This window comes from Cherax quadricarinatus, chromosome 43 (assembly GCF_038502225.1).
Source record: "Cherax quadricarinatus isolate ZL_2023a chromosome 43, ASM3850222v1, whole genome shotgun sequence".
Classification (NCBI taxonomy): domain Eukaryota; kingdom Metazoa; phylum Arthropoda; class Malacostraca; order Decapoda; family Parastacidae; genus Cherax; species Cherax quadricarinatus.
The window spans coordinates 7,579,014-7,719,460 of record NC_091334.1 but is presented as its reverse complement, the minus strand read 5'-3'; the positions used below and the strand labels follow the sequence as shown (position 1 = coordinate 7,719,460).

Here is a 140,447-nt window from a genome sequence, read left to right as displayed (position 1 = left end):
CTTTCGTAGGGAGTGATTTCTGTGTGCAGATTTGGGACCATTCCTTCCAGGATTTTCCAAGTGTAGATTATGATATCTCTCTCCCTCCTGCGTTCCAACGAGTACAAGTCAAGTGCTTCCAAGCGTTCCCAGTAGTTAAGGTGTTTGACAGATCTTATACGTGCAGTAAAGGATCTCTGTACACTCTCTAGATCTGCAATTTCACCTGCTTTGAATGGAGATGTTAATGTACAGCAGTATTCCAGCCTAGAGAGAACAAGTGATTTGAAAAGGATCATCATTGGCTTGGCATCTCTCGCTTTGAACGTTCTCATTATCCATCCTATCATTTTCTTTGCACGTGCGATCGTGACACTGTTAAGATAAGATAAGATAAGATTTCGTTCGGATTTTTAACCCCGGAGGGTTAGCCACCCAGGATAACCCAAGAAAGTCAGTGCGTCATCGAGGACTGTCTAACTTATTTCCATTGGGGTCCTTAATCTTGTCCCCCAGGATGCGACCCACACCAGTCGACTAACACCTAGGTACCTATTTGCTGCTAGGTGAACAGGACAACAGGTGTAAGGAAACGTGTCGAATGTTTCCACCCGCCGGGAATCGAACCCGGGCCCTCCGTGTGTGAAGCGGGAGCTTTAGCCACCAGGCCACCGGGCCACCCTGTTGTGATCCTTGAAAGTGAGATCCTCAGACAATACTACTCCCAGGTCCCTTACATTAGTTTTCCGCTCTATTGTATGGCCGGAGTCAGTAGTATACTCTGTTCTAGTTATTATCTCCTCCAGTTTTCCATAACGGAGTAGTTGGAATTTGTCCTCATTGAACATCATATTGTTTACCGTTGCCCACTGGAAAACTTTGTTTATATCTTCTTGGAGATTAACCGCGTCCTCAGCAGATGACAGCCTCATGCAAAGGATGATACGGTGCTGTGATGTATATCTCTGTCTATGTCTGATATGAGGATGAGGAATAAGATGGGGGCAAGTACTGTGCCTTGTGGAACAGAGCTCTTCACTATGGCAGCCTCCGATTTAACTCTGTTGACCACTACTCTTTGTGTTCGATTTGTTAGGAAGTTGAAGATCCATCTCCCCACTTTCCCAGTTATTCCTTTAGCACGTATTTTATGGGCTATTACGCCATGATCGCATTTGTCAAATGCTTTTGCAAAGTCTGTGTATATTACATCTGGTGGTGGTGGTAGTGGTGGTGGTGGTGGTAGTGGAAGTGGTGGTGTTAGTGGTGGTGGTAGTGGTGGTGGTAGTGGTGGTGGTAGTGGTGGTGGTAGTGGTGGTAGTAGTGGTGGTGGTGATGGTGGTAGTGGTGGTGGTGGTGGTCGTGGTAGTGGTAGTGATAGTGGTGGCAGTGATGGTGGTCGTGGTCGTGGTAGTGGTGGTGGTTGTGGTAGTGGTAGTGGTGGTGGTAGTGGTGGTGGTAGTGGTGGTGGTAGTGGTGGTGGTAGTGATGGTGGTAGTGGTGGTAGTGATGGTGGTGGTGGTGGTGGTGGTAGTGGTGGTGGTCGTGGTCGTGGCAGTGGTAGTGATAGTGGTGGCAGTGGTAGTGGTGGTGGTGGTAGTGGTAGTGGTGGAGGTAGTGGTAGTGGTGGTAGTGATGGTAGTGGTGGTGGTAGTGGTGGTGGTGGTAGTGGTGGTGGTGGTAGTGGTGGTGGTAGTGGTGGTGGTAGTGGTGGTGGTAGTGGTGGTAGTGGTGGTGGTAGCAATGGTGGTAGTGGTGGTAGTGGTGGTAGTGGTGGTAACGGTGGTATGGTAATGGTGGTGGTGGTAGTGGTGGTGGTAGTGGTGGCGGTTGTGGTGGAGGTGGTGGTAGTGGAGGTTGTGGTAGTGGAGGTTGTGGTAGTGGAGGTTGTGGTAGTGGAGGTTGTGGTAGTGGAGGTTGTGGTAGTGGAGGTTGTGGTAGTGGAGGTTGTGGTAGTGGAGGTTGTGGTAGTGGAGGTTGTGGTAGTGGAGGTTGTGGTAGTGGTGGTGGTTGTAATGGGGGTGTTGGTGGTAGTGGTGGTGGTAGTGGTGGTGGTAATGGTGTCTATAGTGGTGGCGGTGGTGGTAGTATTAGTGGTGGTGGTAGGATTAGTGGCGGTGGTGGTGGTAGTAGTAGTGGTGGTGGTGAGGGTAGTATTAGTGATGGTGGTGATAGTAATGGTTGTGTTGGTGGTGATGGTGGTAGTGGTGGTGGTGATGGTGATGGTAGTGGTGGTGATGGTAGTGGTGGTGTAGTAGTGGTGGTAGTGGTGGTGGTGGTGGTGGTGGTGGTGGTGGTGGTGGTGGTGGTGGTGGTGGTAGTGGTGGTGTAGTAGTGGTGGTAGTGGTGGTGGTGGTGGTAGTTGTGGTGGTGGTAGTTGTGGTGGTCGTGGTGGTGATGGTAGTGGTGGTGGTAGTGATCAATGGCACTGTCTCCAGCCAGTGGTCAGTGGCACTGTCCGGCCGGTGGTGAGTGGCACTATCTGGCTAGTGATGAGTGGCACTGTCCGGCCAGTGGTCAGTGGCACTGTCCGGCCAGTGGCACTGTCCGGTAAGTGGTCAGTGGCGCTGTCCGCCCAGTGGTCATTATCAAGGCTGAGTGACTGACCACCTCCTATCAAGACTGAGTGACTGACCACCTCTTATCAAGGCTGAGTGACCACCTCCTATCAAGGCTGAGTGACCACCTCCTATCAAGGCTGAGTGACTGACCACCTCCTATCAAGGCTGACCACCTCCTATCAAGGCTGAGTGACCACCTCCTATCAAGGCTGAGTGACTGACCACCTCCTATCAAGACTGAGTGACTGACCACCTCCTATCAAGACTGAGTGACCACCTCCTATCAAGGCTGAGTGACCACCTCCTATCAAGGCTGAGTGACTGACCACCTCCTATCAAGGCTGACTGACCACCTCCTATCAAGGCTGAGTGACCACCTCCTATCAAGACTGAGTGACTGACCACCTCCTATCAAGGCTGAGTGACCACCTCCTATCAAGGCTGAGTGACCACCTCCTATCAAGGCTGAGTGACCACCTCCTATCAAGGCTGAGTGACCACCTCCTATCAAGACTGAGTGACTGACCATCTCCTATCAAGGCTGAGTGACCACCTCCTATCAAGGCTGAGTGACCACCTCCTATCAAGGCTGAGTGACCACCTCCTATCAAGACTGAGTGACTGACCATCTCCTATCAAGGCTGACTGACCACCTCCTATCAAGGCTGAGTGACTGACCACCTCCTATCAAGACTGAGTGACCACCTCCTATCAAGGCTGAGTGACCACCTCCTATCAAGGCTGAGTGACCACCTCCTATCAAGACTGAGTGACTGACCATCTCCTATCAAGGCTGAGTGACCACCTCCTATCAAGACTGAGTGACTGACCATCTCCTATCAAGGCTGACTGACCACCTCCTATCAAGACTGAGTGACTGACCATCTCCTATCAAGGCTGACTGACCACCTCCTATCAAGGCTGAGTGACTGACCACCTCCTATCAAGACTGAGTGACCACCTCCTATCAAGACTGAGTGACCACCTCCTATCAAGGCTGAGTGACTGACCACCTCCTATCAAGACTGAGTGACTGACCACCTCCTATCAAGACTGAGTGACTGACCACCTCCTATCAAGACTGAGTGACTGACCACCTCCTATCAAGACTGAGTGACTGACCACCTCCTATCAAGACTGAGTGACCACCTCCTATCAAGACTGAGTGACCACCTCCTATCAAGGCTGAGTGACCACCTCCTATCAAGGCTGAGTGACTGACCACCTCCTATCAAGACTGAGTGACTGACCACCTCCTATCAAGGCTGACTGACCACCTCCTATCAAGGCTGAGTGACTGACCACCTCCTATCAAGGCTGAGTGACTGACCACCTCCTATCAAGGCTGAGTGACTGACCACCTCTTATCAAGGCTGAGTGACTACCTCCTATCAAGGCTGAGTGACTGACCACCTCTTATCAAGGCTGAGTGACTACCTCCTATCAAGACTGAGTGACTGACCACCTCCTATCAAGACTGAGTGACCACCTCCTATCAAGGCTGAGTGACCACCTCCTATCAAGGCTGAGTGACTGACCACCTCCTATCAAGACTGAGTGACTGACCATCTCCTATCAAGGCTGACTGACCACCTCCTATCAAGGCTGAGTGACTGACCACCTCCTATCAAGGCTGAGTGACTGACCACCTCCTATCAAGGCTGAGTGACTGACCACCTCCTATCAAGGCTGAGTGACTACCTCCTATCAAGGCTGAGTGACTGACCACCTCCTATCAAGGCTGAGTGACTACCTCCTATCAAGGCTGAGTGACTGACCACCTCCTATCAAGGCTGAGTGACTACCTCCTATCAAGGCTGAGTGACCACCTCCTATCAAGGCTGAGTGACTGACCACCTCCTATCAAGGCTGACTGACCACCTCCTATCAAGGCTGAGTGACCACCTCCTATCAAGGCTGAGTGACTGACCACCTCCTATCAAGGCTGAGTGACTGACCACCTCCTATCAAGGCTGAGTGACTGACCACCTCCTATCAAGGCTGAGTGACTGACCACGTCAGACTACGTCTTCATGTCTTCCACAGTCTCCCACAGTCTTCCACAGTCTTCCACAGTCTCCCAGTCTTCCACAATCTCCCACAGTCTCCCACAGTCTTCCACAGTCTTCCATAGTCTCCCAGTCTTCCACAATCTCCCACAGTCTTCCACAGTCTCTGTAAATATAAAAGAAACACTACCTGTTTATAAATTCAAGTCTCTTCTCAAAGATCACTTACTCACTCAAAACCAAATAAATACTGAATAACTGAACCTTATAAATTGTATATCCTATATGTTACTCACAATTATATCACACAAATGTTAAACCTAGGACCCAATCTAACTTTATTATTTTTTAAATACACTACCTAACAGAATACTCCATACGACTGAATGTACAACAATGCAAGCAACCATATGACGTGTCTTTGTAATACTCATTTGTGCTTTATAGTTATCTGTTTACAATAATGTTTTATCACTGATTTCATCATTGCTTAGTTCATCTTAAGTTAATTTTAAGCCAGCCCGTAATGCTATGCATATAAGTGGCTTTGGCATGCTGCTCTTACCTGTATTTTTTGTACCTCTGTTTGTATGCTTAAATTACTAAATAAATAAATGAATAAACAGTCTTCCACAGTCTTCCATCCATTATTAAGTAACAAGAACAGAAAACTTTCTCAAGATGTAACTAAAATAGAGAACTCTCTTAATGGGTAACCAAAACATAATGAAACTATCGTAATGAAAACTCACTTAACGGGTAACTAAAATAAGAGTGAGACTCACTTAACGGGTAACTAAAATAAGAGTGAAACTCACTTAACGGGTAACTAAAATAAGAGTGAAACTCACTTAACGGGTAACTAAAATAAGAGTGAAACTCACTTAACGGGTAACTAAAATAAGAGCAAAACTCACTTAAAGGGTAATACACAAATAAACCGCCTACACAGGACAATAAAAATGAGGTCAACTAGAAACTACAGTAAAGAAACACTTGTAAATAGGCTACACAATTGTGACTGGACAGAGATAACAAGTTGCACGGACGTAAACGATGCCTGGGAAAAATTTAAAACAATGTTCACTACCATCCTTGATAATATTGCACCAGTTAAACAGGTTAGGATTAAACGAAGAACTGAACCCTGGATGACTACTGAGATATTAGATAATATGAAATTCAGAGACCAGTCACTCTGTCTGACTTTTTTGGGTTATCCCAGGTTCTATACACATATGCTGCTATGTATGATAATTCTATGTAACTGTATTTGTGTATACCTGAATAAACTTACTTACTTACTTACCAGTTGCTAAAAAGATTTAAAGCAAACAGACAGGATATTACGAAAGCTAAGACACATGTGCAACATCTGGATATCTTTATTGTAGACGTTTCGCCATCCAGTGGCTTTATCAATACAGATTCTAGGACATAATAGGAAGACAGTAGAACTATATACAAAAGATGAGGTAATCAGTCCCTCGGCCTAGGAGTTAGTGTTCATAGCATCGATATCCAGATGTTGCACATGTGTCTTAGCTTTGTCGGTATTTTATACCTTTCTTGCACAAAGACAGGATATTGCAGCACTAAATGAATTCCAAAGGTGAGGAACAGAGTACAGAGACTTACAAAAGGAGCAAAGGCAAAGCACTATTGCTCAAAAATTGAAGAGTATAAGCATAACCCCAGAAAGCTCTGGCAACAACTAAAACAGTTGGGGTATAGCCATAAACCAGTAGATAGGTCTAACATAGTACTCACTATCGATAATGAGGTATGCCACGAAACATCTAAGGCAGCAAATTACTTTAATTCCTACTACACATCTGCTGCATCAACACTGGTAAGTAAACTGCCAGCTGCATCAAATACCTTTAACACAGACTCTGATAAGTTTCAAACATACTATACCAATAAAGGGGTAACCCCAAACAGTTGTCAACTAGTAAGTGTATCTCATGACTTTATTCAAAAAGAACTAAGCAGGTTAAACCCAACTAAGAGCACAGGCCCTGATAACATCCCGTCTAAGTTCCTAAAAGATGGTGCTTCTGAACTGTCAATCCCTATTGCTCACATAATAAATTTGTCCATCATCACTAATACCGTACCGGAGGGGTTCAAGGAGGCCAGAGTTACTCCTATCTTCAAGAAAAATAGTAGGTCTGATGTAAGCAACTATAGGCCTGTTAGTATACTCAGTATAGTATCCAAAATTCTAGAGAGGCGGTGTACTCTCAAGTAGTTAAGTACCTTAATGACAACAACATTCTCCATAGCTATCAATAAGGTTTTAGAAGTACTTACTCAACAGACACCTCCCTAATTAATCTGATGGATTACCTGAGAACTGAAATGTCAAAGGGGAACCTCATAGGTATGACAACCTTAGACCTCCAAAAGGCCTTCGATACTGTCAACCACAATATATTATGTAAGAAACTTCAAGCTATCGGTATAGGTTCTGTAGACTGGTTTAAGTCCTACCATAGCAACAGGAGACAAATTGTTAAAATCAGCAAAACGGAATCAGAACCCCTGCCGATAGCATGTGGAGTTCCCCAAGGTAGCATTCTGGTTCCCTTATTATGTTATGTCAATGATATGCCTATCAGTGTCAAGTGCAAACTCCTACTGTATGCAGATGACAGTGCTCTGTTAGTGTCAGGTAAAGACCCACAAGATATAGCTAATGTATTAACACGGGAACTGGCACGAAACATAAACTGAGAAGGGTAAATAAATTTAATGTCCAGTATAATGGGGAGCCCATCACTTCAGTTTCCTCAGTAAAATATCCGGGAATCCCCTTTGACCCATGCATGTCAGGAGAATTGATAGGGAACAGTGTAGTAAAGAAAGCGAATGTCAGACTGAAATTCCTCTACAGACGAGCACAGTGTCTACCTACTGAGGCTCGCAGGACCCTATGCCTAGCCCTTATGCAGTGTCATATGGACTACGTTTGCTCTTCATGGTACTCTGCCTTGACAAAAAACAAACAAACAAAAAAAAAAAAAAACTGAAAGACAGACTGGAAATCACCCAGAACAAAATCGTAAGATTCATCCTGGGGCTGGGACCAAGAGAACATGTAGGCCAGGATGAATTACAGCAGTTGGATATGCTGAATGTTGAAGACAGAGTAAAACAACTGAAGCTAAATCATGTTTATAAAATTGCTCACAAGCAATGTCCAGAATATCTTGCTGTCAATTTTGTCAAGGTTGGGAACCAAAGCAATCATAGTACTAGGGGGAGAGAGCACAACTTTGTAGTACCCACAGTCATTGGCCAGGCTTCAAACACCTTTTATTGTACAGCAATAAAGGAATGGAACAGACTACCCGCACATGTCAAAGCCAGTCATAGCATGAACCAGTTCAAGAAGAGTGCCAAAAGGTGTCTGATGAATGTAGCTACAGAAAGGGAGGGGAATTATTTTCTATTTTTTAGCTAATATACGTGTAAATTTTACCTTATTCCTAGTAATGACCCTCGTATTGTAGATAGTCTTAATGATCCTCGTGTAGTAGATAGTCTTTTTAGTATGATAATAAGATGTTATCTTCATTATAGAATAATAATAAGATATTATAATCTTTATATTATAATAATAAGGTAAAAGGACCCCAATGGAAATAAGTCACTCTGTCTGACTTTTTTGGGTTATCCCAGGTTCTCTACACATATGCTGCTATGTATGATAATCTATGTAACTGTATTTGTGTATACCTGAATAAACTTACTTACACAAGGGAGAGGAGCCTAGGACGACGTTTCGGTCCGACTTGGACCATTTACAAAGTCACACTAACAGAAAGGAGAGAAGGAGGCAGTATATATAGGCCAGAAGACAGGAACGGGACAAGAGTGGTAGTAGAGGAAGATGGTAAGTAGTGGTAGAGGTAGTAGTAGTAGAGTCAGTCAAATACTAAGAAAGAGGAGCATTGCAAGGGAGCTAGGGCCCCACAAGGGAGCTAGGGGCCCACAAGGGAGCTAGGGGTCCACAAGGGAGCTAGGGGCCCACAAGGGAGCTAGGGGCCCACAAGGGAGCTAGGGGCCCACAAGGGAGCTAGGGGCCCACAAGGGAGCTAGGGGCCCACAAGGGAGCTAGGGACACACAAAGGGTAGGACCAAGAACACAGAGGGGGAAAGATAACAAAAATGGACCAAATACCCAAGGCAAAAGAAAGAAAACCCGAAGGAGAAAGAGGAAACAGGAAAGGGGAAGAGGGAGAAGGGGAAAACAAGAATCAGGTTAAGTCACGGGTGTTCTGAAGTTTGGAGTATTTTACAATGTAGTGGGAAAGGAAGGCATCTACAGAGACAAAGCCACGACTAAGATTCATACAAGGAAAGATGTGTATAAGGGAGGATTCAACCAGACGGCGACTGTGAAAGTTAGATGTAGGGTAGACAGTTTTAGCAGAAGACCAGTCAATAGGATGACTGTGATCTCTGACATGACAGAAAAGAGTGTTGTTGGTGTCGGCAGCTCCCTGAGTCTGTCAGAAAGAGAACGGCCAGTTTTTCCAAAGTACAGAAGAGGACAAGATGAACAAGAAATAGTGCAGACACCAGGAGCATCTATAGAGGGAGGGGAGGTATGAACTATATTGGTGCGAAGAGTGTTAGTCTGGCGAAAAGTAAGTTTGATATCTAAGGAACGGAGAGAATTGTACAGATTAGAAAGACTAGAAATATAGGGAAGGCAGAGGACAGGAGAGTTCCCAGGAGTAGAGAGTTTGGGAGAGAAGAAAGTCTGTTTAGCACGTGAAAAGGCAGAGAATATGAAATGGGAAGGGTAGCCAAAACGGGAAAATGAATTACTTCTTCTTCTTGATTCGCCGGTATTCGCCCGGCCCGGGCCTTTACCAAGTGGTGGCCCGGCCTTGGCTCCCTGTCTAGGGAGAGTGTCTGAGACCTAAGTCTTCCATGGGAGGAGGTACAAGTACCCCTTCATCGTTGGGACCAACTGTCCCCAGGCCTAGCCACTTTCCCCATCCTCACGGGACTCGTAGGGAGAAGCTAGACCTCTCTGGCCTGCCATCCCCGCCCCAAAAGGGCTAATGGGAATAACAGTGTTGTGAGCTGCAAGCTCTGTCTCAGGCACCTACCCTGCTCTCAGGCACCTACCCTGCCCTAGAAGGGCTGGGCATATTGTCGATGAATGAATTACTACAAGCCACTGTACATAGGCTTGCGGTACACGGAAAAAACAAAACCTGTACCTGAGCGATGAACCTGGACATCAAGGACAGGCAGCAAGGAATTAGACTGCCATCCTATGTACCCTTTTGTTATTTAAGGGGTAACTAAAATAAGAGTGAAACTCATTAAGGGGTAACTAAAATAAGAGTGAAACTCATTAAGGGGTAACTAAAATAAGAATGAAACTCATTAAGGGGTAACTAAAATAAGAGTGAAACTCATTAAGGGGTAACTAAAATAAGAGTGAAACTCATTAAGGGGTAACTAAAATAAGAGTGAAACTCACTTAAAGGGTAACTAAAATGAGTGTAAAACTCACTGATGGGGTAACTAAAATAAGTGAAACTCACTTAAGAAGTAACTAAAGTAAGATGGAAACTTATTTAAGGGGTGACTAAAATAAGAGTAAAACTCACTTAAGGGGTAGCTAAAATAAGAGCAAAACTCACCTGAAGGGTAACTAAAATAAGAGTGAAACTCATTTAAGGGGTATCTAAAATAAGAGTAAAACTCACTTAAGGGGCAACTAAGAGTGAAATTCGCTTAAGGGGTAACTAAAATAAGAGTGAAACTCACTTAAGGGGCAACTTAAATAGAGCGGAACTCACTTAATTGGTAATGTATAGGACACAGTATTATTATTTTTTAATACTGGGGAAGTGCTACACCCGTAGGGGTCATACAGCCCCTGGAGAATGAGGGGTAAGCAGGTTTGATCCGAGGAAGAGCAGTACTCCCTTTTCCTGGATCAAGAGCCTCATTGTTTTATGCTCATGAAGCGGTAAAGGAGTACTGTATGATGTCATTGACGTGTGACGTCATACAGTGACGTCTGACATCACACAGTGAAGTCAGTGGCGGCATGTACAAGGATTTTGGTGCGGAAATTATGACGTGATGGCCTGACATCACTAAACTGTCATGACATCCCTAAACTGTCATGTCAACGACGTCATGACATCACTAAATTGTCATGTCAACAACGTCATATCATTAAACTCATGTCAACAACCTCATGGCATCACTAAACTGTCATGTCTACGACGTCATGGCATTACTAAATTGTCATGTCATCAACGTCATATCACTAAACTGTAATGTCAACAACGTCTTGACATCACTAAACTGTCATCTCAACGTCATGACATCACTTAACTGTCTGTCAACAACGTCATGACATCACTAAACTGTCATATCAACAACGTCATGACATCACTAAACTGTCATGTCAACTACGTCATGACATCACTAAACTGTCATGTCAACGTCATGACGTTTCGAGTAAAAGTGGGCACAATGCCCCCTCTTTGATACGAGGAAAGGTATGAGAGAGAGAGAGAGAGAGAGAGAGAGAGAGAGAGAGAGGATGTGTGGGAGTGGAGCGACAATCAACAGTAGAGTAAGCCTCTGTCCGGTTGTACCACCCAGGTACACTAGTGTACCACCATGGTACATCAGTGTACAACTATGGTACACCAGCGTACCACTATGGTATACCAGTGTACCACCATGGTACATCAGTGTACCACCATGGTACATCAATGTACAACCATGGTACACCAGTTTACCACCATGGTACATCAGTGTACCACCATGGTACACCAGTGTATCACCATGGTATACCAGTGTACCACCATAGTACATCAGTGTACCACCATGGTACACCAGTGTACCACAATAGTACACCAGTGTACCACCATGCTACACCAGTGTACCACCATGCTACACCAGTGTACCACCATGCTACACCAGTGTACCACCATGCTACACCAGTGTACCACCATGCTACACAAATGTACCACCATGCTACACCAGTGTACCACCAAGGTACACCAGTGTACCACCAAGGTACACCAGTGTACCACATTAGTACACCAGTGCACCACTATGGTACACCAGTGTACCATCAAGATACACCAGTGTACCACATTAGTACACCAGTGCACCATTATGGTACACCAGTGTACCATCAAGGTACACCAGTGTACCACCATGCTACACAAGTGTATCATTATGCTACACCAGTGTACCACTACGGTACACTAGTGTTCCACCAAGCTACACCAGTGTACCACCAAGCTACACCAGTGTACCACCAAGGTACACCAGTGTACCACCAAGCTACACCAGTGTACCACCAAGCTACACCAGTATGTATCTGGCAGTCGGAAATCAAATCTTTGCAAATTCTATGCCTTGGGTATCTGCAGGCATGTAATATCTGGAAAAACAAGTGGGACTTGCAATTTTGACCATCCCAGAAAATGCCGCACCCACATGACAACAGGAAAGTGCAACTCTTCTTTTTGTAATTCATTTCGCCCTGAAATGTGTCACTCTTCAGTCCATGGAAGACAATGCTACTACACACACTGTCAGACACATTATCTAAAGAGGATAAGAACATTCCGATGACTCAGAGTGTGGGAAACAAACCAGGTTAGCTACAACCACTCCAGAGACAGAGATTTTTTAGCGCCAGGAAGACAAAAAAGCCGGCAAGAAATGAGAGAAATATTACACCAACTTGGATCACTACTGGAGTGGAGGCACAGTCAGTAGCCTCCACTCTAGAACAACAGATATTAGCGCCAGTAAACAAAATAGTCCTACATATCATCAGTACGACAACATTTATCTTTGTAAATATACAGAGTCTACAGCCATCAACAACCAACCAAATATCTTTCATCACTTGACTGCTCACAGAGTTAAATGCGATGTTTGCAGCTTTCACAGAGACCCATATATAGGATCATTTTGACAACAAAATATGGATCCCAGGTTATATATTCAGATGTAACAGTAAACAAGGAACAAGGGAAGAGGAGGGTTGGCCTGTATGTCACAGAGTCGCTTATTCGATCGGAATTACTAAACATCTCAAATGACAGTTGAAGTTTTGGTAGTGAAAATTGAAAGCTAAAGCCCTGTTACTGTGGTTGCTTACAAGCCTCCTAATGCAACTTAATAATTCCAGGAACAGCTTTTGAAAATTGACCATTGTCTGGAAAATCTACCAACTCCTGCCCCAAACATTTTACTACAGGGTAAATTCAGTCTAAGACACCTAAAATGGAGGAATGTAGCAAAGATAGCCCCAGGATGCAGCTCAGATGAAAATTCACACACACACATAAGCTATTAAATCTCTGTAACAATTTCGCCTTAATGCAGCAAACAATGGAGCCAACAAGAGTGGAAAATACACTTTACCTCATTTTCACTAATAATCATGATCTGATACGAAATATAACAGTATCAAAGACAATACAATACGATCACAACATAACAGACGTACAGACATGCATGCACAGGGCTCCTGACCAGCAAAAGGTGATCAGTTATGAGGATGTTTTCACCAACTTCATCTTCAGTAACACAAGCATACAATGGGACTAAGTCAACCATGTCCTAAATGAAACAAGCTGGGAAGATATCCTAAATAACACGGATCCCAAACTTTGCCTAGAAAGAATTAAGTCTGCGGCACTTGAAATATGCTCAAGGCACATTCCGTTAAGAAAAAATAAGAGATGTAAACTAGAGAGAGATGCTCCTTATAAAGGCGAAGGCAAAGAATCACAGAGCTGCTGAGGGGGGCCAGTATATCTGAAATACGAAAGGAGGCACTGGTCAGAGAAACTGCAAATATCGAACTTAAGCTCAAGGAATCATGCAGGAGACAAGAAACACAGGAAGAACTGAAAGCCATCAACGAAATTGAAAGAAACCCAAAATACTTCTTTTCTTGTTCCAAATCTAGGGCGAACAAATATCCAGTATTAGACCCCTGCTTAGACGAGATGGGACTTACACAGATGACAGCAAAGAAATGAGTGAGATACTGAAGCCCCAGTATGACTCAGCATTTAGTGACCTGTTAATCAAACTAAGGGTCGACAATCTAAATTAATTTTTTTTTATGATTAAGATTCAAAATTTGGCTAATTAAAAAAAAATTCTGATATTATCTTAACGGCATAAGGTTTGGAAAAGGCAATAAATGACATGGCCATGCACTCTACCCCAGACCCAGACTCGTGGAACTCCGTGTTCATTAAGAACTGCAAGAAATCCCTTTCACGTGCCTTAAGCATTTCATGGAGAGGAAGCACGGACACAGGGGTCATCCCACACACACTAAAAACAACAGACATAGCCACACTCTACAAAGGTGGCAGTAAAGCAATTGCAAAGAATTACAGACCGATAGCTCAAACGTCCCCATATCATAAAAGACTTTGAAAGGGTTCTAAGAAGCAAGATCGCCAACCACTTTGATACACATCATTTGCACAACCCATTACAGGATGGGTTTAGAGCAGGTCGCTCTTGCCTGTCCCAACTACTGGACCACTATAACATGGTCTCGGATGCTCTGGAGGACAAACAAAATGTAGATGTATTATACACAGACTTTGCGAAAGCCTTCGACAAGTGCGATCATGATGTAATAGCGCACAAAATCCATGATAAAGGAATAACAGGAAAAGCTGATAGATGGATCTAAATAACTTCTTAACAAATAGAACACAATGAGTAATAGTAAAAGAGAGTAAAGTCTGAGGCGCCTACAGTGAAAAGTTCTGTTCCACAAGGCACAGTACTCGCTCCCATTCAGTTCCTCATCCTCATATCTGACATAGACAGAGATGTAAGCACCGTGTCTTCCTTTGTGGATGACATTCGGATTTGCATGGTAGTGTCATCCATCGAAGACGCTGCAAGTCTCCAGGCGGACATCAACCAAATCTTTAAATGGGCCGCAGAAAACAATATGAAGTTCAGTGAAGAGAAAGATCAATTGCTCCGTTATGAGAAAATCTCGATAAAATAAAAACTATATCGGAGTATAAAACAAATTCCAAGCACACAATAAATAAAAAAAACTAATGTGAAGGACCTGGGAGTAATAATGTCAGAGGATCTCACTTTCAAAGATCACAAAAATGTTCCTACCATATCTACTAGGAAAATGATTGGATGGACAATGAGAACCTTCAAAACTAGGGATGCCATGGTACCACCATGGTACACCAGTATGTACCACTCCGGTACACCAGCCTAAAACGCACAATGCGTTTCTTGGGATTGAACTCCAGCAGCCACTTGCAGGACAATGTCAAAATACCCCCGTCTCCCTGCAGTGACTCTCTCTCTCTCTCTCTCTCTCTCTCTCTCTCTCTCTCTCATCGGCTCTTATCTCTCTCGTCAGTTTATCGTCCTCATGAATTACACAATTATCGTCCTCACGGATTATATAAATAGCGTCTCACGGATTATACAATTATCGTCCTCACGGATTATACAATTATCGTCCTCACGGATTATACAATTATCGTCCTCACGGATTATACAATTATTGTCCTCACGGATAATACAATTATCGTCCTAACGGATTATACAATTATCGTCCTCACGGATTATACAATTATCGTCCTCACGGATTATACAATTATCGTCCTCACGGATTATACAATTATTGTCCTCACGGATTATACAATTATCGTCCTCACGGATTATACAATTATTGTCCTCACGGATTATACAATTATTGTCCTCACGGATTATACAATTATCGTCCTAACGGATTATACAATTATCGTCCTCACGGATTATACAATTATCGTCCTCACGGATTATACAATTATCGTCCTCACGGATTATACAATTATCGTCCTCACGGAATATACAATTATCGTCCTAACGGATTATACAATTATCGTCCTCACGGATTATACAATTATCGTCCTCACGGATTATACAATTATTGCCCTCACGGATTATACAATTATCGTCCTCACGGATTATACAATTATCGTCCTCACGGATTATACAATTATCGTCCTCACGGATTATACAATTATCGTCCTCACGGATTATACAATAATTGTCCTCACGGATTATACAATTATCGTCCTCACGGATTATACAATTATCGTCCTAACGGATTATACAATTATCGTCCTCACGGATTATACAATTATCGTCCTCACGGATTATACAATTATCGTCCTCACGGATTATACAATTATTGTCCTCACGGATTATACAATTATTGTCCTCACGGATTATACAATTATCGTCCTAACGGATTATACAATTATCGTCCTCACGGATTATACAATTATTGTCCTCACGGATTATACAATTATCGTCCTCACGGATTATACAATTATCGTCATGACGGATTATACAATTATTATCCTCACGGATTATACAATTATCGTCCTCACGGATTATACAATTATCGTCCTCACGGATTATACAATAATTGTCCTCACGGATTATACAATTATCGTCCTCACGGATTATACAATTATCGTCCTCACGGATTATACAATTATCGTCCTCACGGATTATACAATTATCATCCTCACGGATTATACAATTATCGTCCTCACGGATTATACAAATATTGTCCTCACGGATTATACAATTATCGTCCTAACGGATTATACAATTATCGTCCTCACGGATTATACAATTATCGTCCTCACGGATTATACAATTATCGTCCTCACGGATTATACAATTATTGTCCTCACGGATTATACAATTATTGTCCTCACGGATTATACAATTATCGTCCTCACGGATTATACAATTATTGTCCTCACGGATTATACAATTATTGTCCTCACGGATTATACAATTATCGTCCTAACGGATTATACAATTATCGTCCTCACGGATTATACAATTATTGTCCTCACGGATTATACAATTATTGTCCTCACGGATTATACAATTATCGTCCTAACGGATCATACAATTATCGTCCTCACGGATTATACAATTATCGTCCTCACGGATTATACAATTATCGTCCTCACGGATTATACAATTATCGTCCTCACGGATTATACAATCATCGTCCTAACGGATTATACAATTATCGTCCTCACGGATTATACAATTATCGTCCTCACGGATTATACAATTATTGTCCTCACGGATTATACAATTATCGTCCTTACGGATTATACAATTATTGTCCTCACGGATTATGCAATTATCGTCCTCACGGATTATACAATTATCGTCCTCACGGATAATACAATTATTGTCCTCACGGATTATACAATTATCGTCCTCACGGATTATACAATTATCGTCCTAACGGATTATACAATTATCGTCCTCACGGATTATACAATTATCGTCCTCACGGATTATACAATTATCGTCCTCACGGATTATACAATTATCGTCCTCACGGATTATACAATTATCGTCCTGACGGATTATACAATTATTATCCTCACGGATTATACAATTATCGTCCTCACGGATTATACAATTATCGTCCTCACAGATTATACAATTATTGTCCTCACGAATTGTACAATTATCGTCCTCACGGATTATACAATTATTGTCCTCACGGATTATACAATTATCGTCCTCACGGATTATACAATTATCGTCCTCACGGATTATACAATTATCGTCCTCACGGATTATACAATTATGGTCTTCAGGAATTATACAATTATCGTCTCTCACGGATTATACAATTATCGTCCTCACGGATTATACAATTATCGTCCTCACGGATTATACAATTATCGTCCTCACGGATTATACAATTATCGTCCTCACGGATTATACAATTATCGTCCTTACGGATTATACAATTATCGTCCTCACGGATTATACAATTATCGTCCTCACGGATTATACAATTATCGTCCTCACGGATTATACAATTATTGTCCTCACGGATTATGCAATTATCGTCCTCACGGATTATACAATTATCGTCCTCACGGATTATACAATTATTGTCCTCACGGATTATGCAATTATCGTCCTCACGGATTATACAATTACCGTCCTCACGGATTATACAATTATTGTCCTCACGGATTATACAATTATTGTCCTCACGGATTATGCAATTATCGTCCTCACGGATTATACAATTACCGTCCTCACGGATTATACAATTATTGTCCTCACGGATTATACAATTATCGTCCTCACGGATTATACAATTATCGTCCTCACGGATTATACAATTATCGTCCTCACGGATTATACAATTATCGTCCTCACGGATTATACAATTATCGTCCTCACGGATTATACAATTATCGTCCTGACGTTTTACATTCCGTTGTAAATGTGTACTTAATGATCTGTATTGACCGAGTTTGAGACTCAGCTCCTGGACCCAAAATTCAGCAGTGTTATACTGTGATGGTATATCCAGCAGTGTTATACTGTGATGGTATGACCAGCAGTGTTATACTGTGATGGTATCACCAGCAGTGTTATACTGTGATGGTATGTCCAGCAGTGTTATACTGTGATGGTATGTCCAGCAGTGTTATATTGTGATGGTATGACCAGCAGTGTTATACTGTGATGGTATGTCCAGCAGTGTTATACTGTGATGGTATGACCAGCAGTGTTATACTGTGATGGTATGTCCAGCAGTGTTATACTGTGATGGTATGTCCAGCAGTGTTAAACTGTGATGGTATATCCAGCAGTGTTATACTGTGATGGTATGTCCAGCAGTGTTATACTGTGATGGTATGACCAGCAGTGTTATATTGTGATGGTATGTCCAGCAGTGTTATACTGTGATGGTATATCCAGCAGTGTTATACTGTGATGGTATGACCAGCAGTGTTATACTGTGATGGTATGACCAGCAGTGTTATACTGTGATGGTATGTCCAGCAGTGTTATACTGTGATGGTATGTCCAGCAGTGTTAAACTGTGATGGTATATCCAGCAGTGTTATACTGTGATGGTATGTCCAGCAGTGTTATACTGTGATGGTATGTCCAGCAGTGTTATACTGTGATGGTATGACCAGCAGTGTTATACTGTGATGGTATATCCAGCAGTGTTATACTGTGATGGTATGTCCAGCAGTGTTATACTGTGATGGTATGACCAGCAGTGTTATACTATGATGGTATGTCCAGCAGTGTTATACTGTGATGGTATGTCCAGCAGTGTTATACTGTGATGGTATGTCCAGCAGTGTTATACTGTGATGGTATGACCAGCAGTGTTATACTGTGATGGTATATCCAGCAGTTTTATACTGTGATGGTATGACCAGCAGTGTTATACTGTGTTGGTATGACCAGCAGTGTTATACTGTGATGGTATGTCCAGCAGTGTTATACTGTGATGGTATGTCCAGCAGTGTTATACTGTGATGGTATGACCAGCAGTGTTATACTGTGATGGTATGTCCAGCAGTGTTATACTGTGATGGTATGTCCAGCAGTGTTATACTGTGATGGTATGACCAGCAGTGTTATACTGTGGTGGTATGAAAAGCAGTGTTATACTGTGATGGTATGTCCAGCAGTGTTATATTGTGATGGTATATCCAGCAGTGTTATACTGTGATGGTATGACCAGCAGTGTTATATTGTGATGGTATATCCGACAGTGTTATACTGTGATGGTATATCCGACAGTGTTATACTGTGATGGTATATCCGACAGTGTTATACTGTGATGGTATATCCGACAGTGTTATACTGTGATGGTATATCCGACTGTGTTATACTGTGATGATAAAACCGGCAGTGTTATACTGTGATGGTATATCCGGAAGTGTTATACTGTGATCGTATATCCGACAGTGTTACACTGTGATGGTATATCCGACAGTGTTACACTGTGATGATATATCCAGAAGTGTTATACTGTGACGGTATATCCGACAGTGTTACATTGTGATGGTATATCCGGCAGTGTTACACTGTGATGGTATGACCGGCAGTGTTATACTGTGATAGTATATCCGGCAGTGTTATACTGTGATAGTATGACCGGCAGTGTTACACTGTGATGGTATATCCGGCAGTGTTACACTGTGATGGTATGACCGGCAGTGTTATACTGTGATGGTATGACCAGCAGTGTTATACTGTGATAGTATGACCGGCAGTGTTATACTGTGATGGTATGACCAGCAGTGTCATACTGTGATAGTATGACTGGCAGTGTTGCACTGTGATAGTATATCCGGCAGTGTTACACTGTGATGGTATATCCGGCAGTGTTACACTGTGATGGTATATCCGGCAGTGTTACACTGTGATGGTATGACCGGCAGTGTTATACTGTGATGGTATATCCAGCAGTGTTACACTGTGAGTCACACTATTATGGGATGTCCAGGAATGGCGTCGATATTGATTTATACCCTGGTCAATGTCCTCTTGTTTCCCACCGAGAGAGAGAGAGAGAGAGAGAGAGAGAGAGAGAGAGAGAGAGAGAGAGAGAGAGAGAGAGAGAGAGAGAGAGAGAGAGAGAGAGAGAGAGAGAGAGAGAATAAATTTGGAGTGGGACCTGGGGTATCATGGTGGTAAGGGTGATGTTGGCTTAACGAAGCGTATAAAGACGTGTTTTCAGCGTGGTAGCCTGTCATCCTCACGAGGGAGCTGCGTGCCCTCTGACCAGCCCCTGGTCACTACCTCCATACCCCATCTCACCTGTGGGGAAAGGCAGCAGCCCCATACACCTGCCTTTAAGAGACCCCCATCTCACTCTCTAAGCTCACCCTCACGAGGCTCGTCACGAACGAAGCTTTATGGAACAAAGAAGCCGTGTGATTCACTGGAGCGAGAGGGACATGCCGTTTAATAACCTCCATCCGTTGACATGATGAACCGTTTAATAACCTCATCTACATCAGCTCCCACCTTACCTACAGCTCTACACAAGCTGGCGGCAGTCCCAGAGGCACCACCAAGTACCAGCAGCCTCGCAGCACACTCAGCAGCACACAAAACGAAGACGAAGGGAGTTATCGCATGGGGGAGACTTCCTCTATCGTCGGAGTGACCAGGTCTGTCGCACACCCCTCAGCCTGTGGCCTGGGCTGCCTCACACACACACCCTGTGCTGCTGCCCGTCCTGCTGCTGTCCGTGCTGCTGCCTGTCCTGCTGCTGCCCATGCTGCTGTCCGTGCTGCTGCTGCTGCCCGTGCTGCTTCAGGCTATAGCTGGACTCTTCTTCTATCAAGGTGCTCTTAAGAGTTTAAGTTGTGTTGTGCTAGCAGTAAGGTGACTCTCACAGTGGTAACAGGGGCCCCCAAGCTCATGCTGCTGATGCTGTCTTACTCAAAAGTGCTGTCAACTTGTTTTAAGTGTTTACAGTTGTATTGTATGTGTTAGCCGAGTCTCCCCGGCTGATCTTGTTGCACAGTTGCTCTCAACTCACTCAAATCTTTCACCTGCCTTATATTTATTAGTGTACGAAAAGAGATCTTTTTTCAGTGGTGATGATAATGTTTATGTGTTAAGGTAGTGATACCTGTAGATAAGACTACTGGAATTATAGACGATGTAATAGCTAGTTTTATGAGCGACTCCTTCATGTAGAAGATCTAGGCGGTGGTCTAGGCAGTGGTCTAGGCGGTGGTCTAGGCGGTGGTCTACATGGTCTAGGCGGTGGTCTAGGCAGTGGTCTAGGCGGTGGTCTAGGCGGTGGTCTACATGGTCTAGGCGGTGGTCTAGGCAGTGGTCTAGGCGGTGGTCTAGGCAGTGGTCTAGGCGGTGGTCTAGGCGGTGGTCTAGGCGGTGGTCTAGGCAGTGGTCTAGGCGGTGGTCTAGGCGGTGGTCTAGACAGTGGTCTAGGTGGTGGTCTAGGCAGTGGTCTAGGCGGTGGTCTAGGCAGTGGTCTAGGCGGTGGTCTAGGCGGTGGTCTAGGCGGTGGTCTAGGCAGTGGTCTAGGCGGTGGTCTAGGCGGTGGTCTAGGCGGTGGTCTAGGCGGTGGTCTAGGCAGTGGTCTAGGCGGTGGTCTAGGCGGTGGTCTAGACAGTGGTCTAGGTGGTGGTCTAGGCGGTGGTCTAGGCAGTGGTCTAGACAGTGGTCTAGGCGGTGGTCTAGGCGGTGGTCTAGGCAGTGGTCTAGGCGGTGGTCTAGGCGGTGGTCTAGGCAGTGGTCTAGGTGGTGGTCTAGGCGGTGGTCTAGGCGGTGGTCTAGGCGGTGGTCTAGGCAGTGGTCTAGGCAGTGGTCTAGGCGGTGGTCTAGGCAGTGGTCTAGGCGGTGGTCTAGGCGGTGGTCTAGGCGGTGGTCTAGGCGGTGGTCTAGGCAGTGGTCTAGGCGGTGGTCTAGGCGGTGGTCTAGGCGGTGGTCTAGGCGGTGGTCTAGGCAGTGGTCTAGGCGGTGATCTAGGCGGTGGTCTAGGCGGTGGTCTAGGCAGTGGTCTAGGCGGTGATCTAGGCGGTGGTCTAGGCGGTGGTCTAGGCGGTGGTCTAGACAGTGGCCTAGGCGGTGGTCTAGGCAGTGATCTAGGCGGTGGTCTAGGCGGTGGTCTAGACAGTGGCCTAGGCGGTGGTCTAGGCAGTGGTCTAGGCAGTGGTCTAGGCGGTGATCTAGGCGGTGGTCTAGGCGGTGGTCTAGGCGGTGGTCTAGACAGTGGCCTAGGCGGTGATCTAGGCGGTGATCTAGGCGGTGGTCTAGGCGGTGGTCTAGACAGTGGCCTAGGCGGTGGTCTAGGCGGTGGTCTAGGCAGTGGTCTAGGCGGTGATCTAGGCGGTGGTCTAGGCGGTGGTCTAGGCAGTGGTCTAGGCGGTGATCTAGGCGGTGGTCTAGACAGTGGCCTAGGCGGTGGTCTAGGCGGTGGTCTAGGCAGTGGTCTAGGTGGTGATCTAGGCGGTGGTCTAGGCGGTGGTCTAGACAGTGGCCTAGGCGGTGGTCTAGGCGGTGGTCTAGGCGATGGTCTAGGCGGTGGTCTAGGCGGTGGTCCAGGCGGTGGTCTAGGCGGTGGTCTAGGCGGTGGTCTAGGCGGTGGTGTAGGCAGTGGTCTAGGCGGTGGTCTAGGCAGTGGTCTAGGCGGTGGTCTAGACAGTGGTCTAGGCGGCCTAGATGGTGGTCTAGGCAGTAATCTAGGCGGTGGTCTAGGCAGTGGTCTAGGCGGTGGTCTAAGCAGTGGTCTAGGCGGTGGTTTAGGCGATGGTCCAGGCAGTGGTCTAGGCAGTGGTCTAGGCAGTGGTCTAGGCAGTAATCTAGGCGGTGGTCTAGGCAGTAATCTAGGCGGTGGTCTAGGCAGTGGTCTAGGCAGTGGTCTAGGCAGTGGTCTAGGCAGTAATCTAGGCGGTGGTCTAGGCAGTAATCTAGGCGGTGGTCTAGGCAGTGGTCTAGGCAGTGGTCTAGGCAGTAATCTAGGCGGTGGTCTAGGCAGTGGTCTAGGCGGTGGTCTAGGCAGTGGTCTAGGCGGTGGTCTAGGCAGTGGTCTAGGCAGTGGTCTAGGCGGTGGTCTAGGCAGTGGTCTAGGCGGTGGTCTAAGCGGTGGTCTAGGCGGTGGTCTAGGCGGTGGTCTAGGCAGTGGTCTAGGCGGTGGTCTAGGCAGTGGTCAGGTCGGTGGCCTAGGCGGTGGTCTAGGCGGTGGTCTAGGTGGTCTAGGCGGTGGTCTAGGCGGTCTAGGTGGTCTAGGCGGTGGTCTAGGCGGTGGTCTAGGTGGTGGTCTAGGCGGTCTAGGCGGTGGTCTAGGCGGTCTAGGTGGTGGTCTAGGCGGTGGTCTAGGCAGTGGTCTAGGCGGTGGTCTAGGTGGTGGTCTAGGCGGTGGTCTAGGCGGTGGTCTAGGTGGTCTAGGCGGTGGTCTAGGCGGTGGTCTAGGCGGTCTAGGCAGTGGTCTAGGCGGTGGTGTAGGTGGTCTAGGTGGTGGTCTAGGCGGTGGTCTAGGCGGTGGTCTAGGCGGTGGTCTAGGTGGTCTAGGCAGTGGTCTAGGTGGTGGTCTAGGCGGTGGTCTAGGCGGTGGTCTAGGCGGTGGTCTAGGCAGTGGTCAAGGTGGTGGTCTAGGCGGTGGTCTAGGCGGTGGTCTAGGCGGTGGTCTAGGTGGTGGTCTAGGCGGTGGTCTAGGTGGTGGTCTAGGTGGTGGTCTAGGCGGTGGTCTAGGTGGTGGTCTAGGCGGTGGTCTAGGTGGTGGTCTAGGCGGTGGTCTAGGTGGTGGTCTAGGCGGTGGTCTAGGTGGTGGTCTAGGCGGTGGTCTAGGTGGTGGTCTAGGCGGTGGTCTAGGTGGTGGTCTAGGTGGTGGTCTAGGTGGTGGTCTAGGTGGTGGTCTAGGTGGTCTAGGTGGTCTAGGCGGTGGTCTAGGTGGTGGTCTAGGTGGTCTAGGCGGTGGTCTAGGTGGTGGTCTAGGTGGTCTAGGTGGTGGTCTAGGTGGTGGTCTAGGTGGTCTAGGCGGTGGTCTAGGTGGTGGTCTAGGTGGTCTAGGCGGTGGTCTAGGCGGTGGTCTAGGTGGTGGTCTAGGTGGTGGTCTAGGTGGTCTAGGCGGTGGTCTAGGTGGTGGTCTAGGTGGTCTAGGCGGTGGTCTAGGCGGTGGTCTAGGCGGTGGTCTAGGTGGTGGTCTAGGTGGTCTAGGTGGTGGTCTAGGCGGTGGTCTAGGCGGTGGTCTAGGTCGTAGTCTAGGCGGTGGTCTAGGCGGTGGTCTAGGTGGTGGTCTAGGTGGTCTAGGTGGTCTAGGTGGTGGTCTAGGCGGTGGTCTAGGTGGTGGTCTAGGCGGTGGTCTAGGCGGTGGTCTAGGTGGTGGTCTAGGTGGTGGTCTAGGCGGTGGTCTAGGCGGTGGTCTAGGTGGTGGTCTAGGCGGTGGTCTAGGCGGTGGTCTAGGTGGTGGTCTAGGTGGTGGTCTAGGCGGTGGTCTAGGTGGTGGTCTAGGCGGTGGTCTAGGCGGTGGTCTAGGTGGTGGTCTAGGTGGTGGTCTAGGCGGTGGTCTAGGCGGTGGTCTAGGTGGTGGTCTAGGCGGTGGTCTAGGCGGTGGTCTAGGTGGTGGTCTAGGCGGTGGTCTAGGTGGTGGTCTAGGTGGTGGTCTAGGCGGTGGTCTAGGCGGTGGTCTAGGCGGTGGTCTAGGCGGTGGTCTATGTGGTGGTCTAGGTGGTGGTCTAGGTGGTGGTCTAGGCGGTGGTCTAGGTGGTGGTCTAGGCGGTGGTCTAGGCGGTGGTCTAGGTGGTGGTCTAGGCGGTGGTCTAGGCGGTGGTCTAGGAGGTGGTCTAGGCGGTGGTCTAGGCGGTGGTCTAGGCGGTGGTCTAGGCGGTGGTCTAGGTGGTGGTCTAGGCGGTGGTCTAGGTGGTGGTCTAGGTGGTGGTCTAGGCGGTGGTCTAGGTGGTGGTCTAGGTGGTGGTCTAGGCGGTGGTCTAGGCGGTGGTCTAGGCGGTGGTCTAGGCGGTGGTCTAGGCGGTGGTCTAGGTGGTGGTCTAGGTGGTGGTCTAGGTGGTGGTCTAGGCGGTGGTCTAGGCGGTGGTCTAGGTGGTGGTCTAGGCGGTGGTCTAGGCGGTGGTCTAGGTGGTGGTCTAGGTGGTGGTCTAGGCGGTGGTCTAGGTGGTGGTCTAGGTGGTGGTCTAGGCGGTGGTCTAGGTGGTGGTCTAGGTGGTGGTCTAGGCGGTGGTCTAGGCGGTGGTCTAGGCGGTGGTCTAGGTGGTGGTCTAGGCGGTGGTCTAGGTGGTGGTCTAGGTGGTGGTCTAGGCGGTGGTCTAGGTGGTGGTCTAGGTGGTGGTCTAGGTGGTGGTCTAGGCGGTGGTCTAGGTGGTGGTCTAGGTGGTGGTCTAGGTGGTGGTCTAGGCGGTGGTCTAGGCGGTGGTCTAGGCGGTGGTCTAGGCGGTGGTCTAGGCGGTGGTCTAGGCGGTGGTCTAGGTGGTGGTCTAGGCGGTGGTCTAGGTGGTGGTCTAGGCGGTGGTCTAGGTGGTGGTCTAGGTGGTGGTCTAGGCGGTGGTCTAGGTGGTGGTCTAGGTGGTGGTCTAGGCGGTGGTCTAGGCTTAGAACAAAATGGGGCACTTAATTCGCGGACAATATCGCTAAAGAGTATATAAATAAATTAAAAGAAATACAGTAATAAAGATGTATCTGAACTGCCCTGGGCGAGAAGTGCCCTTGGCCCGGGTGGCCCAGGTGGCCCAGGTGGCCCGGGTGGCCCAGGTGGCCCAGGTGGCCCGGGTGGCCCAGGTGGCCCGGGTGGCCCGGGTGGCCCAGGTCTACACCACCGGGTGATGGCAACTAATCTAGCGCCGCTTCTGCTTAGATTATGATCTGAGGGGAGGTGTTAAGAGTAGGTGTTTACCTGGAGTTTACCTGGAGAGAGTTTCGGGGGTCAACGCCCCCGCGGCCCGGTCTGTGACCAGGCCTCCTGGTGGATCAGCGCCTGATCAACCAGGCTGTTGCTGCTGGCTGCACGCAAACCAACGTACGAGCCACAGCCCGGCTGATCAGGAACTGTCTTTAGGTGCTTGTCCAGTGCCAGCTTGAAGACTGCCAGGGGTCTGTTGGTAATCCCCCTTATGTGTGCTGGGAGGCAGTTGAACAGTCTCGGGCCCCTGACACTTATTGTATGGTCTCTTAACGTGCTAGTGACACCCCTGCTTTTCATTGGGGGGATGGTGCATCGTCTGCCAAGTCTTTTGCTTTCGTAGTGAGTGATTTTCGTGTGCAAGTTTGGTACTAGTCCCTCTAGGATTTTCCAGGTGTATATAATCATGTATCTCTCCCTCCTGCGTTCCAGGGAATACAGGTTTAGAAACCTCAAGCGCTCCCAGTAATTGAGGTGTTTTATCTCCGTTATGCGCGCCGTGAAAGTTCTCTGTACATTTTCTAGGTCGGCAATTTCACCTGCCTTGAAAGGTGCTGTTAGAGTGCAGCAATATTCCAGCCTAGATAGAACAAGTGACCTGAAGAGTGTCATCATGGGCTTGGCCTCCCTAGTTTTGAAGGTTCTCATTATCCATCCTGTCATTTTTCTAGCAGATGCGATTGATACAATGTTATGGTCCTTGAAGGTGAGATCCTCCGACATAATCACTCCTAGGTCTTTGACGTTGGTGTTTCGCTCTATTTTGTGGCCAGAATTTGTTTTGTACTCTGATGAAGATTTAATTTCCTCATGTTTACCATATCTGAGTAATTGAAATTTCTCATCGTTGAACTTCATATTGTTTTCTGCAGCCCACTGAAAGATTTGGTTGATGTCCGCCTGGAGCCTTGCAGTGTCTGCAATGGAAGACACTGTCATGCAGATTCGGGTGTCATCTGCAAAGGAAGACACGGTGCTGTGGCTGACATCCTTGTCTATGTCGGATATGAGGATGAGGAACAAGATGGGAGCTAGTACTGTGCCTTGTGGGACAGAGCTTTTCACCGTAGCTGCCTCGGACTTTACTCTGTTGACGACTACTCTCTGTGTTCTGTTAGTGAGGAAATTATAGATCCATCGACCGACTTTTCCTGTTATTCCTTTAGCGCGCATTTTGTGCGCTATTACGCCATGGTCACACTTGTCGAAGGCTTTTGCAAAGTCTGTATATATTACATCTGCATTCTTTTTGTCTTCTAGTGCATTTAGGACCTTGTCGTAGTGATCCAGTAGTTGAGACAGACAGGAGCGACCTGTTCTAAACCCATGTTGCCCTGGGTTGTGTAACTGATGGGTTTCTAGATGGGTGGTGATCTTGCTTCTTAGGACCCTTTCAAAGATTTTTATGATATGGGATGTTAGTGCTATTGGTCTGTAGTTCTTTGCTGTTGCTTTACTGCCCCCTTTGTGGAGTGGGGCTATGTCTGTTGTTTTTAGTAACTGAGGGACGACCCCCGTGTCCATGCTCCCTCTCCATAGGATGGAAAAGGCTCGTGATAGGGGCTTCTTGCAGTTCTTGATGAACACAGAGTTCCATGAGTCTGGCCCTGGGGCAGAGTGCATGGGCATGTCATTTATCGCCTGTTCGAAGTCATTTGGCGTCAGGATAACATCGGATAGGCTTGTGTTAGTCAAATTTTGTGGCTCTCTCATAAAAAATTCATTTTGGTCTTCGACTCTCAGTCTGGTTAGCGGCTTGCTAAAAACTGAGTCATATTGGGACTTGAGTAGCTCACTCATTTCCTTGCTGTCATCTGTGTAGGACCCATCTTGTTTAAGTAGGGGCCCAATACTGGACGTTGTTCTCGATTTTGATTTGGCATAGGAGAAGAAATACTTTGGGTTTCTTTCGATTTCATTTATGGCTTTTAGTTCTTCCCGCGATTCCTGACTCCTAAAGGATTCTTTTAGCTTAAGTTCGATGCTTGCTATTTCTCTGACCAGTGTCTCCCTGCGCATTTCAGATATATTGACCTCTTTTAGCCGCTCTGTTATTCTTTTCCGTCGCCTGTAAAGGGAGCGCCTGTCTCTTTCTATTTTACATCTACTCCTCCTTTTTCTTAGAGGAATAAGCCTTGTGCATACATCGAGTGCCACCGAGTTAATCTGTTCTAGGCATAAGTTTGGGTCTGTGTTGCTTAGTATATCTTCCCAGCTTATATCGGTTAGGACTTGGTTTACTTGGTCCCACTTTATGTTTTTGTTATTGAAGTTGAATTTGGTGAATGCTCCCTCATGACTAGTCTCATTTTGTCGGTCTGGGGCTCCATGCATACATGTCTGAACCTCAATTATGTTGTGATCTGAGTATATTGTTTTTGATATGGTGACATTTCTTATCAGATCATCATTGTTAGTGAAGATGAGGTCTAGTGTATTCTCCAGTCTTGTAGGCTCTATTATTTGCTGGTTTAAATTGAATTTTGTGCAGAGATTTAAAAGCTCGTGTGAGTGTGAGTTTTCATCAGAGCTGCCTCCTGGTGTTATTTCTGCAACAATATTATTTGCTATATTCCTCCATTTTAGGTGCCTTAAGTTGAAATCCCCCAGGAGCAAGATGTTGGGTGCAGGAGCTGGAAGATTTTCCAGACAGTGGTCAATTTTTAACAGCTGTTCCTGGAATTGCTGGGATGTTGCATCCGGAGGCTTGTAGACTACCACAATGACTAGGTTTTGGTTCTCGACCTTTACTGCTAAAACTTCCACTACGTCATTTGAGGCATTAAGCAGTTCTGTGCAAACAAGTGACTCTGCAATGTACAGGCCAACCCCCCCCTTTTGCCTGTTCACTCTGTCACATCTGTATAGGTTGTAACCTGGGATCCATACTTCGTTGTCCAAGTGATCCTTTATGTGGGTCTCAGTGAAAGCCGCGAACATTGCCTTTGCCTCTGCAAGCAGTCCACGGATGAAAGGTATTTTGTTGTTTGTAGCTGGCTTTAGACCCTGTATATTTGCAAAGAAGAATGTTATCGGACTGGTGGTATTGTTGGTACTGGGGGGGGATTTTTTTTCCGGCATTAGTATCTGTATCTGTTGGTTTGGAGTGGAGGCCATCGACTGTGGTTCCACTCCAGGAATGACTGGATTTGGTGTACGATTTCTGCCATTTCCTGCCAGTTTTTTTTCGATCGCTGGCGCAATCAGATCACACACTGAGGTCCGGGGGTCGATTCCCGGTACGGCTGGAAAACATTAGGACGTGTTTCCTTAAGACACCTGCTGTCCATGTTCAACTATCAATGAAAGATATACCTGGGTGATAGTGGACTGGTGTGGGTCGCATCCTGGGACATAACTGACCTAATTTGCCCGAAATGCTCTCCATAACAAGCGGCTTTCTATACAGTAGTGTCAGCTATGGTCTATATATGTTGTACTTGTAGAAATAAATATTATTATTATTATTATTATTATTATTATTATCGACTATACTACGTTGCTCTCTTTCTGATTCACAATATTTCGTTACACGTAAACTACTACGCATGAAATGATACTGTCATCGACACCATGCCTAACCCATCTAGGGTAGGGTAGGTGCCTGAGCCCGAGCTTTTAGCTCATAAGACTGTCATTCCCATTTGCTCCCTTGGGGCGGGGATGGCAGACCAGAGAGGCCTAGCTTGTGGCTAGGCCTGGGGACAGTTGGTCCCAAAGATGAGGAGGTACTTGTGCCTCCTCCCATGGGAGACTTAGGTCTCAGACACTCCCTAAAGAGGGAGCCAAGGCCGGGCCACCACATGGAAAAGGCCCGGGCCGGGTAAATACCGGCTAATCGTTAATAATAATAATAAATGATACTGTGATTCATTTTGAAGATCTTAGCAGCAGGTAAGAATACTTCGACCTCCTGAAAGGAGGAAGAAAGTAAACTCTCAAGAGTATATACGAGTATACACTGAGAGATATATACCTCCCGGTGTATGTATACAGTGTTCACGTCTGCGATGGACTACTAGAAGTGGTCATGTTAAGGTTGTATAGACTGAGGTGATCATGTTAAGGTTGGGCTATTAAAAAGTCTTAACATGCCTGAGTTATTAAATGAATGGGTTGTTAACATACCTGGGTTATTAACATGCCTGGGTTATTAACATGCCTGGGTTATTAACATGGCTGGGTTATTAACATGCCTGGGTTATTAACATCCCGGGGTTATTAACATCCATGGGTTATTAATATCCCTGAGTCACTAACATACCTGGGTTATTAACATGCCAGAGGTTTTAACATCCGAGGGTTATTAACATGTATGGGTTATTAACATCCCTGGGTTGTTAACATGCCTGGGTTATTAACATTCCTGGGTTATTAACATCCCTTGGTTATTAACATCCTTGGGTTATTAACATCCCTGGGTTATTAACATCCCGGGGTTATTAACATCCGTGGGTTGTTAATATCCCTGAGTCAATAACATACCTGGGCTAATAACATGAGTGAGTTATTAAAATGCCTGGGTTATTAACATCCCTGGGCTATTAACATCCCTGGGCTATTAACATCCCTGGATTATTAACATCCCAGGATTAACATCCCTGGGTTATTACCATCCCTGGGATATAAACATCCCTGGGCTATTAACATGTATGGGTTATAAACATGCCTGGGTTATAAACATGCCTGGGTTATTAACATGTCTGGTTTATTAACATCCCTGGGTATTAACATGCCTGGGTTAACATGTCTGGGTTATTAATATCACTGGGTTATTAACATCTCTGGGTTATTAACATCCCTGGGTTATTAACATGTATGGGTTAACATGACTGGGTTATTAACATCCCTGGGTTATTAACATGTATGGGTTAACATGACTGGGTTATTAACATCCCTGGGTTATTAACATGTCTGGGTTATTAACATGTATGGGTTATTAACATGTATGGGTTATTAACATGCCTGGGTTATTAACATCCCTGGGTTATTAACATGTCTAGGTTATTAGCATCCCTGGGTTATTAACATGTATGGGTTATTAACATGCCTGGGTTATTAACATGTCCAGGTTATTAACATCCCTGGGTTATTAACATGTCTGGGTTATTAACATCCCTGGGTTATTAACATGCCTGGGTTAACATGTCTGGGTTATTAATATCACTGGGTTATTAACATCTCTGGGTTACTAACATCCCTGGGTTATTAACATGTATGGGTTAACATGACTGGGTTATTAACATCCCTGGGATATAAACATCCCTGGGCTATTAACATGTATGGGTTATAAACATGCCTGGGTTACAAACATGCCTGGGTTATTAACATGTCTGGGTTATTAACATCCCTGGGTTATTAACATGCCTGGGTTAACATGTCTGGGTTATTAATATCACTGGGTTATTAACATCTCTGGGTTATTAACATCCCTGGGTTATTAACATGTATGGGTTAACATGACTGGGTTATTAACATCCCTGGGTTATTAACATGTCTGGGTTATTAACATGTATGGGTTATTAACATGCCTGGGTTATTAACATCCCTGGGTTATTAACATGTCTAGGTTATTAGCATCCCTGGGTTATTAACATGTATGGGTTATTAACATGCCTGGGTTATTAACATGTCCAGGTTATTAACATCCCTGGGTTATTAACATGCCTGGGTTAACATGTCTAGGCTATTAATATCCCTGGGTTATTAACATCTCTGGGTTATTAACATGTATAGGTTATTAACATGTATGGGTTATTAACATGCCTGGGTTATTAACATCCCTGGGTTATTACCATGCCTGGGTTAACATCCCTGGGTTATTAACATGCCTGGGTTATTAACATGCCTGGGTTATTAACATGTCTGGGTTATTAACATCCCTGCGTTATGTCTGGGTTATTAACATGCCTGGTTTATTAACATGCCTGGGTTATTAACATGCCTGGGTTATTAACATGCCTGGGTTATTAACATGCCTGGGTTATTAACATGCCTGGATTATTAATATCCCTGGGTTATTAACATGCCTGGGTTATTAACATTCCTGGGTTACTAACATGCCTGGGTTATTAACATCCCTGGGTTATTAATATGCCTGGGTTATTAACATCCCTATGTTATTAACATCTCTGGGTTATTAACATCCCTGGGTTATAAAGATCCCTGGGTTATTAACATCTCTGGGTTATTAACATGCCAGGGTTATTAACATCCCTGGGTTATTAACATGCCAGGGTTATTAACATCCCTGGAATAACATGCCTGTGTTATTAACATCCCTGGGTTATTAACATCCCTGGGTTATTAACATGCCTGGGTTATTACCATCCCTGGGTTATTAACATCCCTGAGTTATTAACACGTTTGGGTTATTAACATCCCTGGGTTAGTAACATCCCTGGGTTATTAACATCCCTGGGTTATAAACATCCCTGGGTTATTAACATCCCTGGGTTATTAACATGCCAGGGTTATTAACATCCCTGGGTTATTAACATGCCAGGGTTATTCACATCCCTGAATTAACATGCCTGGGTTATTAACATATCTGGGTTATTAACATCCCTGGGTTATTAACATGCCTGGGTTATTAACATCCCTGGGTTATTAACATCCCTGGGTTATTAACATGCCTGGGTTATTAACATCCCTGGATTATTAATATGCCTGGGTTATTAACATCCCTGGGTTATTAACATCCCTGGGTTATTAGCATGCCTGTGTTATTAACATGCCAGGGTTATTAACATGCCTGGGTTATTAACATGCCTGGGTTATTAACATCCCTGGGTTATTAACATCCCTGGGTTATTAACATCCCTGGTTTAATAACATCCCTGGGTTATTAACATCCCTGGGTCATTAACATCCCTGGGTTATTAACATCCCTGGGTTAATAACATCCCTGGGTTATTAACATCCCTGGGTTATTAACATCCCTGGGTTATTAACATCCCTGGGTTATTAACATCCCTGGGTTAATAACGTCCCTGGGTTATTAACATCCCTGGGTTATTAACATCCCTGGGTTATTAACATCCCTGGGTTAATAACATCTCTGGGTTATTAACATCCCTGGGTTAATAACATCCCTGGGTTATTAACATCCCTGGGTTAATAACATCCCTGGGATATTAACATCCCTGGGTTATTAACATCCCTGGGTTATTAACATCCCTGGGTTATTAACATCCCTGGGTTAATAACATCTCTGGGTTATTAACATCCTGGGTTAATAACATCCCTGGGTTATTAACATCCCTGGGTTAATAACATCCCTGGGTTATTAACATCCCTGGGTTAATAACATCCCTGGGTTATTAACATCCCTGGGTTATTAACATCCCTGGGTTATTAACATCCCTGGGTTATTAACATCCCTGGGTTAATAACATCTCTGGGTTATTAACATCCCTGGGTTAATAACATCCCTGGGTTATTAACATCCCTGGGTTATTAATATCCCTGGGTTAATAACATCTCTGGGTTATTAACATCCCTGGGTTATTAACATCCCTGGGTTAATAACATCCCTGGGTTATTAACATCCCTGGGTTATTAACATCCCTGGGTTAATAACATCTCTGGGTTATTAACATCCCTGGGTTAATAACATCCCTGGGTTATTAACATCCCTGGGTTATTAACATCCCTGGGTTAATAACATCTCTGGGTTATTAACATCCCTGGGTTAATAACATCTCTGGGTTATTAACATCCCTGGGTTATTAACATCCCTGGGTTTTTAACATCCTTGGGTTATTAACATCCCTGGGTTATTAACATCCCTGGGTTAATAACATCTCTGGGTTATTAACATCCCTGGGTTAATAACATCTCTGGGTTATTAACATCCCTGGGTTATTAACATCCCTGGGTTAATAACATCCCTGGGTTATTAACATCCCTGGGTTAATAACATCTCTGGGTTATTAACATCCCTGGGTTATTAACATCCCTGGGTTATTAACATCCCTGGGTTATTAACATCCCTGGGTTAATAACATCCCTGGGTTATTAACATCCCTGGGTTATTAACATCCCTGGGTTATTAACATCCCTGTGTTATTAACATCCCTGGGTTATTAACATCCCTGGGTTATTAACATCCCTGGGTTATTAACATCCCTGGGTTAATAACATCCCTGGGTTATTAACATCCCTGGGTTATTAACATCCCTGGGTTATTAACATCCCTGGGTTATTAACATCCCTGGGTTATTAACATCCCTGGGTTATTAACATCCCTGGGTTATTAACATCCCTGGGTTAATAACATTCCTGGGTTATTAACATCCCTGGGTTAATAACATCCCTGGGTTATTAACATCCCTGGGTTAATAACATCCCTGGGTTCTTAACATCCCTGGGTTAATAACATCCCTGGGTTATTAACATCCCTGGGTTATTAACATCCCTGGGTTATTAACATCCCTGGGTTAATAACATCCCTGGGTTATTAACATCCCTGGGTTATTAACATCCCTGGGTTATTAACATCCATGGGTTATTAACATCCCTGGGTTAATAACATCCCTGGGTTATTAACATCCCTGGGTTATTAACATCCCTGGGTTATTAACATCCCTGGGTTATTAACATCCCTGGGTTATTAACATCCCTGGGTTATTAACATCCCTGGGTTATTAACATCCCTGGGTTATTAGCATCCCTGGGTTATTAACATCCCTGGGTTATTAACATCCCTGGGTTATTAACATCCCTGGGTTATTAACATCCCTGGGTTATTAACATCCCTGGGTTATTAACATCCCTGGGTTAATAACATCTCTGGGTTATTGACATCCCTGGGTTATTAACATCCCTGGGTTATTAACATCCCTGGGTTATTAACATCCCTGGGTTATTAACATCCCTGGGTTAATAACCCTAGAGATGTCACTACAGACGTCACTTAACGTTTATAGGTTATCAACAGTTGATGACGGTCTCACTTCACTAATACACTTAATACACTTACACTTAAGTGTATGTTATACACTTTCACTAAATTCAAGAACCAGAAAATAAAGTTCCTGAAGGTGGTGTTAAGATATCACAGGTGGTGTTAAGATAACACAGGTGTTGTTAAGATATCACAGGTGGTGTTAAGATAACACAGGTGTTAAGATATCACAGGTGGTGTTAAGATAACACAGGTGGTGTTAAGATAACACAGGTGGTGTTAAGATATCACAGGTGGTGTTAAGATAACACAGGTGGTGTTAAGATATCACAGGTGGTGTTAAGATAACACAGGTGGTGTTAAGATAACACAGGTGGTGTTAAGATATCACAGGTGGTGTTAAGATAACACAGGTGGTGTTAAGATAACACAGGTGGTGTTAAGATATCACAGGTGGTGTTAAGATAACACAGGTGGTGTTAAGATAACACAGGTGGTGTTAAGATATCACAGGTGGTGTTAAGATAACACAGGTGGTGTTAAGATAACACAGGTGGTGTTAAGATAACACAGGTGGTGTTATGATAACACAGGTGGTGTTAAGATAACACAGGTGGTGTTAAGATAACACAGGTGGTGTTAAGATATCACAGGTGGTGTTAAGATAACACAAGTGGTGTTAAGATAACACAGGTGGTGTTAAGATAACACAGGTGGTGTTAAGATAACACAGGTGGTGTTAAGATAACACAGGTGGTGTTAAGATAACACAGGTGGTGTTAAGATAACACAGGTAGTAAGATAACACAGGTGGTGTTAAGATAACACAGGTGGTGTTAAGATAACACAGGTGGTAAGATAACACAGGTGGTGTTAAGATAACACAGGTGTTAAGATAACACAGGTGTTAAGATAACACAGGTGGTGTTAAGATAACACAGGTGGTGTTAAGATAACACAGGTGTTAAGATAACACAGGTGGTGTTAAGATAACACAGGTGTTAAGATAACACAGGTGGTGTTAAGATAACACAGGTGGTGTTAAGATAACACAGGTGATAAGATAACACAGGTGTTAAGATAACACACGTGTTAAGATAACACAGGTGGTAAGATAACACAGGTGGTGTTAAGATAACACAGGTGGTGTTAAGATAACACAGGTGGTGTTAAGATAACACAGGTGGTGTTAAGATAACACAGGTGGTGTTAAGATAACACAGATGGTGTCAAGATAACACAGGTGTTAAGATAGCACAGGTGGTGTTAAGATAACACAGGTGGTGTTAAGATAACACAAGTGGTGTTAAGATAACACAGGTGGTGTTAAGATAACACAGGTGGTGTTAAGATAACACAAGTGGTGTTAAGATAATACAGGTGGTGTTAAGATAACACAGGTGGTGTTAAGATAACACAGGTGGTGTTAAGATAACACAGGTGGTAAGATAACACAGGTGGTGTTAAGATATCACAGGTGGTGTTAAGATATCACAGGTGGTAAGATAACACAGGTGGCGTTCAAGATAACACAGGTGGTGCTAAGATAACACAGGTGGTAAGATAACACAGGTGGTAAGATAACACAGGTGGTAAGATAACACAGGTGGTGTTAAGATAACACAGATGGTGTCAAGATAACACAGATGGTGTCAAGATAACACAGGTGGTGTTAAGATAACACAGGTGGTGTTAAGATAACACAGGTGGTGTTAAGATAACACAGGTGGTGTTAAGATAACACAGGTGGTAAGATAACACAGGTGGTGTTAAGATATCACAGGTGGTGTTAAGATATCACAGGTGGTAAGATAACACAGGTGGCGTTCAAGATAACACAGGTGGTGTTAAGATAACACAGGTGGTAAGATAACACAGGTGGTAAGATAACACAGGTGGTAAGATAACACAGGTGGTGTTAAGATAACACAGATGGTGTCAAGATAACACAGATGGTGTCAAGATAACACAGGTGGTGTTAAGATAACACAGGTGGTGTTAAGATAACACAGGTGGTGTTAAGATAACACAGGTGGTGTCAAGATAACACAGATGGTGTCAAGATAATACAGGTGGTGTTAAGATAACACAGGTGGTGTTAAGATAACACAGGTGGTAAGATAACACAGGTGGTGTTAAGATAACACAGGTGGTGTTAAGATAACACAGGTGGTGTCAAGATAACACAGATGGTGTCAAGATAACACAGATGGTGTCAAGATAACACAGGTGGTGTTAAGATAACACAGGTGGTGTTAAGATAACACAGGTGGTAAGATAACACAGGTGGTGTTAAGATAACACAGGTGGTGTTAAGATAACACATGTGGTGTCAAGATAACACAGATGGTGTCAAGATAATACAGGTGGTGTTAAGATAACACAGGTGGTGTTAAGATAACACAGGTGGTAATATAACACAGGTGGTGTTAAGATAACACAGGTGGTGTTAAGATAACACAGGTGGTGTCAAGATAACACAGATGGTGTCAAGATAATACAGGTGTTAAGATAACACAGGTGGTTTTAAGATAACACAGGTGGTGTTAAGATAACACAGGTGGTGTTAAGATAAGACATACTTCCTCACCTAGTTGTGCCTGCAGGGGTCGAGTCATAGCTCCTGGCCCCGCCTCTTCGCTGGTCACTACTAGGTCACTCTTCCCACTCCACGAGCTTTAACATACCTCTTCTTAAAGCTATGTATGGATCCTGCCTCCACTATATCACTTTCCAGACTATTCCACTGCCTGACAACTCTGTGACTGAAGACATACTTCCTAACATCCCTGTGATTCTTCTGAGTCTTCAACTTCCACTTGTGACCCCTTGTTGCTGTGTCCCATCTCTGGAACATCCTGTCTCTGCCCACCTTATCGATTCCTCTCTGTATTTTGTATGTCGTTATCATATCCCCGTATCTCTCCTGTCCTCCAGTGTCATCAGGTAATCATCCTTAACCTCTCCTCGTAGGACATACCCCTTAGCTCCGGGACCAGTCTAGTTGCAAACCTCTGCACTTTCTCTAGTTTCTTTACGTGCTTGGCTAGGTGTGGGTTCCAAACTGGTGCTGCATACTCCAGTATGGGCCGTAACGTACACGGTGTACAGGGTCCTGAACGATTGCTGTTTTTAGGTTTGCTAGGCGTCCGTATGGTTCAGCAGTTATCTGGTTGATGTGCGCCTCAGGAGATGTGCCTGGTGTTATACTCACCCCTAGATCCTTTTCCTTGAGTGAGGTTAGTAGTCTCTGGACCCCTAGGCTGTATTCTGTCTGCGGTCTTCGTTGCCCTTCCCCAATCATCATGACTTTGCACATGGTGGGGTTGAACTCCAGGAGCCAGTTGCTGGATCAGGCCTGCAGCCTGTCCAGATCCCTCTGTGAGTTCTGTCTGGTCCCCATCCGATTGAATTCTTCGCATCAACTTTACATCATCTGCAAACAGGGACACTCCAGAGTCAATTCATTCTGTCATGTCGTTCACAAATACCAGAAACAGCACTGGTCCTAGGACTGACCCTTGTGGAATCCCGCTTATCACAGTGCCCACACTGACCATAACGCGCTGTTGTCTCCCTGACAGTTATTCCTGATCCATTGCAGTGCCTTCCCTGTTATTCCTGCCTGGTCCTCCAGCTTTTGCACTAGTCTCTTGTGTGGAACTGTGTCAAACGCCTTCCTGCAGTCCAAGAAAATGCAATCTACCCACCCCTCTCTCTCCTGTGTTACTGCTGTCACCCTGTCATAGAACTCAAGCAGGTTTGTGACACAGGATTTCCCATCCCTGAAACCATGATGGCTGTCTCTGATAAGCTCATTCCTTTTAAGGTGTTCCATCATTTTTCTCCTGATTATCTTCATGACTTTGCATACTATACATGTCAGTGACACTGGTCTGTAGTTGAGTGCTTCGTGTCTGTCTCCTTTTTTTAAAAAGTGAGACTACATTTGCTCTCTTCCATACCTCAGATAGTCGCCCTGTTTCTATAGATGTGTTAAAGATTGTTGTTAGTGGTACACATATCACCTCTGCTCCCTCTCTCAGGACCCATGGAGAGATGTTATCTGGTCCCATTGCCTTTGAGGTATCTACCTCACTTAGCAGCCTCTTCACTTCTTCCTCGGTTGTATGTACTGTGTCAAACACTTGAAGGTGTACCCCACCTCTCCGTCTTTCTGGGGTCTCTTCTGCGAACACTTCTCTGAATCTCATGTTGAGCTCCTCACATAATTCATGGTCGTTTCTTGTTATCTCCCCTCCTTCCTTCCTCAGCCTGCTTACCTGGTCCTTGACTGTCGTTTTCCTGCTGATGTGGCTGCACAACAGCTTCGGGTCAGATTTAGCTTTTGCTGTTATGTCATTTTCGTATTGCCGATGGGCCTCCCTTCTTACCTGTGCATATTCGTTTCTGGCTCTACAACTACTTTCCTTATTCTCCTGCGTCCTTTGCCTTCTGTACTTCTTCCATTCTCTAGTGCACTTGGTTCTGGCCTCTCTACACCTTTGGGTGAACCAAGGGCTCAACCTGGCCTTCTCATTATTTCTGTTACCCTTGGGTACAAACCTCCCCTCAGCTTCCTTGCATATTGTTGTCACATATGCCATCATCTCGTTTACTGACTTCCCTTCCAGCTCTCTGTCCCATTCGACCCCGTGCAGGAAATTCCTCATGCCCGTGTAGTCCCCTCGCTTGTAGTTTGGCTTCATTCGTCCTGCCCTTCCTGCTTCCCTCTCCACTTGTAACTCTACTATCTGGAGTTTACCTGGAGAGAGTTCCGGGGGTCAACGCCCCCGCGGCCCGGTCTGTGACCAGGCCTCCTGGTGGATCAGAGCCTGATCAACCAGGCTGTTGCTGCTGGCTGCACGCAAACCAACGTACGAGCCACAGCCCGGCTGATCAGGAACTGACTTTAGGTGCTTGTCCAGTGCCAGCTTGAAGACTGCCAGGGGTCTGTTGGTTATCCCCCTTATGTGTGCTGGGAGGCAGTTGAACAGTCTCGGGCCCCTGACACTTATTGTATGGTCTCTTAACGTGCTAGTGACACCCCTGCTTTTCATTTGGGGGATGGTGCATCGTCTGCCAAGTCTTTTGCTTTCGTAGTGAGTGATTTTCGTGTGCAAGTTCGGTACTAGTCCCTCTAGGATTTTACAGGTGTATATAATCATGTATCTCTCCCTCCTGCGTTCCAGGGAATACAGGTTTAGGAACCTCAAGCGCTCCCAATAATTGAAGTGTTTTATCTCCGTTATGCGCGCCGTGAAAGTTCTCTGTACATTTTCTAGGTCGGCAATTTCACCTGCCTTGAAAGGTGCTGTTAGTGTGCAGCAATATTCCAGCCTAGATAGAACAAGTGACCTAAAGAGTGTCATCATGGGCTTGGCCTCCCTAGTTTTGAAGGTTCTCATTATCCATCCTGTCATTTTTCTAGCAGATGCGATTGATACAATGTTATGGTCCTTGAAGGTGAGATCCTCCGACATGATCACTCCCAGGTCTTTGACGTTGGTGTTTCGCTCTATTTTGTGGCCAGAATTTGTTTTGTACTAGTCGAAGCTGAGAACCACATGATCACTGGCCCCGAGGGGTCTTTCATATGTGATGTCCTCAATGTCTGCACTACCCAAGGTGAATATTAGGTCCAGTCTCGCACGTTCATCCTCTCCTCTTTCTCTGGTAATGTCTTTTACATGTTGGTGCATGAGGTTTTCCAGTACCACCTCCATCATCCCAGTCGATTTCCTTGTGGTTGAAATCACCCATAATCAGCAGCACAGACCTGCTTGCGTGGGCCCTTCTGGCCACTTCAGTCAGTGTGTCAACCATTGCCCTATTACTCTTGGCCTCCTGCTGTTCTGTGGTGGGTTATATATCACTGCAATTACCACCTTGGGACCCACAGACTGAAGTGTTCCTATTATGTAGTCTCCTGCTTCTCCTCTGTCTCTTCTCTCCAGTTCGTCAAAATCCCATCGATTTTTGATGAGCATTGCCACTCCACCACCCCCTCTGTTCCCTCTGTCTTTTCTCAGGATCTGATACCCCGTTAGAATGATGGTATCTGTTACCATGCCTGTGAGCTTGATTTCTGTGAGAGCTATGATGTCCAGTAATGCCTCTTTGACTCTTTCGTGCCACTCCTCCCACTTGTTCGTTATTCCATGAGCGTTGGTGTACCATACTTTAAGTTTCCTCTCCACCACCGTGTTCTGGATGGTCTGTGAGGGTGGGGGACCTGGCAGTGTACTATGGGATTCTACAGTGTAGTGTGGTGGGGGGGTCTGTAAGTGTGGATTGTGGTTTGTGTTGGGATAACATGTTTGGTTGTGGGGTTCCAGTGGTAGTTCTGTGTGTGCCTGCGTTTGTTGCTCTGCCCTGCTCTCTTTGTCCTATGCTGTTTCTGTCCTTATCTCCCCTCCTAGCCCTTTCGCTTCTGTGCCCTCTCCCTCAGATGTTGTCGTTCTGATCTGGTTCTGTCTAGGTCTAGGAACACCCTGCTGTATGATGGCAATTCCTTCAGCTGGATCCTGTTTCGCACCGTTTCTGTCCTGAAAATCAGCTTGACTGGCCGGTTTCTCTCCTTCGGATACCCCTCTATCTTCTGAAAATATACTATTTCACTCATATCCTCCTCGCCTATTTCTTTGATGTTTTCCATTTCCTCCTGCTGTCTTCCATTGCGTGTCCTCCCTTCGCTCTCCTGAAGTCCATGGATAAACATTGACTTTTCCCTTTCCTCCTCCCATTACCTCTCCTGCAGTGTCTCTGGGACTCGTTTGCACATGGCTATTGTCTCCCTTATTTTTACCTGTAGCTCTTGGTGACATGGTCGTGTTTGTGTGTGTGTGTGTGTGTGTGTGTGTGTGTGTGTGTGTGTGTGTGTGTGTGTGTGTGTGTGTGTGTGTGTGTGTGTGTGTGTGTGTACTCACCTAATTGCGGTTGCAGGGGTCGAGTCATTGCTCCTGGCCTAGCCTCTTCACTGGTCGCTACTAGGTCAATCTTCCTGCTCCATGAACGTTATCATACCTCTTCTTAATTCAAGCTATGTATGGATCCTGCCTCCACTACATCACTTCCCAGACTATTCCAATTCCTGACAACTCTGTGACTGAAGAAATACTTCCTAACATCCCTGTGATTCATCTGAGTCTTCAACTTCCAACTGTGACACCAAGTTGCTGTGTCCCATCTTTGGAACATCCTGTCTCTGTCCACCTTGTCGAGTCCTCTCAGTATTTTGTATGCCGTTATCATGTTTCCCCTATCTCTCCTGTCCTCCAGTGTCGTCAGGTCGATTTCCTTCAACCTCTCCTCGTAGGAGATGCCCCTTGGCTCCGGGACTAGTCTTGTTGCAAACCTTTGCACTTTCTCTAGTTTCCTTACGTGCTTGGCTAGGTGTGGGTTGCAAACTGGTGCTGCATACTCCAATATGGGCCTAACGTACACGGTGTACAGGGTCCTGAATGATTCCTTAAGATGTCGGAATGCTGTTCTCAGGTTTGCAAGGCGCCCATACACTGCAACAGTTATTTGGTTGATGTGTGCCCAAGATCTTTTTCCTTGAGTGATGTTTGTAGTCTTCTTTACCCTTCCCCAATCTTCATGACTTTGCACTTGGTGGGGTTGAACTCCAGGAGCAAGTTTCTGGACCAGGCCTGCAGCCTGTCCAGATCCCTCTGCAGTTCTGCCTCGTCCTCGTCTGATTGAATTCTTCTCATCAACTTCACATCATCTGCAAACAGCGAGACTTCAGACTATATTCCTTCCGTCATGTCGTTCACAAATACCAGGAACAGTACCGGTCCTAGGACTGACCCCTGTGGAACCCCGCCCGTCACAGGCGCCCACACTGACGTCTCGCGACGTACCGTGACTCGCTGTTGTCTTCCTGACAGGTATTCCCTGATCGATTGCAGTGCCTTCCCTGTTATTCCTGCCTGGTCCTCCAGCTTTTCCACTAGTTTCTTGTGTGGAACTGTGTGTGTGTGTGTGTGTGTGTGTGTGTGTGTGTGTGCAAGCCCTAGCCTCGTCAAGCGCATTTAAGAAATTATTATTATAATAAAAAATAAGCGCTAAACCCACTAGGGTCATACGGTGCTGCAGGGCAGGTGGTGTTGATGGAGCAGAAAAAAGCAATTAAGAACTAAGACCGCGAGGCTTCCTCAGGGTTAGTGGACTGATTCCACTACACGAACTGCTTCCTCGGGTACCGAACACGGATTTGCCTCAGTGATTCAGTAGTAATTTTGAAAGAAACTGATTACCAAATATAAAATGAATAATCTTTTAAATGACACAGATACTTATTCTAAACTTAGAATCCCTTAGATTCTGTTAACAGTAATTTTAATAAAACAATAAAACGGCTTTTGAAAGGCAAAGATGAATAAATTAAAAAAATCACGTCCACTAGTCCACCTTTACCCTGAAAGTTTGAATTAATAAAAACACACAAACCAGGTAATCCAGCCAGACCTATTATTATTATTATTATTATTATTATTATTATTATTATTATTATTATTATTATTAGCTCCATAGGTTGACCTTCCTGTAAATGATCATTTACAGGAAGTTCTTAATTTATCTATCCATTTAGGATAGATAAATTAAGAACTATGACTTAAATAATTTCAGCATGGTTAGTTTTGATGCTACTTCCTTGTTTACGAAAGTTCCAGTTGATAATTTATTTTATCTGAAGAACTTGTTGATTACGATTTATCACAGCCAGCACTTATCATTAAACTTATTAAACTTTGCATTGTTGATACAAAGATTGTGTTTAATGGCAAATTTTGCACTCAGAAGTTTGGTATGGCAATGGGAAATCCTCTCTCACCTGTCCTTAGTAATTTATACATGGAATAATTTGAAACAACATTGCTTAAGAAAATCCTTCCCAGTACAGCTAAGTGGTATGGATATGTTGATGATATTTTATGACTCGTGACTAAGAATATATATATATATATATATATATATATATATATATATATATATATATATATATATATATATATATATATATATATATATATATATATATATATATATATAAATCATTTCCTTGTTAAATTAGTCTAATTCATTCCATAAATTTTACTGTTGAGTTTGAAGAAAATAACTCTTTGCCTTTTCTGGATGTTTTACTTATTAAGGGGAACCATGATTTTAAAATTAAAATTTACAGAAAACCAACAAAAATCTGTTTTTATGTGCACTATTATTCTTCCCATCACCACCGAGGTCAACTTTATGTCTTCTCATCCATGTTTTTAAGAACTTTGCGTATTTACAGCCCAGAATTCATAGATAAACAAATCTTGAAGATTTGTGAAATATCTAATGAGTTAAAATACCCCAAAAATAATTGATAAATCTTTTAAAATTGCTAGAAATAATTTTTATAATTAAAAAAAAAAAGGATAACCAACCTAATTCAACTATAAATATGTTGGTTCTCCCTTACCATGAAAACTTACTTGATATGCCTTCTATACTGAACAATTTTAATATCAAAATTGCATTTAAAAATATTAACAGAGTAAAAAAAAACAACAATAGGAAAACACCATCCTGGAGTAGCTAGGAAGGCAGTGTTGCAGTAGCTAGGAAGGCAGTGTTGCAGTAGCTAGGAAGGCAGTGTTGCAGTAGCTAGGAAGGCAGTGTTGCAGTAGCTAGGAAGGCAGTGTTGCAGTAGCTAGGAAGGCAGTGTTGCAGTAGCTAGGAAGGCAGTGTTGCAGTAGCTAGGAAGGCAGTGTTGCAGAAGCTAGGAAGGCAGTGTTGCAGTAGCTAGGAAGGCAGTGTTGCAGTAGCTAGGAAGGCAGTGTTGCAGTAGCTAGGAAGGCAATGTTGCAGTAGCTAGGAAGGCAGTGTTGCAGTAGCTAGGAAGGCAGTGTTGCAGTAGCTAGGAAGGCAGTGTTGCAGTAGCTAGGAAGGCAGTGTTGCAGTAGCTAGGAAGGCAGTGTTGCAGTAGCTAGGAAGGCAGTGTTGCAGTAGCTAGGAAGGCAGTGTTGCAGTAGCTAGGAAGGCAGTGTTGCAGTAGCTAGGAAGGCAGTGTTGCAGTAGCTAGGAAGGCAGTGTTGCAGTAGCTAGGAAGGCAGTGTTGCAGTAGCTAGGAAGGCAGTGTTGCAGTAGCTAGGAAGGCAGTGTTGCAGTAGCTAGGAAGGCAGTGTTGCAGTAGCTAGGAAGGCAGTGTTGCAGTAGCTAGGAAGGCAGTGTTGCAGTAGCTAGGAAGGCAATGTTGCAGTAGCTAGGAAGGCAGTGTTGCAGTAGCTAGGAAGGCAGTGTTGCAGTAGCTAGGAAGGCAGTGTTGCAGTAGCTAGGAAGGCAGTGTTGCAGTAGCTAGGAAGGCAGTGTTGCAGTAGCTAGGAAGGCAGTGTTGCAGTAGCTAGGAAGGCAGTGTTGCAGTAGCTAGGAAGGCAGTGTTGCAGTAGCTAGGAAGGCAGTGTTGCAGTAGCTAGGAAGGCAGTGTTGCAGTAGCTAGGAAGGGGGTGATGTAATAGCTAGGAAGGCAATGTTGCAGTAGCTAGGAAGGCAGTGTTGCAGTAGCTAGGAAGGCAGTGTTGCAGTAGCTAGGAAGGCAGTGTTGCAGTAGCTAGGAAGGCAGTGTTGCAGTAGCTAGGAAGGCAGTGTTGCAGTAGCTAGGAAGGCAGTGTTGCAGTAGCTAGGAAGGCAGTGTTGCAGTAGCTAGGAAGGGGGTGATGTAGTAGCTAGGAAGGCAGTGTTGCAGTAGCTAGGAAGGCAGTGTTGCAGTAGCTAGGAAGGCAGTGTTGCAGTAGCTAGGAAGGCAGTGTTGCAGTAGCTAGGAAGGCAGTGTTGCAGTAGCTAGGAAGGGGGTGATGTAGTAGCTAGGAAGGCAATGTTGCAGTAGCTAGGAAGGCAGTGTTGCAGTAGCTAGGAAGGGGGTGATGTAGTAGCTAGGAAGGGGTGATGAAGTAGCTAGGAAGGCAATGTTGCAGTAGCTAGGAAGAGGGTGATGTAGTAGCTAGGAAGGGGTGATGAAGTAGCTAGGAAGGGGGTGATGTAGTAGCTAGGAAGGGGATGATGTAGTAGCTAGGAAGGGATGATAAAGTAGCTAGGAAGGGGGTGATGTAGTAGCTAGGAAGGGGGTGATGTAGTAGCTAGGAAGGGGGTGATGTAGTAGCTAGGAAGGGGTGATGTAATAGCTAGGAAGTGGGTGATGCAGTAGCTAGGAAAGGGGTGATGTAGTAGCTAGGAAGGGGGTGATGTAGTAACTAGGAAGTGGGTGATGTAGTAGCTAGGAAGTGGGTGATGTAGTAGCTAGGAAGTGGGTGATGTAGTAGCTAGGAAGGGGGTGATGTAGTAACTAGGAAGTGGGTGTTGTAGCAGCTAGGAAGGGGGTGATGTAGTAGCTAGGAAGGGGGTGATGTAGTAGCGAGGAAGGGGGTGATGTAGTAGCTAGGAAGTGGGTGTTGTAGCAGCTAGGAAGGGGGTGATGTAGTAGCTAGGAAGGGGGTGATGTAGTAGCGAGGAATGGGGTGATGTAGTAGCGAGGAAGGGGGTGATGTAGTAGCTAGGAAGTGGGTGTTGTAGCAGCTAGGAAGGGGGTGATGTAGTAGCTAGGAAGGGGGTGATGTAGTAGCTAGGAAGGGGGTGATGTAGTAGCTAGGAAGGGGATGATGTAGTAGCTAGGAAGTGGGTGTTGTAGCAGCTAGGAAGGGGGTGATGTAGTAGCTAGGAAGGGGGTGATGTAGTAGCTAGGAAGTGGGTGTTGTAGCAGCTAGGAAGGGGGTGATGTAGTAGCGAGGAAGGGGGTGATGTAGTAGCGAGGAAGGGGGTGATGTAGTAGCTAGGAAGTGGGTGTTGTAGCAGCTAGGAAGGGGGTGATGTAGTAGCTAGGAAGGGGGTGATGTAGTAGCTAGGAAGGGGGTGATGTAGTAGCTAGGAAGGGGAGGATGTAGTAGCTAGGAAGTGGGTGTTGTAGCAGCTAGGAAGGGGGTGTAGTAGCTAGGAAGTGGGTGATGCAGTAGCTAGGAAGGGGGTGATGTAGTAGCTAGGAAGTGGGTGATGTAGTAGCTAGGAAGGGGGTGATGTAGTAACGAGGACGGGGATGATGTAGTAGCTAGGAAGTGGGTGATGCAGTAGCTAGGAAGGGGGTGATGTAGTAGCTAGGAAGGGGGTGATGTAGTAGCTAGGAAGGGGGTGATGTAGTAGCTAGGAAGGGGGTGATGTAGTAGCTAGGAAGGCGGTGTAGGAGTACCTAGGAAGGCTGTGTTGGAGTAGTGAGGAAGAGGGTGTTGGAGGAGTGATGGAGAAAGCAGTGTTGGAGGGAGGGAGTGGACGCTCCAGGTCAATAAACTGACCTCAGCTGCCATCAACATTCTAGATTTAATTTAAAATGTACATTACCTCATTCATATTTTTTCTGTTTATTTCAGAAGAGTGTTGACCAGTGTTGTGTTGCGTTGACCAGTGTTGTGCTGCATTGACCAGTGTTGTGCTGCATTGACCAGTGTTGTGCTGCGTTGACCAGTGTTGTGCTGCGTTGACCAGTGTTGTGCTGCGTTGACCAGTGTTGTGCTGCGTTGACCAGTGTTGTGCTGCGTTGACCAGTGTTGTGCTGCGTTGACCAGTGTTGTGCTGCGTTGACCAGTGTTGTGTTGCGTTGACCAGTGTTGTGCTACGTTGACAAGTGTTGTGCTGCTTTGACCAGTGTTGTGCTGCGTTGACCAGTGTTGACCAGTGTTGACCAGTGTCGTCCAGTGTTGACCAGTGTCGTCCAGTGTTGACCAGTGTTGTGCTGCGTTGACCAGTGTTGTGCTGCGTTGACCAGTGTTGACCAGTGTTGACCAGTGTTGTCGAGTGTTGTCAAGTGTTGACCAGCGTTGTGCTGAATTGACCAGTGTTGACCAATGTTGACTAGTGTTGACCAGTGTTGACTAGTGTTGTGCTGCGTTGACCAGTGTTGACCAGTGTTGATCAGTGTTGATCAGTGTTGTGCTGTGTTGACCAGTGTTGTGCTGCGTTGACCAGTGTTGACCAGTGTTGACCAGTGTTGTGCTGTGTTGACCAGTGTTGTGCCAGGAGTGTAACACCGGATGCTTGACTCATCAACCTTGCTGTTACACCAACGATAATCAAAGGCTCTTCGCTCACGTACAAAAAAAAGACCTTTGGATGTACTCTTGTACCTGAAGAGTCTACTACAGCAAGAAGCAAGTTACAGGTTCTTACCTGCGCCAAAATACTTTCCTTCAGTACGGCAAGGACTCTAGGATCTTCTTTTGCACTCCAGCACAAGTGCAACAGCAAGGATCTAGTCTCGTACCTCCAAAACTTTCGGAGTGTGAGTGAAGGATAGAGGATCCCATCAGTGGAGGAAGCCAGGGACGCTGCCGCAAGAGGGAGCTTGGACAGAACGGAGTGGGAGGTGAAGTTTGGACAAAACGGTGAGTGAGGTGAGGTTTGTACAGGGCGTAGTGTGAGGTGAGGTTTGGATAGAACGGAACTGGTGAGGCTTGGACAGGTCGGAGTGGGAGGTGAGGACTGGACAGAAGACGACTCAGAGTTTGGAATAAGAAACGGACAGGAAGACTCAAAGGATAAAAGCACCTGAGGTCTGGAGTAACGAGGAAGTTTGGAGGTCGAACTGAGTTGAGGAGAAGAAAGCAACGAAAGAGAAGATGATCTAAAAAAGAAACAACGAAGGAAAAAGAAAGGAGCAACGGAGGAAGAGGAAAGAAGCAACGAAGGAAGAGGAGGCCACAAAACTAGGAAGCAGCAGAGGAAGAAGACCCTAGGAAGCCCAGGAAACACTGAAAGAGGCTACAAGGAGGAGAGGGACTGAAGGAAGAAAGGGCTGGACGTGATGCGTACTGGAGTAATGCGGGCGGTGGTGGTGATGGCAGCGATGGCGGTGCTCTTAGGGGAAGCTAAAACTGCAGCCGGTGTTGCCTGCCTCTCAGCTGAGATGATCGCTCCCTGCACCTGCAAGGAGAAGTCCAGAGGTATGTCACAGAGTGCGTACAAACGTCATAATGCTAGGGTCTATGTGCGTCCATAAGTGTTACAAAAAACGCGATTTCTAATAAGCATAGAGATCTCCAGTGAATACTAGAAAGGACTGCCCTTCTAGCATTCAGCCTGTTACTGGGTTTTCGTAACATGTAGTCAGTATTCTGGTCCAATTATCCATTAGAATTCAATAAGAATTATTAGTGCTTCAGGATTTCAACTGGTAGACTACTAACTAGAGAAATTAAAATTTAATAAATTTATTAACAATCAAGATGTCTAGGAGTATATTATTAAATTAAAATAAATTAATCAGTTTAAACAAATTAATAATAATCACTTCTCTCGTGTACAGTAGTATTGTGCTGATGGAACATATCACATTTATAAGTCTTCAGTACCGTCTGGTACATTAACATTTAATAATACAATATACAAATAAATTTGTGTGTATGTGTGTAAGTGCTCTAAGTAGTTCGCTATGTCTCAAGACTCGACTAGACTTAAACCAGTGACTAAGTCCTCACATAAACTAACTTCTTGACCAACCTGGCAATCAGAACAGCTTGCTTGAACAATAAACGACCGCTAAGCCCAATAGCAATATAACAAGTAACTGTGACACAGAATCAGGAACAAGGAGATAATATAACGACACTAAGTAGGGACCATCAGCAGATCCTCCACAAAAGTCACAAAACTCCCATACTACTGAATCTAAGTTCAGCATAAGAAAATCCCCGACTGTGATAATACACAGATACCAGTACAAGTTAGGTCAGAAGCTACAGCTCAAGACCTGAGTTGCTCAGAGTGTCTATGCGACACACAACCTCAGTACAACGTCGAAAATCACTAAGTCTAGACAATGTTCTGTGAACAGAGTTCCACAGAACCTACAACAATAAAGCGTCAGAGACGATATTCCAACAAGGGTCAATAAGGGAGAGTTAGGCACGTCTTGTCAGGAATACGTCCAACCACCAAGAGAGTCTAGCCCAGACTGACTACTCCAGGCGAGGTGTGAACACCCCCACTCGATCACGTGATTGCTCCGTGGACAGTTGCTGCCCAGCAACACCGAGAAGCCGGCAGGGAAACGAGCCATGAGCGATAATTACAGTAGTTAGACAATCAAGACTTGAACTATGAGCACATAATAATATGTTACATCCTACCTAACAAAAGTAACTAAGTCAAATAATAATATAAAACAATATATTTACGATTTAGCTTTTATCGCAAATATAAGCAATATAAAATTATATGAAAAGGTGACATACATTATATACATTGTGACCCATTCAGGAGTCGCAACAATAAGTCGTGCGTGTGTCGATCAAGTCTAATGTGTTTACTCACCTGTTTCACATATTACTCACCTATTTGTGGTTGCAAGGGTTGAATCACAGATGTGTGTGTGTGTGTGTGTGTGTGTGTGTGTGTGTGTGTGTGTACTCACCTATTTGTACTCACCTATTTGTGGTTGCAGGGGTCGAGTCACAGCACCTGGCCCCGCCTCTTCGCTGATTGCTACTAGGTCCTCTCTCTCCCTGCTCCATGAGCTCTATCATACCTCGCCTTAAAACTATGTATGGTTCCCGCCTCCACTACGTCACTTTCTAGGCTATTCCACGGCATGACTACTCTATGACTGAAGAAATACTTCCTAACATTCCTTTGATTCATCTGAGTCTTCAACTTCCAATTGTGTGTGTGTGTGTGTGTGTGTGTGTGTGTGTGTGTGTGTGTGTGTGTGTGTGTGTGTGTGTGTGTGTGTGTGTGTGTTTGTGTGTGTGTGTGTGTGTGTGTGTGTGTGTGTGTGTGTGTGTGTGTGTGTGTGTGTGTGTGTGTGTGTGTGTGCATATTTCCTGACAGTTTATTTCGTAATATTGTTAAAAACTCAACAATCACAGACGGGGTAAATTTCTGACTTTCACAACATTGTTAAAGGTAATTTGGGAACAGTTGGTCAGCTAGTTGTGTCGCCTCAGTGATTAATTGTGCATCCGCAGCTCATCCTGTGAGCTGTAGCGCAAAATACATGATTACAGAGGTTACAGTGGGTCTACCACACCCACTGGGCATTGTTACATGACGAAAAAAATAGCTACTTCATACAACTAATGTACACAACACAATATGGACATACAATCTCAAAAGTTTAAGAGGCACATAAGTTCCCTGTCTTCTAATATCATGTTCATTTTTCCACTATAATCTATCTTGTCCATAATTACTATCACATTTGTTTTGTTTGTTTCGTAAAGTGAAGTCTAAGATCTTTACTTAATTCATGGTATAACTTAACAGATCTTTGATGACAATTGTTGTTGTGGAGGTGTGAGCAAAGCTCACACCTCCACAATAGGCGCCTACAACAGACAGGAACAAACACGTGCACCATTGAAAAGGCATTGCTTTCAGACTACCAAGAACGTATAATTTGTTTTAGCAGACTCAAAGTTAGCGGAACTTTATTTAGCGGAAGCTAATTGGTCCGCTAACGGTTTCCGAAGTTAGCAGAAACGCTAATCCGCTAAACAAATAGTTCCACTAATTAACGGCTAGCAGATTAGGGGAACTGTACCCACTACTGCCAGGATGCCACCCATAATAGTTAACTAGTTAGTTTATTTAGGTACAAGTACACACAAGTACAAGTATCGTACATAGTAACATACGTATAAATCATCCAGGAAAACCCAAAAGAGTCAAATTAACTTTTTCTTTTTAGGGTCCTTGTAATATCCTATTTAAAGTCTAGCTGGAAGATACAATAGAAATTAGTCATGATTATAACCTGTATACTGGCACCTATTTATGGGCAACAGGTGTAAATAGGTAGGAACGGGGCGGGAAGAGTTGATAAAGGAGCAACTGAAGCCAGAATTTCTTCACAAAAATCACTGTGTCTCGACCATCTGCCACAGGACCCAGCATAGCGTGTGAGAACGCTGACGAAGCCCAGATTATCCGCAGCTTGAGTGTGCTCAAGAAGAACTCGACGATGATCTACCGCCTTATGTTCCGCAGTTCCAGCTTCCCCAGAGTACATGACTACACGTTCCTGGGTCTTGATGTTCAGCACCTCACCATGAGCAGGACAAACATTAGCATCGTCGAGGAGTCTTCCCTCAGGACTCTGGCTCAGACGCTAGAGACCCTAGACCTCTCCTACAACAACTTACACACGGTATTATTATTGCTAGTATTACTTTATTATTATTATTATTATTATTTTCGTTATCATCATCATCATGTTGGTGCTCAATAATAATCCACACAGAGACAAACTCAGGAAGTTGACTGATCTGTATATTTCGACCTCATGAGGAACGGGAAAAGAATCTCTCCTCCGTAGCCAAACGTGTCGTAAGAGACCATTAAAATGCTGAGAGCAATGAGCTACCAACTCCTTCTTCTGTATAAATTACTAAAAATAAGAAAAAACTTTACATTTGAATGTGTTTGTCTGAATGTATGTGGATGTAGTGCAGATAATAAGAAAGTGATGATTGCCAGTTTTATGAATGTAAAGAAGCTGGATGTCCTGGCTCTAAGTGAAACAAAGCTGAAGGGGGTAGGAGAATTTCATTGGGGAGAAATAAGTGGGATTAAATCAGGAGTATCTGAGAGAGTTAGAGCTAAGGAAGGGGTAGCAATAATGTTGAAGGATCAGTTATAGAAGGAGAAGAGGGAATATAAATGTATAAATTCAAGGATTATGTGGATTAAAATAAGGGTCGGATGCAAAAAGTGGGTTATAATAAGTGTTTATGCACCTGGAGAAGAGAGGATTGTAGAGGGGAGAGAGAGAGAGAGAGAGAGAGAGAGAGAGAGAGAGAGAGAGAGAGAGAGAGAGAGAGAGAGAGAGAGAGAAACTGGGGAGATGTTAAACGAGAGTTTAGGAAGTTTTGGACCAAGTGAGAGCAATTGTGGTAGGGGACAAGAATGCTAAAGTGGGATAAACATTTATAGAGGGTGAGGTAGGTTAATTTGGGGTACCAGGAGCAAATGATAATGGGGGCCTTTGACTGAACTTTGTATAGAAAGGGGTTTGGTAATAGGTAATACATATTTTAAGAAAAAAGGATAAATAAGTATACAAGATATGACATAGGGATTAATGACAGTAACTTGTTGGATTATGTATTGGTAGATAAATGACTGATATGTAGACTTCAGGATGTACATGTATATAGAGGGGCCACAGATGTATCAGGTCATTTTTTGGTTATAGTTACAGTGAGAGGAAAAGATAGATGGGACACAAGGAAAATTGCATCAGCAAGTAAAAGAGAGGTGAAGGTTTATAAACTAAAGGAGGAAGCAGTTAGAGTAAGATATAAGCATCTATTGGAAGAAAGATGGGCTAGTGAGTGTATGTGCAGTGAGGTTGAAGAGGAATGGGATACATTTAAGAATATAGTGTTAGAGTGTTCAGTAGAATTTTGTGGTTACAGGAAAGTGGGTGCTGGAGGTAAGAAGTGAAATGGTGGAATGATGAGGTAAAGAGAGTAGTAAGAGAGAAAAAAGTTAGCATTTGAGAGGTTTTTATAAAGCAGCAGTGATATAAGGAGGAAGAAGTATATGGAGAGAAAAAGAGAGGTTAAGAGAGTGGTGGAAAATGTAAAAGAAGAGAAAGTGAGAAAGTGGGTGAGATGTCAACAAATTTTGCTGAGAATGAGAAAAAGTTTTGCAGTGAGATTAATAAGTTTAGAAAGTCTAGCTAACGAAAAAAATTGACAGTTAAAAACAGGAGAGTTATTAGATGGAGAGTTGGAAGTATAGGGAATATTTTGAGGAACTGTTAAATGCTGATGAAGATAGGGAAGCTATGATTTCATGCATTGCGAGTTCCTGGAGACAAGGAACGTTATCCATGGAAGCAAAGAGGGAAATGTATAAGAGAATGGTTACACCAACGCTCTGATATGAGTGTGAAGCATGGGTGGTGAATGTTGCAACAAGGAGAAGGCTGGAGGCAGTGGAGATGTTGTGTCTGAGGGCAATGTGTGGTGTGAATATTAGGTAGTGAATCCATAGCTTGGAGATTAGGAGGTTGAGGGTTCTAAAAGTATTATCCAGAGGGCTGAGGAGGGGTTGCTGAGGTGCTTCGGACATTTAGAAAGAATGGAACGAAGTAGAATGATTTGGAGGGTGTATAAATCTGTAGTGGAAGGCTGGGTAGGGGTCGTTCTAGGAAAGGTTGGAGAGAGGGGATAAAGAAGTTTTGTGGGCGAGGGGCTTAGATGTCCAGCAAGTGTGCATGAGCAGTTAGAAAGGAGCGAGTGGAGTCAAATGGTTTTTATAACTTGACGTGCTGTTGGAGTGTGATTCGGGGAAACCGGTTAGCCAGATCTGAGTCCTGGAGGTGGAAGCACGGTGCCTGCGCCCTGAAGGGGAAGAGATATGTTGCATAACTGTAGTGTAGGCACGCCTCTGGCAAGACAGTGATAGAGTGAATGAAGATGACAATGTTTCTCTCTTTTCGGGTCATCCTGCCTCGGTGGGAAACGGCCGACGTGTTAAAAAAAAAATCGACCCGCTTCTGGGATTCTCTTCTGATGAAGAGAATCCCAGATGGGGGTCGAAATATACAAATCAATCAACCTCCTGAGTTTGTCTCCATGTGGGTTATTACTGAGCACTGACAAGTGTTCAACATTTTGGTGTTTACAGGTGCCGACGGCAGCCCTGGAGCACTTACAGAACCTGTCCTTCCTCAATCTCAACTACAACATGATTAAAGTGCTAGGCCAGGCTGCCTTCTCTGGTCTACGAGCCTTGGAGAGAGTCTCTCTCTACGACAACCAGATGCAACATATAGAAGACACTTCCTTCTCCGGCACTGGCGAGTATGTTGACCACATGAGTATGTGACAACATGAGACTGTGACAGCATGATAACATAGTAACCACAATCACAGTCAACCGCAATTTTAACCAAATAACGCAGTAACAAATATATAATACAATAACAATTAACAATAAAAAATCGACCAGTCATAGCTACCATGACAATAATACTGTGATGCTGTGGTAGTGATGGTGGTAGTAGTGGTGGTAGTGATGGTGGTAGTAGTGGTGGTAGTGATGGTGGTAGTAGTGTTAGGGTAGTGGTGATGGTAGTAGTGGTAGTGTAACAGTAGTTGTAGTAGTGGTTTTAAAAGTGGCGGTGATAGTAGAAATAGCTACTGCAGTGGTAGTAGTGGTGGTAGTGATGGTGGTAGTAGTGGTGGAAGTGATGGTAGTAGTAGTGGTGGTAGTGATGGTAGTATTGGAGGTAGTGATGGTGGTAGTAGTGGTGGTAGTGATGGTGGTAGTAGTGGTGGTAGTGATGGTGGCAGTAGTGGTGGTAGTGATGGTGCTAGTAGTGGTGGTAGTGATGGCTGTAGTAGTGGTGTTAGTGATGGTGGTAGTAGTGGTGGTAGTGATGGTGGTAGCAGTGGTGGTAGTGATGGTGGTAGTAGTGGTGGTAGTGATGGTGGTAGTAGTGGTGGTAGTAGTGGTGTTAGTGATGGTGGTAGTAGTGGTGGTAGTGATGGTGGTAGTGATGGTGGTAGTGATGGTGGTAGTGATGGTGGTAGTGATGGTGATAGTGATGGTGGTAGTAGTGGTGGTAGTGATGGTGGTAGTAGTGGTGGTAGTGATGGTGGTAGTGATGGTGGTAGTGATGGTAGTAGTGGTGGTAGTGATGGTGGTAGTGATGGTGGTAGTGGTGGTGGTAGTGATGGTGGTAATGATGGGGGTAGTGATGGTGGTAGAGATGGTGGTAGTGATGGTGGTAGTGATGGTGGTAGTGATGGTGGTAGTGATGGTGGTAGTGATGGTGGTAGTGATGGTGGTAGTAGTGGTGGTAGTGATGGTGGTAGTGATGGTTGTAGTGATGGTGGTAGTGATGGTGGTAGTAGTGGTGGTAGTGATGGTGGTAGTGATGTTGGTAGTGATGGTGGTAGTGATGGTGGTAGTGATGGTGGTAGTAGTGGTGGTAGTGATGGTGGTAGTGATGGTGGTAGTGGTGGTGGTAGTGATGGTGGTAGGGATGGTGGTAGTGGTGGTGGTAGTGATGGTGGTAGTAGTGGTAGTGATGGTGGTAGTGGTGGTGGTAGTGATGGTGGTAGTGATGGTGGTAGTGATGATGGTAGTGATGGTGGTAGTAATGGTGGTAGTGATAGTGGTAGTGATGGTGGTAGTGGTGGTGGTAGTGGTGGTAGTGATGGTGGTAGTGATGGTGGTAGTGATGGTGGTAGGGATGGTGCTAGTGGTGGTAGGGATGGTGGTAGTGGTGGTAGGGATGGTGGTAGTGATGGTGGTAGTAGTGGTAGTGATGGTGGTGGTAGTAGTGGTAGTGATGGTGGTGGTAGTGGTGGTAGTGATGGTGGTAGTGATGGTGGTAGTGGTGATGGTAGTAGTGGTGGTATTGATGGTTGTAGTGGTGGTGGTAGTGATGGTGGTAGTAGTGGTGGTAATGATGGTGGTAGTGGTGGTAGTGATGGTGGTAGTGTTCGTGGTAGTGATGGTGGTAGTGATGGTGGTAGTGATGGTAGTGGTGGTAGTGATGGTGGTAGTAATGGTGGTAGTGATGGTGGTAATGGTGGTAGTAGTGGTGGTAGTGATGGTGGTATTGGTGGTAGTGATGGTGGTAGTAGTGGTGGTAGTGATGGTAGTAGTGATAATGGTAGTAGTGGTGGTAGTAGTGGTGGTGGTAGTGATGGTGGTAGTGATGGTGGTAGTGATGGTGGTAGTGATAATGGTAGTGATGGTGGTAGTGATGGTGGTAGTGATGGTGGTAGTGATGGTGGTAGTGATGGTGGTAGTGATGGTGGTAGTGATGGTGGTAGTGGTGGTGGTAGTGATGGTGGTAGTGATGGTAGTGATGGTGGTAGTGATGGTGGTAGTGATGGTGGTAGTGGTGGTAGGGATGGTGGTAGTGATGGTGGTAGTGATGGTGGTAGTGATGGTGGTAGTGGTGGTGGTAGTGATGGTGGTAGTGGTGGTGGTAGTGATGGTGGTAGTGGTGGTGGTAGTGATGGTGGTAGTGATGGTAGTGGTGGTAGTGATGGTGGTAGTGATGGTGGTAGTGGTGGTAGGGATGGTGGTAGTGGTGGTGGTAGTGATGGTGGTAGTGATGGTGGAAGTGATGGTGGTAGTGGTGGTAGTGATGCTGGTAGTGATGGTGGTAGTGGTGGTAGGGATGGTGGTAGTGGTGGTGGTAGTGATGGTGGTAGTGATGGTGGTAGTGATGGTAGTGATGCTGGTAGTGATGGTGGTAGTAGTGGTAGGGATGGTGGTAGTGGTGGTGGTAGTGATGGTGGTAGTGATGTTGGTAGTGATGGTGGTAGTGGTGGTAGTGGTGGTGGTAGTGATGGTGGTAGTGATGTTGGTAGTGATGGTAGTGGTGGTAGTGGTGGTAGTGATGGTGGTAGTGATGTTGGTAGTGATGGTGGTAGTGATGTTGGTAGTGATGGTGGTAGTGATGTTGGTAGTGATGGTGGTAGTGATGGTAGTGGTGGTAGTGATGGTGGTAGTGGTGGTAGTGATGGTGGTAGTGATGGTGGTAGTGGTGGTAGTGATGCTGGTAGTGATGGTGGTAGTGGTGGTAGGGATGGTGGTAGCGGTGGTGGTAGTGATGGTGGTAGTGATGGTGGTAGTGATGGTGGTAGTGATGCTGGTAGTGGTGGTAGTGATGGTGGTAATGATGATGGTAGTGATGGTGGTAGTGGTGGTAGGGAGTGATGGTGGTAGTGACGGTGGTAGTGATGGTGGTAGTGATGGTGGTAGTGATGGTGGTAGTGGTGGTAGTGATGGTGGTAATGATGGTGGTAGTGGTGGTGGTAGTCATGGTGGTAGTGATGGTGGTATTGGTGGTAGGGATGGTGGTAGTGGTGGTGGTAGTGATGGTGGTAGTGATGGTGGTAGTGATGGTAGTAGTGATGGTGGTAGTGGTGGTGGTAGTGATGGTGGTAGTGATGGTGGTAGTGATGGTGGTAGTGATGGTGGTAGTGATGGTGGTAGTGATGGTGGTAGTGGTGGTAGTGGTGGTGGTAGTGATGGTGGTAGTGATGGTGGTAGTGATGGTGGTAGTGGTGGTGGTAGTGATGCTGGTAGCGATGGTGGTAGTGGTGGTAGGGATGGTGGTAGTGGTGGTGGTAGTGATGGTGGTAGTGATGTTGGTAGTGATGGTGGTAGTGGTGGTAGGGATGGTGGTAGTGGTGGTGGTAGTGATGATGGTAGTAAGGTTGGTAGTGATGGTGGTAGTGATGGTAGTGGTGGTAGTGATGGTGGTAGTGATGTTGGTAGTGATGGTGGTAGTGATGTTGGTAGTGATGGTGGTAGTGATGGTAGTGGTGGTAGTGATGGTGGTAGTGGTGGTAGTGATGGTGGTAGTGATGGTGGTAGTGGTGGTAGTGATGGTGGTAGTGGTGGTAGGGATGGTGGTAGGGATGGTGGTAGTGATGGTGGTAGTGATGGTGGTAGTGATGGTGGTAGTGATGGTGGTAGTGGTGGTAGTGATGGTGGTAATGATGGTGGTAGTGATGGTGGTAGTGGTGGTAGGGAGTGATGGTGGTAGTGACGGTGGTAGTGATGGTGGTAGTGATGGTGGTAGTGATGGTAGTGATGGTGGTAGTGGTGGTAGTGATGGTGGTAATGATGGTGGTAGTGGTGGTGGTAGTGATGGTGGTAGTGATGGTGGTAGTGGTGGTAGGGATGGTGGTAGTGGTGGTGGTAGTGATAGTGGTAGTGATGGTGGTAGTGATGGTGGTAGTGGTGGTGGTAGTGGTGGTAGTGGTGGTAGTGGTGGTGGTAGTGATGGTGGTAGTGATGGTGGTAGTGATGGTGGTAGTGATGGTGGTAGTGGTGGTAGTGGTGGTGGTAGTGATGGTGGTAGTGATGGTGGTAGTGATGGTGGTAGTGATGGTGGTAGTGATGGTGGTAGTGGTGGTGGTAGTGATGGTGGTAGGGATGGTGGTAGTGGTGGTGGTAGTGATGGTGGTAGTGATGGTGGTAGTGATGGTGGTAGTGATGGTGGTAATGATGGTGGTAATGATGGTGGTAGTGATGGTGGTAGTGATGGTGGTAGTGATGGTGGTAGTGATGGTGGTTGTGGTGGTAGTGGTGGTGGTAGTGATGGTGGTAGTGATGGTGGTAGTGATGGTGGTAGTGATGGTGGTAGTGGTGGTGGTAGTGATGGTGGTAGGGATGGTGGTAGTGGTGGTGGTAGTGATGGTGGTAGTGATGGTGGTAGTGATGGTGGTAGTGGTGGTGGTAGTGATGGTGGTAATGATGGTGGTAATGATGGTGGTAGTGATGGTGGTAGTGGTGGTGGTAGTGATGGTGGTAGTGATGGTGGTAGTGATGGTGGTAGTGGTGGTGGTGGTAGTGATGGTGGTAGTGATGGTGGTAGTGGTGGTGGTAGTGGTGGTGGTAGTGATGGTGGTAATGATGGTGGTAATGGTGGTAATGATGGTGGTAGTGATGGTGGTAGTGGTGGTGGTAGTGATGGTGGTAGTGATGATGGTAGTGATGGTGGTAGTGATGGTGGTAGTGGTGGTGGTAGTGGTGGTGGTAGTGATGGTGGTAGTGATGGTGGTAGTGGTGGTGGTAGTGGTGGTGGTAGTGATGGTGGTAATGATGGTGGTAATGATGGTGGTAGTGATGGTGGTAGTGGTGGTGGTAGTGGTGGTGGTAGTGATGGTGGTAGTGATGGTGGTAGTGGTGGTGGTAGTGGTGGTGGTAGTGATGGTGGTAATGATGGTGGTAATGATGGTGGTAGTGATGGTGGTAGTGGTGGTGGTAGTGATGGTGGTAGTGATGGTGGTAGTGATGGTGGTAGTGGTGGTAGTGGTGGTAGTGGTGGTGGTAGTGATGGTGGTAGTGATGGTGGTAGTGGTGGTGGTAGTGGTGGTGGTAGTGGTGGTGGTAGTGATGGTGGTAGTGATGGTGGTAGTGATGGTGGTAGTGATGGTGGTAGTGGTGGTGGTAGTGATGGTGGTAGGGATGGTGGTAGTGGTGGTGGTAGTGATGGTGGTAGTAGTGGTAGTGATGGTGGTAGTGGTGGTAGTGGTGGTGGTAGTGATGGTGGTAGTGATGGTGGTAGTGATGGTGGTAGTGGTGGTAGTGATAGTGGTAGTGATGGTGGTAGTGATGGTGGTAGTGATGGTGGTAGTGATGGTGGTAGTGGTGGTAGTGGTGGTGGTAGTGATGGTGGTAGTGATGGTGGTAGTGATGGTGGTAGTGATGGTGGTAGTGGTGGTAGTGATAGTGGTAGTGATGGTGGTAGTGATGGTGGTAGTGATGGTGGTAGTGATGGTGGTAGTGGTGGTGGTAGTGATGGTGGTAGTGATGGTGGTAGTGATGGTGGTAGTGATGGTGGTAGTGATGGTGGTAGTGATGGTGGTAGTGATGGTGGTAGTGATGGTGGTAGTGGTGGTAGTGATAGTGGTAGTGATGGTGGTAGTGATGGTGGTAGTGATGGTGGTAGTGATGGTGGTAGTGATGGTGGTAGTGATGGTGGTAGTGATGGTGGTAGTGGTGGTGGTAGTGATGGTGGTAGTGATGGTGGTAGTGATGGTGGTAGTGGTGGTAGGGAGTGTAGTTAAGAGTGGTGGTCAACAATCTCCTAGTCAGATACTTCCTGTACGTGTTGAAAGCCTCTTGCAGACTCACTCTCCATACACACTCCCTCTCTTTATCTTTCTCCTCTTCTACCTCTTTATCTTTCCTTCTCATTATCTCTCACTTTTTACCCCTCTTTACCTACCTCCCTCTTTATCTCTCCCACTTCCCACCTCTTACACTCGTAGTCTACAATTAAGCATTCATAACTCTCTCTCTCTGTCGTATAGGTTAGGTTAAGTTAGTCAGGAAACAGGACAAGTGTTTCCTGACGCGGGTCTTGGTGAGATGATGACCCGCCTTTGGAGGTTTTGGTCATCTGACCGAGACCTTCCGCTGGCTTCCCCGTCCACTCTTTTAAAACTTATGGTCATAGTTATAACCATTTGTTAAATTTTTTGTCTCATAAAGTCATAATCAAAATTTATTTACAAAAACAAAAAACAAAAACAAAATACAGTGTTGAACAAGCTCTGGGATTGTATAATACTTATATATTTTTTGAGGACAAGTATATAAATATTAAGCAAATATCACAAAGCAAGAGATACAGGATGTAAAACAACTCTAGGCCTTTCGTGTTGCAATCAACACATCAGGAGCTTGCAAAGTTGTAGATGAATAACTGTGGCCGTCTTCCTTGTAATTACATTATTATTATTATTATAATCAAGGGGGAAGCGCTAAACCCGGAGGATTATACAGCGCCTGGGGATGGGGGATGTGGAAGGCATTCAGGCTTAATTCGGGGAACTGGAGCACAGATCCAATTCCCTAAATTAAGAGCCCCTCACCAACATCAAGGAACCTTCCTTGAGGGGTCTTGTAATTACAGATGCCTCTCCCTTTTGATGAGTCCTGTTTCCTTTGTAAAATTTATGGATGTTGCCCCTTTAAATGGACCCGTTCTCGTATATGGTTACTCCATAGATAATTGCCAGTGACTTCTACATCACTGGCAATATAATTATGTATGTAAAATTACTTATTTCATAGCGGAGTCTGACAGAATTTTTGATAATTGCCTCGTTACGTTCGTTAAGGCTACTGTTACAATATCAGTGCTTGTGGGCTTTTACTAATGCTATAATATTCAACCTTTTTGGCTATGGGTACTGGTATGCCAGGGGGCATTTCTTGTTCCTTTCTCTCTCTCTCTCTCTCTCTCTCTCTCTCTCTCTCTCTCTCCCTCAATGAAGTGAAGACGTCCCTTGGAATCGTATTTGCTTGGACCTCTTTTCTACAACTTTGCAAGCTCCTGATGATGTGTTGATTGTAACACGAAAGGCCTAAAGCTATTATTATACTTTTTTTTTTTTTTATTCGCCGGTATTCTCCCGGCCCGGGTCTTTTCCACTCCCCCCGTAGTTATTTTGCATATATAATTACACACACACACACACTTTATATATATATATATATATATATATATATATATATATATATATATATATATATATATATATATATATATATATATATATATATATATATATATAAAACTTTCTGTACACACCGTGAGTATCTAGAGTAAATATCATTCAAGAAATATTAGATTGGTCCCCCTTAAACATGGTCTGTTTTCTTTAATCATGCAAAAATATTCGTTTTCTTATACATGATTACGGGAGAGTTATTAAAAAATTGCAATTCTAACTGAAATATTAAGTAAGTAAGTAAGTTTATTCAGGTATACACAAATACAGTTACATAGAATTATCATACATAAAAGCATATGTGTAGAGAACCTGGGAGAACCCAAAAAAGTTAGACAGAGTGACTTATTTCCATTGTGGTCCTTTTACCTTATTATTATAATATAAAGATTATAATATTTTCTTATTATTCTACAAAATCTTTAATAATAAATAATGCAGAAATAGAAAATCATTATCCCTCCTTTTCTGTAGCTACATTCATCAAACACCTTTTGGCAGTCTTCTTGAACTGGTTCATGCTATGACTGGCTTTGACATGTGCGGGCAGTCTGTTTCATTCCTCTATTGCTGTGCAATAAAAGGTGTTGGAACAGACTGCCCGCACATGTCAAAGCCAGTCATAGCATGAACCAGTTCAAGAAGACTGCCAAAAGGTGTCTGATGAATGTAGCTACAGAAAAGGAGGGGAATAATTTTCTATTTTTTAGCTAATATACGTGTAAATTTTACCTTATTCCTAGTAATGACCCTCGTATTGTAGATAGTCTTAATGACCCTCGTGTAGTAGATAGTCTTTTTAGTATGATAAGATAGGTAAGAGAGTAAGAAAATAGCAAGTAAACAAATAAGTCAGCAAGCCCATAAGTAGTTTGTGTAGTTTTAACCGAGTAAAGGCAAGCAATGTGGTCAATTTTGAGTCCTGCACCAGGATGCAACCCGTACCTGTCCATCCCGTACCTACCAGGCTCGAACTCGTACCCGTACCGTGGTCTGTGCTGTCGACTAATTCCTGGTAGGTTCATGGGGCAGCATGTGTTGGAAGGCTTGAAGGTAAGTTTGACCTGACGCAGGGTTCGACCTGGTTACGTGTCGCTTGTGTTGGAAGGCTTGAAGGTAAGTTTGACCTGACGCAGGGTTCGACCTGGTTACGTGTCGCTTGTGAACCAACAAGCACTATCACCAGGTACCACTCATTCATTATTCAAAATCAATTTTTTATTTCTTTCTGTAGTATACAAAGTGTAATTTACATGCGGAAAAGTATCATTAAATAGAAAGAAAGTCACTAACAGGTATATTTCGAGCAGACTAATAATAATAATAATAATAATAATAATAATAATAATAATAATAATAATAATAATAATAATAATAATAATAATATTAATAATAATAATAATAATAATAATAATAATAATAATAATAATATTAATAATAATAATAATAATAATAATAATAATATTAATAATAATAATAATAATAATAATAATAATAATAATAATAATAATAATAATAATAATATTAATAATAATAATAATAATAATAATAATAATAATAATAATAATAATATTAATAATAATAATAATAATAATAATAATAATAATAATAATAATAATAATATTAATAATAATAATAATAATAATAATAATAATAATAATAATAATAATAATACCTACATTACTACATGTACAAGGTATACAGACCATAGATGACATCAATGACATACTACTATATAGAAAGCCGCTTGTTATGCTGAACATTTCCCGCAAATTAGGTCAGTTTTGTCCCAGGATGCGACCCACACCAGTCCACTAACACCCAGGTACCTATTTTATACAGATGGGTGAACATAGACAGCAGGTATAAGGAAACACGCCCAATGTTTAAACCCTCGATGGAACCGAACCCGGAAACCTCAGCATGTGCAGCGAGAGCTTTTGCCACCGGGCCACGGGCCATCCTCAGTGCTTATAAAATGGTTTAAAAAACTGACATGTTGATAAAACACTCTTACAACATCTTGGAATCTTTATTCTGGAAACCTTTCGCTAAACTGTGGCTTCATCAGTCCAGTGCAGAAAAAGGGGGAATAAGTGGAGGAGTTTGAGGTAATCATTATCTCAGCCTTGAGTTGATGTACTCACCTAGTTGTACTCACCTAGTTGTACTCACCTAGTTGTACTCACCTAGTTGTACTCACCTAGTTGAGGTCGCAGGGGTCGAGTCCAAGCTCCTGGTCCCGCCTCTTCAGTCCCTTAATCTTGACAGAAGTCATAATGTCAACTATGGACTGTATAAGTGTGTAACTTATTCCTTGTGTATCTCCTTTCATTGTAACTGATTTTTCACACAGTTTTTATATATCTGTTTTAACTTTTAATTTTGACGTAAGATATTACAAGGACCCCAGTGGAGTGTAATTTTGACGTAAGATATTACAAGGACCCCCAGTGGAGTGTAATTTTGACGTTAGATATTACAGTGTAATTTTGATGTTAGATATTACAAGGACCTCCAGTGGAGTGTAATTTTGACGTAAGATATTACAAGGACCCCCAGTGGAGTGTAATTTTGACGTAAGATATTACAAGGACCTCCAGTGGAGTGTAATTTTGACGTAAGATATTACAAGGACCCCAGTAGAGTGTAATTTTGACGTAAGATATTACAAGGACCTCCAGTGGAGTGTAATTTTGACGTAAGATATTACAAGGACCCCAGTGGAGTGTAATTTTGACGTAAGATATTACAAGGACCCCAGTGGAGTGTAATTTTGACGTAAGATATTACAAGGACCTTCAGTGGAGTGTAATTTTGAAGTTAGATATTACAAGTACCTCCAGTGGAGTGTAATTTTGACGTAAGATATTACAAGGACCTCCAGTGGAGTGTAATTTTGACGTTAGATATTACAAGGACCTCCAGTGGAGTGTAATTTTGATGTAAGATATTACAAGGACCTCCAGTGGAGTGTAATTTTGACGTAAGATATTACAAGGACCTCCAGTGGAGTGTAATTTTGACGTAAGATATTACAAGGACCCCAGTGGAGTGTAATTTCGACGTAAGATATTACAAGGACCCCCAGTGGACTGTAATTTTGACGTAAGATATTACAAGGACCCCCAGTGGAGTGTAATTTTGACGTAAGATATTACAAGGACCCCCAGATGAGTGTAATTTTGACGTAAGATATTACAAGGACCTCCAGTGGAGTGTAATTTTGACGTTAGATATTACAAGGACCTCCAGTGGAGTGTAATTTTGACGTAAGATATTACAAGGACCCCCAGTGGAGTGTAATTTTGACGTAAGATATTACAAGGACCCCAGTGGAGTGTAATTTTGACGTAAGACATTACAAGAACCCCAGTGGAGTGTAATTTTGACGTAAGATATTACAAGGACCTCCAGTGGAGTGTAATTTTGACGTAAGACATTACAAGAACCCCAGTGGAGTGTAATTTTGACGTAAGATATTACAAGGACCCCCAGTGGAGTGTAATTTTGACGTAAGATATTACAAGGACCCCCCAGTGGAGTGTAATTTTGACGTAAGATATTACAAGGACCTCCAGTGGAGTGTAATTTTGACGTAAGATATTACAAGGACCTCCAGTGGAGTGTAATTTTGACGTAAGATATTACAAGGACCCCAAGTGGAGTGCAATTTTGACGTAAGATATTACAAGGACCCCAGTGGAGTGTAATTTTGACGTAAGATATCACAAGGACCTCCAGTGGAGTGTAATTTTGACGTAAGATATTACAAGGACCCCAGTGGAGTGTAATTTTGACGTAAGATATTACAAGGACCCCAGTGGAGTGTAATTTTGACGTAAGATATTGCAAGCACCCCCAGTGGAGTGTAATTTTGACGTAAGATATTACAAGGACCCCCAGTGGAGTGTAATTTTGATGTAAGATATTACAAGGACCCCCAGTGGAGTGTAACTTTGACGTAAGATATTACAAGGACCCCAGTGGAGTGTAATTTTGACGTAAGATATTACAAGGACCCCAGTGGAGTGTAAGTTTGACGTAAGATATTACAAGGACCCCCAGTGGAGTGTAATTTTGACGTAAAATATTACAAGGACCCTCAGTGGGGTGTAATTTTGACGTAAGATATTACAAGGACCCCCAGTGGAGTGTAATTTTGACGTAAGATATTACAAGGACCCCAGTGGAGTGTAATTTTGACGTAATATATTACAAGGACCTCCAGTGGAGTGTAATTTTGACGTAAGATATTACAAGGACCCCCAGTGGAGTGCAATTTTGACGTAAGATATTACAAGGACCTCCAATGGAGTGCAATTTTGACGTAAGATATTACAAGGACCCCAGTGGAGTGTAATTTTGACGTAAGATATTACAAGGACCCCCAGTGGAGTGTAATTTTGACGTAAGATATTACAAGGACCTCCAGTGGAGTGTAATTTTGACGTAAGATATTACAAGGACCCCCAGTGGAGTGTAATTTTGACGTAAGGTATTACAAGGACCCCAGTGGAGTGTAATTTTGACGTAAGATATTACAAGAACCCCAGTAGTGTGTATTTTTGACGTAAGATATTACAAGGACCCCAGTAGAGTGTAATTTTGACGTAAGATATTACAAGGACCCCCAGTGGAGTGTAATTTTGACGTATGATATTACAAGGACCCCAGTGGAGTGTAATTTTGACGTAAGATATTACAAGGACCCCCAGTGGAGTGTAATTTTGACGCAAGATATTACAAGGACCCCCAGTGGAGTGTAATTTTGATGTAAGATATTACAAGGACCTTAGTGGAGTGTAATTTTGATGTAAGATATTACAAGGACCTTAGTGGAGTGTAATTTTGATGTAAGATATTACAAGGACCCCCAGTGGAGTGTAATTTTGACGTAAGATATTACAAGGACCCCCAGTGGAGTGTAATTTTGACGTAAGATATTACAAGGACCTCAGTGGAGTGTAATTTTGACGTAAGATATTACAAGGACCCCCAGTGGAGTGTAATTTTGACGTAAGATATTACAAGGATTTCCAGTGGAGTGTAATTTTGACGTAAGATATTGCAAGGACCCCAGTGGAGTGTAATTTTGACGTAAGATATTACAAGGACCTCCAGTGGAGTGTAATTTTGACGTAAGATATTACAAGGACCCCAGTGGAGTGTAATTTTGACGTAAGATATTACAAGGACCCCCAGTGGAGTGTAATTTTGACGTAAGATATTACAAGGACCCCCAGTGGAGTGTAATTTTGACGTAAGATATTACAAGGACCCCCAGTGGAGTGTAATTTTGACGTAAGATATTACAAAGACCTCCAGTGGAGTGTAATTTTGACGTAAGATATTACAAGGACCCCAGTGGAGTGTAATTTTGACGTAAGATATTACAAGGACCCCCAGTGGAGTGTAATTTTGACGTAAGATATTACAAGGACCCCCAGTGGAGTGTAATTTTGACGTAAGATATTACAAGGACCCCAGTGGAGTGTAATTTTGACGTAAGATATTACAAGGACCTCCAGTGGAGTGTAATTTTGACGTAAGATATTACAAGGACCCCAGTGGAGTGTAATTTTGACGTAAGATATTGCAAGGACCCCAGTGGAGTGTAATTTTGACGTAAGATATTACAAGGACCTCCAGTGGAGTGTAATTTTGATGTAAGATATTGCAAGGACCCCAGTGGAGTGTAATTTTGATGTAAGATATTGCAAGGACCCCAGTGGAGTGTAATTTTGACGTAAGATATTACAAGGACCCCAGTGGAGTGTAATTTTGACGTAAGATATTACAAGGACCCCAGTGGAGTGTAATTTTGATGTAAGATATTGCAAGGACCCCAGTGGAGTGTAATTTTGACGTAAGATATTACAAGGTCCCCAGTGGAGTGTAATTTTGACGTAAGATATTACAAGGACCCCAGTGGAGTGTAATTTTGATGTAAGATATTGCAAGGACCCCAGTGGAGTGTAATTTTGACGTAAGATATTACAAGGACCCCAGTGGAGTGTAATTTTGACGTAAGATATTACAAGGACCCCAGTGGAGTGTAATTTTGATGTAAGATATTGCAAGGACCCCAGTGGAGTGTAATTTTGACGTAAGATATTACAAGGACCCCAGTGGAGTGTAATTTTGACGTAAGATATTACAAGGACCCCAGTGGAGTGTAATTTTGATGTAAGATATTGCAAGGACCCCAGTGGAGTGTAATTTTGACGTAAGATATTACAAGGACCCCAGTGGAGTGTAATTTTGATGTAAGATATTGCAAGGACCCCAGTGGCGTGTAATTTTGATGTAAGATATTACAAGGACCAACAGTGGAGTGTAATTTTGATGTAAGATATTACAAGGACCCCCAGTGGAGTGTAATTTTGATGTAAGATATTGCAAGGACCCCAGTGGCGTGTAATTTTGATGTAAGATATTGCAAGGACCAACAGTGGCGTGTAATTTTGATGTAAGATATTACAAGGACCAACAGTGGAGTGTAATTTTGATGTAAGATATTACAAGGACCTCCAGTGGAGTGTAATTTTGACGTAAGATATTACAAGGACCCCCAGTGGAGTGTAATTTTGACGTAAGATATTACAAGGACCCCAGGGGAGTGTAATTTGGATGTAAGATATTACAAGGACCCCAGTGGAGTGTAATTTTGACGTAAGATATTACAAGGACCCCAGGGGAGTGTAATTTGGATGTAAGATATTACAAGGACCCCAGTGGAGTGTAATTTTGACGTAAGATATTACAAGGACCCCAGTGGAGTGTAATTTTGACGTAAGATATTACAAGGACCCCAGTGGAGTGTAATTTTGACGTAAGATATTACAAGGACCCCAGTGGAGTGTAATTTTGACGTAAGATATTGCAAGGACCTCCAGTGGAGTGTAATTTTGATGTAAGATATTACAAGGACCCCAGTGGAGTGTAATTTTGACGTAAGATATTACAAGGACCCCAGTGGAGTGTAATTTTGACGTAAGATATTACAAGGACCCCAGTGGAGTGTAATTTTGACGTAAGATATTACAAGGACCCCAGTGGAGTGTAATTTTGACGTAAGATATTACAAGGACCCCCAGTGGAGTGTAATTTTGACGTAAGATATTACAAGGACCCCAGTGGAGTGTAATTTTGACGTAAGATATTACAAGGACCTCCAGTGGAGTGTAATTTTGACGTAAGATATTACAAGGACAAACAGTGGAGTGTAATTTTGACGTAAGATATTACAAGGACCTCCAGTGGAGTGTAATTTTGACGTAATATATTACAAGGACCTCCAGTGGAGTGTAATTTTGATGTAAGATATTACAAGGACCCCAGTGGAGTGTAATTTTGACGTAAGATATTACAAGGACCCCCAGTGGAGTGTAATTTTGACGTAAGATATTACAAGGACCAACAGTGGAGTGTAATTTTGACGTAAGATATTACAAGGACCCCCAGTGGAGTGTAATTTTGACGTAAGATATTACAAGGACCAACAGTGGAGTGTAATTTTGACGTAAGATATTACAAGGACCCCCAGTGGAGTGTAATTTTGACGTAAGATATTACAAGGACCCCAGTGGAGTGTAATTTTGACGTAAGATATTACAAGGACCAACAGTGGAGTGTAATTTTGACGTAAGATATTACAAGGACCCCCAGTGGAGTGTAATTTTGACGTAAGATATTACAAGGACCAACAGTGGAGTGTAATTTTGACGTAAGATATTACAAGGACCCCCAGTGGAGTGTAATTTTGACGTAAGATATTACAAGGACCAACAGTGGAGTGTAATTTTGACGTAAGATATTACAAGGACCCCCAGTGGAGTGTAATTTTGACGTAAGATATTACAAGGACCCCAGTGGAGTGTAATTTTGACGTAAGATATTACAAGGACCAACAGTGGAGTGTAATTTACACACATTTATGTATGATAATTTGTGTAATTGTATTTATGTGTACCTGTACCTAAATAAATTTATTTACTTACCTCTGGCTTAACTCACACTTCATCTTGTTTACACCTGACACTCCACCTTGTTTACACCTGACACTCCACCTTGTTTACACCTGACACTCCACCTTGTTTACATCTGACACTCCACCTTGTTTACATCTGACACTCCACCTTGTTTACATCTGACACTCCACCTTTACACCTGACACTCCTTGTTTACACCTGACACTCCACCTTGTTTACATCTGACACTCCACCTTGTTTACATCTGACACTCCACCTTGTTTACACCTGACACTCCACCTTGTTTACACCTGACACTCCACCTTGTTTACACCTGACACTCCACCTTGTTTACACCTGACACTCCACCTTGTTTACATCTCACACTCCACCTTGTTTACATCTCACACTCCACCTTGTTTACACCTGACACTCCACCTTGTTTACACTTGACACTCCACCTTGTTTACATCTGACACTCCACCTTGTTTACATCTCACACTCCACCTTGTTTACACCTGACACTCCACCTTGTTTACATCTGACACTCCACCTTGTTTACATCTGACACTCCACCTTGTTTACATCTGACACTCCACCTTGTTTACACCTGACACTCCACCTTGTTTACACCTGACACTCCACCTTATTTACATCTCACACTCCACCTTGTTTACACCTGACACTCCACCTTGTTTACATCTCACACAACACCTTGTTTACATCTCACACTCCACCTTGTTTACATCTTACACTCCACCTTGTTTACACCTGACACTCCACCTTGTTTACACTTGACACTCCACCTTGTTTACACCTGACACTCCACCTTGTTTACATCTGACACTCCACCTTGTTTACATCTGACACTCCACCTTCTTTACATCTGACACTCCATCTTGTTTACACCTAACACTCCACCTTGTTTACACCTGACACTCCACCTTGTTTACATCTGACACTCCACGTTGTTTACATCTCACACTCCATCTTGTTTACACCTGACACTCCACCTTGTTTACATCTGACACTCCACCTTGTTTACACCTGACACTCCACCTTGTTTACACCTGACACTCCACCTTGTTTACACCTGACACTCCACCTTGTTTACACCTGACACTCCACCTTGTTTAAATCTGACACTCCACCTTGTTTACACCTGACACTCCACCTTGTTTACACCTGACACTCCACCTTGTTTACACCTGACACTCCACCTTGTTTACACCTGACACTCCACCGTGTTTACACCTGACACTCCACCTTGTTTACACCTGACACTCCACCTTGTTTACATCTGACACTCCATCTTGTTTACACCTGACACTCCACGTTGTTTACATCTCACACTCCATCTTGTTTACACCTCACACTCCACCTTGTTTACATCTCACACTCCATCTTGTTTACACCTCACACTCCACCTTGTTTACATCTTACACTCCATCTTGTTTACACCTGACACTCCACCTTGTTTACATCTCACACTCCACCTTGTTTACACCTCACACTCCACCTTGTTTACATCTCACACTCCATCTTGTTTACACCTCACACTCCACCTTGTTTACATCTCACACTCCACCTTGTTGACATCTGACACTCTACCTTGTTTACATCTCACACTCCACCTTGTTTACATCTCACACTCCACCTTGTTGACATCTGACACTCCACCTTGTTTACATCTCACACTCCACCTTGTTTACATCTGGCACTCCACCTTGTTTACATCTAACACTCCACCTTGCATACATCTGACACTCCACCTTGTTTACATCTGACACTCCACCTTGTTTACACCTGACACTCCACCTTGTTTACACCTGACACTCCACCTTGTTTACACCTGACACTCCACCTTGTTTACACCTGACACTCCACCTTGTTTACACCTGACAGTCCACCTTGTTTACATCTGACACTCCACCTTGTTTACACCTGACACTCCACCTTGTTTACACCTGACACTCCACCTTGTTTACACCTGACACTCCACCTTGTTTACATCTCACACTCCACCTTGTTTACACCTGACACTCACCTTGCTCCTACAGCAAGTTGTTTCGCCTGAACCTGGGCAAGAACCACCTGGAGACTGTACCTAACCTGCAGGCGCTGACCAATCTTCAGGTTCTTACACTTAGTGACAACCATATCTCCAGTCTTAAAGTTGGCAGCTTCAAGGGTGAGTACCAGAGAGAGAGAGAGAGAGAGAGAGAGAGAGAGAGAGAGAGAGAGAGAGAGAGAGAGAGAGAGAGAGAGAGAGAGAGAGAGAGAGAGAGAGGCATGCAAACATGGTGTGAATGAGTGAATGTCGGTGTGGGAAATAATTGTGGTCAATAAAAGCACAATGGAGGAGAAAAATGGTATAATGGGTGTGCACAAGGCGTAGTGTTTACCGCATTTAATTTGCTCTCTGTGTCTTACCCAGGCCTGAAGATGCTCGACATGTTGATGCTGGAGAATAACAAGATCCAGACGCTGGAGGCGAACGTCTTCAGTGAACTCTCCAACCTTAACTCCCTCAACATCAAGCATAACCACATCTCCAATATCAGCCAGTACGCGTTCTCTGGTCTCGAAGGTTGGTCAGTTCTCTGGTCTCGAAGGTTGGCCAGTTCTCTGGTCTCGAAGGTTGGTCAGTTCTCTGGTCTCGAAGGTTGGCCAGTTCTCTGGTCTCGAAGGTTGGTCAGTTCTCTGGTCTCGAAGGTTGGTCAGTTCTCTGGTCTCGAAGGTTGGCCAGTTCTCTGGTCTCGAAGGTTGGCCAGTTCTCTGGTCTCGAAGGTTGGCCAGTTCTCTGTTCTCGAAGGTTGGTCAGTTCTCTGGTCTCGAAGGTTGGTCAGTTCTCTGGTTTCGAAGGTTGGACAATTCTCTGGTCTTGAAGGTTGGTCAGTTCTCTGGTCTCGAAGGTTGGTCAGTTCTCTGGTCTCGAAGGTTGGCCAGTTCTCTGGTCTCGAAGGTTGGTCAGTTCTCTGGTCTCGAAGGTTGGTCAGTTCTCTGGTCTCGAAGGTTGGTCAGTTCTCTGGTCTTGAAGGTTGGTCAGTTCTCTGGTCTCGAAGGTTGGTCAGTTCTCTGGTCTCGAAGGTTGGACAATTATCTGGTTTCGAAGGTTGGACAAATCTCTGGTCTCGAAGGCTGTTCAACTCTCTGGTGTCGAAGGTTGGTCAGCCTCGCACCTCGTGTTAAATATTTACCCAATGCTTCGACGCAGAGGCCATTTAAGGCTGTACACACTAACTATTGCTGTTGACAAGTCGTTTTCATACAGACTATACTGAATATATATTGCAACATGTTTAGGTTGAGATATACAAGTTAACAGCTGGACCGCTCAGAGAAACAAATGTTATATGTACAAACATCCTTACAGACAACCTGGAGTGGCTGGAATTGGGTCATAATCGCCTCGACCACATCCCTTCGCACTCCCTCCGCACCCTCAATAACCTTCGCCAGCTCGACCTCGACTCGAACAGGATCGTCGAGGTAGCCGAAGATGCCTTCGAGGGCTACGGAGACAGCATCAAGTTCCTCATGTTGAACCGCAACAAGTAAGTCGTGGAAGATGTCAAGATGTCATCTTATAAACCTGTTTCTCGCCCCTCCACCTCGCTTGCATATATTCCACCTGCTATCCCATCCTAATCAGCATATTCAGTCAAATCTGAATTCGCTGGCAATACGTTACGGTCCATATTTTTGGTGGTATGACCCTCAGGCCAGACTATTAAAGTATTGTTCACTAAAATGTTGGTAAAATTACCAACAATATGTTAGGTAGAAGGACACAAGTGCAACTGTGACATTGTGATAACGTTTCGCTCTCCAGGAGCTTGATAAAGTTCCTGGAGAGCGAAACGTTACCACAATAAAGTGTCACATTAACTACACTTGTGTCCTTTTACCTAACATACTATTAACCATGAAGTTAAGCACTTGCATCCTGCAGCTCATGGCCCTGGCCATCCTTAAAGCAAGACCCTCCATCATCATGGCCCTGGCCATCCTTAAAGTAAAACCCTTCATCATCATGGCCCAGGCCATCCTTAAAGACCCCCTTCATCATGGCCCAGGCCATCCTTAAAGACCCTCCTTCATCATGGCCCAGGCCATCCTTAAAGACCCTCCTTCATCATGGCTCAGGCCATCCTTAAAGACCCTTTTTCATCATGGCCCAGGCCATCCTTAAAGACCCTCCTTCATCATGGCCCAGGCCATCCTTAAAGACCCTCCTTCATCATGGCTCAGGCCATCCTTAAAGACCCTTTTTCATCATGGCCCAGGCCATCCTTAAAGACCCTCCTTCATCATTGCCCAGGCCATCCTTAAAGACCCTCCATGACCCTGGCCATCCTTAAAGACCCTCCTTCATGACCCTGGCCATCCTTAAAGTAAGACCTTTCATCATCATGGCTCAGGCCATCCTTAAAGACCCCCTTCATCATGGCCCAGGCCATCCTTAAAGACCCTCCTTCATCATTGCCCAGGCCATCCTTAAAGACCCTCCTTCATGACCCTGGCCATCCTTAAAGTAAGACCCTCCTTCATCATGACCCTGGCCATCCTTAAAGACTCTCCTTTATCATGGCTCAGGCCATCCTTAAAGTAAAACCCTCCTTCATCATGACCTTGGCCATCCTTAAAGTAAGACCCTCCTTCATCATGGCCTAGACCATCCTTAAATACCCCCTTTCATCATGGCCCAGGCCATCCTTAAAGACCCCTTCATCATGGTCCAGGCCATCCTTAAAATAAGACCCTCCTTCATCCTGACCCAGGCCATCCTTAAAGACCCTTCTTCATCATGGCCTAGGCCATCCTTAAAGACCTCTTTAATCATGGCCCAGGCCATCCTTAAAGACCTTCTTTCATGGCCCAGGCCATCCTTAAAGACCCTTCTTCATCATGGCCTAGGCCATCCTTAAAGACCCTCCTTCATCATGGTCCAGGCCATCCTTAAAGTAAGACCCTCCTTCACCATGGCCCAGGCCATCCTTAAAGTAAGAGACCCCTTCATCATGGCCCAGGCCATCCTTAAAGTAAGACCCCCCTTCATCATGGCCCAGGCCATCCTTAAAGTAAGACTCCCTTTCCCTCATCTCGGGGTCCAGGACTGCTGGAGTAATGCCTCCTCATGGCCCGGAGCCTATAAAGTCTTCACCTTCATGGTCCGATCCTTAAGGGCCTCCACTTCATGGTTTGGTCCTTCGAGATCTTCACCTCATGGTCAGGTCCTTCGAGACCTCATGGTCTGCTTCATCAGGGTTTTACCTCGTGGGAAAATCCGGCAAAGCAAGAATTCGTGTAGGTTCTTTAGCAGAGGTCACAAAAAGATACACAACCCACGGTGATAATCCTCGCACACTCAACCAATTATTTTCCGTCCTGGCCTGTTATTGCAGTCATTCCAATTTCACTTTTTTTTTCTTTTAGAATTTGCAATTCGCGGATTGATATGCAAATGTTAGGGATATATTGACAACATAGTTAGGCTGTGGCCATAATCCTCATCTGGTTCAAGTTTAGGTGAGTTCAAAAGGATGATAATTGTGCCCAGAGGTACATGGAGTTAGTGGATCACAACGCATGTGTATACAATGTTATTAAGCAGAGTAAGAAGTGAGGACGAGAGGCAGAATACTGATCTCTCGCAGTAAACACCATCCATGTAACTTACCACTTTCCAGAACTCTTCTAGCCCATCACCACAACAATTAATAGTAAACAAATAAATTTCATTTATTTATGCGGTATACAAAATGTAGTTTAAAGGGAATAAAATGATAGGTTAGGTTAGGTAAGGTTTGTCAGGAAACAGGACAAGTGTTTCCTGACGCGGGTCTTAGCCAGATGATGACCCACCTGTGGAGCTTTGCTCATCTGACCGAGGCTTTCCGCTGGCTTACCGGTCTACCCCTTTAAAAATAATGGTCATATATAACTATTATTAGTAGTAGTATGAGATAATAAAATGATATTAAGCATAAAGAAATGCACTAACATACGTGAGTATTTTGGGCAGACTAATTTTAATATTTACACACTACTAGACAACACTAGACATTATAATTATAATTATATATTATTACAAAAAGAGAGGAAGAAAAATTTATACAATTTACAATAGTATTTTATATATACACAATAATAGTATTTTATGTATTAATAATTTAAACTGATTTAGTGATCTTAAGTTAATTGAGATTTCTTGTGCAGTTTCAAACTGGCTCTATGATTTCAGGTTCTGGAAATATTATAAGAGATGGTTAAGAAACGAAAGTAGTGGGATGAGTTGGTTTTGTTTGGTATAACAAAGTGTTGGTGTAGATAAGTTTGGGAGATGAGGTGATTTTTAATTATAACTCTAAACTGATTGGCAAACGGGGGACCTTTTTCTGTTTCGGGAAATGAATTCCAGATCTTGGGGCCCTTTATGTGCATTGTATTTTTGTATAGTGTGAGACGGACACGAGGATGTCCAAGAATGTTTTGTGCCTGTGTTATGCCTGTGTTCTGTTGTAGCTATCAAGGAGAAGTTTGAGAGGAGGGTTTTTATTGGAGTTTAATGTTATATATATATATATATATATATATATATATATATATATATATATATATATATATATATATATATATATATATATATATATATATATATATATATATATATCAACACAGCGACTAGCCAAGGACTCGAACCCATGCTGCTTTGGCCGGCCTCATGTTGAGCGGAAACCCAAGACCCTCTAACCCATAGAACCAACTACAGGGAAGTACCAAGCCCATAAGAGTTATACGGCGAATGAGGGACGGGAGATTATTAAGTTTGTGGAGAAATGGAGACTCTACTTCCCGTGATCAAGAGCCCTTCACCATCCTTGAGGACTCTCCTCTCACCACACATACAAATCAGGCAGCTACCTACCCGGAAGTCGTTTCGGGGGTCAACGCCCCCGCTGCCCAGTCCTCAACCCGGCCTCCTTGTGGATGAGGGCCTGATCAACCAGGCCGCACGCAACCCGTCATAACAAGCACAGCCCAGACGATCGGGTTGGTTGCTTGTCTGAAGCAGTGTGCTAGTTGCTTGTGGAAATATCTATATGATTTAAAGAATTTGTCTCACCAGTTTTTTTTTAGCGAATTCTGCAGGAGAGGCGTTGCCTGCACGTCGCTAGGTATGTATAAAGGTGAGACTCGAGGCGGAGGCGCATGCGAATTACTTATGTAGCGATGGTGCCTGCTGGCACCCCCATCCCATGGGTGCCAGCGAGCACAGGAAGGGAAGACCTGGGGGTGCCAGCAGGCTCAGGGTGTTAGGTAAGACACATATGCAACAGTTAGGTATCTTTATTATGAAACGTTTCGCCTACACAGTAGGCTTCTTCAGTCGAGTACAGAAAAGTTGATAGAAGCAGAAGATACTTGAAGACGATGTAATCAGTCCATCACCCTTAAAGTTTTGAGGTGGTCAGTCCCTCAGTCTGGAGAAGAGCATTGTTCCATAGTATGAAACAATATGGAGATGAAGTGACAGGATGGAGCTTTATATAGAGCCAGGAGGTGAGACGTAGGTCACTAGAAGAGGTAAGAACTCAGATGTTGAGAGGTCAGGTCCCTCTCAAATCCAGCCGCTCTCACTAGTGGAAGTTGTCGAAGTTGATTGCAGGTCTGTACCAAGATACCCTTGTGTTGCAGTGTCTGACAGATGCAACACAAGGGTATCTTGGTACAGACCTGCAATCAACTTCGACAACTTCCACTAGTGAGAGCGGCTGGATTTGAGAGGGACCTGACCTCTCAACATCTGAGTTCTTACCTCTTCTAGTGACCTACGTCTCACCTCTTGGCGCTATATAAAGCTCCATCCTGTCACTTCATCTCTATATTGTTCCAGACTATGGAACAATGCTCTTCTCCAGACTGAGGGACTGACCACCTCAAAACTTTAAGGGTGATGGACTGATTACATCGTCTTCAAGTATCTTCTGCTTCTATCAACTTTTCTGTACTCGACTGAAGAAGCCTACTGTGTAGGCGAAACGTTTCATAATAAAGATACCTAACTGTTGCATATGTGTCTTACCTAACAACCTGTCGGTATTTTATACCATTTTAATGTTCAATCAGGCTCAGGGTGGGGAGAGAGGAAGGGGTGCCAGCAGGCTCAGGGTGGGGAGAGAGGAAGGGGTGCCAGCAGGCTCAGGGTGGGGAGAGAGAAAGGGGTGCCAGCAGGCTCAGAGTGGGGAGAGAGGAAGGGGTGCCAGCAGGCTCAGGGTGGGGAGAGAGGAACGGGTGCCAGCAGGCTCAGGGTGGGGTGAGAGGAAGGGGTGCCAGCAGGCTCAGGGTGGGGTGAGAGGAAGATGTGCCAGCAGGCTCAGGGTGGGGTGAGAGGAAGGGATGCCAGCAGGCTCAGGTTGGGGTGAGAGGAAGGGGTGCCAGCAGGCTCATGGTAGACTGAGAGGAAGGGGTGCCAGCAGGCTCAGGGTGGGGAGAGAGGAAGGGGTGCCAGCAGGCTCAGGGTGGGGAGAGAGGAAGGGATGCCAGCAGGCTCAGGGTGGGGAGAGAGGATGGGGTGTCAGCAGGCTCAGGGTGGGGAGAGAGGAAGATGTGCCAGCAGGCTCAGGGTGGGGAGAGAGAAAGGGGTGCCAGCGGGCTCAGAGTGGGAAGAAAGGGGTGCCAGCAGGCTCAGTGTGGGGAGAGAGGAAGGGGTGACAGCAGGCTCAGGGTGGGGAGACAGGAAGGGGTGCCAGCAGGCTCAGGGTGGGGAGAGAGGAAGGGGTGCCAGCAGGCTCAGGGTGGGGAGAGAGGAAGGGGTGCCAGCAGGCTCAGGGTGGGGAGAGAGGAAGGGGTGCCAGCAGGCTCAGGGTGGGGAGAGAGGAAGGGGTGCCAGCAGGCTCAGGGTGGGGAGAGAGGAAGGGGTGCCAGCAGGCTCAGGGTGGGGAGAGAGGAAGGGGTGCCAGCAGGCTCAGGGTGGGGAGAGAGGAAGGGGTGCCAGCAGGCTCAGGGTGGGGAGAGAGGAAGGGGTGCCAGCAGGCTCAGGGTGGGGAGAGAGGAAGGGGTGCCAGCAGGCTCAGGGTGGGGAGAGAGGAAGGGGTGCCAGCAGGCTCAGGGTGGGGAGAGAGGAAGGGGTGCCAGCAGGCTCAGGGTGGGGAGAGAGGAAGGGGTGCCAGCAGGCTCAGGGTGGGGAGAGAGGAAGGGGTGCCAGCAGGCTCAGCGTGGGGAGAGAGGAAGGGGTGCCAGCAGGCTCAGGGTGGGGAGAGAGGAAGGGGTGCCAGCAGGCTCAGGGTGGGGAGAGAGGAAGGGGTGCCAGCAGGCTCAGGGTGGGGAGAGAGGAAGGGGTGCCAGCAGGCTCAGGGTGGGGAGAGAGGAAGGGGTGCCAGCAGGCTCAGGGTGGGGAGAGAGGAAGGGGTGCCAGCAGGCTCAGGGTGGGGAGAGAGGAAGGGGTGCCAGCAGGCTCAGGGTGGGGAGAGAGGAAGGGGTGCCAGCAGGCTCAGGGTGGGGAGAGAGGAAGGTGTGCCAGCAGGCTCAGGGTGGGGAGAGAGGAAGGGGTGCCAGCAGGCTCAGGGTGGGGAGAGAGGAAGATGTGCCAGCAGGCTCAGGGTGGGGAGAGAGGAAGGGGTGCCAGCAGGCTCAGGGTGGGGAGAGAGGAAGGGGTGCCAGCAGGCTCAGGGTGGGTTCCTTCACTCTAACAAACTAAGGACTATTTTTAGACGCAAAATGTTGAGGTGGTCTCGGGTTTTACTGCTCTCTATATCAAAATTTTCTTCTGGAGAGAATACTGGAATTCTTGCAGAGACCATCAAACAAATATATATATATATATATATATATATATATATATATATATATATATATATATATATATAATGCTGTTATTGATGCTGTTATTGATCTGAAAAGTTACATATATTTTTTTCAAGAGTTACTGTCCCAACATGAAAGATTACGTTGATGAATTACTATATAAAATGTAACATTTTTTGAGTTATTATAAATAATTACACTTGTTAGGTTACTAAGTCACTCAAACACTGACTTACTGCAACTGGTTGAGTCAGTCTGTGTGATCACTGACTTACTGCAACTGGTTGAGTCAGTCTGTGTGATCACTGACTTACTGCAACTGGTTGAGTCAGTCTGTGTGATCACTGACTTACTGCAACTGGTTGAGTCAGTCTGTGTGATCACTGACTTACTGCAACTGGTTGAGTCAGTCTGTGTGATCACTGACTTACTGCAACTGGTTGAGTCAGTCTGTGTGATCACTGACTTACTGCAACTGGTTGAGTCAGTCTCTGTGATCACTGACTTACTGCAACTGGTTGAGTCAGTCTGTGTGATCACTGACTTACTGCAACTGGTTGAGTCAGTCTGTGTGATCACTGACTTACTGCAACTGGTTGAGTCAGTCTCTGTGATCACTGACTTACTGCAACTGGTTGAGTCAGTCTCTGTGATCACTGACTTACTGCAACTGGTTGAGTCAGTCTGTGTGATCACTGACTTACTGCAACTGGTTGAGTCAGTCTCTGTGATCACTGACTTACTGCAACTGGTTGAGTCAGTCTCTGTGATCACTGACTTACTGCAACTGGTTGAGTCAGTCTGTGTGATCACTGACTTACTGCAACTGGTTGAGTCAGTCTCTGTGATCACTGACTTACTGCAACTGGTTGAGTCAGTCTGTGTGATCACTGACTTACTGCAACTGGTTGAGTCAGTCTGTGTGATCACTGACTTACTGCAACTGGTTGAGTCAGTCTCTGTGATCACTGACTTACTGCAACTGGTTGAGTCAGTCTGTGTGATCACTGACTTACTGCAACTGGTTGAGTCAGTCTGTGTGATCACTGACTTACTGCAACTGGTTGAGTCAGTCTCTGTGATCACTGACTTACTGCAACTGGTTGAGTCAGTCTCTGTGATCACTGACTTACTGCAACTGGTTGAGTCAGTCTCTGTGATCACTGACTTACTGCAACTGGTTGAGTCAGTCTGTGTGATCACTGACTTACTGCAACTGGTTGAGTCAGTCTGTGTGATCACTGACTTACTGCAACTGGTTGAGTCAGTCTCTGTGATCACTGACTTACTGCAACTGGTTGAGTCAGTCTGTGTGATCACTGACTTACTGCAACTGGTTGAGTCAGTCTCTGTGATCACTGACTTACTGAAACTGGTTGAGTCAGTCTCTGTGATCACTGACTTACTGCAACTGGTTGAGTCAGTCTGTGTGATCACTGACTTACTGCAACTGGTTGAGTCAGTCTGTGTGATCACTGACTTACTGCAACTGGTTGAGTCAGTCTCTGTGATCACTGACTTACTGCAACTGGTTGAGTCAGTCTGTGTGATCACTGACTTACTGCAACTGGTTGAGTCAGTCTGTGTGATCACTGACTTACTGCAACTGGTTGAGTCAGTCTCTGTGATCACTGACTTACTGCAACTGGTTGAGTCAGTCTGTGTGATCACTGACTTCCTGCAACTGGTTGAGTCAGTCTGTGTGATCACTGACTTACTGCAACTGGTTGAGTCAGTCTCTGTGATCACTGACTTACTGCAACTGGTTGAGTCAGTCTGTGTGATCACTGACTTACTGCAACTGGTTGAGTCAGTCTGTGTGATCACTGACTTACTGCAACTGGTTGAGTCAGTCTCTGTGATCACTGACTTACTGCAACTGGTTGAGTCAGTCTGTGTGATCACTGACTTACTGCAACTGGTTGAGTCAGTCTCTGTGATCACTGACTTACTGCAACTGGTTGAGTCAGTCTCTGTGATCACTGACTTACTGCAACTGGTTGAGTCAGTCTGTGTGATCACTGACTTACTGCAACTGGTTGAGTCAGTCTGTGTGATCACTGACTTACTGCAACTGGTTGAGTCAGTCTCTGTGATCACTGACTTACTGCAACTGGTTGAGTCAGTCTGTGTGATCACTGACTTACTGCAACTGGTTGAGTCAGTCTGTGTGATCATTGACTTACTGCAACTGGTTGAGTCAGTCTCTGTGATCACTGACTTACTGCAACTGGTTGAGTCAGTCTGTGTGATCACTGACTTACTGCAACTGGTTGAGTCAGTCTGTGTGATCACTGACTTACTGCAACTGGTTGAGTCAGTCTCTGTGATCACTGACTTACTGCAACTGGTTGAGTCAGTCTGTGTGATCACTGACTTACTGCAACTGGTTGAGTCAGTCTGTGTGATCACTGACTTACTGCAACTGGTTGAGTCAGTCTCTGTGATCACTGACTTACTGCAACTGGTTGAGTCAGTCTGTGTGATCACTGACTTACTGCAACTGGTTGAGTCAGTCTGTGTGATCACTGACTTACTGCAACTGGTTGAGTCAGTCTCTGTGATCACTGACTTACTGCAACTGGTTGAGTCAGTCTGTGTGATCACTGACTTACTGCAACTGGTTGAGTCAGTCTGTGTGATCACTGACTTACTGCAACTGGTTGAGTCAGTCTGTGTGATCACTGACTTACTGCAACTGGTTGAGTCAGTCTGTGTGATCACTGACTTACTGCAACTGGTTGAGTCAGTCTGTGTGATCACTGACTTACTGCAACTGGTTGAGTCAGTCTCTGTGATCACTGACTTACTGCAACTGGTTGAGTCAGTCTGTGTGATCACTGACTTACTGCAACTGGTTGAGTCAGTCTGTGTGATCACTGACTTACTGCAACTGGTTGAGTCAGTCTCTGTGATCACTGACTTACTGCAACTGGTTGAGTCAGTCTGTGTGATCACTGACTTACTGCAACTGGTTGAGTCAGTCTGTGTGATCACTGACTTACTGCAACTGGTTGAGTCAGTCTCTGTGATCACTGACTTACTGCAACTTGTTGAGTCAGTCTGTGTGATCACTGACTTACTGCAACTGGTTGAGTCAGTCTCTGTGATCACTGACTTACTGCAACTGGTTGAGTCAGTCTGTGTGATCACTGACTTACTGCAACTGGTTGAGTCAGTCTGTGTGATCACTGACTTACTGCAACTGGTTGAGTCAGTCTGTGTGATCACTGACTTACTGCAACTGGTTGAGTCAGTCTGTGTGATCACTGACTTACTGCAACTGGTTGAGTCAGTCTCTGTGATCACTGACTTACTGCAACTGGTTGAGTCAGTCTCTGTGATCACTGACTTACTGCAACTGGTTGAGTCAGTCTGTGTGATCACTGACTTACTGCAACTGGTTGAGTCAGTCTCTGTGATCACTGACTTACTGCAGCTGGTTGAGTCAGTCTGTGTGATCACTGACTTACTGCAACTGGTTGAGTCAGTCTGTGTGATCACTGACTTACTGCAACTGGTTGAGTCAGTCTCTGTGATCACTGACTTACTGCAACTGGTTGAGTCAGTCTCTGTGATCACTGACTTACTGCAACTGGTTGAGTCAGTCTCTGTGATCACTGACTTACTGCAACTGGTTGAGTCAGTCTGTGTGATCACTGACTTACTGCAACTGGTTGAGTCAGTCTCTGTGATCACTGACTTACTGCAGCTGGTTGAGTCAGTCTGTGTGATCACTGACTTACTGCAGCTGGTTGAGTCAGTCTGTGTGATCACTGACTTACTGCAACTGGTTGAGTCAGTCTGTGTGATCACTGACTTACTGCAACTGGTTGAGTCAGTCTGTGTGATCACTGACTTACTGCAACTGGTTGAGTCAGTCTGTGTGATCACTGACTTACTGCAACTGGTTGAGTCAGTCTCTGTGATCACTGACTTACTGCAACTGGTTGAGTCAGTCTGTGTGATCACTGACTTACTGCAACTGGTTGAGTCAGTCTCTGTGATCACTGACTTACTGCAACTGGTTGAGTCAGTCTCTGTGATCACTGACTTACTGCAACTGGTTGAGATCACTGACTTACTGCAACTGGTTGAGTCAGTCTCTGTGATCACTGACTTACTGCAACTGGTTGAGTCAGTCTCTGTGATCACTGACTTACTGCAACTGGTTGAGTCAGTCTGTGTGATCACTGACTTACTGCAACTGGTTGAGTCAGTCTCTGTGATCACTGACTTACTGCAACTGGTTGAGTCAGTCTGTGTGATCACTGACTTACTGCAACTGGTTGAGTCAGTCTCTGTGATCACTGACTTACTGCAACTGGTTGAGTCAGTCTGTGTGATCACTGACTTACTGCAACTGGTTGAGTCAGTCTGTGTGATCAGACTTACTGCAACTGTTGATCAGTCTCTGTGATCACTGACTTACTGCAACTGGTTGAGTCAGTCTGTGTGATCACTGACTTACTGCAACTGGTTGAGTCAGTCTCTGTGATCACTGACTTACTGCAACTGGTTGAGTCAGTCTGTGTGATCACTGACTTACTGCAACTGGTTGAGTCAGTCTGTGTGATCACTGACTTACTGCAACTGGTTGAGTCAGTCTCTGTGATCACTGACTTACTGCAACTGGTTGAGTCAGTCTCTGTGATCACTGACTTACTGCAACTGGTTGAGTCAGTCTCTGTGATCACTGACTTACTGCAACTGGTTGAGTCAGTCTCTGTGATCACTGACTTACTGCAACTGGTTGAGTCAGTCTCTGTGATCACTGACTTACTGCAACTGGTTGAGTCAGTCTGTGTGATCACTGACTTACTGCAACTGGTTGAGTCAGTCTCTGTGATCACTGACTTACTGCAACTGGTTGAGTCAGTCTGTGTGATCACTGACTTACTGCAACTGGTTGAGTCAGTCTGTGTGATCACTGACTTACTGCAACTGGTTGAGTCAGTCTGTGTGATCACTGACTTACTGCAACTGGTTGAGTCAGTCTCTGTGATCACTGACTTACTGCAACTGGTTGAGTCAGTCTCTGTGATCACTGACTTACTGCAACTGGTTGAGTCAGTCTCTGTGATCACTGACTTACTGCAACTGGTTGAGTCAGTCTGTGTGATCACTGACTTACTGCAACTGGTTGAGTCAGTCTCTGTGATCACTGACTTACTGCAACTGGTTGAGTCAGTCTGTGTGATCACTGACTTACTGCAGCTGGTTGAGTCAGTCTGTGTGATCACTGACTTACTGCAACTGGTTGAGTCAGTCTCTGTGATCACTGACTTACTGCAACTGGTTGAGTCAGTCTCTGTGATCACTGACTTACTGCAACTGGTTGAGTCAGTCTCTGTGATCACTGACTTACTGCAACTGGTTGAGTCAGTCTGTGTGATCACTGACTTACTGCAACTGGTTGAGTCAGTCTGTGTGATCACTGACTTACTGCAACTGGTTGAGTCAGTCTGTGTGATCACTGACTTACTGCAACTGGTTGAGTCAGTCTGTGTGATCACTGACTTACTGCAACTGGTTGAGTCAGTCTGTGTGATCACTGACTTACTGCAGCTGGTTGAGTCAGTCTGTGTGATCACTGACTTACTGCAGCTGGTTGAGTCAGTCTGTGTGATCACTGACTTACTGCAGCTGGTTGAGTCAGTCTGTGTGATCACTGACTTACTGCAACTGGTTGAGTCAGTCTGTGTGATCACTGACTTACTGCAGCTGGTTGAGTCAGTCTGTGTGATCACTGACTTACTGCAACTGGTTGAGTCAGTCTGTGTGATCACTGACTTACTGCAACTGGTTGAGTCAGTCTGTGTGATCACTGACTTACTGCAACTGGTTGAGTCAGTCTGTGTGATCACTGACTTACTGCAACTGGTTGAGTCAGTCTGTGTGATCACTGACTTACTGCAACTGGTTGAGTCAGTCTGTGTGATCATTGACTTACTGCAACTGGTTGAGTCAGTCTCTGTGATCACTGACTTACTGCAACTGGTTGAGTCAGTCTCTGTGATCACTGACTTACTGCAACTGGTTGAGTCAGTCTGTGTGATCACTGACTTACTGCAACTGGTTGAGTCAGTCTCTGTGATCACTGACTTACTGCAACTGGTTGAGTCAGTCTGTGTGATCACTGACTTACTGCAACTGGTTGAGTCAGTCTGTGTGATCACTGACTTACTGCAACTGGTTGAGTCAGTCTCTGTGATCACTGACTTACTGCAACTGGTTGAGTCAGTCTCTGTGATCACTGACTTACTGCAGCTGGTTGAGTCAGTCTGTGTGATCACTGACTTACTGCAACTGGTTGAGTCAGTCTCTGTGATCACTGACTTACTGCAACTGGTTGAGTCAGTCTCTGTGATCACTGACTTACTGCAACTGGTTGAGTCAGTCTCTGTGATCACTGACTTACTGCAACTGGTTGAGTCAGTCTGTGTGATCACTGACTTACTGCAACTGGTTGAGTCAGTCTCTGTGATCACTGACTTACTGCAACTGGTTGAGTCAGTCTCTGTGATCACTGACTTACTGCAACTGGTTGAGTCAGTCTCTGTGATCACTGACTTACTGCAACTGGTTGAGTCAGTCTGTGTGATCACTGACTTACTGCAACTGGTTGAGTCAGTCTCTGTGATCACTGACTTACTGCAACTGGTTGAGTCAGTCTGTGTGATCACTGACTTACTGCAACTGGTTGAGTCAGTCTGTGTGATCACTGACTTACTGCAGCTGGTTGAGTCAGTCTCTGTGATCACTGACTTACTGCAACTGGTTGAGTCAGTCTGTGTGATCACTGACTTACTGCAACTGGTTGAGTCAGTCTGTGTGATCACTGACTTACTGCAACTGGTTGAGTCAGTCTGTGTGATCACTGACTTACTGCAACTGGTTGAGTCAGTCTCTGTGATCACTGACTTACTGCAACTGGTTGAGTCAGTCTGTGTGATCACTGACTTACTGCAACTGGTTGAGTCAGTCTGTGTGATCACTGACTTACTGCAACTGGTTGAGTCAGTCTCTGTGATCACTGACTTACTGCAACTGGTTGAGTCAGTCTGTGTGATCACTGACTTACTGCAACTGGTTGAGTCAGTCTGTGTGATCACTGACTTACTGCAACTGGTTGAGTCAGTCTCTGTGATCACTGACTTACTGCAACTGGTTGAGTCAGTCTGTGTGATCACTGACTTACTGCAACTGGTTGAGTCAGTCTCTGTGATCACTGACTTACTGCAACTGGTTGAGTCAGTCTGTGTGATCACTGACTTACTGCAACTGGTTGAGTCAGTCTGTGTGATCACTGACTTACTGCAGCTGGTTGAGTCAGTCTCTGTGATCACTGACTTACTGCAACTGGTTGAGTCAGTCTCTGTGATCACTGACTTACTGCAACTGGTTGAGTCAGTCTGTGTGATCACTGACTTACTGCAACTGGTTGAGTCAGTCTGTGTGATCACTGACTTACTGCAACTGGTTGAGTCAGTCTCTGTGATCACTGACTTACTGCAACTGGTTGAGTCAGTCTGTGTGATCACTGACTTACTGCAACTGGTTGAGTCAGTCTGTGTGATCACTGACTTACTGCAACTGGTTGAGTCAGTCTCTGTGATCACTGACTTACTGCAACTGGTTGAGTCAGTCTGTGTGATCACTGACTTACTGCAACTGGTTGAGTCAGTCTGTGTGATCACTGACTTACTGCAACTGGTTGAGTCAGTCTCTGTGATCACTGACTTACTGCAACTGGTTGAGTCAGTCTGTGTGATCACTGACTTACTGCAACTGGTTGAGTCAGTCTCTGTGATCACTGACTTACTGCAACTGGTTGAGTCAGTCTGTGTGATCACTGACTTACTGCAACTGGTTGAGTCAGTCTCTGTGATCACTGACTTACTGCAACTGGTTGAGTCAGTCTGTGTGATCACTGACTTACTGCAACTGGTTGAGTCAGTCTCTGTGATCACTGACTTACTGCAACTGGTTGAGTCAGTCTGTGTGATCACTGACTTACTGCAACTGGTTGAGTCAGTCTCTGTGATCACTGACTTACTGCAACTGGTTGAGTCAGTCTGTGTGATCACTGACTTACTGCAACTGGTTGAGTCAGTCTCTGTGATCACTGACTTACTGCAACTGGTTGAGTCAGTCTCTGTGATCACTGACTTACTGCAACTGGTTGAGTCAGTCTGTGTGATCACTGACTTACTGCAACTGGTTGAGTCAGTCTCTGTGATCACTGACTTACTGCAACTGGTTGAGTCAGTCTCTGTGATCACTGACTTACTGCAACTGGTTGAGTCAGTCTCTGTGATCACTGACTTACTGCAGCTGGTTGAGTCAGTCTCTGTGATCACTGACTTACTGCAGCTGGTTGAGTCAGTCTCTGTGATCACTGACTTACTGCAACTGGTTGAGTCAGTCTGTGTGATCACTGACTTACTGCAACTGGTTGAGTCAGTCTGTGTGATCACTGACTTACTGCAACTGGTTGAGTCAGTCTGTGTGATCACTGACTTACTGCAACTGGTTGAGTCAGTCTGTGTGATCACTGACTTACTGCAACTGGTTGAGTCAGTCTCTGTGATCACTGACTTACTGCAACTGGTTGAGTCAGTCTGTGTGATCACTGACTTACTGCAACTGGTTGAGTCAGTCTGTGTGATCACTGACTTACTGCAACTGGTTGAGTCAGTCTCTGTGATCACTGACTTACTGCAACTGGTTGAGTCAGTCTCTGTGATCACTGACTTACTGCAACTGGTTGAGTCAGTCTGTGTGATCACTGACTTACTGCAACTGGTTGAGTCAGTCTGTGTGATCACTGACTTACTGCAACTGGTTGAGTCAGTCTGTGTGATCACTGACTTACTGCAACTGGTTGAGTCAGTCTGTGTGATCACTGACTTACTGCAACTGGTTGAGTCAGTCTGTGTGATCACTGACTTACTGCAACTGGTTGAGTCAGTCTGTGTGATCACTGACTTACTGCAACTGGTTGAGTCAGTCTCTGTGATCACTGACTTACTGCAACTGGTTGAGTCAGTCTGTGTGATCACTGACTTACTGCAACTGGTTGAGTCAGTCTGTGTGATCACTGACTTACTGCAACTGGTTGAGTCAGTCTCTGTGATCACTGACTTACTGCAACTGGTTGAGTCAGTCTGTGTGATCACTGACTTACTGCAACTGGTTGAGTCAGTCTCTGTGATCACTGACTTACTGCAACTGGTTGAGTCAGTCTGTGTGATCACTGACTTACTGCAACTGGTTGAGTCAGTCTGTGTGATCACTGACTTACTGCAACTGGTTGAGTCAGTCTGTGTGATCACTGACTTACTGCAACTGGTTGAGTCAGTGTGTGTGATCACTGACTTACTGCAACTGGTTGAGTCAGTCTCTGTGATCACTGACTTACTGCAACTGGTTGAGTCAGTCTGTGTGATCACTGACTTACTGCAACTGGTTGAGTCAGTCTGTGTGATCACTGACTTACTGCAACTGGTTGAGTCAGTCTCTGTGATCACTGACTTACTGCAACTGGTTGAGTCAGTCTGTGTGATCACTGACTTACTGCAACTGGTTGAGTCAGTCTGTGTGATCACTGACTTACTGCACCTGGTTGAGTCAGTCTCTGTGATCACTGACTTACTGCACCTGGTTGAGTCAGTCTCTGTGATCACTGACTTACTGCAACTGGTTGAGTCAGTCTCTGTGATCACTGACTTACTGCAACTGGTTGAGTTAGTCTCTGTGATCACTGACTTACTGCACCTGGTTGAGTCAGTCTCTGTGATCACTGACTTACTGCACCTGGTTGAGTCAGTCTCTGTGATCACTGACTTACTGCAACTGGTTGAGTCAGTCTCTGTGATCACTGACTTACTGCAACTGGTTGAGTTAGTCTCTGTGATCACTGACTTACTGCACCTGGTTGAGTCAGTCTCTGTGATCACTGACTTACTGCAACTGGTTGAGTCAGTCTCTGTGATCACTGACTTACTGCTCCTGGTTGAGTCAGTCTCTGTGATCACTGACTTACTGCAACTGGTTGAGTCAGTCTGTGTGATCACTGACTTACTGCAACTGGTTGAGTCAGTCTGTGTGATCACTGACTTACTGCAACTGGTTGAGTCAGTCTGTGTGATCACTGACTTACTGCAACTGGTTGAGTCAGTCTGTTTGATCACTGACTTACTGCAACTGGTTGAGTCAGTCTGTGTGATCACTGACTTACTGCAACTGGTTGAGTCAGTCTCTGTGATCACTGACTTACTGCAACTGGTTGAGTCAGTCTGTGTGATCACTGACTTACTGCAGCTGGTTGAGTCAGTCTCTGTGATCACTGACTTACTGCAACTGGTTGAGTCAGTCTGTGTGATCACTGACTTACTGCAACTGGTTGAGTCAGTCTCTGTGATCACTGACTTACTGCAACTGGTTGAGTCAGTCTCTGTGATCACTGACTTACTGCAACTGGTTGAGTCAGTCTCTGTGATCACTGACTTACTGCAACTGGTTGAGTCAGTCTCTGTGATCACTGACTTACTGCAAGTGAGAAAAGTGAAGCAGACTAGATGAACCAGCCTGGATGAACCAGCCTGGATGAACCAGCCTGGATGAACCAGCCGGGATGAACCAGCTTAGATGAACTAGCCTGGATGAACTAGCCTGGATGAACCAGCCTGGATGAAGCAGCCTGGATGAACCAGCCTGGATGAACTAGCCTGGATGAACCAGCCTGGATGAACTAGCCTGGATGAACCTGTCTGGATGAACCAGCCTGGATGAACTAGCCTGGATGAACCAGCCTGGATGAACCAGCCTGGATGAACCAGCCTGGATGAACCAGCCTGGATGAACCAGCCTGGTTGAACCAGCCTCGATGAACCTGCCTCGACGAACCAGCCTGGATGAACTAGCCTGGATGAACCTGCCTGGATGAACTATCCTGGATGAACCTGCCTGGATGAACCCGCCTGGATGAACCAGCCTGGATGGACCAGCCTGGATGAATCATCCTAGATGAACCATTCTGGATGAACCATTCTGGATGAACCAGCAATTACCATACACCATTACCATACACCATTACCATACACCACAGAGATGGTTAGCTAGCTAAGGATGGAGGGAGGGGGTTAAAAGCCTATCAACCTGACGAGGGTCATCAAGGGTAGAGTAATTCCTATATTGCACGTCGCATGTCCGATACAGGTCAAGAATACAGAATATAAAAGGCATAACACCGTGACCACAACATTACACAGAGAACCATCATATAGACCACCAACGTCATCACTCAGTTGCAGTCTCCTACCTGCCAGTTATTTATGTAATCCAAGAATACTTTTTAAACCCTTTGAGAGGTACGTAAGTTCCCCTGTCTTCTAATATCATGTTCATTTTCCAGTATAATCTAACTTGTAAATAATTACTATCATATTTGCTTTGCTTATTTCGTAAGGTGAAGTCCAGAATCTTTACTTAATTCATGGTAAGATAAGATAAGATTTCGTTCGGATTTTTAACCCCGGAGGGTTAGCCACCCAGGATAACCCAAGAAAGTCAGTGCGTCATCGAGGACTGTCTAACTTATTTCCACTGGGGTCCTTAATCTTGTCCCCCAGGATGCGACCCACACCAGTCGACTAACACCCAGGTACCTATTTGCTGCTAGGTGAACAGGACAACAGGTGTAAGGAAACGTGTCGAAATGTTTCCACCCGCCGGGAATCGAACCCCGGCCCTCCGTGTGTGAAGCGGGAGCTTTAGCCACCAGGCCACCAGGCCTAACTTAAATATTTTGTAACAATTGTGTTGCACAGGTCTGAACTTTGCAACACAACTCTCATCAAAGATTTGTTAAGTTATGCCATGAATTAAGATCCTGGACTTCACTTTACGAAACAGACAAAGCAAATGCGATAGTAAGTATGGCCAAGGTAGATTATAGTTGAAAAATTAACATGTCAGTAGAAGACGGGGGAACTTACGTGCCCCTAAAGTGTCAATAAAAAAACTGTCAGCTAGTATACACAGAGATTTAGAAAGGACTAAGGTAAGTACTGGTTTTCGAACCGAGTTGTGGATTGTAATAATGTTGGTAGAATTACCGACAATATGTAAAGTAAAAGGACACAAGTGCAACTAATGTGACATTTTATTGTGGCAACGTTTCGCTCTCCAGGAGCTTTGTAAAGCCGTATCGGCTTGACAAAGCTCCTGGAGAGCGAAACGTTGCCACAATAAAATGTCACATTAGTTGCACTTGTGTCCTTTTACTTTACAGAGTTGTGGATGCGTGGAACAATCTTCCGAGTAGGGTGATCGAGGCTAGAACCTTGGGTAGCACCAAGACAGCAATGCCTAAGCGTACGTAATAAGGCAAATAGATTACTGGGATTTATATCAAGAAGTGTAAGCAACAGAAGTCCAGAGGTCATACTGCAGCTTTATACACCATTAGTAAGGCCTCACCTAGATTATGCAGCTCAGTTCTGGTCTCAATATTACAGAATGGACATAAATTCGTTAGAAAACATTCAGCGTAGGATGACTAAATTAATACATAGCATTAGAAATCTTCCTTATGAAGAAAGATTGAAGACTCTTAAGTTACATTCACTTAGACGAAGAATGAGGGAAGACCTGATCGAAGTGTATAAGTGGAAGATAGGTATTAATAAAGGGGATATTAACAAGGTCTTGAGGATATCTCTCCAAGAGAGAACCCGCAGTAATGGATTTAAATTAGATAAGTTTAGATTTAGAAAGGACATAGGAAAGTATTGGTTTGGAAATAGGGTAGTTGATGAGTGGAACCGTCTACCTAGTTGGGTTATTGAGGCTGGGACTTTGGGCAGTTTCAAATTTAGGATGGATAAGTACATGAGTGGGAGGGGTTGGATTTGAGTGGGACTTTCACATCAGAGCTTATAAGAACATAAGAACATAAGAAAGGAGGAACACTGCAGGAGGCCTGTTGGCCCATACTAGGCAGGTCCTTTACATGTGCAACTCTTGGGTATCTTTATTGAGGAAACGTTTCGCCACACAGTGGCTTCATCAGTCCAATACAAAGAGGAAGGCGTAAGGAGAGGAGGAGAATGAGGTAATCAGTCCCTCAACCTGGAGTCGATGTGTTCAGTCCATCAATCTTTTAGAATGTACATTCTACAAGATTGTACATTCTACAAGATTGATGGACTGAACACATCGACTCCAGGTTGAGGGACTGATTACCTCATTCTCCTCCTCTCCTTACGCCTTCCTCTTTGTATTGGACTGATGAAGCCACTGTGTGGCGAAGCGTTTCCTGAATAAAGATTCCCATATGCTGCATAAGTGTCTCAATCTTCAACTTGTCGGTTTTTCAAACCATTCATCACGAAGTTGTAGAAGTTGATTGCAGGTCTGTACCAAGATACCCTTGTGTTGCAGTGTCTGACAGATTGAACATTAAAATGGTATAAAATACCGACAGGTTGTTAGGTAAGACACATATGCAACAGTTAGGTATCTTTATTATGAAACGTTTCGCCTACACAGTAGGCTTCTTCAGTCGAGTACAGAAAAGTTGATAGAAGCAGAAGATACTTGAAGACGATGTAATCAGTCCATCACCCTTAAAGTTTTGAGGTGGTCAGTCCCTCAGTCTGGAGAAGAGCATTTTAATGTTCAATCTGTCAGACACTGCAACACAAGGGTATCTTGATACAGACCTGCAATTAACTTCGACAACTTCCACTAGTGAGAGCGGCTGGATTTGAGAGGGACCTGACCTCTCAACATCTGAGTTCTTACCTCTCCTAGTGGCCTACGTCTCACCTCTTGGCGCTATATTAAGCTCCATCCTGTCACTTCATCTCCATATTGTTTCATACTATGGAACAATGCTCTTCTCCAGACTGAGGGACTGACCACCTCAAAACTTTAAGGGTGATGGACTGATTACATCGTCTTCAAGTATCTTCTGCTTCTATCAACTTTTCTGTACTCGACTGAAGAAGCCTACTGTGTAGGCGAAACGTTTCATAATAAAGATACCTAACTGTTGCATATGTGTCTTACCTAACAACCTGTCGGTATTTTATACCATTTTAATGTTCAATACTTTCCTATGTCCTTTCTAAATCTAAATTTATCTAATTTAAATCCATTACTGCGGGTTCTCTCTTGGAGAGACATCCTCAAGACCTTATTAATATCCCCTTTATTAATACCTATCTTCCACTTATACACTTCGATCAGGTCTCCCCTCATTCTTCGTCTAACAAGTGAATGTAACTTAAGAGTCTTCAATCTTTCTTCATAAGGAAGATTTCTAATGCTATGTATTAATTTAGTCATCCTACGCTGAATGTTTTCTAACGAATTTATGTCCATTCTGTAATATGGAGACCAGAACTGAGCTGCATAATCTAGGTGAGGCCTTACTAATGATGTATAAAGCTGCAGTATGACCTCTGGACTTCTGTTGCTTACACTTCTTGATATAAATCCCAGTAATCTATTTGCCTTATTACGTACGCTTAGGCATTGCTGTCTTGGTTTAAGGTTGCTGCTCGCCATAACCCCCAAGTCCTTTTCGCAATCTGTATGGCTAAGTTCTACATCATTTAACTTATAAGTACTAGGGTTATGGGCACTCCCAAGCTTCAGAACCTTGCATTTATCTACATTCAACTGCATCTGCCACTTTTCTGACCAAGAATAGAGCTTGTTTAAATCCTCCTGAAGTTCCATAACATCTACGTTTGAATCAATTATCCTACCTATCTTTGTGTCATCGGCGAATTTGCTCATATCACTAGTAATTCCCTCATCAAGATCATTGATATATATTATAAACAACAACGGGCCCAAGACTGATCCCTGTGGAACGCCACTTGTTACAGATCCCCACTCGGATTTAACCCCATTTATGGACACTCTCTGCTTCCTGTCAGTGAGCCATGACTCGATCCACGAGAGCACTTTTTCCCCAATGCCATGAGCTGCCACTTTCTTTAACAGTCTATGGTGCGGAACTCTATCAAAAGCCTTACTAAAATCTAAGTAAATAATATCAAATTCTTTATCGTGGTCAACAGCCTCAAAAGCTTTACTGAAGAAAGTTAATAAATTAGTTAGACAAGACCGGCCTCTTGCGAATCCATGCTGAGTATCATTAATCAAGCTATGCTTATCGAGATGGCTTCTTATAATCTCAGCTATAATTGACTCTAGTAATTTGCCTACAATTGAGGTCAGGCTTATTGGGCGGTAATTTGACGGTAACGACTTGTCCCCTGTTTTAAAAATAGGAATTACATTAGCCATCTTCCACATATCAGACACTACACCTGTTTGAAGAGATAAATTAAAAATATTAGTTAATGTTTCACAGAGTTCCATTTTGCATTCCTTAAGAACCCTTGAAAAAACCTCATCAGGACCCGGTGACTTATTTTGCTTCAGTTTGTCTATCTGCTTCACAACCATTTCACTAGTGACTGTGATGTTACATAATTTATCTTCTTCTAGCATAATTTATCTTCTTGGGTAGCATTGAAAATTGGGTTGGTCAAATGTTTTGTTAGTGGGATGAATTGTAAAGGACCTGCCTAGTATGGGCCAACAGGCCTGCTGCAGTGTTCCCCCTTTCTTATGTTCTTATGTTAGCACGGTCACGTCACTTGCTGACAGTGAACTAGAACTGTCGCTGTCAGTGTCAGACGTCACTTGCTGACAGTGAACTACAACTGTCGCTGTCAGTGTTAGTTTACAACCTCCACAACTTAACACAAATAACTCGAACATAGCTTACGACGGGTTATTTGTGTATTGTTGCAGTCACGGTATTGTGCATTATTCTTCTCCACAGATAAAATATTTAGAACACTTCATAATAGTACCAGAGTGGGAGACGATATATCAGCCAGAATACTGAGACTGTGTCAAATTACATACCAGTTCACAATTACACTCAGTGAATGAGATGACTAAGTCTAGCCAGTGTCTCTCGAGTAGACGGAAGGGGAGATAGATCATGCTCCCCCAGTTACCGCCTAGTTAGATTGATGTCAGTTACGGGTAAACTAAAGAAAACTATAAGTAAGGACAACCCTGTTAACTTTCTGAAGATAAAAAGCATTTCAACCAATATTCAACATGGTTTTTATATTAAGAGCTGTTTAAGTTAACTAAATTTTTCAGCAGCCTTGACAAACACAGACAACAAGGTTCTGACAGACGTCGTGTATCTCACCCTCATGAAGACACACAATATATCACATGTTAGGTAAGACACATATGCAACAGTTAGGTATCTTTATTTCGAAACGTTTCGCCTACACAGTAGGCTTCTTCAGTCGAGTACAGAAAGTATCTTCTGCTTCTATCAACTTTTCTGTACTCGACTGAAGAAGCCTACTGTGTAGGCGAAACGTTTCGAAATAAAGATACCTAACTGTTGCATATGTGTCTTACCTAACAATCTGTCGGTATTTTATACCATTTTAATGTTCAATATATCACATGTTATGTAATGTTTGTCGGGAAACAGGACAAGTGTTTCCAGAACGAGTAAGCCTCAAACCCATGGTTTTCAGTTGTGTTATTACGATGTTATGAGTCACGAGGCACATGAAAAATTACCACGCTGAAGAATATTTAGTAAAGTAAGAGGTTCCAGGTGTGAGATAACTCCAGAACTGCATCAGTGTTTGGCTCACTGACATGAATCTGCTCAGGATATTCTGTTTATTACGGACACTTGAACCACAGCATCTAGAAATAGTGGTACCTAGAAATAGTGGTAGTAGTATTACTATGTAGTCGAGGTGGTATATAATAAAAAATGAAGCGTTTAACCTACAAGGGTCTGTATATACTATAACCTATACTTTCTATCTGTAAATTACAAACTCTTTCTCCAGTATACTAAAGTATATTTTTCCTCTGTTTTATGCCAGCAGCAGCAGGGGAGAGCGGAGGATAGGCAGAGAGCCTTCTGCTTTACTTGCCTCAACCATCCAGAATTCTGGATAACATTTGACAGTCCTTAATCAAGATTTACGTAGATAACATTACTCAGTGGATAGCCTCGTTGTGGAGTCGTAAAATCTTCTGATGTCTGTCTTACCCATGTATTCCCTCATGTCTTTCCCCAATGTCTTCCCCATGTTTTCCTAAATGTCTTCCCCAATGTCTTCCCCATGTATTCCCCCATGTCTTCCCGTGCTCTCTCATGATTAACCTTAAATGGGGAGGTAGGAGGCTACACAAACACTCTTAAAGGAATTGTCATCTGCACTTCCATTCCTTTTACACTTACAGATCAAGCGCTTTCCAGTGGCTATAATAATAATAATAATAATAATAATAATAATAATAATAATAATAATAATAATAATAATTTTAATAATAATGCTAATAATAATTTTAATAATATTATTAGTATTAATATTAATAATAATACTAATATTATCATTAATAATAATAACATGGCGTTGCAGAATCAAGAGCATCCTGCCCATGACCTTCTTTGACCTTCACTCGCTGGAGTGGCTCAAACTGTCCCACAATGACCTTACCCAGCTGAGTGAGGACACAGTGCAACCCATCCTGGACACACTCACCATGATTGACGTCTCCAGTGAGTCCCTCTCTTCACTATCCTCAACATCAAGGTTATACAGATGTCTGGGATGAATGGTAATCAGTTTAGATCCAGAGAAGCGACGGCCAAACTTGAGTTAATTGAAGTCAACTTTGTTCTCTTGTAGCTTTGTTAAGTTCCTCTGATGAGGAGGCACACACACATACACACACACATACACACACACACACACACACACATACACACACACATACACACACACACACACACACACACAGTAGTCAGAGAGTAGTCAATAAGTGGAATAGCCTAGCAAGTGAGGTATTGGAGGCAGGAACCATACAAAGCTTTAAGATGAGGTATGATGAAGCTCATGGAGCAAGGAGAGAGAGGACCTAGTAGCATTCAGTGAAGAGGCGGGGCCAGGAGCTGAGTCTCGACCCCTGCAACCACAATTAGGTGAGTACACACACACACACACACACACACACACACACACACACACACACACACACACACACACACACACACACACACACACACACACACACACACACAAGGTGGACAGAGACAGGATGCTAAAGATATGAGACACAGAAACAAGGGTCACAATTGGAAACTGAAGACTCAGATGACTCAGATAGATGTTAGGAAGTATTTCTTTAGCCATAGAATTGTCAGGAAGTGGTATAGTCTAGCAAGCGACCTAGTGGAGGCAGGACCCATACATAGTTGTAAGACGAGGTATGATAAAGTTCATGGAGCAAAGAGAGAGAGGATCTAGTAGCAATCAGTGAAGAGTCGGGGACAGGAGCTATGTTTCGACCCCTGCAACCACAAATAGGTGAGTATACACAACTGCAACACCTGCGTATCTTGATTTTTGAAGATGTTTGAGAAACGTTGACGAAATCTCTTCTAATATAGATACCCAGGTGTTGGACGTGTGTCTGGCTCCTTATCTTATGGGTATTGTGTACCATTATGGGTATTGTGTACCATTATGGGTATTGTGTACCATTATGGGTATTGTGTATCATTATGGGTATTGTGTACCATTATGGGTATTGTGTACCATTATGGGTATTGTGTACCATTATGGGTATTGTGTACCATTATGGGTATTGTGTACCATTATGGGTATTGTGTACCATTATGGGTATTGTGTACCATTATGGGTATTGTGTACCATTATGGGTATTGTGTACCATTATGGGTATTATGTACCATTATGGGTATTGTGTACCATTATTGCTGTGATTCCTTCATGTCCTTCAGTTATTTCTCGCACCAATGATTATATTTCTGTTATAGCTAAATCCTCTCTTTTTCTCGTTTGTTTAGTTTCCACGTCTTTATTATTTCTATCTTTCTCTTTCCTTCCCCTGGGTTAGTGGTGCACACCGGCTCTCCCACTGAGGTAGAACGACCCACAAATATAAAGCAAACACAGACATGGAAATTCAGAAGATCCTCCGCACTGCAACATCACGTCAGGTTATCACTTACCTACACTCATGTTTAATATGCTCACACAAGCCTGTTGGAGGTCCAAGCTCCGAGCAATCAAAACCTGCTCTACCTTCTCCCTCCAACTTTTCTTAGGATAATTCTACCCCTCCTTCCCAGGTGCTACAGTCCTCAGTCGAGATAGTATCAGGTAGTTCTCAGCAGACAGCTTCTGTGTAGACTTTTAAGTCTCCAACTTACTGCTTCTCTCATGATATTTTTTACCCTACCACATCCTGGAGATATATGGTATAAAACAAAAACACGATGATAAAACAGACACAAATGCCGTATAATGCGATCATTTACTGATTACATTTCGCCCACACAGTGGGGCTTTGTCAAATCACAAACAGATCTACCTGAGTAAAGAGGACATGAGTATTCTTCACTCTTCACTCACCCTAAATCTTCCCATCCTCATTTCCTCAACTCTGGAAATACTCTCTTGCTTTGCTATTTCCGACTATTATTGCTTATACTCTCCAATAATCAATTTACTATTTGTTTATTTATGTCTTTCACTGTATACTCGTCGCTGTCTTCCCACATCTGTCTCTACCTACTGAGCCTCACCTTTTACGCTACAGCCTCAGTTCTCTTGACACAGCTAGAAGTACCTAGACTGAGAGCTCTCTTGACACAGCTAGAAGTACCTAGACTGAGAGCTCTCTTGACACAGCTAGAAGTACCTAGACTGAGAGCTCTCTTGACACAGCTAGAAGTACCTAGACTGAAAGCTCTCTTGGCACAGCTAGAAGTACCTAGACTGAGAGCTCTCTAGACACAGCTAGAAGTACCTAGACTGAGAGCTCTCTAGACACAGCTAGAAATACCTAGACTGATAGCTCTCTAGACACAGCTAGAAGTACCTAGACTGAGAGCTCTCTAGACACAGCTAGAGGTTACTAGACTAAGAGCTCTCTAGACACAGCCAAAGGAACCTAGATTAAGATCTCTCTAGAGGCATCTAGAGGTTCCTAGACTAAGAGCTAGCTCATCTCAGCAGAACAGCAGAACGTGTTGATTACAGACCACAAGGTCTTCTGTTGTTTGCCTCTCCCATGTACGATTACCTTCCTTCTCTCTCTCTCTCTCTCTCTCTCTCTCTCTCTCTCTCTCTCTCTCTCGTGTGTCAGTGGCTAGCGTGCACTGTGTGTAAGAACCCCCACAATGCTGTATAATTTTAGCCCTTGTGTGCGTGTTTCAGGTAACCCGCTGAAGTGTGCGTGTGAGCTGATGTGGCTGAGGTCGTGGTTGGAAGCCTTCACCCGGCGCGAGACCTACAAATCGTTCTCGCAACACACCTGCGTGGGCGAGAACAGTCGCATCCAGGACATACTGGAACTCAAGACTGAAAGACTGGGCTGCCCAGAATATACTGCAGACACGAGGGTACGTTGCTGGCTCTTGAGGGGGAGGGGGAGGTTCTGGAGGGGTCCTGATGGGTCCTGGTGGTGCCTGGAGGGTCCTGATGGGTCCTGGTGGTGCCTGGAGGGTCCTGACGGGTCCTGGTGGTGCCTGGAGGGTTCTGATGGGTCCTGGTGGTGCCTGGAGGGTCCTGATGGGTCCTGGTGGTGCCTGGAGGGTCCTGACGGGTCCTGGTGGTGCCTGGAGGGTCCTGACGGGTGCTGGTTGTGCATGGAGGGTCCTGACGGGTCCTGGTGGTGCCTGGAGGGCCCTGACGGGTCCTAGTGGTGCCTGGAGGATCCTGACGGGTCCTGACCGGGTCCTGGTGGTGCATGGAGGGTCCTGGTGGTGCCTGGAGGGTCCTGACGGGTCCTGGTTGTGCCTCGAGGGTCCTGATGGGTCCTGGTGGTGCCTGGAGGGTCCTGACAGGCCCTGGTGGTGCATGGAGGGTCCTGACGGGTCCTATTGGTGCCTGGACGGTCCTGGAGGATCCTTAGGGGTTCTGAAGGGTCCCTGAGTCCTTGAGGGTCCTGGAGGGTCCTTGAGTCCTTGAGAGTCCTGGAGGAGTCGTAGAGAGTTCTGAGATTCAGGGGAAGGTTCTTCGGGATCCTGGAGGGTCCTTGGAGGTCCTAGAGGGCTCTGGGGAACATCGGAAAGTTCTGCGAGGTCCTTTTTTGAGGTCCTGCAGTCCTAGAGACTTCTAGGGAGGCCCTACGGGGTCCTGGAGAGATTTGGGGGACATGGAGGAGTCCTAGAGAGTCTGAGGGGCCTGGGGAGGTCTTGCGGAGTTCTGGGGGTTCTGGGGAATTCGGGGGTCCTAGAGGGGGTCCTGGGGGCCCTGTTGGGTCGTGGAAGGTTTTGGGGATCCAGGGGGGTTCTGAAGAGTCATGGGGGTTTTGGGAGGTCCTGGAGGGTCCTGGGGTGGTCCTGAAAGGTCCTGGGGGGTTTTAGGGGGTCCTGGAGGGTGTTTGGGGTCCTGAGGTCTTAAAGGGTCCATGGGATCATGAAGATCCTGGGGGTCCTGGAGGGTCCTTGGGATCCTGGGAGTCCTTGAGGGTCCTTGAGGGTCCTAGAGGGTCCTTTGGGTCCTCAGGAGTCCTTGGGGTCCTGGGATCCTTGGGGTCCCGGGGGTTCTTAGGATTCCAGAGGGTCCTAGGGGTCCAGGAGGGTCCTGGGGGCCCAGGGGGTCCTGGGGGATCTAGGGGTAAGGCAAAGGAAGGGAAAGTGAGGCAGGAGGGAAAGACGGAGGGAATGGAAGAGAAGATGGTAGGAAGAGAAGGGAAGGACGGAACGAGGAAGTAGGGAAGATGAAGAAGAGAGACGGATGGAGAAAAATAAGAGAAGAAAAAGAGGAAGGGAAGGAACCAGAAAGAAGGGAGGAGAGTAAGTTGGAGAAGAAAGTAGGGAGGGAAAGAGCGGAGAGGAAAAAAGTGGGCAAAAAAGGATGAAAAGGGATGGGAAAAAATCGTGGAAGATAAAAAAACAAGAGTGGAAATGGCAGACGGAAAGGAATTACGCAGATAATGAATGAGAAACAGGAAAAAATGGGAAACCCGAAGATGGGAGAGACATAGACAAGAGAAATGAGAGAAGCTGGGAGAGAAAAGAGGAAAGAGAGAGACGGGGGTGGGAAAGAAAGTAAGGAATGAGATAGAGACGGGGTGGGAAAGAAAGTAAGGAATGAGATAGAGACGGGGTGGGAAAGAAAGTAAGGAATGAGATAGAGACGGGGTGGGAAAGAAAGAAAGGAATGAGATAGAGACGGGGTGGGAAAGAAAGTAAGGAATGAGAGAGAGACGGGGTGGGAAAGAAAGAAAGGAATGAGATAGAGACGGGGTGGGAAAGAAAGAAAGGAATGAGAGAGACGGGGGTGGGAAAGAAAGAAAGGAATGAGAGAGAGACGGGGGTGGGAAAGAAAGAAAGGAATGAGATAGAGACGGGGTGGGAAAAAAAGAAAGGAATGAGAGAGAGACGGGGGTGGGAAAGAAAGAAAAGAATGAGATAGAGACGGGGGTGGGAAAGAAAGAAAGGAATGAGATAGAGACGGGGTGGGAAAGAAAGAAAGGAATGAGAGAGAGACGGGGTGGGAAAGAAAGAAAGGAATGAGAGAGACGGGGGTGGGAAAGAAAGAAAGGAATGAGAGAGAGACGGGGGTGGGAAAGAAAGTAAGGAATGAGAGAGACGGGGGTGGGAAAGAAAGAAAGGAATGAGAGAGAGACGGGGGTGGGAAAGAAAGAAAGGAATGAGAGAGAGACGGGGGTGGGAAAGAAAGAAAGGAATGACAGAGAGACGGGGGTGGGAAAGAAAGAAAGGAATGAGAGAGAGACGGGGGTGGGAAAGAAAGAAAGGAATGAGAGAGAGACGGGGGTGGGAAAGAAAGAAAGGAATGAGAGAGAGACGGGGGTGGGAAAGTACGAAAGGACTGAGAGAGAGACGGGGGTGGGAAAGAAAGAAAGGAATGAGAGAGAGACGGGGGTGGGAAAGAAAGAACGGAATGAGAGAGAGACGGGGGTGGGAAAGAAAGAAAGGAATGAGAGAGAGACGGGGGTGGGAAAGAAAGAAAGGAATGAGAGAGAGACGGGGGTGGGAAAGAAAGAAAGGAATGAGAGAGAGACGGGGGTGGGAAAGAAAGGAATGAGAGAGACGGGGGTGGGAAAGAAAGAAAGGAATGAGAGAGAGACGGGGGTGGGAAAGAAAGAAAGGAATGAGAGAGAGACGGGGGTGGGAAAGAAAGAAAGGAATGAGAGAGAGACGGGGGTGGGAAAGAAAGAAAGGAATGAGAGAGAGACGGGGGTGGGAAAGAAAGAAAGGAATGAGAGAGAGACGGGGGTGGGAAAGAAAGAAAGGAATGAGAGAGAGACGGGGGTGGGAAAGAAAGAAAGGAATGAGAGAGAGACGGGGGTGGGAAAGAAAGAAAGGAATGAGAGAGAGACGGGGGTGGGAAAGAAAGAAAGGAATGAGAGAGACGGGGGTGGGAAAGAAAGAAAGGAATGAGAGAGAGACGGGGGTGGGAAAGAAAGAAACGAATGAGAGAGAGACGGGGGTGGGAAAGAAAGAAAGGAATGAGAGAGAGACGGGGGTGGGAAAGAAAGAAAGGAATGAGAGAGAGACGGGGGTGGGAAAGAAAGAAAGGAATGAGAGAGAGACGGGGGTGGGAAAGAAAGAAAGGAATGAGAGAGAGACGGGGGTGGGAAAGAAAGAAAGGAATGAGAGAGAGAGAGAGATACATTTAAAAACAGCTAATAAAAGTCTCTAACTTTACTCTCTAATCTGTAAAACAGTCACATGTCCAAATATTTACTAGGATACGTTTCGCTCACCAGGATCATTACCAATGTAATATTTCGCTTACCAGGATCATTATCAATGTAATGTTTCGCTCACCAGGATCATTATCAATGTAATGTTTCGCTCACCAGGATCATTATCAATGTAATATTTCGCTCACCAGGATCATTATCAATGTAATGTTTCGCTCACCAGGATCATTATCAATGTAATGTTTCGCTCATCAGGATCATTATCAGTGTAATGTTTCGCTCACCAGGATCATTATCAGTGTAATGTTTCGCTCACCAGGATTATTATGAATGTAATGTTTCGCTCACCAGGATCATTATCAATGTAATGTTTCGCTCACCAGGATCATTATCAATGTAATGTTTCGCTCACCAGGATCATTATCAATGTAATGTTTCGCTCACCAGGATCATTACCAATGTAATGTTTCGCTCACCAGGATCATTATCAATGTAATGTTTCGCTCACCAGGAACTTCACTATTGCAACATTTCGCACCCTTCCACAGGTATATGCTAACAAGATACTCTAGGGAGAGTGGGAATGCAGAAACAGGTAATTGGAAATACTATAGTAAGTATTTAGAAAGTAGGTATTCAATAATATGTGATAGGCGGCGGCAGCCATGTGCAAGTATAATAACGATAATTAACGAACACTTTTCTCCCCAGGCGATAGCAATGTCGACTCCAGTAGTGCCGAGTTTAACTGTCTGTCTCACTGTTGTTGCTCTGCTACCACAGCTGTAATAGACTGAAACTCCACAGCTGTAGCAGTCTGAAACCACAGCTGTAGCAGTCTGGAACTACAGCTGTAGCTGCCAAACACCACAGATATAGCAGTCTAACACTACTGACAAGGGAACCTAACAGGGATCTGAGCAGCACTACCAAGACAGCAGCACTAGGCACCCATTAACATCTAACATACGAACTGCAAACGAAGCCTAACAACATCTACAGCAAGCTCAAAGTACTACAGCAGCAGTAATAGCAACATTATATATAATATATATAAGTATTTTATGAGTAGTTAATCATCTGCTGTTAAAACAGGTCTACAAATACATCCAAATTAATCTTTGTGGACTAAGAATTTCTTGTATCCTAGTATTGTGCTGTGTGGTGATCCATTGGTCTCTTAAATGTGGTACAAATCCACCATCATATCTTGTGATGTTTAATTTTCATTATTATTTTTATTGTGTGTGCTTGAGGTGGTTAGCCAGGTGACGGTATGGGTCTTTAGGACCCACTGAGGTGGGGCACCATGAGACCATAATACCCACCCCAGGGTATGTTTACCCATGCCTCCTTTAACAGAAATTTTCCACCTTCCGTTCTACACCCCAGTAACTACTCGCTCCCCCCATTTGAATGAGAAGAAAAGATAATTATGACAATTATATATAATATAGCTTAAGTGTTTTTCACGTATATTGTAATGCAACGTAATATTTTATGTTAATGCTTCTTAGGTTGTAAGTTGTTTTTTTCTTCGATGATTCATAATTCCTCACAATTTGCAGAGAAAAACTAACTTTTCTCCAACGTTATTGTAAATTTATTATGTTAATTATATGTCATTATTTTCTTATGAATCTGACGTCGCCAAATCGTCAAAACACCAGTCATATCAACAAAAAATAAAACTTTGTCTTTGCCTGTAATTATTTGTATTGTATACTTTTTTTTTTTGCTCTTGAAATAGGTCTACTTTGTAATTTCCGAATATACTTATGAAAATGGAAATTATAATTTTTTGAACTAATCTTATGTGTTTTAATAAGAACAACCTAAACTCTCACCCAGAACAGGAAACTGACTCCTGTTTCTCAACCTTCCTCAATTTTATCCTCCTCCTGTCACTCCTGGAACCCATCTTCCATCCATTACTTCCAACATATTCCCCTTTGATTAATGCCAACCATTTTTTCACTTATTACTGACTCTATTATCATTCTTAAAGAAGTTTTTAATCGTTCATTCTCCTCCCTGAGAATCAGAATCTCCTTCACAACTCTTAACTTGCTTCTAAAGGTCAACACTGAACAATATGTGAAAAAGGCACATATACGGCACCTGGAGGGCGTAACGTGGCCATAAATATCTTGATAATTACATGCATGTCTATGTTACGAATCTGTTTCTTAAACTCTAACAATGTTACTTGAATCTTACTAAACTAGCCATGTTAGTGAACACAGCTAGTTCATCAGAGAGGAAGACTTAGCAAGGTTCATACCTTCCTTCACTAGTAACACTTACATATGTAGCAACACTTACATATGTAGTAACACTTACATATGTAGGCTACAAAGCCACACACACATTATATATATATATATATATATATATATATATATATATATATATATATATATATATATATATATATATATATAAATCTATTCAGTTAATATAACTATTACTTAGCTTTGATGACTTGGTGATTATTTTTTTTTTCACTATCACAAATAATTTAAAATTAAAAAAACTAATCAGCCGCCAGATTCTATTTTATATATTCTGTTTAAACCTTAACAATGATCTCAAACAATAAATTTTTTTGATTTTATTCTGATTTTCCTTCATAAAAATCAATTGATATGTTTGAATTTCTTGTAAAATAACATGATTTACATCCACATTTTTAATAATGAAGCCATCAGGTTTGATGCATGAAAAAGAACGTAGCTCCAGTTCCTTAGAACAAGAACTTTCCCTGTATCAAGGCACCCAGCTGGAATGTACTATCCTCTCTATTATTATTATATTTAGCGCTAAACCAGTAAGGGTTATACAGTTCCTGAGGGAATAGGAGACAATCAGGTTCAATCCAAGGCAAGGAAGGATAGGTTCAGTGACTTGGATCAAGAGCTCACCAGCATCAAGAAGAGTCCGTGTCATCATAAGTCAAAACGGATCAAACAGCACCTCAGGTTGTAATAAACAGGGGATGGAGGGGGGGAATGTTGACCTGGCTGGTCATGTTGAGCTAAACAGCAACACATCAATATCACGTTTAAACTTTTTCCAAACTTACTTTATCCAAGGCAGGTGTCCTCAGCGACGTCAAGCTGATGTACTGAGTGCAGCGGGCGGTGAGACACTGCTAGTGGGTAAAAAAAACGCAGAGTGCACCTGCAGTCACAGAACAACAGAGCAACTTAACATGTTGGTATATAGGGCCCCACGACGGCTTATGCTATATCCAGCCACTCCGCTTCTTTCTCCCTCCTTGTTATTTGTGTATACAGATTACACCGTATTATACAAGCAGTCCTCACTTAATGTCGTTTCGTTATAATGTTGATGAGATCTAAAGCTCTCGCTTTGATTCCCGGCGAGGGTAGAAACATTGGGAGTGATTCTTTACACTGGTTGTCTATGTTCCCCATCAGTAAAATGGGTACCTAGGTGTTAGTGGACTGGTGTGGGTCGCATCCTGGGACACAACTGACCTAATTTGCCCGAAATGCTCTGCATAACAAGCGGCTTTCTACATAGTAGTATGTCATTGATGTCAGCTGGAACTGTATACCTTGTACATGTACTTGTAGAAATAAAGATATTATTATTATTAGTAGTAGTAAATGAATTATAGTTTCCCAGAGCGACACATTCCATAGTCATGGCGTCTGCCGCACTACTGTCCTCCCTCTCAACTCGCCCCTGCCGTAGCAACGTAACTCTTGTTTATATAAATTAGCCTATGGTAAAATTGGTTTTGTTATACGTCGTTTCACTTAAAGCAGCAGTTTCGAAAAGCCTATCGACGACGTTAAGTGAAGACTTTATGTATTCATGAGGGAGAGGGGAAGGGGGAGCACTAAACCCATAAGGGTCAGTGCCTGGGAAGAGATGGGAAGCTTTCAGGTTCAAAGGAAGGGAAAAGCGGGTTCAGTACCTCACCTGGAGTATACCTGGAGAGGGTTTCGGGGGTCAACTCCCCCGCGGCGGATCAGGGTCTGATCAACCAGGCTGTTACTGCCGGCCGCACACAAACCGACGTAGGAACTACAGCCCGGCTGGTCAGGTTCTGACTTTAGGTGCGTGTCCAGCGCCTTCTTGAATAGCCTTCCCCCTCCTCACCTGCTTCCAGGAGTCTCCTCACCTGCTTCCAGGAGTCTCCTCATCTGCTTCCAGGAGCCTCCTCACCTGCTTCCAGAAGCCTCCTCACCTGCTTCCAGGAGCCTCCTCACCTGCTTACAGGAGCCTCCTCACCTGCTTCCAGGAGCCTCCTCACCTGCTTCCAGGAGCCTCTTCACCTGCTTCCAGGAGCCTCCACATCTTCCAGGAGCCTCCCTTGAGAGGTATAAACACCGCAGTGAACCACCGCCTTCACGTGTTCTATTCACTGGGAAGCTTCAACAGAACACCGTAGGTTTCATGCAGTAGATGTCCGGAGAACTGTTAACATATATACACGAAGAGCGCTAAACCCGTAGGGGACATGCAACGCCTGGAGAGAAATGGGAGGCATTCAGGTTCGATCCAAGGAAGAGAGCAGGTCCCTTTCCTTGGGCGATGTGCCAGGCCAAGAAATGCCTAAATCTGGGCGGTGGAAAGAGCGATATAGGCCTCCCTTCATCTAGTATTATTATTATCCCATCATTCTTATTAGCATTATTAGTATCATTTTCCCATTATTATTTTATGATTATTATAATTATTTATTATTATTATCATTATTATTATTATTATTATTATTATTACACAGCGCCTGGAAACTGGGAGGCGGTTAGAATGGATCCAGGGAAGGGGAGGACAGCTCCAATTCCTTGGATCAAGAGCCTTCCCTGTTGAAGAGCTCTATCTACAACACATCATCCAGGGGTCAGTGACCCCTGATCAGCCCTCCAAGAGGAGGGAGGGAGGGAGGGAGGGAGGGAGGGAGGGAGGGAGGGAGGGAGGGAGGGAGGGAGGTAGGGAGGGAGGGAGGGAAGGGGGGTTAATGGCGAAGACATTTTTATCCAAGGCACTGGAGCTACACTTTCCCGCCTCGGATCAAACCATTTTGCAGTTTCTTTCAGTTCAGTGTGTACCACACTTAACAAAGTAGATAAATAAAAGGATTCAGAAAAAAAACACTGATCTTCCTACTACATACATACATATATATATATATATATATATATATATATATATATATATATATATATATATATATATATATATATATATATATATATATATATATATATATATATATATATATATATTTTTTTTTTTTTTTAAAATATTATATAGGGAGGTACCACCTCTAGAACTGTTATGGGGACCCTCATCCTCAGAGAAAAGAATAAACTTGCTTCTGGGAAAACTCAAGATTCTCCCTGAAGCTGTTTGAGAATTTTCTCCTACCACCCCCTATATTATGTATATATATTTTATATAAAGACAAAATACATATATATATATATATATATATATATATATATATATATATATAACACATCGGCCGTCTCCCAGCAAGGCAGGATGGCCACCAAGGCAAGGTGGCCACCAAGGCAGGGTGGCCACCAAGACAAGGTGGCCACTAAGGCAGGGTGGCCACCAAGACAAGGTGGCCACTAAGGCAGGGTGGCCCGAAAAAGAAAAACTTTCATCATCATTCACTCCATCACTGTCTTCCCAGAGGAGTATTTTACACTACAGTTATAAAACTGCAACATTAACATCCGTCCTTCAGAGTGCAGACACTGTACTTCCCACCTCCAGGACTCAAGTCTGGCCTGCTTGTTTCCCTGAATCCCTTCATGTTACCTTGCTTACACTCCAACAGCACGTGAAGTCCTAAAAACCATTTGTCTCCATTTGCTCCTATCTAACACGCTCACACACTCTTGCTGGAAGTCCAAGCCCCTCACACACAAATTCTCCTTTACCTCCTCCCTCCAACCTTTCCTAGGCTGACCCCTACCCCGCCTTCCCTCCACTACAGATTTATAAACTCTCGAAGCCATTCTATTTCATTCCATCCTCTTTACACTTCCAAACCATCTCACTAACCCTACCTCAACCCTCTGGATAATAGTTTTGGTAATCCCACATCTCTTCCTAATCTCCAAACTGTGGATTTTCTGCATTATATTCACACCACACATTGCCCTCAGACATGACATCACTGCCTCCAGCCTTCTCCTTGTTGCAACATTCACCACCCATGCTTCACACCCATATAAGAATGTTGGTATAACTATACTCTCATACATTCCACTCTTTGCTTCTATGGACAAAGTTCTTTGTCTTCACACTCCTCAGTGCACCACTCACCTTTTTACCCTCGTCAATTCTATGATTCACGTCATCTTTCATAGACCCATCTGCTGACACGTCCACTCCCAAATGTCTGACTAGATTCACCTCTTCCATACTCTCTCCCTCCAATCTGATATCCAATCTTCCATTACCTAAATTTCTGGTTATCCTCATCACCTTACTCTTTCCTACATTCACTTTTAATTTTCCTAACTGCCTCCTCCTTTAGTTTATAAACCTTCACCTCTCTTTTACTCGCTACTTCCATTTTCCTTGTACCCCATCTAACTTTTACTCTCACTGTAGCTACAGCTAAAAAGTGATCTGATATATCTGTGGCCCCTCTATAAACATGTACATCCTGAAGTCTACCCAACAGTTTTTAATCTACCAATATATATAGTCCAACAAACTACTGTCATTACGCCCTATATCATATCTTGTATACTTATTTATCCTCTTTTTCTTAAAACATGCGTTACCTATAGCCAAACCCCTTTCTATACAAAGTTTAACCAAATGTTCCCCATTATCATTTACACCTGGCACTCCAAACTTACCTAACAAACCCTCTCTAAACGCTTCTCCTAGTTTAGCATTTAGGTCCCCTACCACAATTACTCTCTCACTTGGTTCAAAAGTTCCTATACACTTGCTTGGCGTCTCCCAAAATCTCTCTATCTTCTCTACAATCCTCTCTCCTCCAGGTGCATACACACTTATTATGACCCACTTTTCACATCCGACCCTTATTTTAATCCACATAATCCTTGAATTTACACATTTATATTCCCTTTTCTCTCTCCATAACTGATCCTTCAACATTATTGCTACCCCTTCCTTATCTCTAACTCTCTCAGATACCCCTGACTTAATCCCATTTATTTCTCCCCACTGAAACTCACCTACCCCCTTCAGCTTTGTTTCGCGTAGGGTCAGGACATCCAACTTCTTTTCATTCATAACATCAGCAATCATCTCTTATCACACGCACTACATCCACGCACTTTCAAACATCCAAATTTTATAAAGTATTTCTTTTCCTTCTTTTTAGTAGTTTATACAGGAGAAGGGATTACTAGCCCATTGCTCCTGGCATTTAGTCGCCTCCTACGACACGCATAGCTTACGGAGGAAGAATTCTGTTCCACTTCCCCATGGAGATAAACAGAAATAAATAAGAACAAGAACTTTTTTTTATATTTTAAAGAACAAGAACTAGGAAGAAAAAAAGAAGAAAACCCAGAGGGGTTAGTATAAACATGCTTGTACATGCATGCGTAGTGTGACCTAAGTGTTAGTAGAAGTAGCAAGAAATACCTGGAACCTTGCATGTTTATGAGACAGAAAATGACACCAGCAATCCTACCATCATGTAAAACAATTACAGGTTTGTGTTTCACACTCATTTGGTAGGACGGTAGTATCTCCCTGGGTGGTTGTTGTCTACCAACCTACTATATATATATATATATATATATATATATATATATATATATATATATATATATATATATATATATATATATATATATATATATATATATATATATATATATATATATATATATATATATATATATATATATATATATATATATATAAGATGCTTTATGACGTCACTGGAGACATCCTGGGCCATGTGTCTCCAAGTATCGAAGTCACCTGTGTCTCCTAGTATCCCTTATGGAGCACTCTCCTTAAAGATGCCTTGATGCCGGCGAGGGGCTCTTGATCTAAGGAAGTGGAACTGTCATCAACTTCCTTGGATCGAGCCTGATTGCCGCATTTTTTGTATATTAAGTGAAAATATGGGATAAATTTCCACTGCATAATTTTTTCTGGAGTTCATTACTACTACTACCACTAATAATAATATTATTAATTACTATTATTGTATTATTTAGAAGCGTTAATTAAGCCTGTAGAAGACAGTATTTGGGACGCTCAGGGACTGACTACCTCATATCTGCACCTCCACGACTGAAGAGGCCTGCTGAGCAGGCGAAACGTCTCGTCAGTACTGACTCACGTGTCTTGCTCATCTGGGAGATAATGAGATTTTATCCAAAGCAAAGAATGGTAGCTCCAGTTCTCTGGATCAAGAACCCTTCAATGGTGTCGCGTCTGGGAAATAAAACGTTCAGTTTATATTGTTTATAATTTATTGGTTCCATCCATCAATTTCTTCACAGCTTATCAACTGACAACAAAAACATAGGCCGGGTTAGGCCTATACACGATAATAATAATAATATATATATATATATAATAATATGATAATCAAAAATAATTATAAAAGTATTAATGATGAAAAAACTTGGTGAGAGCCTCGAGCTAATCGGTGACCATGTTTGACCTGGTGGCTGGGCCCGGACTGGAGACAGTGACCGTCCTACTCTGGCCACCGAGAACTGTTTCCTGCGTGACCGTGTCCGAGTGGCTTCGTAATTGTCACGATTCGCCGAGCTTGGTGACCATGTCAAGGCTTCACGTCCATTCCCGTCCCGATAACAAAGCCGAGTGCGGCAATCATATAAAGGCTTCGCGTTCATTCCTGTCGTGATAACGAAGCCGAGTGCGGCAACCGTATAAAGGCTTCACGTCCATTCCCGTCCTGATCAGTCCACCAGGGAACCTCATCCTTCAGCACTCCACCGGGCCAGCCACCACAAAACACACATGTGTCGTGGACCGCCTGCCGGTCCACCAACGTAAGAACAGGCCCAATACTAGCGTACGTAATTACAAAAATATATCGTAACTCTTGGTGGACCAAGAGGCGGACCACTGTCACTACACTAGATACATGTAAAACTAAATGCCACACCAAGAAGAAGTACAAACAAGCTCCAAAAGGAGAATAAAATCCACAATACCGTGGCTGGAACAGTTCACCAAAAAACCCAATTTGGAGTCGAAACTTTAGCCGGCGTTTCAGTCCTTCATGGACATTATAAATGGTCCACGACGGACCGAAACGTCGTAGCAACGTTTCCATCTCTAAATTAACGGCCGTGAAAGGTTCCAGAAGTTCTTATCTATTTATAGAAAGAGATATGAGGAATGAGTTATATGGAAGGGAGAGAGAGAGAGAGAGAGAGAGAGAGAGAGAGAGAGAGAGAGAGAGAGAGAGAGAGAGAGAGAGAGAGAGAGAGAGAGAGAGAGAGAGAGAGAGAGAGACTGAGACTTTGAAACATTCCTATCTCATTCAAATGGAATGAGTTTGTAGAGAGACAAATGAGACTGAAAGAGGAATGCTTTTCACGTGGAAGAGCAACAGCCACAAAACAATGACTTAAGAGAGGGCTCTTGGTCTTTCGTTACGTTAGACATGGACTCGCACACACACGTTACACTCAAAGCCAATAGTATAGATATTGCTGACACGTTCAAGGAAGAGTGAGCAGCGAGGCAGCATGCCATGAACGGCTGGGTTCTGGTGTCATGAACGGCTGGGTTCTGGCGCCATGAACGGCTGGGTTCTGGTGTCATGAACGGCTGGGTCCTGGCGCCATGAACGGCTGGGTTCTGGTGTCATGAACATTTGGGTCCTGTCGCCATGAACGGCTGGGTTCTGGTGTCATGAAAAGCTGGCTCCCAGCATCATGAACAGCTGGCTCCCAGCATCATGAACAGCTGGCTCCCAGCATCATGAACAGCTGGCTCCCAGCATCATGAACAGCTGGCTCCCAGCATCATGAACAGCTGGCTCCCAGCATCATGAACAGCTGGCTCCCAGCATCATGAACAGCTGGCTCCCAGCATCATGAACAGCTGGCTCCCAGCATCATGAACAGCTGGCTCCCAGCATCATGAACAGCTGGCTCCCAGCATCACATTGCCTAAACTTTCCCAAAACAAGATTCCAAATTTCTGACCACTTCCCCCTCCCCCTTGAACACCCATATATAAAAATCCATTATCATCTAAGCTCAGCCAAGGTAATCCTACGAAAATTAATTAAGATAATCACATTTTACACTGCTTTAGACAATTACTAAAACGTAATATAACAGGTTTAGCCCTATTTTTGGAAACGTAATGGAGACAAGAGTCGGATTTTTAAATTTTGGTCATCAAAGGTAAAAATATTTTTTTGGGGGGAGGAGGGAGGGGGGAAGATAATTAATGGCAAATACAAGTATGTTACAAGAAGAGCATAGTGATTGTTATGCTAGCTTAGCCTATCAGAACCAAAAATCCACATAAAAAAAACATTCTTCCCTATCATCTGACCACAAATAATGCATTTCTCATTTGATTAAAGATTTCTTTATATATATTTATATATATATTTTTTTTTTTTACATTCACAAAATAATTGGCAGAGATCTACCATCATTCCTATTAACATTACAACTGGTCTATTTCTGAATATACCTTGATTCAACTATATATACCGCTAATTAATCTTAGGTAAATCTAGTATAATTTTGAAAAAAAAAGCATCTGAAACTGTACATAAAGACTAGCGGTGCGTGCAACACTCGCTCAACTACAAGCAAACACTCTTTACAGAACTATCAAACACTAGTCAACTAACTCAACCTCAAACAAGATCAACACTAACAACCATGTTGTAACAGTTACACCTTCTGTTGCCTCTCTCGCATCAACCATACACAAAATACACAAAATACAGGATATCCTTATATATATATATATATATATATATATATATATATATATATATATATATATATATATATATATATATATATATATATATATATATATATATATATATATATACATATCATTGAGAAAGAAAGATATTGAAAATAATATTATTATTGTTAGAGGAACGCCCGTGTTGAGAGCGGTGTTAGGTTCGTCTGAGAGGGTTGTGAATGGCGTCGTAGAACAGGTTGACTGGATTAGTCAGCATCCAGTCTTGGGCCTGGTGAGTGTGTGGCCGTCGATCCCCCGACGTTCAGGTACTTAACGGATATTCCTGAAAGAGTTCATACTTCATATCCTTACGGCCAGCCTATGAAAGCAGCCATAATGTTTTACAATATGAAAAAAACGTAAACAAATAAAAAGGCCCTCTCGTTTAATGGCTCTTGTAAAGAGGAGTTGGTCTGACTGCCCCAGTCTGCTGCCAGAGGTAATATTGTTCACATGTAGGATTTGCATAAACCCAAAATAAATTACACACTTCAAAATCAGCAGGAAAAAGTCACTCTCACACACGGGAGGGGATTAAAAAATATAGAAAATCTTTGTTTTGCTCCTCAACTTCAGCGAGGATGAGTCTGTCAACCTCACACGACAACCATAACAATTGCAGTTCCGACTGTAACAACGACAGTTCCACACCAAACAAACGACACACGAGATTACGCATGACACCCATAATACTGTCAGTTCAGCACTCAAAATTGACAACAGCTATAAAGCTTAACAAGGTCAGCTTCATTAATGCTTACAGAAATAAAGCTTGTCTCACTTCTACCTTACAAAGTTTGCGCATCTCTACACAAGTCGACTTTAAAAAAAAAAAGAGTCAAGTTAAAACTTTGATTATTCCCAGCAAACCCGACACTTTAAAACCCACAACATCGCCTTAATACACAAAAATATCTTCAGAGAAAGACTTAAAAGTTTGATGAGAAAACACGAAGCCTCCAGATATATCACACGCATGCAAGAGGAGTCTCGAGGATTTATTTTATATCCTTTTTTTTGAAGTCGTAACAATGATATGGTAGTTTCATGCTTCCTAAAACGGAGATCAAAGTGATTCTTGTTCTTAAGTACCTATAATGATCTATACCTAGCGGTCGTTAGGTGTCTAGGTGACTTAATTTCACCAGTACGGTCAAATATGTCTCACTATGTACACATGAAATGAGGCCAGAGTAACTCTTCTCTGTACTGGAATTTACAGGAATGCGATGACATGGTGAGTAACTTGAGCACCGGTGATGTCTTGTGATGTTAAGAGTGACCTCCATGCACTAGGTGAGGTCAGAGTGACCTCGGCTCCCAGAGGCCGGCCAGCCACGAAATCAATAGTCCGGTTTAAGATAGATTTTTATGAGGGAGTGGAGAGAGAGGCAGGTTAAGTAGGCATGGATGCCACGCCCTGTTATGTTCCCTCACTCTGTGCTCTCTCCTGCCCTGCATTGCACTTCTTGGTGCCCTGCATTGCACTTCTTGGTGCCCTGCATTGCACTTCTTGGTGCCCTGCATTGCGGTGCTGTCCAAGATGCGGTTTCTGTACAAAACGAGAAATTTCTTACAAACTTCAGAAGTGACTTAATTTACGTATTTAACCGGCAAGTATGTTTGTGTTTGTGTGAGGGTCCTCACACAGCTGTGTTTGCTGGGGTTCCAGTCTCAGCTCCTGGCCCCTCCATTTCAACTACGATTACCTCTATTATATGTTTCTTGCATCTTGGTTCATATCGTACCCAGTCTTGTAACCATTTACTGTTTTTTTTTTTTTTGCCTCCAAGGATTTTTAATCAAGTTCATTCTGCTTATTCTCCATCCTAAGGCTGAAGAAATATTCCCTAACATTCCTGCGGACTATCTACATTCTTAGCCTCGATATGTGTCCCTTTTGCCTCTGTGCCTCTGTGCCTCAGGTGTTATAGCCTTTTATCCATCGGTTTTATCTAAACCTCATAAGTATTATGAAGGTCGTAATCATAGCTCACCTGATTTGTCGCTTTTTCGAGCGTCAGGTTTAGTTCCTTTAGTAGCTGAAGCCTCTGAGCTCCAGTACAAGGTTTCTGCAAACCTCTCTCTTAAATAGTTTTAAAGTGTGTTGGATCATCAGTGTGTTGGACCAGCAGTGTGTTGGACCAGCAGTGTGTTGGACCAGCAGTGTGTTGGACCAGCAGTGTGTTGGACCATCAGTGTGTTGGACCAGCAGTGTGTTGGACCAGCAGTGTGTTGGACCATCAGTGTGTTGGACCATCAGTGTGTTGGACCAGCAGTGTGTTGGACCAGCAGTGTGTTGGACCAGCAGAGTGTTGGACCAGCAGTGTGTTGGACCAGCAGTGTGTTGGACCAGCAGTGTGTTGGACCAGCAGTGTGTTGGACCAGCAGTGTGTTGGACCATCAGTGTGTTGGACCAGCAGAGTGTTGGACCATCAGTGTGTTGGACCAGCAGTGTGTTGGACCATCAGTGTGTTGGACCAGCAGTGTGTTGGATCAGCAGTGTGTTGGACCAGCAGTGTGTTGGACCATCAGTGTGTTGGACCAGCAGAGTGTTGGACCAGCAGTGTGCTGGACCATCAGTGTGTTGGACCAGCAGTGTGTTGGACCAGCAGTGTGTTGGACCAGCAGTGTGTTGGATCAGCAGTGTGCTGGACCAGCAGTGTGTTGGACCATCAGTGTTGGACCATCAGTGTGTTGGACCATCAGTGTGTTGGACCATCAGTGTGTTGGACCAGCAGTGTGTTGGACCATCAGTGTGTTGGACCAGCAGAGTGTTGGACCAGCAGTGTGTTGGACCAGCAGTGTGTTGGACCAGCAGTGTGCTGGACCATCAGTGTGTTGGACCATCAGTGTGTTGGGCCAGCAGTGTGCTGGACCATCAGTGTGTTGGACCAGCAGTGTGCTGGACCATCAGTGTGTTGGACCAGCAGTGTGCTGGACCATCAGTGTGTTGGACCAGCAGTGTGTTGGACCAGCAGTGTGCTGGACCATCAGTGTGTTGGACCAGCAGTATGCTGGACCATCAGTGTGTTGGACCAGCAGTGTGTTGGACCAGCAGTATGCTGGACCAGGATGGTTCTGTGGGTTCCGTGACGGACCAGACGTAGTAAGTCCAGTTAAGTCTTCAGGGATTTAAAACACTGGAGAAACTCTCCCTAACTTCACATATACTTCGATCTTATGTGGATTGTATTGGTTTCTGGTGATATGTTTGGTGTTATGTTTACTCACAGATCTTTCCCTCTGCACGATATCTGTAGAGTCTCCCCTGTCAGGTTGTTCTCTAGCACCGGTCTTCTCCCTCCCTCTCTCTAATAACTGGTATGCCTAATGATTTAGGTTTAAATGTAGAAACTGTTTGTGTACTCATCTATATGTTGTATTGTCGAGTCATAGCTCCTGGCTCCGTCTATGAGTGCGTGAGAGTGTGTACGTGTGCGTGTGTGTGTAATACACCCACCCATTACACCTCACTCTCAGGATCTACTTGTACACCAACACTGGTACACTCAACCAAACTACGCTGTGCTGTACACCTGTACCTGTACGACACCTGTGATACACCTGCGCACTCAGTATACAATCCTACAGCTACACAACTGTACGCCTTATTCCATATTCTACACCTTAGTACACCCAATACACCTGTCATACACACACTACACACCTGTCATACACTCACTACACACCTGTCATATACTAACTACACACCTGTCATACACTCACTACACACCTGTCATATACTCACTACACACCTGTCATAAACTCACTACACACCTGTCATATACTCACTACACACCTGTCATAAACTCACTACACACCTGCAATACACACACACTACACACCTGGCCTCTGGTTACCAGTGCTTATCCTCGTAAAATTATAATAATTTTAGGCATATATATATATATATATATATATATATATATATATATATATATATATATATATATATATATATATATATTATATATATATATATATATATATATATATATATATATATATATATATATATATATATATATATATATATATATATATATATATATATATGGATATGTCGTGCCGAATAGGCAGAACTTGCTATCTTGGCTTAAATAGCAACGCTCATCTTGCCATATAGGACAAGTGAAAATTTGTGTATGCAATAATTTCGCCAAAATCATTCTGAACCTAACGAAAAAAATATATTTGATTGTGTTTGTTTAGTATTAAATTATTGTAAACGTATTTAAAATATATTTAGTTGGATTAAGCTAAAATAAAATTCTCTTGTTATAAGAAGGTTAGATAAGTTTTCTAAAACTCTTTTGGTGCAAAATTAAAAATTCTTACATTAACATTAATGAAAAAAATATGTCTTTAAATGTATAAGAGAAAATTTTAGAAAGGACTTAATTTTAAATGAGTTCTTGCTAATTGACCAGTTTTACATATTCGGCACGACATATATATATATATATATATATATATATATATATATATATATATATATATATATATATATATATATATATATATATATATATATATATATATATATATATAATTATTAAGTGATGTACGTGGTGGATATGTGGGTCGTGATGAGTGATGGGTGGGTCGAGGTGGGTGATGGGTGGGTCGAGGTGGGTGATGGGTGGGTCGTGGTGATGGGTGGGTCGTGGTAGTGATGGGTGGGTCATGGTGGGTGATGGGTGGGTCGAGGTGGGTGATGGGTGGGTCGAGGTGGTGATGGATGGGTCGTGGTGGTGGTGGGTGATGGGTGGGTCGAGGTGGGTGCTGAGTAGGGGGAGTGGTGATGGTAATGATAATGGTGGTAGTGATGGTCGTAATTGTGGTGGTAGCAATGGTGATGGTAGTGATGGTGGTGGTTGTGGTGGTGGTAGTGGGTGGTAGTAATGATGATAGTAGTGATGGTGGTAGTAATGGTGATGGTAGTAATGGTGGCGGTAGTAATGGTGGTGGTAGCAATGGTGATGGTAGTGGTGGTAGTAGTGGTGGTAGTAGTGGTGGTGGTAGTGATGGTGGTAGTGGTGGTAGTGATTGTGATAGTGGTGGAAGTAATGGTGGTAGTAATGGTGACAGTAATGGTGGTGGTGGTAGTAATGGTGTTAGCAATGGTGGGGGTAGTAATGGTGGTAGTAATGGTTGTGGTAGTAATGGTGGTAGTAACGGTGGTAGTAAAATGGTAGTAATGGTGGTTGTAGTAATGGTGGTTGTAGTAATGGTGGACACAATGGTGGTGGTAGTAATGGTGGTAGTAATGGGTGGTGGTGGTAGTAATGATGGTGATGGTAGTAATGGTGGTAGTAATGTTGGTGGTGGTAGTAATGGTGGTGGTAGTAATGGTGGTGGTAGTAATGGGTGATGGTGGTAATAATAGTGGTAGTAATGGGTGATGTTGGTAATAATAGTGGTAGTAATGGGTGATGGTGGTAGTAATGGCAGTAATGGGTGATGGTGGTAATAATAGTGGTAGTAATGGGTGATGGTGGTAATAATAGTGGTAGTAATGGGTGATGGTAGTAGTAATGGTGGTAGTAATGGGTGATGGTGGTAATAATAGTGGTAGTAATGGGTGATGGTAGTAGTAATGGTGGTAGTAATGGGTGATGGTGGTAATAATAGTGGTAATAATGATGGTAGTAATGGTAGTAATAATGGTGGTAATGGTGGTAGTAATGGTGGTAGTAATGGTGGTAGTAATGGTGGTTCAACAATATTATCTCTCACTTATCATATTCAACAATGTAGTTGTACCATGAACAATACGGTAGTACCATGAACAATACGGTAGTACCATGAACAATACGGTAGTACCATGAACAATACAGTAGTGGTGACGTGAACAATACGGTAGTCGTACCGTGAACAATGCGGTAGTCGTAGCGTGAACAATACGGTAGTACCATGAACAATCCGGTAGTACCATGAACAATACGGTAGTCGTGGCGTGAACAATACGATAGTCGTGGTGTGAACAGTACCGTAATCGTAGCGTAAACAACACGGTAGTCGTGGAGTGAACAATGCAGTAGTCGTAGCGTGAACAATACAGTAGTACCATGAACAATACGGTAGTCGTAGCGTGAACAATACGGTAGTCGTAGCGTGAACAATACGGTAGTCGAAGCGTGAAAAATACGGTAGTCGTAGCGTAAAGAATACGGTAGTCGTAAATTATTGCTTCTGGATCAGTCGTCGACCTTCTTACAATATCCCTAAAGCAACCCCAAATTTATTTCTGCATTACCGATACGCAGTTGAATTTTTTTAATGATCCTGGTAAAAAAAATATATTGAGAATCTAACTCAAAATAAAAAAAATTAGCGAAGTCTATTGTCGACAACTCTTAACTTTTTCCCTGTGCAAAAATTATTTTTTTTCCGTATTTTCAACGACTGATGAGGGATTTACCAGTACCTCGTAGATGGGTGATCTGTGAGGGATTTACCAGTACCTCGTAGATGGGTGATCTGTGAGGGATTTACCAGTACCTCGTAGATGGGTGATCTGTGAGGGATTTACCAGTACCTCGTAGATGGGTGATCTATGAGGGATTTACCAGTACCTCGTAGATGAGTGATCTGTGAGGGATTTACCAGTACCTCGTAGATGGGTGATCTATGAGGGATTTACCAGTACCTCGTAGATGGGTGATCTATGAGGGATTTACCAGTACCTCGTAGATGGGTGATCTGTGAGGGATTTACCAGTACCTCGTAGATGGGTGATCTGTGAGGGATTTACCAGTACCTCGTAGATGGGTGATCTGTGAGGGATTTACCAGTACCTCGTAGATGGGTGATCTGTGAGGGATTTACCAGTACCTTCTGCAACTGATGACTGACACAATACACCAGTGGAACTGGGAAAGCGCGTCGTGGCCAGAACCCTTGGTAAACCAATGGTGAAACTAGTAGAAGGTATAGTATACTAGTAGAAGGTGTAGCATACTAGTAGAAGGCAGAGTAAACTAGTTGAAGGAATGGTAAACTAGTGGAAGGTATGGTACACCAGTGGCAGAGCTTAGCAGGTAAGTTTTAGCAGTGGTTGTGAATAAGTTGAAGCAACCACCACTGGAGTTGAGAGTTCTTCACCACCTCACTATCCACTGTTTCCTGTCAGCACGATGAAGGGTTACACTGACAACATTTCCACCCGACAGAGGAGCAGCAGCAGCAGTATCAGCACCAATAGCAACAACCTTTCGAGCGCTAGGTTAGAAGAGTGCCAAGACGGCAGGGATAACCTCAAGCCGAGCGAAACATTGCAATAGAAACGAAGCCCAGGGAAAAGCGATACGTTTTTAAAGAAGGCACGTGCCGAGTGTAGCGAGTGATACAAATGGTACTAAGTGTACTACAGTGGTACTATGTGTACTACAGTGGTACTATGTGTACTACAGTGGTACTATGTGTACTACAGTGGTACTATGTGTACTACAGTGGTACTATATGTACTACAGTGGTACTAGAACACAATGGAACACTATCTAGTTGAACAAAATCATGAGGTTTGTGACTGGTTGGTTGGGCGGTCAGTCTCTAACACAAATACTGCGTATATATATATATATATATATATATATATATATATATATATATATATATATATATATATATATATATATATATATATATATATATATATATAAATATTTTTTTTTTCTGACCTTGGTATTTCAAAATATTGAGACTAATTTTTTTACAGAAATGATATACATCAGTAATATAAATTGTTTGTTTACAAGTGTACACGCAACTCAAGCTCTGAACAACATTTGATTTGGAAGTGTTGCAGTGATTAAGAGGACACACCTGGAACACCAGCTGGTCTAGTGTTGCCACCTGGAACACCAGCTGGTCTAGTGTTGCCACCTGGAACACCAGCTGGTCTAGTGTTGCCACCTGGAACACCAGCTGGTCTAGTGTTGCCACCTGGAACACCAGCTGGTCTAGTGTTGCCACCTGGAACACCAGCTGGTCTAGTGTTGCCACCTGGAACACCAGCTGGTCTAGTGTTGCCACAACTTTGGATTGGAATTTCTCGAGATTGCTCCGACTTCATAAATATATTTGGAATAAGGATGAAATATTATGAATTATATATGTCTTTATATATAGTTCTTGTGTAATATAACTTTTCTTAATAAAATTTGAACAAGGACTTTATAAACACTTCATATATATATATATATATATATATATATATATATATATATATATATATATATATATATATATATATATATATATATATATATATATATATATATATATATATATATATATATATATATATATATATATATATATATATATATGAAATTATGTTAACTACATGTTTCTTTAAATGTGTTCAAAACTATAATAACAAGAGAAGAGGATTTAGAAAATCCATGATAGTTGTGAGTTGTTTTGGTCAGTGATGATGGCAGGTGTTCTGTTGGTGCTTGGGTGGAGGGAGGGAGGAGGGGGTAGGGAGGTCGCCCACCCTCCACACACACACACATACACACATACATACACACACACACACACACACACACACACACACACACACACACACACACACACACACACACACGCACACGCACACACACACACCATCATCATCATCATGGTCCAGGCAACAGATGCCACCACCAGCAGAGACGCTCACGACGGGAGAATCAAAGTATTGGTCCTCCTCATCAATTTTCTTGGTTTTACCTACAGAACACTGCTGTTCGTGTGCGTGCGCGCGCGGTGCCGCTGGTGGAGGTGCTGCTGCCTTTTATGATACCCTTTACCAAGTGTTTTCCTTGACGAAGGTGGACAGTAGGCCCAGGGCCACCAGCACGTGAGGGCAGGTCAACACAGACGCCCTGTTGGGGGAGCGGTTCTGCAGGAAGAAGGTAAGAAAGGAGAACGCTATTATTGTACAAGTACACAGGTGAGCTTCACAGGCTGGAGGTAAGTTCGCCAATCTGCTATCGCAAAACAAACGCCTAATGTTTGTGTTTTGGGGGTACTGTTGCTGATCATTCCGTACATTGTTTGAAGCAATACTGACTTGAAAGGTGAGTGACATTCAACTTATTAATAGTTAAGATCTTTGGAGGGGACTGAGGGATCTTTAATATGCCACCACCAACAATGGAGTGAGCACAGACGTACAGGAACACATTTACGGTTGGAATTCAAGTCTCAAGTGTGTGGAGACTGTGTGCTCTCGTCTTGAGAGGAGAGAGAGAAAAAAACTATCCTAAGGAACTTATGCTAACGTACGGTCGCGATGCAGAACACAGCTATTATCTAACTAGAGGTCAGGCGGCAGACTCGGGTCACAACACTCACTCAAGAAGCACTCAGGTCAAAGGTCATACCCGCGACAGGGAGACCACAGTGTCTGTGGACTCCTAGCTACACTACCACCGAGAGATAGAGTCTTACCAAGACATGCATTTTGTACAGGGTTGAGTTAAGAGCAGCCACCGTGACCTAGTCTCGCTACACAAATTAAAACATACAGGCGTGCTATTACGTCTATCAATGTGGCAACGAACTGTTTAAGAGTCTATTTTAAAGAGAGGGTAGGGAGGGAGGGAGCGGCCTTGGCAGATGAACCGTTAATTATTTATTAACTTCTAGACTAATTTAGAATTGCATTGACTTTTAACAGATGTTCTTCATGCCCAACTGAGGCAGAGCTTTGATGAGTGAAGCAGAGGTTTGCAGGTGTCTACAACCGGTTTGAGGTGTCCACAACCGATTGGAGGTATCCACAACCGGTTATAGGTGTCCACAACCGGTTAGCAAGTACGGAAACCAACCACTGAGAAGACCGACTGACTAGCTAGTCCCCCCCCGGCGATGCTATGTTAAGCCTCCTAGATTAGGTTGCAAGTGTGTGTGTTGAAACTTAAGTTGCAAACACTGTGTGTGTGTGTGTGTGTGTGTGTGTGTGTGTGTGTGTGTGTGTGTGTGTGTGTGTGTGTGTGTGTGTGTGTGTGTGTGTGTGTGTGTGTGTGCGTGTGTTTATGTGTAAGTGTGAGTGCCCGTGTGTGTATGTGTGTTCCTCCTCGCCCCATCACCTCCCACATTCTGCTGCTATTGCAGTAACGTCGTGGCTACGTTACGACGTGTCACGTAACAATAACATCATGTAAGACAACGCATGCAGTAACACAACATAGTAACATCCTGGTAATATCGACTGGAATCATTTAACAATGACATGATATTGAACCATGATTCAGTGAACCATGATTCAGTGAACCATGATTCAGTGAACCATGATTCAGTGAACCATGATTCAGTGAAGATTTTACGTCACAGCGATCATCTGATGATGCCACTGCAATAGCGGAAGAATGTAGTGCTGACGAGACAGCACTAGACGTAATGTCGACGTAATGTTACGTCTACTTGCAGAAAATGACTGACTTCGTGTATTTTAAAATATTCTCGGAGTAAGATTTCTTCAAACGTTCTTATTTTTAACAGTTTATTTCTTGGTAAATTAATTATGGATCTATGGTAATTATGACCATTATCAATCATAACTGACAGATAATGATTATGCTTTATCACCTTTCTCTTCCAATATTAAACTTGCTGATATTAGAATCAAATTAACTATTTGAGAAGTTAATATATAAAACTGTTTATCGAATATTAGTTTACTTTATTGCTGGTTTAATAATTTAATTTATCACTGGTAGCACCTGGTTCCTAGTATATATATATATATATATATATATATATATATATATATATATATATATATATATATATATATATATATATATATATATATATATATATATATGTATATATATATATATATATATATATATACACATAATCAACATGTACGAAATACCTGTTGACTATCATCTACAAGAACATAATCAACAATAAGAACGTCAATAACAGCAGCAGTGGTTAGTTACAAACACAGACATCAACAAACAAGCAATAAGTTATAACCAATGGAAATAAATGGTATAAAATACCGACACAATGGAAATATAAACACAAATGCAGTATAATGTGATCCTTTATTGACAACGTTTCACCCACACAGTGGGCTTTTTCAAGTCACACACGAATCTACCTGGGGTTGGAAGGTACGAGAGTATTTATAGACAGAATGTTGTAATGACTGCAACAAATTATATGTGGGCGAAACATCAAGAGACCTCCAAACCCGTATTTCAGAACACCAATATGCAAGCAGGACTGACGATACAAGGAATGCCTGTGTACAACATCGCAATTCACACAACCATTTAATTAACTACAGAAACTCAAGACTTATAGCCACAGAAGACAACACTCAATACAGAAGAATCCTGGAATCATCGTTTATCTCTATAACCAACAATTTCAACCAGAACAATGGCTTCTATAACATAGCTGAACCACTCGCCAAGAAACTTCTTCATCGCTATCCCACATAAGAACACTGCAGAAGGTCTACAACTTGTCCAACACCCCTGCCAAGCTACCCAAGAGTCTATAACCCCACCCGGTAGATCATCAGATGCAGCATTCTTCACCTGACTTCAACATTCTGTCTATAAATACTCTCGTACCTTCCAACCCCAGGTAGATTCGTGTGTGACTTGAAAAAGCCCACTGTGTGGGTGAAACGTTGTCAATAAAGGATCACATTATACTGCATTTGTGTTTATATTTCCAAGTTATAACCAAACCAAAGAACACAATATAAAACAAAAACTATTAAACACTTGTATCACAAGTTAGTTTAAAAATGCATTAACCTAAAGCTATTTAACACGTTCTCTAGAATTGTTAAATTCAGTTTATTAACAGTTATGTAAGAGCTGACAGTAAAGTTAACTTGGTCAATCTCTTCTTTAGTTACTCCACCAAGTTTAATTATCAGTTTCCCTTCACAGTCTGTAATATTAACTTGGTTCTGCATTTGTCATATTTTTACATTTCCTGACGCGGGTCTTAGTCACGTGATGACCCACAGTTTTGGAGCTTTTGGTCAGCTGACCGATGCCTTCTGCTAGCTTACTCCTCCACCTCTTTAAAAGTTATACATTCCTCAATAGTCTGGAATTTTTGTAAGGATAATTTATTATACTGGTGAAGACAAGGGCAGAGGAGTAAGTGAAACATGGCATGATATATCCGTAGACTTTACGCGGCTGTCTAGTGGATTTCTGATTCACGAAATCGTAATGACACGATTGCAAATAAACCATACCACGGGCGGGGCTTGAACCCGAATTGTGAAAACTCCAGACCCACGTATTAGCATTGGACTGTGTTACAACCCTGCCTGGTCTCAGACCGGCCCGCGGGGGCGTTGATCCCGAAACTCTCTCCAGGTAAACTCCAGGAAATCTAACATGAAAAATAATACAAAGATACATCTTTTTGTAACATTTTGCAAATTGCAAAACTCTAACTAGTGATTGCAAAACTCTGACTAGTGATTGCAAAACTCTGACTAGTGATTGCAAAACTCTGACTAGTGATTGCAAAACTCTTAACTAGTGATTGCAAAAATCTAACTAGTGATTGCAAAACTCTGACTAGTGATTGCAAAACTCTAACTAGTGATTGCAAAACTCTAACTAGTGATTGCAAAACTCTAACTAGTGATTGCAAAACTCTTAACTAGTGATTGCAAAACTCTAACTAGTGATTGCAAAACTCTAACTAGTGATTGCAAAACTCTAACTAGTGATTGCAAAACTCTAACTAGTGATTGCAAAACTCTAACTAGTGATTGCAAAACTCTAACTAGTGATTGCAAAACTCTAACTAGTGATTGCAAAACTCTAACTAGTGATTGCAAAACTCTAACTAGTGATTGCAAAACTCTAACTAGTGATTGCAAAACTCTAACTAGTGATTGCAAAACTCTGACTAGTGATTGCAAAACTCTAACTAGTGATTGCAAAACTCTAACTAGTGACTGCAAAACTCTAACTAGTGATTGCAAAACTCTGACTAGTGATTGCAAAACTATGACTAGTGATTGCAAAACTATGACTAGTGATTGCAAAACTATGACTAGTGATTGCAAAACTATGACCATTGATTGCAAAACTATGACTAGTGATTGCAAAACTATGACCATTAATTGCAAAACTATGACTAGTGATTGCAAAACTATGACTATTGATTGCAAAACTATGACCATTAATTGCAAAACTATGACCATTAATTGCAAAACTATGACCATTAATTGCAAAACTATGACTATTGATTGCAAAACTATGACTATTGATTGCAAAACTATGACTATTGATTGCAAAACTATGACTATTGATTGCAAAACTATGACTATTGATTGCAAAACTCTAACTAGTGACTGCAAAACTCTAACTAGTGATTGCAAAACTCTGACTAGTGATTGCAAAACTCTAACTAGTGATTGCAAAACTCTGACTAGTGATTGCAAAACTATGACTAGTGATTGCAAAACTATGACTAGTGATTGCAAAACTATGACTAGTGATTGCAAAACTATGACCATTAATTGCAAAACTATGACTAGTGATTGCAAAACTATGACTATTGATTGCAAAACTATGACCATTAATTGCAAAACTATGACCATTAATTGCAAAACTATGACCATTAATTGCAAAACTATGACTATTGATTGCAAAACTATGACTATTGATTGCAAAACTATGACTATTGATTGCAAAACTATGACTATTGATTGCAAAACTATGACTATTGATTGCAAAACTCTAACTAGTGACTGCAAAACTCTAACTAGTGATTGCAAAACTCTGACTAGTGATTGCAAAACTCTAACTAGTGATTGCAAAACTCTGACTAGTGATTGCAAAACTATGACTAGTGATTGCAAAACTCTGACTAGTGATTGCAAAACTATGACTAGTGATTGCAAAACTATGACTAGTGATTGCAAAACTATGACTAGTGATTGCAAAACTATGACCATTAATTGCAAAACTATGACTAGTGATTGCAAAACTATGACTATTGATTGCAAAACTATGACCATTAATTGCAAAACTATGACCATTAATTGCAAAACTATGACCATCAATTGGAAAACTATGACTATTGATTGCAAAACTATGACTATTGATTGCAAAACTATGACTATTGATTGCAAAACTGTCTAAATATTTCACGCTGTGAAGGGAAATTGATCTCTAAAGTTGGTGGAGTAACTAAAGTAAAGACTGATCAAGTTAACTGTGATGTCAGCTCTTCCAAAAGTATTGATAATCTAAATTTAACAATTCTAGAGACCTGCTTAACCAACTTTAACATAATTTATCCGTAAACAAACTTGTGATAAACCGTTGTAACAGTTGTAGTTTATTTTATGTGAGTCAGTTATTTATTGTTTCTTGTTATTGTCTGTGTTTCTTGTTGTTGTCTGTGTTTCTTGTTGTTGTCTGTGTTTCTTGTTGTTGTCTGTGTTTCTTGTTATTGTCTGTGTTTCTTGTTATTGTCTGTGTTTCTTGCTGTTGTCTGTGTTTCTTGTTATTGTCTGTGTTTCTTGTTATTGTCTGTGTTTCTTGTTGTTGTCTGTGTTTCTTGTTATTGTCTGTGTTTCTTGTTGTTGTCGTCTGTGTTTCTTGTTATTGTCTGTGTTTCTTGTTATTGTCTGTGTTTCTTGTTGTTGTCGTCTGTGTTTCTTGTTATTGTCTGTGTTTCTTGTTGTTGTCTGTGTTTCTTGTTATTGTCTGTGCTTGTTGTTGTTGTCTGTGTTTCTTGTTGTTGTTTGTGTTTCTTGTTGTTGTCTGTGTTTCTTGTTGTTGTCTGTGTTTCTTGTTGTTGTCTGTGCTTCTTGTTATTGTCTGTGTTTCTTGTTGTTGTTTGTGTTTCTTGTTGTTGTTTGTGTTTCTTGTTGTTGTCTGTGTTTCTTGTTGTTGTTTGTGTTTCTTGTTGTTGTCTGTTTTTTTGTTATTGTCTGTGTTTCTTGTTGTTGTCTGTGTTTCTTGTTGTTGTCTGTGTTTCTTGTTGTTGTTTGTGTTTCTTGTTGTTGTCTGTTTTTTTTTGTTATTGTCTGTGTTTCTTGTTGTTGTCTGTGTTTCTTGTTGTTGTCTGTGTTACTTGTTGTTGTCTGTGTTTCTTGTTATTGTCTGTGTTTCTTGTTATTGTCTGTGTTTCTCGTTATTGTCTGTGTTTCTTGTTGTAGTCTGTGTTTCTTGTTGTTGTCTGTGTTTCTTGTTGTTGTCTGTGTTTCTTGTTGTTGTCTGTGTTTCTCGTTATTGTCTGTGTTTCTTGTTGTAGTCTGTGTTTCTTGTTGTTGTCTGTGTTTTTTGTTATTGTCTGTGTTTCTTGTTATTGTCTGTGTTTCTTGTTATTGTCTGTGTTTCTTGTTATTGTCTGTGTTTCTCGTTATTGTCTGTGTTTCTTGTTGTAGTCTGTGTTTCTTGTTGTTGTCTGTGTTTCTTGTTGTTGTCTGTGTTTCTTGTTGTTGTCTGTGTTTCTCGTTATTGTCTGTGTTTCTTGTTGTAGTCTGTGTTTCTTGATGTTGTCTATGTTTTTTGTTATTGTCTGTGTTTCTTGTTATTGTCTGTGTTTCTTGTTATTGTCTGTGTTTCTCGTTATTGTCTGTGTTTCTTGTTGTAGTCTGTGTTTCTTGTTGTTGTCTGTGTTTTTTGTTATTGTCTGTGTTTCTCGTTATTGTCTGTGTTTCTTGTTATTGTCTGTGTTTCTTGTTGTTGTCTGTGTTTCTTGTTGTTGTCTGTGTTTCTTGTTGTTGTCTGTGTTTCTTGTTATTGTCTGTGTTTCTTGTTATTGTCTGTGTCTCTTGTTGTTGTCTGTGTTTCTTGTTGTTGTCTGTTTTTCTTGTTGTTGTCTGTGTTTCTTTTTATTGTCTGTGTTTCTTGTTGTTGTCTGTGTTTCTTGTTATTGTCTGTGTTTCTTGTTATTGTCTGTGTTTCTTGTTGTTGTCTGTGTTTCTTGTTGTTGTCTGTTTTTCTTGTTGTTGTCTGTGTTTCTTGTTATTGTCTGTGTTTCTTGTTATTGTCTATGTTACTTGTTATTGTCTGTGTTTCTTGTTATTGTCTATGTTACTTGTTATTGTTTGTGTTTCTTGTTGTTGTCTGTGTTTGTTGTTGTTGTCTGTGTTTCTTGTTATTGTCTATGTTACTTGTTATTGTCTGTGTTTCTTGTTGTTGTCTGTGTTTGTTGTTGTTGTCTGTGTTTCTTGTTATTGTCTGTGTTTGTTGTTGTTGTCTGTGTTACTTGTTATTGTCTGTGTTACTTGTTATTGTCTGTGTTTCTTGTTATTGTCTGTGTTTCTTGTTATTGTCTGTGTTTCTTGTTATTGTCTGTGTTTCTTGTTGTCGTCTGTGTTTCTTGTTGTTGTCTGTGTTTCTTGTTGTTGTCTGTGTTTCTTGTTATTGTCTGTGTTTCTTGTTGTTGTCTGTGTTTCTTGTTGTCGTCTGTGTTCCTTGTTGTTGTCTGTGTTTCTTGTTGTTGTCTGTGTTTCTTGTTGTTGTCTGTGTTTCTTGTTGTTGTCTGTGTTTCTTGTTGTCGTCTGTGTTCCTTGTTGTTGTCTGTGTTTCTTGTTATTGTCTGTGTTTCTTGTTATTGTCTGTGTTTCTTGTTGTCGTCTGTGTTTCTTGTTGTTGTCTGTGTTTCTTGTTGTTGTCTGTGTTTCTTGTTGTTGTCTGTGTTTCTTGTTGTTGTCTGTGTTTCTTGTTGTTGTCTGTGTTTCTTGTTGTTGTCTGTGTTTCTTGTTGTCGTCTGTGTTCCTTGTTGTTGTCTGTGTTTCTTGTTGTTGTCTGTTTTTGTTATTATCACCAATTTCGTGATAACAACAAAGAAAGTCGAGAAAAAACGTGAATAACAAAAAATTATTAAAAGAAAGTGAAGAACACAAATACGTGAATAGCAAAAATAAGTAAAGAAAATGTTAACAAATGCGCAAAGAATAAAAATACGGAGAGACCAAAAATACGGAAAGAACAAACATACGCGAAGAACAAAAATATGCGAAGCAGAAAATAAGTAAAGAAACATAAGAAAAAACACAAAGAACAAAAATATGTTAACAAAAATACGTGAAGAACAAAAATACGAGAACAAAAATATGCAAAATACGCAAAGAAAAATGAAACTATTTGAAGAAAAAAATACACGAAGAGCAAAAATACGCGAAAAATAAGAATACGAGAAAATAAAAATACGTTAAGAACAATAATCCGTAAAGAACAAAAATTCGTGTAGAACAAAAATACGTGAAGAACAAAATTATGTGAAAACAAAAATACGTGAAGAACAAGAATACGTGAAAAAATACGTGAAGAACAAGAATACGTGAAAAAATACGTGAAGAAAAAAATGCACAAGCAAAAATACGTTAATAGGAACAAAAATACGGTAATCACAGCACGTAAATAAGAACACAAACGTATGTAAAAAACAAAACAGATAAATAATAATAACACAAACATGTAAATAAAAGCACAAAAACTTGAAAATAATAACAAATGTCGTAAATAAGACAAACACAGATAAATAAGAACAGGAAGGCTAAAATAGGCAAACAAATAAAGACAAAAATAAGAACATAAAGCACAAAAATAAGAACATAAAACACAAAAAAATAACATAAAACACGAAAATAAGAACATAAAACACAAAAATAAGAACATAAAACACAAAAATAAGAACATAAAATACAAAAATAAGAACATAAAACACAAAAATAAGAACATAAAAAACAAAAATAAGAACATAAAATACAAAAATAAGAACATAAAATACAAAAATAAGAACATAAAACACAAAAATAAGAACATAAAACACGAAAATAAGAACATAAAACACAAAAATAAGAACATAAAAAACAAAAATAAGAACATAAAACACAAAAATAAGAACATAAAACACGAAAATAAGAACATAAAACACAAAAATAAGAACATAAAACACAAAAATAAGAACATAAAACACAAAAATAAGAACATAAAACACGAAAATAAGAACATAAAACACAAAAATAAGAACATAAAACACAAAAATAAGAACATAAAACACAAAAATAAGAACATAAAACACAAAAATAAGAACATAAAACACAAAAATAAGAACATAAAATACAAAAATAAGAACATAAAACACAAAAATAAGAACATAAAACACAAAAATAAGAACATAAAACACAAAAATAAGAACATAAAACACAAAAATAAGAACATAAAACACAAAAATAAGAACATAAAACACGAAAATAAGAACATAAAACACGAAAATAAGAACATAAAACACGAAAATAAGAACATAAAACACGAAAATAAGAACATAAAACACGAAAATAAGAACATAAAACACGAAAATAAGAACATAAAACACGAAAATAAGAACATAAAACACGAAAATAAGAACATAAAACACAAAAATAAGAACATAAAACACAAAAATAAGAACATAAAACACAAAAATAAGAACATAAAACACGAAAATAAGAACATAAAACACAAAAATAAGAACATAAAACACAAAAATAAGAACATAAAACAAAAATAAGAACATAAAACACAAAAATAAGAACATAAAACACAAAAATAAGAACATAAAACAAAAAAAATAACATAAAACACAAAAACAAATAAAAACATAACTAAGAACATAAAAGATAAATAAAACATTTAACAAATAAAAAGAGATAATCACATAAAACATAAAAACACAAACAAGGACATAAAACAAATAAAAACATAGACATACGTAAACAGAAAAGACATAAGTACGCAAATAAACACTTAAAAAACTCATATAAACGAACATAAAAACACGCAAATAAACTCATAAAAACACATGCATGCGCACATAAATACGTACATACGCACATAAACACATACATACACACATAAACACATACATACACACATAAACACATACATACACACATAAACACATACATACACACATACATACACACATAAACACATACATACACACATAAACACATACATACACACATAAACACATACATACACACATACATACACACATAAACACATACATACACACATAAACACATACATACACACATAAACACATACATACACACATACATACACACATAAACACATACATACACACATAAACACATACATACACACATAAACACATACATACACACATACATACACACATAAACACATACATACACACATAAACACATACATACACACATAAACACATACATACACACATAAACACATACATACACACATACATACACACATAAACACATACATACACACATAAACACATACATACACACATAAACACATACATACACACATACATACACACATAAACACATACATACACACATAAACACATACATACACACATAAACACATACATACACACATAAACACATACATACACACATAAACACATACATACACACATAAACACATACATACACACATAAACACATACATACACACATAAACACATACATACACCCATAAACACATACATACACACATACTTACACACATAAACACATACTTACACACATAAACACATACATACACACATAAACACATACATACACACATACATACACACATAAACACATACATACACACATAAACACATACATACACACATAAACACATACATACACACATAAACACATACATACACACATAAACACATACTTACACACATAAACACATACATACACACATAAACACATACTTACACACATAAACACATACATACACACATAAACACATACATACACACATAAACACATACTTACACACATAAACACATACATACACACATAAACACATACATACACACATAAACACATACTTACACACATAAACACATACTTACACACATAAACACATACATACACACATAAACACATACTTACACACATAAACACATACATACACACATAAACACATACATACACACATAAATACGTACATACACACATAAACACATACATACACACATACATACACACATAAACACATACATACACACATAAACACATACATACGCACATAAACACATACATACACACATAAACACATACATACACACATAAACACATACATACACACATACATACGCACATAAACACATACATACACACATAAACACATACATACGCACAAAAACACATACATACACACATAAATACGTACATACACACATAAACACATACATACACACATAAACACATACATACACACATAAACACATACATACACACATAAACACTTACATACACACATAAACACATACTTACACACATAAACACATACATACACACATAAATACGTACATACACACATAAACACATACATACACACATAAACACATACATACACACATAAACACATACATACACACATAAACACATACATACACACATAAACACATACATACGCACATAAACACATACATACACACAAACACATACATACACACATAAACACATACATACACACATAAACACATACATACACACATAAATACATACATACACACATAAACACATACATACACACATAAACACATACATACGCACATAAACACATACATACACACATAAACACATACATACACACATAAATACGTACATACACACATAAACACACACATACACACATAAACACATACATACACACATAAATACGTACATACACACATAAACACACACATACGCACATAAACACACACATACGCACATAAACACATACATACGCACATAAACACACACATACGCACATAAACACACACATACGCACATAAACACACACATACGCACATAAACAAGTAAAGAGATACAATAAATAAGCGACAAACTAAACAACAAAGAAATAAGTAAACAAATAATAAAGAATCTTCAACCTTAAAATATTAAAATTTAATAAAGTCTTGTAAAAAAAAAAAAAAACATATTTAAATTTAATAAATCAAAAAGTATGTAATTTAATAAAATATTATTAATAATAAAGCAGAAAAATGGTACAATTTAATAAAAAAATATTGAAATATAATAAAATCTTACTTAAACCAAAAAAAAAAAAATCTTATTACGGTTTAACAAAGTTAGAATAAAAAAAACCAGACAAATGTAATAAAATATTTATTTTAAGTTTAAGTAGAAGAACAATAAAGTTAAATTATTAATAAATAATAAAGCGTCAGTAATATCAAGATAATTACTTTATTAAAGAAGTATGAAGCGGATCTTAGGAGAAGTGCTCTTGATCCCGGCGTGAGGAGCTATACTCCCATCCCATTAAACCTTATTAGTTCCCTCAGCCTCTGTGATACCCCTCCAGGGTTTAGCGCTTTCCAAACTAATAATAATAATAATAATAATAATAATAATAACAATAATAATAATAATAATAATAATAATAATAATAATAATAACAATAATAATAATAATAATAATAATAATAATAATAATAATAACAATAATAATAATAATAATAATAATGACAATAATATAATAATAATAATAATAATAATAATAATAATAATAATAATAACAATAATAATAATAATAATAATAATAATAATAATAACAATAATAATAATAATAATAATAATAATAATAATAACAATAATAATAATAATAATAATAATAATAATAATAATAATAATAATAATAATAATAATAATAATAATAATAATAATCCTAGAAGGTTAGTTCACTATCAGACTAAAATTTTCAAAACGTGTGTCAAAATATTCACGATAATCAAGTACAAAGTTTGTATTTATCTCTGACGAAGTCAGTCACTTCTGTCTATGTCCCGGGGATATACACACTGTTTCAAATTGATCTACCCAAACTTAGATCATTATATACTGAAATTGGGTCTATATATGTGAAACACCCTATATATATATATATATATATATATATATATATATATATATATATATATATATATATATATATATATATATATATATATATATATATATATATATATATATATATATATATATATATATATATATATATATATATATATATATATATATATATAAAGTAACCGCTGATTTCTTTAATGTATTTTGGTGTGAATTAGATGGTTTATATACATATATAAATCGGGAATTTATAAGATTTATTGATTTATATTATTTATATTAGGATACGTGAAGCTTTGTTAAATTAAAATTGGTAAAGTAACAGCTATGTTAGTTTGGTCATTTATATGTGCAGGCTGCATGTTGCAAGCTCAGCAGTGTGCAGGCTGCATGTTGCAAGCTCAGCACTGTGCAGGCTGCATGTTGCAAGCTCAGCACTGTGCAGGCTGCATGTTGCAAGCTCAGCACTGTGCAGGCTGCATGTTGCAAGCTCAGCACTGTGCAGGCTGCATGTTGCAAGCTCAGCACTGTGCAGGCTGCAAGCTCAGCAGTGTGCATCCTGCATGTTGCAAGCTCAGCACTGTGCAGGCTGCATGTTGCAAGCTCAGCACTGTGCAGGCTGCATGTTGCAAGCTCAGCACTGTGCAGGCTGCATGTTGCAAGCTCAGCACTGTGCAGGCTGCAAGCTCAGCAGTGTGCAGGCTGCATGTTGCAAGCTCAGCACTGTGCGGGCTGCATGTTGCAAGCTCAGCAATGTGCAGGCTGCATGTTGCAAGCTCAGCAATGTTCAGGCTGCATGTTGCAAGCTCAGCACTGTGCGGGCTGCATGTTGCAAGCTCAGCAGTGTGCAGGCTGCATGTTGCAAGCTCAGCAATATGCAGGCTGCATGTTGCAAGCTCAGCAGTGTGCAGGCTGCATGTTGCAAGCTCAGCAGTGTGCAGGCTGCATGTTGCAAGCTCAGCACTGTGCGGGCTGCATGTTGCAAGCTCAGCAGTGTGCAGGCTGCATGTTGCAAGCTCAGCAGTGTGCAGGCTGCATGTTGCAAGCTCAGCACTGTGCAGGCTGCATGTTGCAAGCTCAGCAGTGTGCAGGCTGCATGTTGCAAGCTCAGCAGTGTGCAGGCTGCATGTTGCAAGCTCAGCAGTGTGCAGGCTGCATGTTGCAAGCTCAGCACTGTGCGGGCTGCATGTTGCAAGCTCAGCAGTGTGCAGGCTGCATGTTGCAAGCTCAGCAGTGTGCAGGCTGCATGTTGCAAGCTCAGCAGTGTGCGGGCTGCATGTTGCAAGCTCAGCACTGTGCGGGCTGCATGTTGCAAGCTCAGCAGTGTGCAGGCTGCATGTTGCAAGCTCAGCACTGTGCGGGCTGCATGTTGCAAGCTCAGCACTGTGCGGGCTGCATGTTGCAAGCTCAGCACTGTGCAGGCTGCATGTTGCAAGCTCAGCACTGTGCAGGCTGCATGTTGCAAGCTCAGCACTGTGCAGGCTGCATGTTGTAATCTCAGCACTGTGCAGGCTGACTGTTGCAAGCTCAGCACTGTGCAGGCTGACTGTTGCAAGCTCAGCACTGTGCAGGCTGCATGTTGCAATCTCTGGGAAATACTGAAACTCTCACATCATAAGTTTCTATGTGATAACTAGTTAATGTTAGACTTATAACTATCTTAATATCAAGCACTGCAGTTTTAGGCACGCCAAAATTTACTAATCTAGAATTGTATTGCTAAGCACTGCTAGGACGGTGCACTCCAGTAATTGCAAATGAAAGCGGTGTGCACACGCCAGTAAGGCGGCGTGCACACGCCAGTAAGGCGGCGTGCACACGCCAGACACTGCCATCTAAATTGTTGCCTCATGCTGTGTGTGTGTGTGTGTGTGAGGTTACGGCATTAGGTACGGCACCAAGTGCGGCACTAGGTACGGCATTAGGTACTGCACCAGATGCGGTAGTAGATACGGCCCTGGGTACGGCACTAGGTACGTCACTAGGTACGGCATCAGGTACGTCACTATGTACTGCACTAGGTACGGCACTAGGTACGCCACGAGCTACGTAACTAGTTGCTTCGCTAAGTACAGCACCAGGTACGCCACCAGGTACGGAACTAGGTACGCCACTAGATACTTCACTAGGTACGCCACTAGATACAGCACTAGGTACTTCACTAGGTACGGCACTAGGTAGGGATGAGGTATAACACGCAACTCTCCATAGCAGTGTGACCTAAGGAACAAAACAATGGGTGGGTAGGTAGCATCACCTCGACGTTCCATACAAACTACGTCACCTATATAAGACCCCATAATCTGGGAGAATCACACTGATGGCGTGTTAGGGTGAGCCCAGATGATCATTACATCTTAACTACCTTATAACAAGCACAGTTTATTCCATGTTAGATTAACAGCAGTCGAAATAAATTTGAGATGAGTATTTTTGTGTGAATATATTTCGTTTTCTTAGTTTTTATTATTCGTTTCCAGATAAAAGATTTATAACGAGGAGTAATATATATATATATATATATATATATATATATATATATATATATATATATATATATATATATATATATATATATATATATATATATGTATGCAAAACAACCACAGAAGAAGTTAATGACAGCTCTAGGCCTTTCGTGTTGCAATCAACACATCAGGAGCTTGCAGTGTTGCAGAAATGAGTAACCTATATGAGCAGATTCGTGCAGGGGGATGCTCAGTCTTAGCTGCCTCAATAATACCCACCAGCTCCATTACCTTGGAGAGGTCTGAAACAATCCTAACTCTAATCTCTTTTTACTACTGCCTGCCTTACCATTATCTCCCTTATTGCATTCTCTGTAATCATCAACTTGTACCTTGATAAATTAGACACATGTGCAACTCTTGGGTATCTTTATTGAGGAAACGTTTCGCCACACAGTGGCTTCATCAGTCCATACAAAGGAGAATCTTGAAGAACAGGAGGAGAATGAGGTAATCAGTCCCTCAACCTTGAGTCGATGTGGTCAGTCCATCAATCGACTCAAGGTTGAGGGACTGATTACCTCATTCTCCTCCTGTTCTTCAAGATTCTCCTTTGTATGGACTGATGAAGCCACTGTGTGGCGAAACGTTTCCTCAATAAAGATACCCAAGAGTTGCACATGTGTCTAATTTATCAACATGTCGGTTCTCTGAACCATTCATCTACAAACCTGTCAGACACTGCAACTTCTTGGGATCTTAATACTTGGGAATTCTTCGCTTGCCTAATTCTTGGGCACGACCTACTTCAACATTGAACAAATGTTACACGACCTATGACTGCTGCACCTCTCCTGCCAACGGTTTATAAGCTCCTTCTCAGCACGTATGCCGTATTCTATTCAAGATTGATGGACTGACCACATCGACTCAAGGTTGAGGGACTGATTACCTCATTCTCCTCCTGTTCTTCAAGATTCTCCTTTGTATGGACTGATGAAGCCACTGTGTGGCGAAACGTTTCCTCAATAAAGATACCCAAGAGTTGCACATGTGTCTAATTTATCAACATGTCGGTTCTCTGAACCATTCATCTACAAACTTGTACCTTATTCTCCCTTCCGCCTCAACCCCTTCAACTTTTCCCCCCTCACATTCGCCTATAATAATCTACCTATCATTCTCTCCTTCCAGCTTATCTTCAAACGCTTTCGATCCTTCCATCAACTCCACTTCTAGTTCATCCTCCCTCACTTCCTCAAACCATCACCATCTCCCTCTCTCTCCCTCTTTCCTGCCCTGTCCCCTGTGTTCGGTAATCCTCACTCCCTTATTTTCTCTGCCTCTGACACTTCCTCACTCCATTTATCTACCTCCTTCCTAGGCTTCACCCTTCATATTTTTCTCTGTCTCTCCCTCCCTTCCATACCCTCTCCCTCGTTCCTCAACTGAAGCCTCCCAATTCAGGGTGGTATATTCCATGACTAAGTATTCAACCCATCCTGTGTGATGGAATATGACAGTGAAACACCATCCTGTGTGATGGAATATGACAGTGAAACACCATCCTGTGTGATGGAATATGACAGTGGAACACCATCCTGTGTGATGGAATATGACAGTGAAACACCATCCTGTGTGATGGAATATGACAGTGAAACACCATCCTGTGTGATGGAATATGACAGTGGAACACCATCCTGTGTGATGGAATATGACAGTGGAACACCATCCTGTGTGATGGAATATGACAGTGAAACACCATCCTGTGTGATGGAATATGACAGTGGAACACCATCCTG

General features: G+C 43.1%; 2 protein-coding genes across 8 annotated transcripts in view; one reads left to right on the top strand and one right to left on the bottom strand.

Annotated features, from left to right (window-relative positions):
- Positions 1–20,408: 20,408 nt before the first annotated feature.
- LOC138853905 (leucine-rich repeat-containing protein 70-like) lies at positions 20,409–105,150 on the top strand. Of its 2 annotated transcripts, none has more exons than XM_070093544.1 (10): positions 20,409–20,784; positions 47,133–48,143; positions 51,642–51,904; positions 54,394–54,569; positions 71,800–71,930; positions 72,177–72,329; positions 73,116–73,296; positions 97,057–97,196; positions 99,880–100,064; positions 104,051–105,150. In XM_070093544.1, exons 3-10 carry the CDS (start codon positions 51,719–51,721, stop codon positions 104,126–104,128), a joined length of 1,230 nt encoding a protein of 409 aa, XP_069949645.1. In that variant the 5' UTR covers positions 20,409–20,784; positions 47,133–48,143; positions 51,642–51,718; the 3' UTR covers positions 104,129–105,150. The 2 variants fall into 2 exon arrangements, with proteins under 2 accessions (XP_069949645.1, XP_069949644.1); XM_070093543.1 differs by having other exon boundaries at positions 20,416–20,784; positions 47,133–48,701.
- Positions 105,151–111,789: 6,639 nt separating this feature from the next.
- Positions 111,790–140,447, bottom strand: part of LOC128694114 (chondroadherin) — a 159,904-nt gene continuing 131,246 nt past the window's right edge. For 3 of the 6 annotated variants that reach the window (XM_070093537.1, XM_070093540.1, XM_070093538.1), the window contains 2 exons: positions 123,041–123,212; positions 111,790–114,599 (listed from right to left, as the gene is read on the bottom strand). In XM_070093537.1, the coding sequence (XP_069949638.1) occupies positions 123,117–123,212 (96 nt within the window). In that variant the 3' untranslated portion in view covers positions 111,790–114,599; positions 123,041–123,116. The remainder of the gene's footprint in view (positions 114,600–123,040; positions 123,213–140,447) is intronic. The other 3 variants (XM_070093539.1, XM_070093541.1, XM_070093542.1) reach the window with 1 other exon arrangement.

Coding starts and splice junctions, on each gene's coding strand:
- LOC138853905 (XM_070093543.1), top strand. CDS start 48,563: ATGCGTACTGGAGTAATGCGGGCGGTGGTGGTGATGGCAGCGATGGCG. Junction 48,702..51,641: donor CTGCAAGGAGAAGTCCAGAG/GTATGTCACAGA, acceptor CATCTGCCACAG/GACCCAGCATAGCGTGTGAG. Junction 71,931..72,176: donor TAAAGTTGGCAGCTTCAAGG/GTGAGTACCAGA, acceptor TGTCTTACCCAG/GCCTGAAGATGCTCGACATG.